A 144,179-nucleotide genomic window follows, 5' to 3' on the forward strand; every position below is an offset into this window, starting at 1 on the left:
CAGCGCCGGTGGTGTTGGGTTTGATAGAAGTGCTGAAAAGTCATCTTTACCCTTTAATCCTCAAAAACAGACCACGATGGCTTCAGAGCAGCAACAGAGAAAGTACAGTAGCCAGACAGGTGGACCACTGACTCCACCAGCCTTCGTCACCTCCACCTTAGGGGGTTCCCGCTCAGCAGACGCCCTTGCCAACTTTACTTCTCCCTCCCTTAGTGAGCAAAATGCTGATGATCACCGTCTCCACCTCTCCCACTCAGCACCTGGAACCAACTCATCCGCGTCCTCCCGACCTGCAGAAGAGCAGCTAAAAACAAGTGACCCTCACCTTCTGGACATGGTTACCTCTGAAATTGTTCAACAGGGTCCCCCAGTGGATTGGAGTGATATTGCAGGTCTTGAAATGGCCAAGGCAACCCTGAAGGAGGAGATTTTGTGGCCCATTCTTCGCCCAGACATGTTCAGCAGTTTAGGACCAACCCCACGTTGCGTCTTGCTGTTTGGCCCTCGGGGCAGTGGCAGGACGTTGCTGGGTCGCAGCCTGGCCAGCCAGCTGGGGGCACCATTCCTTCAGCTCAGTGGTTCCACATTGGCCACCAAGTGGCTGGCTGATGGAGAAAAAATTATCAGAGCATCCTTCCTGGTGGCGCGCTGCCGGCAGCCCTCAGTACTGTTCATTAGTGAGGTTGACATGCTGTTGTCTGCTCACTTCAGTGAAGAGAGTCCTATCAATCGACTGAAAGGAGAGCTACTCGCCCAGTTGGACTCACTTCTCATGGGCTCTGGTGAAGATGGAGGCAACCAAGTGTTGGTGGTTTGCTCAACAAGTAGACCACAGGACATGGATGAAGGCCTGCGCAGGTACTTTGCTCGGAGGGTCCTTGTGCCCCTGCCAGATAGTGCAGCCAGACACTTCATCGTGAACCAGCTCTTGGCCCAATCTCAACACAAATACTGCTTGAGCGAGGAGGAGCTGGCACTGCTGGTCCAGCGTACAGAGGGTTTCTCTGGACTGGATCTGACCAGACTCTGCCAGGAGGCCCTTGTAGGTCTGTTACACATCTCTGCACAGGGCATGGACATGACAGGTATGATGCCCAGGGGACAGATCAGACCCCTCACTTACCAGGACTTTGAGAGTGTCTTTTGTAAATTCCAGCCCAGTATATCGCAGAAAGAGATTGACACATACACCGAGTGGAACAAAATGTTTGGCTGCAGCCAGTGAAGACAGAATCCGCCCTTGAGAAAACTAGACATCCACAATTCCTTCCTCAGGGCAGAAGTATTGTGCTGGAGGGAAAGGCATGCAGAAGGCCAACACAAGTCCACCGAGTTATCACAAGCAGTGCCGAGATGCTCTAAGAGACTTGGTTTGATGAGACAACTGGCAATTTTCGTGATTATTGAGCAAGAGATTTAATTTGAATGCTTGTTACACCCAGAAAGGCAGGCATTGTTTACACATTGCCAGCAAGTTGGCTTCATACGAAACATGCCCCAGTGTCTGTGTATATATCGTTATGTTCTTGTTCATTGGGGTTTTGTTTGGCTATCCAAGTGCCTGAAGTGGTGCTTTCCTTTTCCTTTTTTTTTTTTATTTGCCTCACAATCTACATTCATAGCATGAGCTGTTGATTATTAAGAGCTTTAAAACTTCAGCAATGAGTCTGAACAACAGAGATTGACGTTCGCCATTCCTGGTGGTCAATCATCATCATTAATTGTCTTGCTAAAAAAGCAGTAATGCATCAGAGCGACAGTAGCCTGGGCTCGTACTTACGCTCATCTCTTCTGATCCTTTGTCTGCAAAACAAACAAACGTGACAAACAAAACTCAGGAAAGCGTTTGTGAATTGTACAGTACCTCAAGATATCTTGACGAAAAAGCACTAAGATCTGAGAGCGGAATCCGAGGTGGTTTGGCAGTTTATGTCTAGCAAAGCAGCGTTAGGTGTACCTCAGCTGGCTAGGATGAATAGCAAAGAGATGACAATGAATGTACTAGACATGTTCTGGATTGATGCGATATCATCAATAGTGAGAATACAAAACATTATTTCTTTCATTTTTTCCTCCCACCAGGTGTTTTTGTCACCTGTCACCGTGCTGAACCTTATTTTGCTTTGTTTGTAACTGTGCTGACCAGCTTTGTTGTTTGGGGGGTTTTGTGAGAAGGGCAGGTTTTGGGGTGTTGGGAGTTGTATATTTATTAAAACAAATATAATCAACAATGTTTATATTATGGAATCTAGGTTATATGGTTATGCTTCCTGGAGGTTCCATTAGTCGGCTAACTTCTGTGCAAAAGACCTCAAATAGCTCACATCATGTTGGTAACAAACACCCCAGATGAATTAAAGGAATAGTTTAAGAAACAAATTTGCTTTCTTATCTAGTGCTAGATGAGAGGGTTGTTACAACCTTTATGTCGGCACGCTAAATCCGCAGTTAGTGCTAGCAGCCAGTTAGCTCATCCTAATGGTGCTTTTAAATGGGATAGGGTTTACCAGAAGAAGAAAGTCTCCTCAGTTGCATGTTTGAATTGTTCATTTCAGTCATATAATGTTTGGCATTGTTCAATTTGTTTTCCCAATTGACTAATTTTTGTTCTGTCTTCATTACTTGCGTAACTTGTCTGTACGTGCCTATGTTGCTGTTGCCTAGCAACAGTCTTCTCATAACCCTAACTATTTGAACATCAAATGTCTTGTCTTGGTCTTCCGATGATCATGATTTCACATGAAGTCCCATTTGAAAACACCATGAAAAAAGATAAACGGCTTTACAAAATCTACTTACTGGCATCTCTGACAGTCATATGTCAAGTAATAAATGTTGTTGTTTTTTTTTTTGTTGATATCTTAACCAAAACTGAAGAGTAAAAATAGCAAGTTAAATGCTTGTGGTTGAAACCTTATATTAAAAGGACATATCTATCAGAGTGGCATCCACCTTCTCATCAATATTTCAGCATGAAAGTAAATAGGAATAGTCCCCAAAATGTCAAGCTATTCAAATCAATCACAGTAATATCAAGCACAATTTACTGTGTATGGGTCTGAAATTAAAAGTCTTATAAGACTTGATATCATTTTGTCAGGTTTTTCACACTGGATTTCAGACAGAAATGCTGTATTAGACACAATAATCACAATTTGTGCAACTACAGCAGTAAACAACAAAGTTAATTCCAGATTCCCCCAGGATTCAAGTTTAATTTGGATTCATATGGCAGTATGGGTATTGCACAGTTGCCTTGATACTCATGCTGATTTGCTGCACTTGGATTGGATAAGCTATTGAAATGAACACCACTCCTGTAATTTAAATCAGACATTCATCCAGTACATGCCTTTGATGTCTATAATTTTACAAGTGTGGAAAATACTAAATCAAGCTTTAATTGCTGTTTTTGCCAGAGGTTGTTTGATAATAGCAATTTTGGCTGACCGTCATTTCTGTATCACAGTCATTATATTATTATTACTATTATCTATACCATGTGATTGTCCGTCCAAGGGATTTATACACAGTTACCACAATGCTTGTAATCAGGCTGGAAATCGGTTTAAAAGAAAAGTTATCCAAAGTTTATCAAAAATAAATAAATATAGCACCATTCATTTTTGCGTAGATCTGTAACTTTATTGTCAGTGATTTTTCCCATATTTACACAGATGTCATGAAGCACATAATCTATAGTAAGTGCATTTGACTTTGCTTTTTAACATGAGTTGGGAAGTTTGGCACACTCTGTCACCCATTGTATTGCATTGGAATGTATTTTGTCTCTCCCTGGTCACTGTAAGAAGCTGTCCTTTAGCTCTACTGTTGTGGCATGGAGGTATATACGATTATCATATGTGCACTAAATAATTTGTTTGTGTGTGATATTGTTTTTGTTGTAATGTCTCACTTGACAGCACTTGCTTTCTTTTGAAGGAGATTTTGTTTATCTGAAGCAGTTTTTTTTATTGTACATTCTCTTTTTAAATAATGATAATAATAATAATGATAATGATGTCCACACAATTGCAAACAGTATGTGCGTAGGCGGGTGGGGAAGGAGGTTCTGCTGAGCGTCAGCAAAACTGACGGAAAGGAAAGACAGCCAGGCAATGTGGCGGCAGCACAATGGGGAAAGCAGAGTGGTCCGTCAGAAAACCACCCTCAAAACAATCTGTACTAGAATTCCTTCTGTCAGCAAATCCTCTGGAGAGAGAGAGAGAGAGAGAGAGTCCCTTCAGACAGAAAAACTGACTAATGCACTTCAGAGCACACAACATCAGCACACACAGTCTCTCTCACCCTGCTCTCCACATCAATACCACACCAAACACACTGGCCAATGCTACGCTTGTCTGTCATGTTTTGTGCTCCTTCTTTTAAGTCTTTCTTCTACATGGTGTACAAATCTAGCTTCTTCTTTTTTTTTCTCTCTTCTCTTTTGTTTTGTCGGTAAACCTTTCCCCATGTGGACGCTAGAGTTCTTTGCAGCATTTCTACCTCATGGCTACAAAACACGCGTGGTATTTGATTTACATCTTTTCCAAATGTCAGACATTTGTAAAATAAAAAAAATGTAAAAAAAAAAAAATACATTGGGGGAGGGGAGGGGGGGGGGGGGGGGGGGTAAGGGGAGAGAATAACACCATAAAGTTTTGCGCAGTCTACCTCAGACGACTGTACTTATAACATTTAGCTGATGGTGCAACCACAGGCTGCAGCATAGTCTTGTGTGTGTTACTGTGTGTCTATAGGCAAAACACACACACACACACAGGCACGCACATCCTGAAAACACTGATGTCACAAAGACAAAGTGATGATGTGAGGAAGAAAAAAAAGTTGAGGTCAGCTTGAAGGTGACCTGGAGATGTATAATCCAATACATTTGCTTTAATATTTTGTGAACTACTGTTGTTGTGTGTGTATGTGTGTGAATGTGTATATACATGGGCACACTCTTCTTTTTTCTTTTTTTTTTCTTATTTAGTGTGTTGAATTTTATAAATTGTTAGTATATATAACACACTTGCACAACTTTAAACCAGAGTGTAACGTGTTTCTGTTGTACATACCTATACATACAATACAAATGCACCACTTGTTTATATGTGTGAATATGTTGCCATACTTGCAGTCGACTTAAATGTATTTTCATGTAATCTGAGGTACAAGCAGCAACAAACGATTCATTAAAGACGTTTTCTTGGGAGATTTCATCTTGTGCATCTCATTTTTTTATTTATTTTTAATTTTGGTCGGTCACATAAAGGCACACGTTCATATATATATATATATATATATATAAATAGATTAATAACAGACTTTATTTATCAGTTAAACAGGAAAATAAATGTATTTTCCTGCCCCCCACCCCCCCCCCCAAAAAAAACAGCCCAGCTGAAAAATCGCCTTAATGAGCCTTGAGTTAGTCACCCTTGTGTGCAATTATAAAATCATCCGTGTTGCGCAGGAAGCCTGCGCTGTCGCTTCTCTCATTAAAATGTAACAATTCATTTCTCTTGCTGTGGTAAGAGTGGCAAGACCAAAACATTAAAGCATTAATTATCTCTCTCCATCACAAAGAATTTGGATTATATGAGTATGCTTAATGAAATTGATGTGCATTTGCCCGCTACAATTCCAAGCTATCATTATATCCAGTACAGTATCTGGTGGTGAGGTGTGGGAAGCTGTTGCATAGCCTCTATAATTATCTGTGAAATCTCCAACACTTCACAGCGGGTTAGTGTCCATCGTGCCGCAGCCGCTTGCTTTATTTTTCCACTCGTGCTGTAGTTATGATCTGACATTATTTATAATTTACTGTCAAAAGAAATGCTGCTTAACAGTTTCTGTTACAGCTTTGGAGAACATATTGGAGTATTTTTGTTTGCTCCACTTCTCTTACTTTAATCTTCGCAAATATTGCAGAGTCAAGCTTTTGTGTAAATAGCCTGCCAACAAACACTGTACCTGGTCTTTGTTTAAATGATGCAGAACAAATATTGTTGACAAAGTGAGCAGCAAGTTTTAATCTAAGTAGTGATTCTCAGTAAAAATCAGGTTTATTACTAATTCAATTGTTGGACTGCTTTCTTACAATATTCAGAAGTGAGCGTGTGTGTGGAAAGGTGTGTACAAGGCAATGGCCGTGTGTGAACCCCGGGGTTATCTGCCACAACACTGCTGTGTCCTCTTCACTTTAAAGGGCTCTCCTTCCATAAGCTTTGCCTCACACCTCTGCTCACTCTTTTGCACGACAATTAAAATATGCTAAGTGATAATTTTTTTTCCTGAAGTAGTCTTAAATGTGCAATCTATTCAAATATGAGAGGAAATTGCCCACAGCTCGCAAAAAAAGCAAAGGTGGTCGAAGAGGGGGTAAAGCTGGAATAAATTATGCAAATAACACAAAGGACTTTACCACTTGAAAGCCTAATTTTCCTATAATCAGCACACTGTCGCCTAATATTTTTTCCCACCTCTTATTAAAAGTGACTGTTCTTTTGCCGATCATCATGTGGCTCTATCTATCACCGGACTGTGAAATGACTGCAGTCTGCCCGACTAAATGCTAAAGCATTTTGCCGGAGCTTTTAGATGATGGTTACATTCCCACACAAGTAATTATGCACCAGAGAGTCCAGAAATAAGGTTTAATTATACAGTAATCGTCTGTGATGGACACTAGGAAGTGGTGAGTACCGCCAGACTGCAATCCATCAATGACAAACCTCTGGCCAGTTTTAATTCCTCCTCATTTGCATCCTAACCTCCACACCAAGTTGCACAAACGCTGTTAAATGTTAATAGGAGCTGTCTCACCACTCAAAATGAATGCTTAAGCTGTTCTTTAGACATAACCCCCCCCCCCCCACCCCCCCTTCAATTTTTCATCACAACTCACTTTTCTTGTTTCATCTTTTCATCGAGCAATCCTTTCCTTTATTTCTTCTCAAAGCCATCAAGCCATTCTCTCCTTTCCTGTCATCCCTCCTCCAATCTTTCACCCGGTGCAGCCCCTCCTCCCTCCCTCCCTCCCTCCTCGCAGGCCTCGCCGTGGAAGAGGCACAAAGCGGTCACTGATGCACTAATTGGGAGCAACACTTACAGTTTTATCTCCCCCACCACTAATAGCGGCCTGCACTAAAGCAACTCACCTTAGGATGAGGAATAGATGGATGAATTGTAGGTAGGAGGTGGTGGTGGACAGTGGAGGGGGCTGGTCGAGGCCTTGAATGAGAAATTCCTGCACGCAGACCGCAGCACAGACTCAGTGTGAGATTGGGCCCTGAAGCCATCATGGTTAATCCATATCCCGCAGGACCTCGGACTCAATTCCCTGCTTCATTAATTGAAAATGATGGCCTTTTTTTTGGTGTGAGTGAATAAAACAAGGAGCCATTTATGGGAAAAAAGCATTTTGTCTGGTTTTGTTCCTGAAGTAGCTGCAATCTCATTATGTCGCTGTGCTGCATTTCAAAATGTGCTATCATCTTTGTCTTGATTGTCTCCCAGCGTCGGGAGAGATAAATACACACGCTCCTTTGCTGTGCTGATGCCAGGCCTGTTTTTCAGAGAATCATTTGAAGTCTTATCAGCCTTTATGGAAATAAAGCCTTTGCTTAATAAACTGTTCCACGGGCTTTGGGAGAGTAGCACATAAACACCTTTTTTCCCTCCCGACAACGCCATCATTAGCGCATCTTGTTCAATGCTTTACACATAATTGGAATCAACATCCATTGTTCGTGTTCTTGACCTTCCACTTGTTTTCCAGCAGACACTCAGAAACATTGTATTACTGCTGAGAGGGAATCTTAACTAGGAGAACACATGCTAAGTGCCTTTGCTTTGTTTTATCAGGGGCACATTTCTTCACTTCGAATACAACTTGAAAACTAATACATTTCTGATTGCATGATAAAAATCCAAAAATTATAGCATGTACTGTAACATACAAGTGAAATCAATAATGTCTATTTCCAATCACATTGTTGACATGTGTCCAGGGAAGGCAACAATACAGGGAGTTTTTGTTTTTTGAGTTTTGTTTTGGCAGAAATCAAATATTACCCATATGTATGTTTGTATAATGTACTTACATTATTCAGATTTTTCTTTTTTTGTTGTCATATCCTAAGAATATGCCTTGTATATATAAGGAAGGGCCAGTTTGTGGAGTCCACCATCTTGTTCCACCATGTTTCTAGCAGCCTGAACAGAAAAAATAAAAAGATAAAATAAAATTTGAAGCAGATCTTTACGACACAAAGAAGAAGAGCAACATTCTCTTTGGTATGTGAAGGCCACCGTAGTTCCCCTTGGAAATTGGAAGTGATGAGTCTGTCTTTTTTTTTGCAGTACAGTCTCTTAAAAAGATTTGTTCCACACAACTTCACTCTTAATTATGTTATGTAAACTAATTATAATATTATCTACATGTCTGCATTATGTGCTCATACATTATAAATTATTATAAATGCACATAAGCACTAATATTAGCCAAAATTCGACCAAATAAAGCTGCAGCAACAGTGAATTGAGCAGTTTAATGCAATACAAAAGTATTGTTAAGTAATAATTACTCAAGTACAAGTAATAACCCTTACATGGACAACCTGGGTTGTGTGTTTGTAGGTCATATCTTCAGGCTTTACAGAACAATTTTTTTCGTCTTCTTATGTGTTGTTGAGGCAAACTTATGATTATATATATATATATATATATATATATATATATATTCTTTTTTTTTACGGGATTAGTGGTATAGTATATACATTTCAACATAGTAAAGGAAAAAATCAGCTCTGTGTTCCAAGGGTTAAGGTAAGGAAATACTTCTTTAATTCATTTTTTACTTAAAGGTGAAGTAAGTAGTTTATAGTGCCATCTAGAGGAGAGGCTGAAATTTACAACAAAGAACTGCTCCTCTGCTCACCCCCTCCCTTCCCTGAGCGCTACGGTATCCTCAGCCGGTCAAATGTCGCCCTCGTCGTCTTTCTCCATGTCAGCAGATGAGGTTCGTGAGGCGAGGGAGAGGGCGAGCTACCGCGGCCGTAGCAGACAAAGCGGAGAGAGTGGAGGCGGGACTTCCGCTACAAGTAAAGCGACGCTTGATTTGTCCTCTCGCTTTGGCCTTACAGGCTCCAGTAGAAACATGGCGTCGTGGCAATGCAGTAGCGGCCCGCGACCATGTTATTTTACATGACTTTTTTGAAACACTGCGAAAATGAAACAAAGAATATTATACAGCGACTAGACAATGCAGGAGCACATAATATGTATAAAAAAGTGGATTTTGGTTTATATAAACCCATAAATACGACACAGTGTCCCTTTAAAGCAATGCAGGTCTGTGTAAGGGAATTAATCAGAGCAACACAGTTTCAACTAGCTTTAACAGCTCATTACAGCATAATCTAACAGTCATATAGTACTGTTGTACCCCATCCATTAAATTAAAAATAACACTGCTCCGTTCTAGTGAGTTTTTCACACTTGTTCCAAACTGGCCCGCGATGAGGACGTCACACTGAATTGGCTTCACCTTTTGCTGATGTCTGGAGTTCCTGCATGGTTCATGAGAACATCACCCATGCAAATGGAACTCTTGATTATGCTAATATATTATTATGTTAATGGTGTTCATCTTTAATAATGCATGATGTTGGCATATTGATAATGCTTTGCATTTATTGTCATGCAAATTCTGCATTCAGAGCTTATTAATTGACACATATCAAAGACTCTAGATTACAACAGGAATAAACTTGGATTTGACAAAAAAAGAAAAGTGTTTATAGTGCATGGCCGTAAAGGAAAAGGAAAAAGGTGTCACACAATAGCACAGTCATTAATTTGGGCATGTCTGTCTTATTAGGCAAGGTACGAGTTAGTATTTGAGATCAGAAAGTTATTTCAGTTCAACAGCTGGCTCTTATCAGTCCAGTGTTTCCTTTACAAGGCTACTGAGCCATCATCAAAATTCAGCGGCGCCAAAACTCAGATCCATTTGATCGCACAGCCCTGTCACTAACGGGGAGTCATCCGCACTCCAGTGCCCACCTCCCCTTGGCTGAAAAATTAAAACAAGCCCAGGCGAGTACCTTCAGAAACACTCTCTTGCCTTTTTTGTGTGTGTGTGTTGTCAAATTGGCGGTACTTGTGCTAGTGTTCCCGGGCACTTGGGAACGGGCTGTCGTGTTAGCGCTGAGTGGCAGACCGACCGACTGACAGCCAGCAAGGTTGTCTCTGGAGGATTTCTCCTGAGGAGGTGTCGCTGAGTGAACTATCAGGGACTGTGATGTGCATTAGGCTGTGCAAGAGACCCATCTCTTTTTTTTCAACCGGGGGAGACGGGGGCTTGTGTTTTTGTGGGTGACATTACGAGAGATTCAATAGCTGTCGATCGTTTTTCTCAGATCATTACTCAAATTAAAGTCTTTCATCTTTTTAGACAGTGACGGACAGTTTGAAATAAAGATATCTGCCTATCTGATTGATTTGATCACAGCACACAGTGCTCTGACAGCATCATCTGATCATCATGTGATATTTTTTACTTCACTACGAGGAAAATCCCTCGATGCTGTACTTGTTCTATTTTCTCCACACTGCGAAACGTGTTGGAGGTGAAGTTCCCTGTGTGATTTTCTCTCAGCTATAATGCCACATACTGTAGTGTAAAACTGCAGATGGAGACATCCAATTAGTAGCCAGTCAGGCAGTGTTAGCTTAGTTAAGAACACACACACACACACACACACACACACACACACACGCATATCACACGTGTCGCAATTGAACAAACACACACACCCACACACGCAGGGAGGGTGGGAGTCAATGCACACAGAAAATGCACACAACCACTTGCTGTTTCCACATGAGTACACTCAATGGAGTTGGGGGATGGGAGACCCGGGCAGGGAGAGTGGGGATTGTAGCAGCAGCAGCAGCGGAGATGGTGGTGGTGGTGGTGGTAAGGTGGTTGTTGCAATCTCACCCAATCATGTGTGTTGGGAATGACTTCATTAGGAGGCCCTGTTGAAGTTCAGTGGCCGGGAATTGCATTTGCGGCAGGGATTGGTGGGAGGAATGGAGCGCTGGGAGAAGCACGAATAAGTCCTGAATCCCTCTTTTATCTGGCGTGTGATGGAGAGATCCAAATCAACAGCTGTCAGTCAGGTGGGCCTCAGGGCCAAGGCCTCCAGCAGAGGGGGAGGATGGGAACAGGAGTGGAATGGAGAGGGGAGAGACTTGCTGCAAGACCGAAGGGAGGGGTTAGGAGGTTGGAGATGACAGGACCTGACTGATGGGTTGAGTTTTGGCCCTGGGTTCCTCCACAGGTTGCTGATGCTGGTTTACATTTTGAGAAGTCAGAGATATTTGCAAAGGTGTTTCTTCGAAAACACTGTTCACGAACATGCACCGATATTTTAAGGTTCAGTGTGTAATAATGAGCAACATCTTATGTTGAGACTGTGTAACAAAGGACACCTCTGCTCTGCCTTTCCCATGCATGTCAAGGAACTACAGAAGCCTTGACATATCATTGTTGTTCTTGTCCAGGCTGCAATATAAATATGTTACACTCTGGACCTTTAATAGAAATAGTTAATTGACAGCAGTTCTAACAATAATAGGTGTATACATTTGTTAATGTGGTTTTTTTCAGATCATTATTTATCCTCTTTTTTCATATAGTCTTCCGCATCTGTAGTAGCTCAAATCTCATCGTCCATCCATCCTCTACCACTTTACAGATGCAGATCACGAGTCTATCACATGGGGCCACATATAGAGACAAACAACCATCCACTGTCACACACTGTCAATTTAGAGTGTCCAATTTGCAAAATCCACATTGCATAGTTTTGGACAGTGGGAGGAAGCCATGCACACACATGCAAACAGAAAGGCCCTTGTTCCGACTGGGTCGTAAACCAGGTGTAACAGACCTATATAGGTATAGGTTTACCCGGGGTAATTCTCTTGCATCGGCCAGACTAGGCCAGGGTTTACCCCTCTTGTTTAAAGAGATTGTGATTGTATTTACACAGTATATTCACTCATTAATATTTACAAACAGGATCAGGAACATGTATTTACCCTGGAATAATCTACATTGTAGCCGAAAATAAAACATGTTCTTGAAATGAGCTTTTTTCATCAGCAACCTAACAAAACGTAAGTCATCAACTACTTTAGTACGTTTCATACATTTATCCAAAACAAGTCTCTAATTACTAAAAACAACTTTTGTTAGTACTTTCTTAGATTGATATTGACGTGGTGGAATGTCACCTTGTATTTTTTGAAATTAAGTTTCTTCTTTTCTGACTTGTTGACGTTTTTGGTGAAGGGCATCAATTCACAAGTCACAATTTAGCTTCAAGGCCAAACGCGCATGAATGCTAAGACACACAGCTGCTTGCCCTAGCACCAAACTTTTGCAGTTTTCCAACTTTGACAAAGATCAACTGTATAGCCAGCAACATTCTACAATGCAACACAACAAGTACCGACAGTGGATCTACAATCTTCAATCGGGGTCTTATTTCAAGATTTAAGTCAGTTAGCTTTCTCACTTAACTTACATGACACAGCTGAAACCCCAACAACATATTGAACAATTAAGTAATTCTAATCTAAAGAGAGGTATATTCTGGCCTAGTGGGGTATAGTCTGGCCTCGGATAATTTATACTTCGGGGGTAAAGCGTGCTAGGCCATAATATACCCTGGGGTTTAATCAAGCATAGGCCGCTTTAACTCCAGGATTTTTCTGGACTGGGACTATCCTATGGCCTGTTACACTGATCTTCTTGCTGCAAAGGCAAGAGTCAAATGTCATAGTGATGTATACAAATAACTAATATACATCAGAATCAGAAATTCTCTTTCGATCCCAGGTTCGATTGAATAGAAGGAGCAGAAATTAAATAAATTGGTTGCGCTCATAAATGCAGACTTGTACATGTGTTTTATGAAACAAATGTACACAAGTGAATTATTATTACTTCACTTGTGGCTTAATGAGCAATAAACAATCTATCTAGTAAGTGGAGTTTGTCAATTAAAAGCATTGAAAGATAATATTTCTCACCAGTTGTATTATAAAAACCTAAGTACAAGCAGTATACTGGTAAATGTCACTCTGAGACTTTACTGGACTGATTTCCACTTTCTTTGTTAAAATACATTGGTTTTTGTGTCACAGCCCATATTGTGCATTACTGTATAAAAGCAGGCCATTATGTATATGCTACTCCTGTATCTCACTGTCAAATCCCTGTAATAAATCCAAACATCAGCTGCTACTGATAACTTCTGCTATAGAGATAAGGTGGGAGGAGAGTAGATGCAGGGAAAGAGAGAGAGAGAGTGAGAGAGAGAGGGAGGGAGAAGGAGAGAGGGAGCGAGCACCACGAAGGTCACTCTAGATTGAGAAGTTTGTCAAAATGTGATGACATCAGCAGTCTGTGCACTGTTATTGGCCACGTCCAAACTGTCTGAAATTACAAAAAGAAAATATATATTAAAAAAAACAATGCTCAAACTGACCACCACCTCTCTGCCAGAAATGATTGCCTCCAAGTTTTTTTTCTTTTTTTTTCTCAGCATCTCCACATGTTCATCCATGCCTTTCCACCACCTCCTCCCCTCCTCAGCACCACCACCAACAACAACACAACTCATATCCCCATCCCCCACTGTCTCCATGGCTCCTTTCTCACACGCTTGTACTGTAGAAGGCTGCCAGATAATATGTGTAAGCTTCTAGGAACGAGGAAGATGAAGGTGGTGGAGGAGCTCAAGCCGGATTTAATGACATTAAACATGGTTTTTATGCTCAATAAGAGCCCTTTATTGTATTTGACCGAACACAGTCAACACTTCATCTAGACACAAATGGAATCGTCTGTCACCAAGTCTATTGAGTCATCAATATCTGCTGTAGTTATTTGTCTTTTTCCCCCTCCTGGATCGTTTACAGTGAGTAATCATCTGTCTGGTCGCCTGCGTCTCAGGGGTTTGATCGGATCGCGCTTTTGAACAGCGGCGGAAACCTGCCTGACAATCCAACGAGCCACTCACTGAAGATTGAGAGGGCCCCATTATGTCGGCTGCCTGTGGCCATATCAGAAGGCTTTTCTTCTCCCTCCTCTTGCCTCTACATAACACACAGCGGTAAATAAATCACAGCTACGACTCTGTTTATCGATCGCCGGCGCTCCAAGCTCTTTTTCTTCCCCCAGTGTCTGCTCGTTCTTCTCCGCAGGATGAATTGTTGCTTTGTGTATTGAAGAGGGCGAGATTGTCAAAACACTGAGGTTCTGTGTCAAAACAAAAAAAGGAGACATAAGAGAACAGGGGAAAAAAAACGCTCTGACTGCATGACCCACTGTGATGCTGCATAGTTAGCCTCGATTAAGCTCCATATTAATCGAAATAATTTCAATTAGCAGCAGCATTTGCCTTTGGTCTCCTGGAGGGGAGGCCTGTGTCCTGCTGGGACTACTCGATTGGTGCCATTGTTTCAGGCAAGATCAATTAGTTACAGAGAAGTAATTGAACCCATTCTGAACATTTATTTAACCAACACATGAATACAGCTCAATTAGGCTCAGCCAGGAAATTCACAGTGATTTGGCAGCACATTATGATTGAAAAGAATGATTTATTGTAAAAATGATGAATAAAAGAATACTCAACATTACATAGCGCCATTAGATTTACTAACTATGTCACTTTAATGTTGATATGAGAGGTGGTGATGGTCCCAAGATGGTCCTTTACTTTCCAAGTGCTGCAAAGTAAAGGAATAATGTTTGAGGCTGGTCTTCAAGAAAGGTGAATAAAAAACTCACACATGCAAATGGCTCTTGTTTTATTTTTTATTCCAAATATGGCAAAGGCTAGTTAAAGTGACTCTATCCATCTCAGTGACTTTCAATGTATGTACAATATTATACATCTTATAATATAAGATGTAAAATTATGTTTAAGGTTTTTAATTATCATGTAGATATATATGATTTACTATTCATAGATACATAAATGCATTATACATCCATTTTCTACAGCCCCCCCGCCCCCCACGACCCTCATGTGCAGGATACCCTGGACATAGACCCTGGACACCTCACCAGTCCATCATAGGGCCACATAGAGACAAACAACCATCCACTCTCACAATCACACCTATACAGTCAATTTAGAGTGTCCAGTGTGGACTGTGGAAGGAGAACACAGACACACGGGGAGAACATGCAAACTCCATGCAGGAAGGCCCTTGTTTTCCGGCTGGGTAGGAAACCCTGGGTCTTTTTGCTGCAAGGGCAATAGAGATGTTCATGTTCTGTTCCCTTTGTTAACTTCCTATTTAAATTATTTTAATTTCCTGATATATTATTAAATGCCAGGTTTTGTTTTCATTCTTCAGCATTACGTCCTTTGAATGATTTTGTTGCACCTCTGAGGTCGCTCCAAATATCACAAGACAACACATTAAGAAAAACGCGCTGCAAATCCCACAACACAAGGAAGCGGTTTCCAGGGGACACTTGAAAATGATGCACACCCGTGACGTCTCCACACCACACCTGCCGGCAGGGGGATCGCTCCACAGTAAACGTCTCGTGGGTAAGTTTATAATGTTACAAAGTTGTTATAATAATGTTAGAAAGTTACAAAAGATGTAGATAATGTCTGAGACTGTCGTATTTATGACTTTAAATTACGTTATTTGTTAACCGTGTTTAAATCTAGACTACTTTTGATAAGTGTTCTTTTATTTTGAAAACCGGATGTGCAAATTCTGCCTATCCGCTCGTTCTGGATCGTGTTAATGCAATAACCATGGCTTTATTGCAGTTGTTTACTGTCGAGAGATCCCCCTGCCAGCAGGTGTGTGTCATGGATGTATAATAAAATTCTTATAAAGTTCTTAAAATACATCCATGTGGTGTGTGTGTGGAGACGGATGCGCATCACTTTCAAGTGTCCCCTGGAAACGCCGTTGTGTTGTGATATTTGCAGCTCGCTTTTTCGTAATGTGTTGTGTTGTGATATATCTCTTCTGCAGAATGTGCTGCTGTGTTTATTTTCAGAATGCACCAGTGTCTAAACATAAACGAGCAAATTAAAGGCTAATTAGTTTGCTTTTCAGTTTAATTTAAAAGCCGAGCAGACAGCCAAGTATTCAAAGAACAACACTGAAATGGCAAGCATCTGCATGTCAACATTCAACTGGTTTTTACTGCTATGGCTGACTGGTGTATGTAGCATTGTGGAAGATAAGAGTTTGTACTTGTAGCTGGTAAATAGATATTTATATGCCACAGATCACAGATTTAATTAACACAGTCTTCTACAATGACTGTTCCTTAACATTTATTTATGTGCCATAACACACACTTCTTAGCCTCAGTGTTTAAGTAGATGCTGTCATACACCGATCATTGTGGAGAATAAGTATATTAATTGGTGACATTACTAGATGTACAAATGAAAATACCATTAGTACATTACATTACATAGTACATTAGAGGGAATAAGGCAATTTGTATGATTGATGTTTAATGAACAGAGTCAATACTGTATTTTTTGTGATAAAAAGGAATGCAACAACCCCATCCATGCTACAGTCCCTGTGCATCCTTGAAAAGGTTTAGTAAGGTGGGTTCCTGTGTCAGGAACAGCCTATGACTAGCAATCAGCTCTAATAAGATCCATCTTCTCTTAAAAGACTCAGTGAAAAGCCCTAAATCCATCCTGAACACATTCAAAGAGAAGATAGGAGAAAGAGCTGTGTGCTATAATGTTTTCATGCAACCCCCCCCCCCCTTCTCGCCGTGCCTCATTCTATCTTTTTTCTCTTCATTATCATTCGCAGGTTATCCCAGCAGCCAAGTGAATCTGGAGCACAAATGAATTAAGGAAGGAGAGAAGGAGAATTAAGGAGCTTGCACAAAATGAAGCCTTTCCACACCTCTCCACAGCATGGATGAAAGGTAGACCTGCACACACACACCAAACCCAAACACTTGCCCACATTTGTCCACAACACACACAATATACTGATGTGTATATGTAGCAGATACACGTCCGTACAATTGTGGGTGTCAGTGAGTGTCCTCACCTTGCTCCTGGGCCTCATGCCAAGCACAACTTCCTGCAGTCAGCAGCCAAAGCAACACAATGGCACTTAACATAGCCCACTGCCCTCCCAGCATATCATATCAGCTGGGGAAAATAAGTTAGTCAAAAAGAGGACAAAGGAAAGTAAATTGTGTTGTATAGAATCATGTACACACATGTACAGTGTTAGTAAATATGATTGAGTGCAGGAGAAGCTGAAATGTTCATTTTGTGGAATGTGTAGAATACAATGTGTATTTCTCCATGGATGATATGGAGGACATAGGAGTTTGACATTGGAAATGTTAAAAAAATAGATTTTTATAACAACATGTCTGGCATTACAGTAACTGGCTGGTGAACCCTGCAAATGATATAGTCTCTAGTCTCTCAAAAAACAATATATTGGACCAATTTAGATAGAAATAGAGTGTAAAGGTATATTTTATGGTGTGGTTATAGTGTGATTGACCTTCACTTCACTCCAAGATCCAAAAATAACCTTTCCTGGTTACCAAAAACATTATGGTCAAATTGTAAAACTGAGGGCTTTAAAAAGCAAGAGTTCACGAAGGAAACCGTTACAATTTATGGTTTTGATGGATTTGCATATTTGCGTTTTAAGTCCAATAAGAAACTTAACATGTCTTTCATTTAATGTTCAATCAAGAGTGTGCATCTCAAGCCAAGCCAAGTCAGTCTGGTTTTTTATTCTTTGGAAAAAAGGCAAATAATATATGTGTAAAAAAAATATGTTGATTCAGTTCAATTTGAGAAAATATGTCCTGCACTTTGATGACAGAGAAATACATACTTGTCCAATCCCAATATCAGAAAGCACTGGCGTGTCCCACACAACACCTCCCGCTTGCTATTTAATAGTTTCAACACCAAAATACATGTGACTCCCAGTTGCCAAGGGACGCGGTCACCTCTCTCACATCCTTCCCCTCGCTGCTCACTGGGAATCAAAGCCAGGCAGAACAGAGACGGGGACGGGGGAGAAAAAAGGCCTCAGCTGTGGCTTTTAAAGCTCCATTATTTGGAATTTAAAGTGCTGAGAAGTAGCTTTGCTCTCACACTCGCGTCTCTGTCTTGAGATGCCATTTCTTTTATTCTAACACATAGTTTCCTGCTCAAGCCTCCTTTGTTTTGATCCAATATAATCTATTCTGATCCGGTGTTATTTCTCCAGTCGGTATCATCTCATCTCTTAATCATACAATTGTCTCTGGAAGGTCTGGAAAAGCTGTTTGATTGATTGCACAGGAACGTGCATTGATCCAGCTAAATTTGCATGGGAATCTATTCGGTTTGAGCCAAGAGATCATAATCGATCAGATGGGATAAAGCCTGTATCTGGCCTGCCTGCCTTTCAAAGGTTGAGGTGAAAAATAATTTGCTTGTTCGTTAGTTACATTTCAATCCTGTAATTAAGTCTCGCAAATGATTAAAATGTAAAACAATAGAGCAATGAATGTGACTTTGATTGCTTGGGGTCTTTCTATTCGATAGCAGGATCCGTTGGCCTGATGACTGTGCTCATGGAATCCTAATGAAGGGCAGGGAGTTGTTTATGGCTCACACAAACCCGTCTTTTACTTTTCCTCAAAGGCAACATGCTTTTCGAGGTATTGATAATCAATTTGAAACGAGAGGGAGAAGAGTTTTAATCCCACAAAAGCAGGAAATCCACATTTACGCCATTTACATGTATCATTTAAATAGCCTCTAATCATCACAGTAGGTTTTTTTTGTTGGGGGGGGGGGGCATGTCCTATGTGATGCTGTAGTCTGCTAAAAGCTAGAATGGTTGCCATGGCGTTCTGAAGCTGACCACCAAATACCTGTGAGCCCAAATGATCAAAGCAGCTCTGACAGATGGTTTGTGTGGATTTTACAAAGCAACTTTGGGTTTGGGTTTCATTCACAATTGCCCAGAGCCACTTTTGAAGAGTCATGCACAGTGATCAGAGCCTTTTTTTTTTTTAATTTTGCTCTATGAAAATGATCAGTTAATCACATAAATCCTGTATGTAGGATTTGATGTAAATGCGAGTATCACGTGTTTGCATTCATTAGTTTTCACATATTCACATTTTAATAATTAGAATATTGTAATACTAATTTATGAATTTTACCAACAATTGTGTTCATGTTACCTGAAAACGAGCCTTTTATATTGCACAATATGGAGTCCAATATGTTGGACGCCATGTTAGCGTGAAATGCAACGTCACCACATGCTGCTTCTAAATTCTACACACCTGCGCTTTTAGAGAAGCTGGCTTCAGTTTAAGGACCCTCCGTTTTTCTTCTTTAACAAACCTCACTGGTAGCAGATTATTGTAAATTTAACTGATTCATTTTACGAGTTACTTGAAAATGTGTGGTATGAATGTGACAAAATTGCACATACATGACGGACGCACTCCTATGTGCATGTGTACGTCCGTCGCGTGCGTGCGTGTGCATGATTATGTGTGTTTGCACACAAGCTGGAAGCCTTCTGGACAGGGCCGAGGGTGAAGGGGAGTGCTAACACACTCTCCTTGTCAACGGCAAGGGTAATTACTCCTGGCTGAAATTACTCAACATTTGTTTATAAGCTCCCTTGAGAACACTGTAAATAGATTGTCTGCTCAAGTCCAGTGCCATTGAAGCCCTGCTGTTCCCTACACACACGCACACACACACGTACACACTCGCAGCCTGTTTTTTTTTTTTTTTTTCACTTTACCTCATCACAAGCACTGAGTGACTATTTTTTAATGCACTATCCTTTGCTTTAATGAATCAGTTATGTTAAAACCTTGGCATAGCTGAATGTTGCAGCACTGCTGTTGTGTCAAGTGACTTCCTTTGTCTTCTCCCTGGAGCGTTTCAGTGCCAGACTCGAGCGCTTGATATTTTCCCCTCCTCATATAACTTTGTATGCGGTTGAGTTGAATTAATCCAGTATTGATCTCTGTATTGCCACCCTTTTCATGGCTATGGCTCTCCATCTCTTTCTATCTCTCCCATCTCTCCATCCTTTCTCCTTTTTGTAACAACAATAGCCTGAGATCTTTTTAGCATGCATATGAAGAGAGGAGAGGAAAAAAAAAACCCGAAAGCACTTCAAGTCAAGGTCCATCCGTGTAGTTACTGTATGAGATGGTTCCTGTCAAAGATGACAGTTTGAAACACTTGACCCACAAAAATGAATTCTTGGCCAGGGCCAAGTGACAGCCCAAAGTAATTCATTCTTTTGAAATGTTGAGGGAGATGGAGAGAAAAGTGAGGAGGAGAGAAATGACATGGAGAGCGACAGAGCAAGACAGAGAGATGGAAAGGAAGGGGAGGGAACATGACGAGGGAAACAAAGAGAGAAAGAGTATTAAAAAAATGACGAGCAAGTGATCGGGGGAGTGAATGAGATAAATAAATTCTGAGAAATCAAAGCATCCTATTTGTCTCTTACTAATGTGGAAATTAGGTTGATCCGTGCATATTCAATGACGTTTCAATCGGTTTTCAATTGATTTTGCCTTTTGGACACATCAACCAGAGACAAAGTTTTCAACCAACTTAGTTTTAATGTGGGATAGCAACAGCTGATACAATTTCATTCAAGCACAGGACAGCAAACATCTCGATTCCAAGCTAGAACGTTTATGTTTACCATTAAAGCCACAGTAGGCAGGTTTTTACACACAGGTTGTTGAAACACTTTTGTTTTGGGATTCCCGGTCTCTGTCCCGAGCTCCTCATCAGTTGAGCATGAACAGAAGCACTTGTTTCATATGTGACAGGTGACCTGAGGCAATCACTCCATCTCTGAAGGTATCTGCTGATACTGACGTGCATTGTATTGCCTGATTTTCCATTTTTTTTAAAGCTCTCTCACAGAATAGACAGTTGCTGCCAGTGCTGGAGTTGCAATCTGACCACTGAATGGACCTGTATGAAGAGTAGATCGAAATTGCCATTATTTTTGATAAATCCGAATATTAGTTGGTTTATTTGCTTCATATGACAAATAAAAGATGATGGTTTGTGGACAAAATAATATATTAGAGAACATCATCATTTCAAGGTCTAGGGAAAAAATGTAAGTATTTTCCCACATTTTCTGACATTTTATAGACTAAATCAGTTATCGAAAGAGAAAATAATTGGCAGATCTAACGATACATCATGGTTAAGCTCTTGCTTACTAGCTACAGTATTGTGGCATTTGTCAATTCAGCCGACAAAGATCATGAAGCCCCTTTTGTCTGCCTCTGAAATGAAGCACCCAAAAATCTGTTGGCACAGAGAGCGGCGCAGCAAGGCACAGAGAACAGAGAGCAGACTGAAAAAAGCCAATTGTGAACAAATGGCAAAAAACCAACAACGACAAAAACAGACACAGTGAAATGAAGAGGGAATGAGATAAATAATTTAAAAGGACTCAAGGACTGATATTAATCTACAAGAGCTCCAACAGTGAAAGTGTGATTGTGTTTATGATAAGTGATTTGCTAATGATGATTTTGATTGTATTCCTCTGTACACAAACCTCCCAACATATGTTGCCGCTATCACAAGCTGCCACCCGGGCTAATTTGTCTTAATTACACTGAGTGCGTTTGCTGCCTACTACCGCCGTCCACTGAGAGAGACAGACACGTTAGATAGAGTGGAGGGTGGGGAGCGCAACATCTGTCTGTCGAGGAGTCGGAACGTGCGCGCACAGAAATCACACACACGCGCGCGCTCGTAATTGCAGAAAGCACATGCTTGCAAACACACACGCTCATTTACTCTGTAAATGTGCAGGTACAACAAAATACACACTGACACCTCTCTAATAAAACCATGGTCCAAGCACCTTAGCACTATCCTTTAGTCCTTACCTCCCATGTCCTGCTAATGGCGACCACCACAGAGGTGACTGTGTGCAAATAGGGCCGTAGCGCCGATGCCCATCCATCACAAGGCCCGGGAGCAACATTACACCGCTCTAATGGCCCACTCTGGCCTTCCTTATGATATTAATCCACCGCCTCACAGCACTGATTTCATTTGTAAAGTGGTGGGGGAGACAAACTGTTCATTTTTTTTTTCCACAGGGTGGTAACGGATGTAGCTGCACACCAGACACCTCCGTTTGGACACAACAACACATAAACACACACACACACATATATATATATATAGTATAGCATATGTGCTCTGCGGCTCACCTTGGTCTCCAGTGTGCACACAGGTGCACACGTACATGTCCACACACGTAAAACACATGTGCACGCTCCTTTTCTCTGCACACTCATCCTGCCATTACAGGGAGTCTAATCATATAAAGTAACTACAACATCCTACATACTATGTTAAACATAGGTTGTAAATCACAAGGGAATGCAAAACAAAATCCTGCTGTATTTACCACTGGAAATTCACACCTGCAACCTTTTTTGCAACCAATGATGTACCAGCAGAGTCACCCCCTGGTGGCCAACTGCAACATCCATCCCACCTACTGGGCTTCAAACTGGAACCTAAGTCAATTTTTATAGGCAATCTATGATGTTGACCTCAAAGGTAGCAAAAAGACAAAAATAATATTATAAGTGAATTTTCTGTGCAGATTTCAGCATCAAGAATACAATTAAATTACTCCGTTTCGTTTTTCTTATACGAATCTGCAGGATGTCCTTACATTTCTACTCCTCACATCTCATATGGAAGCTTGGAAATTCTGAGTCATGGTGGCAGTTGCATGGAGCTTTTCTCATAGCAGGCTGTAGACTTTGCGAACAAAATCGCAAATCATTTGACACAAGCTGTGCTTTTCTGTCTGTGCATTTATCACCTGAGCAACAGAGCTGACAAATCCTGGAACACTGCAGCCAGAAATAGACTCACAGCCACGTTTGTGTGTTGTGATACTGCAAATACATCAGTCAGGTGCTGTGTTTTATTCAGTTGTCAGCTCTGTTTCTGTAAAGCCTCAGATAAAGTCACTTTTTATTTACAATGTGCGGTTTATTCTTATAAAGATAGGATTCAAGCATCCAAAGTGATTTCATATCTAAAAGCTTTAGCTGCACTTGCAGCAGATATTTTCAACTTGGCAAAGCATTCAGCTTTCAGCAAAAATAATGACATTCTAATGAGCTTTATGTGTTACATTTATATAATCTTCCCTGAGAGAGTAATTGGAGGTTTTTGTCCTGATGTCATTCAGGGGAATTATATAATATTGTTTAAGACAACAAAAATCAATTCAGTGCTCTGTAACACGATCCATATTAACTTACCATAATAACCCTCCCACACAATTGTACTCATTTAACTTTAAAAAACTCTTGCTTGTGCCATGTCAGACAAACTCTCTCGGTCTCTTTCTGTTTCCCAGCCTCTCTGCAGGTCTGTGCACACTCAACATTCTCTGTACACGACGCTCAAGCCGGCACAGGGTTGCCACAAAATCAATGAACAGAATTTCTCCTCAGAATATAATAATTTTCTCTGTTCCAAATCTCAAATCGCTCACTTGGAACTGAGGCACAACAATAATGTGGCACAGAAAAAAAATTGCATTACCTTTATTTAAACAGGAAGTCCCATTGTGAGACCTGGCCAAGATAGCAGCCAAATGCAGCAATGACAAGTAGCCTTCCAAGAAAAACAACCCTCACCAGTTTCTCAATGATGCTCATAAACTCATCTGTGGATGTGAACGTGTCTAAATAGCTGTGCAAGACGTATGGCAGGAACAATCCCAAATTTCTCAGCACCTTGTGTTACATTTAAAAGCAATCGTTTGATAAGCTTACAACCTTTTTATGCAAGTGTGATTTTTGTCAGTGCTTAAGTTTTACCTGAAATTGCACTGAAATTGTCACAATGTAAAGGAAACACCTGCACAGTGCTCCATGGTACAACCTGACCGAGTGATGTGTCCAGGCCAAATGTTGACCCTTACTGAACCTGCATGTTGTATATCATGTATCATCTGAAAGTGAGAAATGATATGGACCAAGCGATACTGAGAGGTGTGATCGTGTGTAAAAGTAAGGCATTTCCAATCGGAACAGACTGTTTTTGTAATTAATCGTACGCCGGGACAGAATAAATGTAATTTCACATCCAGTATTCCCAGTTAGAGAGACAGGGAAGAAGGAGAGGAATTCAGTTTCTACAGTTTTGGGTAAAAAATTCTTCCTTCCAAGGTCAGTGTTTGTGCATGTAAGAGTTTGGATAAAGGTGGGTGATAGAATTTCCTTCACCACATTTAGTGTTTTGTACTGTTAAGTTTTGTGAGCAGAAAATCAGAGCTTGGTCTTTTCAGCGCTGCAAACATTAGTGCATAATGAATCAGTTACAAAGCTTGCAGCGATAGGAGAGGGTGTGTGGGGGGGGGGGGGGGGTTCTGATGACCTGGAGAGCAGATGGTGGGTTGAGAGGAAGGTCTGCACGCTGGACGTCGGAGTCCAAGACCTTCTTTGTTGCTTTTTTTTCTTCTTCTCTAAACTAACTAGGAATACACAAACACACACACACACACACACACACACAGAGAAACACACGCCGCATTTGAATGTCAAAAGCTAAATGTGTCAACCTTAAAGGAACTGCGAGTCTTCATGTATACCTCAAATACCATTTTGTAAAAGGGAACATTTTATAGTTTGATGCTGACACACATGAACCTAGATATTGTCTCCTTGTGTGTCTCTCCTTGTGTGCACACACACGCTAACTAACCTCTCCTCAGATCTAAATTTTTATTATATATATATATATATATATATATATATATATATATATATATGTCTCTAGCTATCTGTTCCTGCTTTTCCCCGTTCTGCACTAAATTATAAAAAAGGCAGCCTGTCCCATGTAAAAATTTCATTGCTTGCTGCGGATGAACAGAGCGTTGCAGACAAGCGGAGGAGTGGAAATGAGGAGAGCTGGAGAGGCGCAGTGATGTCTGGCGCTGAACGTGTGGAGCCAGAGGTCAGCCCAACTCCGGCGAAACCCAAAAACAATAACACACATAGACAAAACACTCAAACACACACACAGAGAGAGAGAGAAAGAGCTAAAGACACATAATCACATTGTGTGCATATAAACTCTTCTGCTCACCTAGTGAAGTACTGAATTTGAATAACCCCCGGTCATGAAAACAAACTTTGAAAAATTCTTGATGCCTTTATTAAGGATTGACGACGCTTTGAGTTCATCCCAATCATCTTGTGTGATGTCCATGAAACTTTAAATAAGTTGTGAATACTAATGGCTCAGTTGGTATGTGATAAGTGATGAAACGTCTTTGAATGCTTTGCTGTCCTTGGCTGACTGTTGGACGCCGTTTCATGATGGAGATTCACTGTACTTTGAAAATTAGCGGAACCTGGCGGGTATCAAAACTCTCAAAAGCAGCATCTTTAAGCATACTTCTGTGTTCTCCGCAGCCCTTGAACTCACGGATGATTTGAAGATGCTAAGGAGACTGAAGTGGTGTTGGTGAGCAAAGAAAATTAAAATAAAAGTAAAACACTTACAATACAAAACTCTGTCATCCGAGATGAAATAGCTGTCACGAGTGGCCTTCTAGCCTAATGGTAGGCTGGGCACGTCATGAGAGACGGAGACAAAGACAAACACAGGTGGAAGCACAATATTTCTATAGATATATACTAATGAAAAGATGAAGGAAATAAATCAAGATGAAACAACAGGGAGGCTGTGGGATTTGGCACTTTACTGTAATGTGCTAGATTAAAGACATACTGTACTACAACCACACCAAAGACAGCAATGACAAGTAGGGGGAAGTTAAAACAAGTACTAGGAAGAAATAGTGAAGGGAATTAAAAGTTAGACTGTGACTGTCAGAGAAAAAAATCAGAGAAATGCTTCTTGGAGAAGCCACGAGGGCAAACCAAATATTCCTTGACTTGACATCTAATTCTGAATCAGAATATTAGCCAGTGAGGTTTTAAATGTAAATATGCCATTATGCTGTCATTACAGTGTTCACATCTGCAAGCTCACAGGTCAGATCAGCCACTGTTAATTTTGCAGGCAAAAGCTTTTTTTCCCCTCCCCTGCGCTCTTGAAATGTTAATAACTTTCTATTCGTTAATGTAGCGTGACTAAAATTCCGATTAGATATAATTCATTTTAATATCTGTGACTGGCCAGCCTGATCATTCTCTGCCGCGTTCTACGGGCTGCATTACATGATTCTAAATTGGACTCATTTACATTTGCTGGTTAAATCAAGGCCTTCTCTTGCAATTTAGCTGTCATCAAATCAATTTTGTAATTTTCTTTGGTCTTTGAGGTACGACTGTTTCCGAATTGAATAATACCAGCTATCACATTTAATTAGCCGTTATAGCATGTGTCAGGACGGGAAGAGATGCGGCAACATCTCAAATGCAACGAGACAGCGTCAGCAGCCACAACTCAAACACATTAGATTCAATATTGCATTCGACAAGCGTTATTTCCCCCCTTTCATTCAGGGTAAACCAGCAAACTTTTGCTTAATTATGTGTCAATTATTTGTCTTTCTTACTTTGGTGTATTGAAAAGTGAAGCTATTACATGTCTGAGAAACATTTACAACATCAGTCTTTAGCTATCTCAACATTGGGACTTCATTGAATTGAATGAATATTCCAGGTTCCACTCATAGACTGAGTGTAAAAAGTGGACATACACTCAACAATATAGATGCATATAGTAATAATAAACACACAAAGAAAAACTTGGAGTTATTGTTATGTGACAAAACGAGTAAAAAGAGTAACTATCCAAAAATAACAGTACAACTTTATAGATAAAGTGGCTTTAATTTGCGAGCATTAGGATCAATTTCAAAACAAAAGTCCTGGCAGGAAGTAATGGCAGGAAGAACACAATGTAGGTTGATGATCCAAGCTTCAATAACGTGTGTGTCCACCAATAGCCTCACGCAGAGCGGTACACCGGTGACGCATGGACATAATCAGGTTGTCGATCGTGGCCTGGGGGATGTTGTTCCATTCCTCCTGCAGAGCCACTTGAAGTTGGCAGCCGTTCTGGGGAACTGGAACTGGAACCCGCTGGCGGACGCACCTATCTAGAACATCCCAAAGGTTTTCGATAGGTGACATGTCTGGTGAATACGGCGTCATTCAGCTGTAACGCTCAACCCAGCACTCAGCATGCCAATGGCACGCTCCCTCGTGATTTGTGACATCTGTGGCATATTGACAAGTGAAAAAGTCCACATTTTGGTGTGCCCTTTTATTGACCAGGCCATAAGGAGTGTCTGTGTACTGGTCACGCATATTGACCACCACTCTGCCATGCTCCATGACTCTCGTGAGTTAAAATACTCAATCTGAGATTGTAGTCAATAGGAGTGACCAAGTGACACTGGACTACTGGGTTTTAGCAAAACAAATTATTCCATAAACAAATGCATCAAGAATTTGAGCAAATGTCACAACATTGTATTTTTGTTCACCATTTCAAGTATTGTGCATTTATGTTTTTGTTGAGTATAGTTGAACAACCAAATTCACAACCAGGCTGCTATTGGAAGATACCAGCTGTCAGTCACATGGTGTCCACTCACATGTGCCATGCTTTATCGTCTTCCTCTAAATGGGAAAATCATTTACAAAATTGACAAAAATCAAATTCTTCTGACAGACTTAAAATTGAGTTTTGCAGCAAGTCGAGTCGCCCCCTAGTGGGCTACTTCCTCCCTACTTCCTAAGCTTCACTTTTATCCATTTTTATATATATATACAGTATTGTTCCACAAAAGAACCTAAAACTGCAGAGTGGGTGTGCAGGGAGTTTCTTTGGGACCACTGTGGGTTATGCAGGCGCCCGAGTGGAGCTCCCATGTGGCTCTGCTCAGTGGTGACTGAACCATAAGAACAGAGGGACACAGGGGTTGCACACCACAGGGACTCTGGGATGGCTCAACCTTCTCTGGGAGGACTGCTACCTTGGGTAAGTGGTGGTGTCTCTCCAGATCAGAGGACAGTGAGGCACTTGAGGGGACATGGAGCAGTCAGAGGAGGAGTCAGGGTGGAGATGAGGGTTGGCCCAGGCAGGACTGGGGATACTAGGCCAGATCAAAGTGGGAATAGCAGTGAATTGTTTTTTTTTTTTTCTTTTCCCTGACAGGATCGGTTGTTATGAGTGTGAGCTCCAGCTGCTTTAATCATGTGCAGTCAGAGGTTGAAATTCAGGAGTTTCTTGTCGGAGCATTATGCATGTTTGAGCGACACAATTATAATTCAGTGTTGCACTGACCCACCGCTGATGTGGGATTTAGTTATCAAATGTCAAACTAAACAATTGTTTTGTTGCTACAACTGCAAGGTTTGGAAAGGCAATGTAGATGGGTGAAACAATATAATAAACATTAAATAATTGATGAACATTTATAAATAATATCACTTTAATAAAAATCTACTTAATCCCTAGTAGAAAGCCTCAATTTCAGAATTGACCTAACATATAGGCTGGGTCCAAAAACATCCAGTTTTCATTATTTTCTCACAGACACTAGGACTTGATTGACATGCAGTGTTTAATTGCTGAAGTGCCTTTTAAACATGGTTTTCAAACCTAACTTGCTAGTATCCTATAGCAGAATGAAGAGGAGCATTGACTAATGGTTTAATGCATTTATTGCATCATGTTTACTTCATTAAGGAAATGAAACAAACAAAGGTCACAACAACAAATTACAGCTCTGTTGGACCAAATCACTGTTATAATTACTAAGTAATATGAAGCAGTGGTTGGACAACATGCCAGGTTTGCTTTACGTTCCCCTTGTCTCTGTAACTGAAGGCAAGTTGTAATTGTGATTTACAAAGATTTCTTCAGATTAACTTGAAAATCTTATGCTCACTTTTTTGTTGACGTGTTTACATTATAAGTCAGACTTCAGCAAAAAGAACCTGAATAACCTCAGCCTTTGGCTTTTTATTTTAAATGATGATTGGATGAGTGACAAAAGTCAAGCTTTTAGATTAATGACCGTGAATCAGCCTCAAGTCTAAATGGCCACACTCATGTGGGCCTTTAATAGGGACCTGAGGTCTTCAGTGATATGCATTAAATATAGTTTGACTTGCCTTTGTCAGGATGATTTTATTACTTCAAAGCTCAGGTCCTATTTCAAGTGCCGCTCCAGTATGACTGTCTCTGTAAGCTTCTGTTTTTTGAATAGTATGCACCTTGGCTCAATGAAGCACTTGATGGATTTGTTATCCAAATCTGCCTTTGCTGAGATACATATCAAAGTCACAAATGTCAAAAGGAGAACGTAACATTTCAGAGGAGGTGTAATCCACTGCCCGCTGTAGTCTTACACGAGAACAGCTGCTGCTTTGAGCTTTGTGATTTTTTTATTTTTTTTTTTGGTGAAAATGAGCAATGAGTTCACTATCGCATCAGGTGAAATAATATGGGACGTTTAAATGAACCAGAACTGGCATGTGAATACTGTGTGGTAGTAAAAATGAAAAGAAAAAAAACCAAAACACTACGGATGTTCAATAAAGAATACTTAAAGCCCATCCCCCCATTTGATGACTTTTTCCAGCTCATAAAATGATGAACAAACCCCTCCTTTAATCATGAACATAGGGAGCTGATAGAACTAAACTCTCAATCCCTTCATCTTTTTTGTGATCTCTTTCCCCCCTTTTCTCTCTGCTTCCGTCAGTGTTGCATAGTGAGTGGCTGATGTTTTAATCATGGCCGCAGGGCTCATTGTGATGTGCAGCCACCTCTGGGGTCTCTAATTGTCTCAGGCCAGGCTGGCTCTGCTGATCACCCTGCGTCTGGAATGGCTAATGACTCACAGTGAGGCAGAGAGACAGAGATGCTTCACAAATAGAGCTCTGTCTGTTTGGTGTGTGTCTGGTATTTTTTATATTATAACCTCTTATAGGACCTTTTCTGGCATAAGCGCTGACCTTGTCAGGACCAGTAGTCCTTATGGAGACCAAAAAACTAGTCCTAATGAGACAGAAACTCATATCTAAGGAAGATATGATATGGTTGAGTTTAAAGGTAAGATTTGAATTGTGTTTAGGTTAAGGTTAGGGTAAGGCATTAAGTGCTTATGGTCAAGGTTAAAGATAATGCTTTGTTTAGGCTGTCCAAATGAATGCTGAGTCCTTTAAAGGATAGCTGCACAAACCTGTGTGTGTGAAAGAGGCAGAGCGCACAATTCGTTTTTGCTGTGTGCCTATGCATGTAAGCACATAATGGAACATAGAATTAACTGCACACAGAGCTTGATTACCAGCACTCTCAAATCAAGGCCAACTCATCACCGGCTCTGGCTTTCACCGCACAGTTCCCTGCTACCGCCAAAACACTTGAATGACCCCTAAGGTTAGTTTCATGATGTTCTGGACATTAATTACAAACACCATATATTATTTTAAATTAAATGACTCACATCTGTGATGGAGTTGGTGACACATTCTGACAGACAAATGACAAAAAAACACACATCAGCTGGAGGTAAAAGTAGGAATCACTGAAAACCGGACGTTAGACGTTTATGACATGGCGTAGTCATCATTCACCAATAGGAAATGCTGCTTTTTGAATGATACATTTCCTCCTTTATATGGCTCAGACCATAATCTGCTGCTAAGCTCCGTGTGGCACTCTGGGTCTGCATGGCTGCCCCACAGATGATGTGGTCTTAGGGTAAAGGGCTCATTGCTCATGTAGTTGATTGTACACCTGTGGATAAGGCTTCCACGTGCTGCAGTCAGAGAGCCCTGAGCACTTGACGGCCTACACTCACAGAATACACCTCTTCCTCCTTTCCAGCTTATTTTTTCAGATGTACATGTACGATCGCACACTTTACTGATCATGTCTCCTTCATTCATCAGCTTCTCTAACTGTGGTTCTTTTTCACCTGTAGCTCTTTTTGTGACTCCGAGTCACAGTTCAGAGTACTTGTGACACATACAGTCGGAGGCAGGACTTGCCACGTGGTATTCAGTATTAAATTGCTCGGTATTACGAGACGAGTGTCCTTCAAATTAATCTATAGCGCGTGAAATACATTTGGTGGGAAAACATTTATGTTAAGCAGAAGAAAAGAATCAAGATTGTCCTAAAGACTGCACTTAATACCTTTGACCTTTTTCAGTCTTCCTTTATGGGGAATACTTACATTCTGTGACGCTTAAACCAACATTCATCGCGCTGTTGAGCTGTTGTACCCTGAGCATTAATAACTCAAGTGTTGCGTTCACTTAATAAAGAATGTCTCTGGCTCCCCTACCCTCCATTGGCTGGCCTTATTAGCATACAATCTGAATGCTGAGAACGCCGACAATGGTGAGGTCAGTGCCGCTGGATGGGGTCAATTCTGAGGATGGTTTGGCAACATGCTCTGTATGTGTCTTTGCATATTGTAGGAAATCTATTGCAGTGGGTAGTTAAGCGGCGGTGAATGCCAATAGTAGACCTTCCATACTGCTTTCTTGAAAATATAAAGCGTGGCCCCGCCAGTAGCATTCTGCCTCATTGTACCTTTTAAAGAGGCAATCCATGAGTTTAACCCCTGGAACATTATCTCCTCTCTTCTCCTATGAGCAGAATGGCCAACGCTCATCACTTAAAAAAATACAATTTGGTTCTGTTAGTGTGGTCCAGCCTGCGATAATCCGAAATCCACTTTTAGAGCGCTGATAAGACAACCTATTAAATGTAATTATAAAATGGGTGGCGCAAATTGTTAGTGCTGCAGCTATCTTCAAAATGTCTTAATGTCTCGAAATAGCCCTGGTGATTTAAATCATTTTAGCATTTTCTTGCAATTAGCTTTCACATAATAATACTGAAGCTAATTTCTGCACCACGTTTGACATTATAAATGTAATTGGCTCCATTCACATCCCCACTGTGACACATCTATCAAGCCTCATGGGCGACATTTATGTGTGTGTGTGTGTGTGTGTGTGGTTGCACAATACACTCTTGTGTCTGAGCCGTAGTTTATGCATCGAGACCATAAACAGTCACCTTATTTTTTTTCCCCACCCAAATCTATCAACCTACATTGTCATAACAACGTGCCATTGATTGTGCTCCCTCTTTCAATTTAACGCTCCTAATAAAAATAAGAATCTACAATGCATTCTAATTACACTTCTTAGGTGACCTATGTAATGACTGTTTCTCAATGAAGGCTCATTAATTGGCCTGTCACAGTTCAGTTGGAGGCTATTGTGGCACTGTCCTTTTCATAGGCACGCCGGCATGACCAGCATCACTGAATGCTCATATATAAGAGCTCCAATAACAGTTAAAATGCTATTAAAGTGGATGAGCCACAGCTATGTTGCTGCTCTCTCTAATTTGAGACACTGACTGGAGGGCTGTGTGGAATACTCTCTGGGGAAAACTGTTCTCCCCTGACTCCGGCATATGTTGTGACTCCGCACACACAAACACACACCAGTGCACATCTACCATACATATATATACACACAGGCGCAAGCAGACATTTTAATTGCTACTGGGGTGTAAACTGTAGCTGATAATGTTATGGTCATAACACTTTCTCTCTTAAACAAATATCGCACACGTATGCATGCATGTAAACACAGAGAGAGTTGTGGCCACTGCAAACTGTGAAATTGCATTTTCTTCTTTCAAACTCTAAACAGTCAACAGCAGATTAATATATAATATGAATACAGGACAAACTGAAAGAGATGAATAGACCAAGAGTGTATTTATACACTTTTGTTATGCCTTTCATAGCCTTTAATAGCCATTGATGGTTCAGGGACAGCACAAATTATTGGCTTCTCATGAGTAAATAAGTGATTTTGCTCCACTAGAATATATCTTTTAGAGACTTTATATCTGAAGAAATGAATGGCCAAATAATGCAGGGAAATTTGAATAAAAGGCAAGGTAAGCCTTTGATACAAGGTAGAGTTCTCTGAAAAGCAATGGCTCTTGATGGATTATTTGGTAATTTCAGACCACTTTGTTGATTGAAGCTAGCCTTGCGTGGGATAACAAAGCAATGCTCTGGCATATGAAAATTATTCTCTTTAAGGGCAATCTGTGACCAAGTTTTCAAATGAAATGAATACAAGAATGGAAGGTTATTTCTCCTGGCACGATGCCAGTTTTCAAGTAGCAATCCTTGCTTACCAACGCTCGAGTCTAAAAGACTGTCTTTTATTCGTAAATTCAATGGCGCTCAAATAAGTGGACGTTGACCAATCACCTAAGTACACAAATTTCCCATAGACAAATGTGAGGAAAACAAATTATGAAAATAATAATAATACTAATGAAGCTGATGAGAAAACAGTCAGTGATACTGAACATTAAAATCCAACCCTTCATCTCAACTTTCTTTCAAGAAAAACACACACAACAAACTAATTACTTTTAATGTGTATATGCTTCATCAGTATCATCGTTTAATAACACAGATTTAATGGACTGGTATTTGGAAAAAAAAGCTATTCTATACATACATAATACCATTACTGACCAAATTAACCTCGAGTAGATCTTAATTACATTTAGTTCCATTTGATTGGTCAAGCAGTTCACATAGCTTGGGTGATTGTTTTCTCTGCAGGAAGTTTGCTTTCTACTTCCGACAACATATCGACTCAATCATTTTAAAATAAACGTGCTGATGTATATTTTGCACGTTATCAACAGTAGACCAAAGACCCAACAACCATTAAAACACAACAAGGAGCCACTCTGTTGCACTGGGTGATTTAATACCATGACAAATACTGCAGTTTATTTTGCCTGGAGATACTCACTACTGGACTGATTATATGTTAATCCATCTTTGAAAAAAGTCCCCATTAAATGCCTTATAATTTCCTTCTGTTCAAGGAGGAACTACATACGTACATATAATATGCAAATATTGCATAACATGATTTTGATTGGCCAGCAACAGACTCAAAAACATGGTTTGGTGGCACTTTCCCTATCAATGTGAATGATAGACTGCATGAAAAACAAAGTAAAGCTTGCATATCACCTTGCTTTTTGTTTTTATAATCTGTTAAATTTTGAGAAATTGCTTTTTAAAGCTAGAAATACGTAATACTAAATAGGTTATAATGCATGTATATGATTATGATTTAATCAGTTTCCATATTTAAAACTGTTGTGTGCAATATTTTCGAATACAAATTAATATTCATTACATTCAAACCATTTTTGAATGGGTTCACACGATGCTGATTAAGTCTTATCAGCTTCACACGACTCTCTGTGTTTATCAGTATAGCGGTGTTTAGATCTTGTCTTGCCCAGGGACATTACTGCGCTGCACACAGGATTTGTTTTATGTGGGGCTGAAACAATTACTTAATTAATCGATTATTAATCACTTACTAAATTATTCGGCAACTATTTTGATAATCGATTAATTGGCTTGAGTTAAAAAAAAAAGTTTCAGATTTTTCAGCTTCTTAAATGTATTACTGTTACTACTGAGTATTTACTGGTCTCCTTGCTCCATATCATCATATCGTCAGGTAAGTGAATTGTTGATTGCAGCGGTTGTTAACTAATTTTCTAATGTGATGATAATAATATAATTCATATAGTGTACAGTGTATAGAAATATAGACTGTGGTCTGTGGACTAATGCATATCATTTAATGCACCTTGGCTAATGTTACACCTTATTCATGATATCACACAGTTAAGGTTAGGTTGAATAAAGACGTCATTGACGATATCAGGATACGCAATAGACGGAAGACTCTCCGGGTCGTCATTGATCCAAGACGAGGGAGCCAACTCGTATGGATCTGCACCACCAATAAACCGTAACTTTTCCAAATATTGTGTCCTTTCCTGCGGACCAAGTCCTTCCCTGTATGCCTTTGCATCTATAATGCGTTTCGAGGAGCTTTTCTGTGGTTTCGGACATTTATCCAGCGCAGTTTTTACCTCCAAGGAGCCTCCGAGTACCTCCCAATATGGCTGCGTTTAGAAGAAAGAACATTAAGTTAACAAGCCTCAATAGGATAATCCAAATGATGTCAAAGCTAACAACAGGTATTATTTTAAATAATCATTTTCCACTGAGCTGCGTCTTTGTGCAAGCATTTCGATGTGCAGCCAAGAGTAAACATTCTAGCATATGACTGGCTCACTGTAGCAACAGTGCTAGCTCAGCTTTTCCTGAGTCTGTCGAGACTCCTCCTTCTGTTGGCTGTTGGCAGGTTAACGTGGCTAACAGCGCTGACAGCACTGAGGATCATGTCCTACTAACAGTGCTTTCTGTATCTACTTTACAATTTACTCTGGGTCTCTTTATGGTGTTTTTACTTTTATCAGATTAACACAATGTGAAAAATATGATTTCCAGGATATAGGGGTCATATATATATGTATAATGTGTGTATAGCCTTTGGGTTCCACATTAGATGCTGATTTATATTATGTATGACCTGATTTTTTGGCCCTTATAATTTAACCACTTAATTCCCTCACACATAATGTGAGTAGTGAGAGTGCGTCAAAATCAGTCCCAGAAATGTTCACAATGTTCTGCTGTTTCGCATTTGCTCTTCATGTACAAAAAACACTTTGTTCTGGAATAAGGGAAAAAACAAGACACATTATGTAAACCTCCATATAATGTGATTAACTCCTAAAGATTATTCTACAAAAGGATCGTGCCATATCAGTGGCTTGATACGGAGACATCAATTTCTGTCAACCACTGTCCCCTCTTTTGATTAAAACTCACTTCAGGACAAGCTCTCAACTGCCACTCACCCAGTCATCTGTCAGTGTGATTCAGTGCTATACAATATTATTCAAAAGCATACTTGAATCCTAATGAGAATCCCATTGACAAGTTATTGCCAGACTCGCTGATGAACATCGATTGAAAAAAAGGGGTCCAGTTTGGAGTGGAACCCCCCAGGTCTAACCGGAGCTGGAACAGCAGCAGGGGCAGACGCAGTTTGTCTGAGGGCAAAAATGAAGAGCGCACCAGAAATCCTCATCATGTGAGAACTGTGGCTCGATGGGATCAATGGTCCACCTAACTCTGAACATTTAAAGATTCAATACATTTGAGCTTCCCTTTTATTTCTTCCATTAACGCTTGTTTTAGCATATTTTATTACAACTTTCACAATTTAAAACTCCCCTCAGGTTCAAAGCATATTTGTGTTGTGCTTGTACATCTGTCTAGTTTTTCTTTGCATTTGCTTACAGCTTGTTTATCTGGCCAACAGAACAGGGTGTGTCCTCGTACTTATGGCCCCTCCAAGTCCAAGGCTGGCATGTAATAACGAAGACAGCACTTTCAATAACCTTGACAGACAGATTAAAAAGAGGATTCAATAGCTACTCTTCCCCATGAGCACTCCATCACCGAGGCCACTATCCTTCAACGCCGCCCCCCTCTCCCTTTATCGTCAGCTCCTGTCAGTCACTCAGCAACTTGACAAAATGGCCTCTGTTACTCCTGAGGAGTGCTGCTGTGTTCTCGCTTATCCCTCACTTGTGGGTTCGAGAGGTGCAGAAACAGCAGGAAGAGCCTTATCGTCCAACTGTAAAGTTGATGGTGGTGCGTTGCTCACTAGGAATTCACCTCAGTGACCACACACGGTTGGGTTTGATGATGTTTCAATGGAGAGACTGGGTTCCCCATTACATTTCATGTCGCTGTTGTGCAACAACTCTGATCTCTCATAGCAGTCCTTCCTTTCCTCGCATAGGTGGTGTTTTCTATCCCCATTACTTCCCCCGTCTTTCTGTGGTTTCTAAATATCCCTGGCTAAAAGAGCCGCTCCCTTTCAACCACAGAGCTCCTGAGCTCGCAGGCTTTAAATTCCCCCTCTCTGAGTTTTCACTGCAGCTTTACTCACAGACTTTGAAAGTTCACAGCCTGGCTTGGAGGCACAGCGAGGCGAATCAAACTACTCAAGGTGGGCTCGGCTCACAGGTGAAACCTCCTGAAACTAGAAAAAAAGGAGGGGAAAGAAATCCTAATGTGAATTCAGGAGACATGTTGCCTGAAGAAGGGGCAAAGAGTTGATGGATCCTTTCTCAACACAAGGCATCGTCTTTAAGGCTCAGTGATTTTATGTATTATTTCCATCCATTATTATGTGTTACATAATATACAAGGGTGAATACAGGGGTAACCATACAATATTTGATATATATACACTATAAACAGGGCAAAGGTTGTCCCCAAAAATAGTCTATTTATGTATGAAATGTATGAGTATGAAATAATTGATACAATATCATGTCATGAAATACCTCAAACTTTTATTTATGTTACACCCCCTGGTGAATAAATACATAAATATAAATGCATTTATACTGCGTTAAAAATTAAAACAGCATCACCCCATGAAATATTACGATATTAATAGTCAACATTTTTACACCCCGAGTGTAATTTTTATGTCCAGTTTTTGCATTAGTTAAAAAAGACCTAGAACTCGGGAAGCAATTTTTTGTCAGCATAATATGAATGTGATGTGGACAAAAAGTTGTCCAGAGGTTATTTCTAACCTATAGTCCACAGTCTATATCAATAATAGTGTAAGTGATGTATCGGCTCATTAATGGTTCCAACTGCCACCTAATTGCTGTGCCCTCTGACCCACTGTTACCTCCTAGGAGCTGGTTTCTGCCTCAAGGGCATTGATGGTGCCTGTGCTCACACACACACACGTGCACACACACACACACACACAGACACAGCTTCCCTTGTGATCCCTGAATGTCAGGTTAAGGGCATCCAGAGGCCACCCGTCCTCTTAGCCTAGCATACCAGGAGTTGATAAAGAGCATGAAAACACACAGCGGGCAGTTTAGCCACTATAATCTTGGGGATTACAGGTCAAAACAATTCCAGGCACAAGACAAACGTGTAGACACCTTCCAGAGCAGAGAATGAATATAATGTGTGCTGCTACATACTTCATCCCCATCAGTGATTGTTCCTCACCAAAGCTGCTTTAATGATAAAGTCAAATGTGAAAATCCTCAATCCCCTGCTTCATAAAAGCTGCACCAATCAAAATGTTTATCTTAACAGTGGATGAAAGGCAAAATGCGGATGTTGGTTCATCATATTGTAATAATCTTCCCGTCACAACCAACCACAACAGCTTTAGATCATTTTCTAAGGCCATATAAATAAATTATAATATAAAGACTCTTCTGATTCAAATGAACTTGTTTTAACTGCAGAGCTTTCCACATTACTGCCCTCTGGTGGACTGGAGTGAAAGTTTGTTGCTGTCATGGCTTGTTTTTGCATCAAAATGATAATTTCCACTAATCTTGCTTGGTCTTTGGCTGCAGTGAAATTGCAAGTAAAGCAGAACCTTGTAGTTCATTTAAAGCTACCATAGAGTGGTCCTATCGCATATATATGTTAGTTATGGAGGTCTACTTACATACATTAACTTGTTTTTATGGTCAAAAACCTCCTAGTTGCTGTAAACGAGCCAATTAGAAATCTCTCCTCACTGAAGCTCGTCAGCCGCGCTGTTTCAGACTGAAATCTCACCCCCAGAAGACAGACTGTGTTGTGATTGGCGGCCAACGACAGCTTTCCCAACTTCCTTCTGATTGGCCAATACCTGGAAGTGACGTAATCAGCTCACCAGCTCCCAGAAGCAGAGCTCCCCCTCTGGAACAGTTGATGCAGTGCTACTCATTATCAAAACACTGTTTAAAAATGGCTTCGTCACGACTCAGTCCACAGTCCCTCTTACGACTTTGACCCAGACTTTGTCAGAAGACACTTTCACAAGCGAAACACCTCCACAATGGACATTCTTCTTCTTCTGCGGTACAATGTACGCAACCGGATGTGCCCGGACTAGTGCCCAGACCAGGAGGATCCATTGTTCAGGAGAAATGCTGTTTATGTAACCGGACCGGGTTTTTTCAGAAATCTCGCTGAGCCCGAGATTACAATACAACACAGCGTTCTCAGCAATGGCTGAACTGTTTAGAAAACATATTAACTCAGTCAATACAGCTCAGCACTTTTATAAACTCCTGTAATTATCAATCATTATTTTATTTATTAATGTAATCTGTAAAGCAGCACAAAGACTTCAGTGCAATCAGAGAAATGTGTGCGATTTAGTAAAATTAAGGCAGCACTCGCTGGAAATACAGATGTCTGTGTCTATTTTCAACTCCATTAGATAGCCACTGACTTATTCTTTTCTGCTGTTTATTAGAGCACTCATGGGATTCAATGCATTAAACACCCCTTCAAAACTTAATCTATCGCTTAATTAAAGTTGTCGAATATGAAAACGGAACCAGCCTGCTAAGAATTAACTGCAGCCCTCCATTGTCCCTCCATCTAAGCTGCAGACACTTGTGAACTGGCTAATGAAGATGTGTTAAGATACAGATTCAGGTCCATTTGCATGCAATTACAGCACATTGCTTAAACGTCAGAGCTGTCAGCATCCATGCGTCCACATATCCTGCATCTGCAGTTCTCCGGAGAATTACGCACCAACCCCCCCCCTCCTCCTCCTCCTCCTCCTCCCCTCCCCTCCATCCATCCCTCCTCCTGCTTCACCAAAGTCATCGCTCTGCTTGTGCAGTTTTGTCGCAAATGGCTGTAGTCCATTCAAACGTGTGAAATTGTAATCATAGCTGTCTCTGGATGGGTGTAATTAATGTGCTCTATCACAGAGATTTTGATGGCCAGTGTGGAGTATGTGGGGAGCCAAGCCAGCGAAGGACATCGGCTAAATGATGTGCTATTATATGGAGTGTTTGGTCATTTGTAATAGCATGCAGTGTGGAATACATGATGAGCAAAGAGGATTGTCCTCCTGGTGCTATCATCATTGCATCCATTAATTGCACTGTTGATGGTAGTTGGTAACACAGGTTGGATGTGATGAGTGTTTATGTGGCAGAAATAGCTGCCATTACGGCAAAGTTAGGTTTTCCTACATAAATTGAGAGGAACATTTTGTCAAGAATTTATGGCATTTCTAACAAATTTACTTATTTATTTTTCCTGTTATTCCTCAAAACCTCAGTGTTGTAAAGCTCAATCTGCACACAGCAGAGCCATCCACTGAATAGACATACGAGTATCTTAGTGTTTAACTGATGGTATGAGTAAACAAGAGGCCAACTCAGATAAGAACCAGTAGTGAGGAAGAGTGATAGGATAACATGTATGCAGCAGTGTATCCCATCAGTCTGTGTGTCGGACCCGGCTTCGCTCAGACAAATTAGCATTGGGGGTGTGGGGTTTGCTTCCTCTGGACAGAATAAATATATCTTCTCTTTGTGGTCGATTCATGAGGCGAAACATGATGAACAAGCTTTAGTGTCATAAAAGCTAAAAGAAGAGAAGGAACAATGGAGGAGTTTGTGCTTGCTTTTCTGTGAGGAGAATCCTTAAAATGCTATAATTGTCGCTCATGTAGGTGCTGGGCAACTGTGGACAAGAGGAAAGGGAATGTGGCTTGTAACTGGAGGGCTGCCAGATCAAATCCCAGGACAGGTCAAGGGCTGGGCACCACAAGGTACACAACCACCATTTCTCCCCAGGGGCAAGTGCTGCCCACTGGTCCTGTGTGTGGTTTCTGTGTGTTCATTACTGGTGTATAAAAGGGGTGGGTTAAACGCAGGGTTCAAATTCACTATCACTAATTGGTGTGTGCAGAAAAACTAATACTAATTCTAATTCTGTGCATGTGTCCAAGAACCAGCCTGAAATGCAGAGGCACAATTACGCTAAAAACACAACTGTGAGCAACAAAACAATATCATGCTATAGACAACCTTTTTGTAAAGCCCCACCACTCTCCTGCACCAAAGTCCTTAAAGAAAAAAAGCATGTTTAGCTGATGCAGAGCTTCAGGTCTTTATCAGCTTTGTGTTGTTTTGGAAAATCTGAGCTAAGTGTCTCAAACACTGAAGTCACACTTACTGATGGAGACAGACAACAACACATCTGTGCACTGTAAAAACTCAGTGTTATAATGATCAGTATCACATGTGAAGTGCACAAAGCAGTGATGAGTAATTAAGTTGTGTGGGTGGTGAAGTATATGTTTTCCCTTCAGTTCTGAAGGCCCTGGTATACTTCCATCATCATCAACACGCAGCTGTACGTGCAGGCTGTACGTGCAGCCCAGATTTTGGAATCGGGCACACAGAGTGAGTTGGGTGCGCATGGACAGTGCATGCACAAACTGAAATTCTGCCCTACGCTCGTAGAAATAAAAGTAGAACCATATAAGGTTCTTCGGCTTATCATCATAGGAGAACCCTTTTTGGCTCCACATGGAACCCTTTTGGAGGGTTCCACCAAGAACCCTTTTAAAACCCTTTATTCAGGAAAGGGGTTTTAAATTGTTCTCTGGATCAAAATGGTTCTTACTGGAACCAGTAGTGTTACCAAGAACCCTTTCAAAACCCTTTCTTCGGGAAAGGGTTTTTCAGAAGCAAATGGTTCCAGGTAGAACCTCAGCCCTTGTAGAAGGACCCTTTTGGAACCCTTATTTCTGAGAGTGTACCGTGGTAGGTGGAGTATTAAGCCCCACTCATCAAGCAGAAAAAATCATTCTCTCCTTATTTGGTTGGAATGCATCCAATTCCCTGCATCCAGACTTGTTTTTTTTTTTTCTTCTTGTACCGCCACCCAATGGTTAAGTTAGATACTACAGGACCCTGACGAATGCGGCATGCGCTTCGGCACTGACGGCATATGACAGAAGTATACCATGCCTTTAATATCCTACGTTTCCCAGAAAGCCTTTCAAAAATGGGAACTTCGGCTGTTAGCTTTACACAGATAGAGGAAACATTAGTCATAATGATCACAGCATCAGAGTGAGAGGTCACCCAGTCTAGTTAAAGTCATATTTGTCTTGGGTGTGTATTACACACTAGATCAAAGTGATCCAAGAGTGACGCCAGTCCATCTCAGCCTTCCCCCATGATGCATTTCTCATTGTGTAATTGCTGAAAACGGATGAAAGAGATTGTACGTCTTTGATTCTGAAGGACTGACACCCAAGCCTGACATTACAAAAACCTTCCATCATCACTTTGCTGGAAATATGTCAAGGTGAAACTCTATGTTTGGCCATGTGTGTCTTTAGGAGTAAAAAGGTTCAAAGATGCAGGAGGTGATCTGTTGTGGGATATTTACTGAAATAGTTTTCTTACAAATCCTGGCTATGACTGTGAGTGCTGACCACAGCAGTTCATCACATGTACAACTCTTCATTTGTGTAGTATCAAGCTCAGACAGTGGTGGAAACGGGACTCGCATCCTTTGATTGTACTAAGAAGTACGTACAAGTGCAATTTCGTACTTTGGGAATTTTTTTTTTTTGATTAAACAAAAGAATAGTAATAATGATGCACTGACATGTAAGTATAAATTTACTATTGCATCTGAAAAAAACAAACAGTTTTACATCATGATTAAGTAATTCCTACAGACTGAGTCAGGAACAGATGGTTCACAGTAGATTTGTTTGAGGTTGCCAAATATATTAGCAGAATTGGTATTCTCCAGCCTTTTATCTGTTTATGTTGAACAAAACGTGGTAACAAACGTGATAATGCATTTTTCAAATATATATATATATATATATATTGTGGAAATGTGTAGTTTAACTGTTTACATGTATATGATGTGTTACAGAAATGGCAAAATAAAAATAGTGAGAAATATTCTGCACACATTATGCATGTTTTAGCAGTTTTTTTTTAACAAATCTGACAAAAACAGATAGAGATACAAGAGGAATAAATATGTATGTTGAAAATGTGCATAAAATTGCAATTTGGTGCGAAATTATTTATTTTCCACGTGTACAATACATAGTTCAGAAACGGTTTGAAATGTGGCAGATAAATATTAAAGTGAAGTGAAGTGTAAGCTTTTCAGACTTTACTAATAAAAGCATTACACTCGTGTTGGTCCTCTCACAAACATGTCTGAGCAGTGAGTTTATGCATGTGATCATATACATTTACATTACACTGTATTTCACAGCAGCAACTTTTCATTTCAGTTGTATGCGAGTCATTAGTGAGACATTTACCCATTTAAAGCACTGGCTGAGGCCCAACGAGGTTAAATGATCCACTGTTTGAACAAAGATTGGATGAATTCGCACAGATGTGTTGGTGCATCAGAACCGTGTTTGTGTGCAAACAGAGGGACCATTTACAAACTATTTCCTCAACACTTCCCATTGTGGCAGTAACAAGTGACACATGTGGCATGGGCAATTACGATACCTGATCTCAGTTCTGCTAATAAAGATGGTCTGCTCTGTGTTCAGACTTCAGTGGGATTAGGACGATCTTTGTCATGCAGATGTGTGCAATGCCCCCGGCTTCAGAGATAAAATGAAGACGAATCTTTGGTAGAGGAGGAAGAATAAAACACAGGGATGGGAGTGGAGGACACAGAGCTCTCAGCTAATGACAGGGCTACTCTGCATCACTGCACTGACTAATGAGCACTCCAATAAGGGTGAGCTTAAAGACCAGTGCATGTGTGCACGGCCGGCATGTATGCACATGTGTGGATACTGGGTGTGGGTGATGATACGCACGGAACATATGTGTATTGTACAAGGTATATAGTATGTGTGAGGGTAAAAGAGGAAACTTACAAAGGGAAAAGGAGGAAACATGAGGAGGAGGAGGAGGAGGAGGAGGAGGAGGGAGGGAGTGTATTTTGCCAAAGCTGGAGATTCACAATGTGTGACAGTGGAGGAAGTTGTTAATAATTCACATGATATTGATTTAGTTACCTGACTTCCATCTTCACTCCCACGCCGTGGGAGGAAAAGCACACCTGTAGGTACTTGCTTATCCCACTGATGCAGGACACTCACACTCACACACACATAATTGAACAATGCAGACAAAATCACAGTGATGACCTTGCACAAATATGAGGTTTCTTAAATGGTTGTGTTGCCTTCAGAGAGCAGGAAAATGGCGGAATAAGATTTTCTTTTCTACATATTAAGCCTTTTGGTTAAATATGCATCACCTCTTCTTTATCCTTTTTATGATGCAAGTACAACCACAGTTGAATTTGTTGGCCCTTTCCACTATCGCACTACAGTTTAAGGACACATTTTAAATAATCACAGATCCAATTTTTCTGGTTTAAAAAAAAAAAAACATTAAAAACATTTAACACTTTAACATGGAAATATTTTTCCGCCTCTCACACGTAGGACAAAAGCAAATGAGGCGGACTGTTTTTCCTGATCTTGAGCGCCACCCTGAGGACACACTAGGTGAGAAAGGGCCTTTTCCTCATGAGACAGATATGTGATGTTACGGGGAATTGATTTTTTAAAAAGGAAAATATATACAATCAATGGGCTATTGATTATCTGTAGGAAAAGAACAGATATATGAGCAAGTGAGGCAAATAATTATGTTCTAATAAGGCAGAGATATCATTGGGTCTTTTATAGGAGTGTAGCAGTAGAATACACTTGGATATAAAAACTTTATTGAAAGAAAGAAATCCTCAAGTGATAAAATAATTAACATACTAAGTGTTGCCTACTCTTTAATTGTCCCAGTATAATAAATACAAAATATGCATCAGGGAGCTTTGTTAATACTTTGTTAATAAACCAACAATGTAAAAGAAAAAAAAAATTCAATAACTTATATACAAATCATTTGTTTTATTAACTGTTCAATAATAATGAATTATAGGGTGATTGATACTTGGAAGAAATGTTTCTAATATCATATTTTCAGATAATTCACATCCAGAAGGATTTAAAAAAGAGGGTTAAATGATGATTAGTGAGTAAGTAGTGTATTGCAACACTAAGGTGGTAGAAACAATACAAACGCAACATAACACTATTGATTAAAATATTATTATCTTATAATTATAATTATTATTATATATCTTATATTATACTCTCCCTAATCTATTTTTTTTAATTAAATTATCATGCAGATGTTTTAATATGCATTAAAACATAGGAGTTTGTAAATACATTAGCAGAGAATATGTCTATATCATTGCCTAAATAAGCATTTTGAAAACAGGGCTTCATTTTTCCCTCACCGCTTATTGTGCATGTCTGATTGTTGGTGTGAGGATTCATTTGTGCTAAAAGACTGCCATCTGGTGGTTACTAAGGGAATGAAACGTCTGGCATTTGATTTGAGTTGGGTTCATGTCACTGCTTATTGCACTGTACATGCTACATAAACCTGTTTGTTTTCCATTTCAGATTCTTTTAAGCTTCTGCTATATTCAAATCTGTTTTTGTCACATCTTATCTTAGTTATGTTTCCCATAAGTGCACTACTGTTAATAAGTTTGGGCTCAGTTAGAAATGTCCTTATTTTTTAAGGAAATGCACTTTTTTTCAATGAACATAACATTAAATTAATCATATATATATATGTATGTATATATGTAAGTATATGTATGTATATGTATATATATATGTGTATATATCTATATATATATATATACATATATGTGTGTGTGTGTATATGTATGTATGTATGTATGTATGTATATATATACACATACATATATATTGTTAATGTGGTAAACGACTATTCTAGCTGCAAACATCTGGTTTTTAATGGAATATGTACATAGGTGTATAGAGGCTCATTTCCAGCAACCATTTCTCCAGTGATCTAATGGTAGATTGTGTTTGCTGATCGCGTTAGAAGGCTATTGGATGATGAGAAAACCTTTGAAAACCCTTATGCAATGATGTTAGCACAGCTGAAAACAGTTTTGCTGGTTCTTTTATTTCATATTTTATTATTAAATTATTTTATTGAATTATTATTTTGAATAAAAATCACTATCTCTAATCTTGTCAATTTCTTGACTATATTTTCTATTCATTTTGCAACTCCTTTGGTAAATAAATGTGTGAATTTTAATGGAAAATTCACAAAAAACTGTAAAGGTGACCCCAAACTTTTGAACAGTGTATGTTTATATAAGTGTAAACTCACTCTCTTCCTTAACACCTACTATGCTGTGAAATATAGATTGACTAAAAATGCCTAAATCAATGGCAAACCTCATGATCAGACAAACAGGAAGATTGCCTGTTTGGTTGTTCAAAAACAACCAAACAGGCAATCTTCCACTGCAGGTCAGACTTGGCACTCTTCACTTTTTCTCATTAAGAGATTCTCAACCCAAACAACATCACATGACAAGCCAGAGAGTGGATTCGGTTGCCTTTTACCTTCCGTCCCCAACCCAAACCCTGCTCTATTCACCTGAAAGTGACTCCTGCCTCCTCACATCAATGGAAAGAGATCATAACACCTGAGACTGACAGGTGAGCTCCAGGTCTGCTTCAAACGAGCCAGGCATGAAAACAGAGCTGTTACAGAGTGTGATCGAGTAAGCTTTCCTCTTTAACTCCTGCCCCCTTAGATACTGTAACGTTGGTGTCTTAGTGTCAGTAAACCTATAGCCCATATAAGGTTATCACACATGGGGAGACCGAGTCATATGAGCTCATACTGTAGCAGACGCAGATGAGTCAGATTGTTCACGTTTTCAAGCGAGAGGAGCTGTGATATTAGAGGAGGTCATTCAAGACTCTGCTTGTCTTTTTAACTGCTTCAGAAAACAGCAAAGCAACTTTAGACAAGTCAAGTCAGAAGTTAGTCAGATGGATGGATGGATAGATGTATAGTGACACTATATAAGACAGTTTGGGAAATGACTGTCTTGGCCTTTTTCAAGGGGCTCTCCGGTTTCCTCCCACCATCAAAACATGTTAGACATATTTGGGTTATGTTGGTGCTATGAAGCTCTCAATTTACCGGTGGACCTGCGCTCCTATCCTCACCTATGGTCACGAGCTGTGGGTAGTGACCGAAAGAACAAGATCACGGATACAAGCTGCTGAAATCCTCAGAATTTCCTCCACAGGGTGTCTGGGCTCTCCCTTAGAGATAGGGTGAGAAGCTTGGTCATCCACGAGAGGCTCAGAGTAGAACCACTGCTCCTCCGCATTGAGAGAAGCCAGATGAGGTGGCTCGGGCACCTGGTTAGGATGCCTCCTGGACGCCTCCCTGGTGAGGTGTTCCGGGCACGTCCCACTGGGAGGAGGCCCCGGGGAAGACCCAGGACTCGCTGGAGAGACTATTTCTCTCAGTTGGCCTGGGAACACCTCGGTATTCCCCCCGGAAGAGCTGGACGAAGTGGCCGGGGAGAGGGAAGTCTGGGATTCTCTGCTCAAGCTACTACTCCCGCGACCTGACCTCGGATAAGCAGTAGAAGATGGATGGATGGTCCATTGTGGCGGCACAGCAGCTTTCAAACTGACTCATGGCCTCTGAAAGTCGGAAACAGGGAACAAATACAAAACAAGAAAACGACTTTTACTTTGTTGGCTTTAGGTGTTTTTCCTTGATTTGCTGTTATCCACAAAAATAAAGAGTATCACCACTTTATCCTTGACCAGCAGTGTTAACTGAACATAGGATCGTTCCACTGAGTGACACAGCAAATACTTTCATTTTATAGTTTTTCATAAATATAGTCTGTGCCTGTGAACCTACAGTATATTGCATGTGGCGGCTGAGGGGGTTGTAAAGCTTCCCAGTGTGACAAATGTGTTTGTCTGAGCTCAGCTGCTTTAAAGAGGAGAGGGGGGCAAAAAGCTGCACAGCATCCTCTAAGTAGCTCTTGGGACTGGAGCTTCAAGTGCTGAGAAAGAATGAACTAACAGGGCACTTATCTGCTATCTGTGGCTAAACAGGGCTACTCCAGGATCTTGTTCTCAACAGAAGGCTGTTCTTGAATGTCTGAGGGGAGCTCAGACCCCTGCTCATCCTCTAAGTGGTTTAAACCTCTCCAGACATGACAAGGCCTCTCATCTGTGTGGGGTCCCGCTCGATTAATCTGTGATTCAGACCGAGTTATGAAGAAAAGGAAGCAGACAGAGCGAGAGCTAGAGACAGGTCCACTACTTTCATTCAACCTCACTCCTGTTGTCAATGTACAGTAGTTACTGTACGACAAGTGATACTGAGCTGCATTGTGACCACCTGCACCGTGGGATTATCATTCCATATGAGACTGATAAATGAAGCTTGACATTGCTCTCTTCAGCTCCAGTGAATAACCTCTGGTGATTTTGTGTATCTGGTCTAATGCTACCGTTGTGTACTCATATTTGTGTTAGTACTACTTTGATACACAATACCACGTAACCAATCTTCAAGTGAGCAGAGCAGGTGTGAGGAAATAAGCAGATGTGACACAATGTCAACTGTGTGGAAATCTATTCATAAAGCAAGTTGCGTCCGTCTGTCTGTCTGTCTGTCTGTGGCGGGCATATCTCACTGACTGTTAGTCAGATCGATATGGGTTGAGCATGGCCCGATGGTGTGCATCATTGATTTTCAAATTTTTTGGAGGAATTTTAATTTTCGCTGATTTATCACGCTACACCAGGCAGGCAGTGGCTCATCAGCAGCAGCTGCGCTGTCTGGAATTGGCAGGTGGGAGTGAAGAGGCTGTCCTCACGGTGGGTGAGACATTTTCACATGGTTCACCGCAGAACATGGTGTTATACTGAAACTAGCTAAACTAAGCTAGCGAGGCTACGGTTAGCATTAGCGTAGGGCTAACATAATACAGACTGTGCAACCTCATTAGGCACAATGCAAATGTTTTTTTAATTGACAGTCACAAAATAGCTAGCTACGCTAATGCTAATAGAAAAGGTAAACATTTGCGTTATTTGCCTAATAAAGTTGCACAGTGTTTGTATTATGTTAGCCTTTGCATTCCTTCTCATCCATTACCATAACTGAAAAATCTTCTTCAGCTCCCACTATAGGAATACATACTACCTACAGGCACTGCACTAGTACTTTAAGATAAATAATGGTGACAAAAATAGTGCTCTTGAAATAGTCTTGGAGGGGACTCTTTAAACAGCAGCATTGTATCTAATGCTGTATTTTGTTCACAGTCAAAGTGAGGCAAACAAAATGCTTTGTTTTTTGCTGTAATGGTATCATTAAGTACTCAGTGAGGAAAAAAAGTGGTATCTGTGCATCCCTAGATCATAATATTATCTCTTATCTTATTATTGCACTAGTAGTACATATTATTTTTAAACTATGACTATACATGCAGGACATTTATGTGTAATGAGGTGTTTTTATATATATTTTTTATATTTTTAATCCCATTGTGATCCAGTATTAAAGTTAAACCTACCGCTGCACTTCACACATTTATGTAGGTGTGTTTGAATAATGTTGCCAACAGAGGGCGATATAAACTGTAGTTTTTCTGTAAAGGGGACGCTTCTAAAATGCAGAACACAATAGGTGAAACTCATGTCTCTTATTGCTCTGATTAAAAGCCCTATCAAAATACTCGATGCAGCATTTTCCCGCAGTGCTCCACTAATCACACTTGGCAGTTGAACTCCCCTGGTTTCTGCATTCACTGGCAACTGTTTCATAAAATATTCAAGTAGGGGATTACACAATACCGTTTGTGACCCATAGCTCCACCTGGAGAGTTGTGATTGCACCGTCACTGACAATTTTAGCTTTCAGAGATAGCTGTGATATAAAATTATCTCTATGACTCTCCAGGTGACATCCCTGTGTACCTCCTCACAGCTCTGTAGAATCTAATGAGGACAGTTGCTTTCGGAAGGTGCCCTATAAGAGGAACTGAATCCTGCTGGTGCTGTAGCAATCATTGTCTAAGTTTATAGGACGCTTCTATAGTTTCCCCTTGCCCTCAATAGCCAGTGGCTGAACACGGACTCCTGTTACACCAAGGTCCTGCAAGATGCACTGATGCCGTCACACCAGCAGCTTCCCACAGCTCTAATTAGGTGTGTTTAACTACGTCATTATGATTTAAGTAAACCAAGACTGCATGTGAATGGCTTTGGTTACAGATTACTGGTTGTTTTTCACCTGTGTTTAACTAACACTAGCAGGATAAAGTATTACTATTTGGACTATTTAATTTAAATTGGAATTAACTAAATCAACCAGACATCTTGAGTGACTTTGGAATGGATTAGATGGGAAATGGGCCTCAGCATTTGTTGATGCAGCATGTACAAAATAGACATATTCTTCTGGTTTTAACTGAAGTTGACAAGCACTTTGTCAGTTTGCCACTGGTTCATTGATATAACGCCTGCAACGCTGTCATTCACACTGATATGATTTCCTTCTAAACGGGAACAAAATGTACAAAATAAACACTGGATCGTATTTTATGAAAGAAGATTTGAGACTCGCAAATTAGACCATTACCTCTTCAGGAAAATCTTACCTAATGTTATGCATTTTGTGAGAAGAAGATGCTTATTTCCCTTAACCAAATTCTTTCTGCAACCAGTGGATTTGCCCTGTGGCTACTACTTCCATACTTCTCTTTTTATATGTTATATTTTTTATATTACAAGGGCCTTTCTTCATGGAGTTTGCATGTTGTCCCTGTGTGTTTGTAGTTTTCCGCCAGGTTCTCTAATTTCCTCCCACAGTCCAAAAACATGAGGGACTGATGACATGTCGAGGGTGTACACCGCCTTTTGCCCTATGCCAGCACCTCCCGCAACCCTCATGTGGGGGATACATTTTTTGAAGTTGCAACATTTGCAAATAAAGATATAGTGAGACATTTCTGCTCTATACTGAGACGTAGATGGAATAATTGATAGGCAACAACCTTATATCTGCACACTGAATGCAAAACTAGAACCAGCAGACAAATACTGAGCTGAAACATGGAGGCAAGAGCATCAGTGAATAGAATGGATTAGGAGAGTGGGTTCAGTCTTATTATTTAACTCAAACTCGAATGTTAAGCTCGGCTGTAAAGTATTTATTATTTCATGTTCTTTTTCAGTGATGCCTGCTCAGGTGTAGGTTGGTGAGTTGTTTGTGCGCTTACAGAGCTGATGGATGTGGAGCTGGTATTTGCTCTCTCTGTATGGTGCACTAACAATTTGCTACCCAGTCTTGGAACTTTGAACACTAAGAAGCAGAAGTACATGCTTCAGGAGCTGAACAACTCGCTCAAAAAAAAAAAATACATTTCTTACCTCGTTTTCCAGTTTCCCGTTCACACGCTCACATTTCAAACTTGCCTGGGATCCCTATTAAATAGCTTACATCCGTATCTGACAGGTCTGTCATACAATAATTGGTCCCTATACTGTGCTTTGAAACTGGCCTCCTCCACATATTTTCACTGTGCTGAGAAAAGAAAGCTAGAGAATATGTACACACTATACAAGTACAGTTAAAAACCATAAAATACAAAAAGAATAAAACACACTTGTATGCATACATGCATACATGCATACATACTCACACATATTCCACATTTTACAGCTATATTGCACTTGTTCAGAGATATTGCACTTGGCATTTTCTAATGTCTTTTACCAGTCTGTCTGAGGCTGGAAATAAGCTGTTAAAAAAGCTAAAGGTCATGTGTGCAGGAGGAGCCTGTCCACCTCATGATATGTGTCCATCATTCATATACAGTTAACGTTGGCATTACCTTGACTTTAATTGTTGGCATTAGGATTTTGTTTATTATTGGTGTGTTGTTTATTTGTGTGAAATGCTGGAAACTGACTTCACAGACTCATCCAATGTTGGTGTTCTTGTCTGGTAGCAGGGTTGCTGCCAAATTATGGGGAGATTGATGTTGTGAAATCCTGTGTTGAGTGACAATTATTGCCTCAGCACTGATGTTTCATACCAGGTCATTCAGGTGAAGGACTTTATCACCTCCATCTCACGTCATAGATTCACATCAGCAAAGAACTCACTCTGTTTTAAAGATGGTTTACAGAGACACGCAACACTGATACTGCAAATATCCTTGTGCATTACAGCTACTTCCTATTTTAAAGCGATTTAGTGTCAATTAGTCGGCGGGTAGCTTTACTATCCCAGAAAAATGATTCTCGGACCGTGATGTGTCACTCGATACAGCTCGTCAATAAGCTAAATGTGGGAGCTTTTTGCAGCCACCTCTCAAAGCCATCAACTATAAATCAATGGAGGAGATTGATCAGTGGACACCTTCACCTTGTATGACATCTTTCAAATGGATTGTCCTGTCAAGATATTAGACAGGGCAGATGATGTGAGTGGGCACTTAGTAATGTGCATTGGCAGATTTAAGTTTTATGTTTTTTTCAGGGCCAGAAAAATTGTGTTACACTGAGCAGTTTCTCCAGCAGTAAAATTTACTATATTTGTCAAAAGTGTTTTTACAGTTTTATCCAGACTGCTGTGAGAAATGTGTTGACTCCTGTAACTTGTGCTGGTTAATTGGCTGATGCAAGCACACAAACACTTGCAGTATTGCTGTGTCTAATCTGAGTTGATGTGGTGATTACAGTGCTTACACAGTTATAGTCATGTCTGTTCTCTGAGAGCTGGGCAAACATAATCATGAATAAATCAATCATATCACCTGGCAACTGCTTGCAAATCTAGAGGCAGCCGAATGCTGTGGTTTCTTTGAAGCTGTTATGGAAGCAGCAAGCGCCACAGGTTTTAGCAAACAGGTAACAAACCTGGACGATAAATAAAGAACAGAAGTTCATGTAAAAAAATATCTAAAGTTAACAGTTTTTTTTAGTGGATAAGCAAAAACAGAACCTAATGATGCTGGCAATCACCTACAGTATCTTTACAAAGTTAATCTTCAGCAAATTAATCCTACTGACTTTTATTTGTTTCATTTGTTTTTGTCATTGTGAAGTTTTCAATTTTGCTTTTGTGCATTTGCACATGTATTACCATAAATATCATATGCATTACAATAAACATCAATTAACACTTCACTGTGTAGAGGAGCACATCGTGTGGTAGACCTTTGTCTGTGGTAAAAACCATTATGTCATGGACGGTGGTGATGGTATTGTATGTTTTTTCTCTAACTTTTATTTAGCCCTATGGCTGTAAAGTATTGTCCATTCATTCGTGCCAAAGGAGTTCATGAACTTGAAAGGTCAGCTGTCTCTCAAATTGGATTAGATAGAGTTAATGAATAGTTGGCAGTGTGGTACATTGTACTTGGACGAACCGTAAGGCCAACTTGCTAATAACACGAGCTAGGTTTGGTAGCTGTATAATATCACCTGCATTGTCCAGTGGCCACTGAAGCCAAACTGTGGCCATAAACTAATAAAAAAACTAAACATGTTCCTTAGAAAGGCTTGGTCTCAATCTTTACTTTCATCTTTCAATACAGCCTGATGTCAGGTTTGGAAATGATAGCCCCATTTAGAGTCAAGTAGATGATAAAGCACATGTATTGGGGTTTTGGATGCAGGGTGAGTTGCAGCAAATATTGTCCAGTAGGTGCATGGTTGCAGATTGATTTGTAGTGGTCAAGCTTTCCATCAGGCTCTGCCTCTGCTCTTATAAATAAGGTTAGTTCTGGTGAAAAAACAACCAGAAGGTTCTGGACAAAATACTAACTAAATATCTAGAGGCTTGTGCTGTGCTGTGAGTTGCCACTTGAGACAAACATGGTCAGCGAAAAATACTCTGATAGACGAGACTGTGGCATACGAACCATGACTGACTGGCACCATTACCTCCCACCCAGGCGGTCGACACAAGGCATGTCGAGTCCATGCATTCATACTTTTGGTGCCAAATTCTCAATTGACCATCTGCAGCCTATGCAGAAATCTTTTTTTCTGAGCACATGTCGTCTGTCTACTTTGAATCTGTGTCCACTTCAGCTTCAGATTTCTGGCTGACTAGATTTGGAGTCTCCTGCAGCTGCAGGCCATCCACCATCAACATTTTCGGAGGTGTTTATTCTGGGATTCTGCTCTTTTGACTGCATGCACAGAAAAAGAGAAGAATCATGAAAATTACAACACAAGCAAACAAGTACGGCAAAATATATTTGCCACGGAACATGTTTGTATAGGACATGAAGTTGGCTTTGGTGTCTCTTACTGTGTATTATGGGGAGCTCGAGTAATTCAAGCCAGACATGATCCATGCAGTGATAGGGGTAGGACATGTTGCCACGACAACCCTGGCTCCCGATCCCAGAGATCGGCTGGAGCTGGCACAGGCTGAGAGGAAGCTAGTGAGGGACAGACAGACCAGACGAGAGGGTGGGGTGGGGGTGGGGTTTGACTGGAGTCCTGCCAGAGGTTTTGACAACAATACAGCAATGAACATGAGGAATAGGGCCATCTAAATAGATAACCTCTTAATAGTTGGGCCTTCAACCCTTCATAAAGTAACGCACATACAGATAGATGCACACACATATTAACCTTCAAACTGCAACTTCAAAAATAGCAAATGGACATACTCTATGGACATAGAGACTGTGCACTTACACACATTTAAATATAGAAACATTTAAACAGTGCACATGGTGCAGCCTGCTATACGTCGGTGTAAACTAAATGCAGATACAAAGGATAATACAGTACATGCAGTATATCAAATAATGATGATGTTAAATGTGATATTGGCTATTGTTTTGTCAATTAACATATATTCTGCTAAATTTAGGGAAATGTAATTAAAATTAATTAATTATAATTTTTTTCCTGAAAAACATTATAATAATTGTGTCATTACCACTTTACCCTCCATGTGGTTTAGAGGGCAGAGTGGGTCAACGACCATTCACCAAAAGGTTGGTGGTTCATTCCACAGATCCTCCATGTTGGAGTGTCTATGGGCAAGATACTGAACCCCAAACTGACCTTGATGATGTAACTCTGTCAGTGTACAGCATGTGTGCCACTCTATGAATAGACCAAGGGCTGTGCATTTGACCTGTAGTGTAAAGCACTTTGAGTTGCTACTAGAGTCATTAATGGCCAGTTACATGCAGTACATTCACTTAAGAATGTAGAATATTACAGTCTACTCTACAAAAAGCAGTCATTTGGTTACATTTCCTTCAAATTTCAAAACGTTTCTTGTCAAATACAATCCACTGCCACGTGGAGCCTCTTGGGTGTGCTCAAATGCTTGAATTTGTTTGGAATCTCAATGCAAATCAATGCCCTTTTCTTAAAAAAAAAACAAAAGTAATATCTCATCAAGAAACTGACAAACATTAAAACCCTATTTGTTCTTGTAAACTATATTTGTGAATTTGAACTGTAGCCATAATAGTTATAAATATTATAGAACTGGATTTGGACCAACTGTACTCCTTACAAATCATCAGACAACTACAAGGGATTATAGGATAAAAAGTCAGTCAGTAGGTAAACAAAGTCTAAAAATATCTCAGTCTCTGTGCTCTGTCAACACCAGCACCAATGCTAAATAATGCTGCTCTAATCATGTCTGTGAGTAGCATGCATTGCACAGAGACCAAGCAGAAATATGATCTGCTTTTAAACCTCTCAGTCAATGATGAATTGGAACCAGGGATGCAAACATAATCATCTCACATTCATATCTTTACTCTTGTTCAGTTTTGCAGAAAGTCGGCTATATTTAGATTTTAATGTCGCCCAAAGGAACTGTGTTGCCAAGTGAGTGATATTTTTATTAGACTTAATTCCAATATAATTTCATAGATTTACACGCCAACTCAATGTTAATGCCAGAAGATGAATCATGTGACTTGTTTTTGATCCTGTAGCTGCAAAGCATCCAGCTGCTCTCATTAATAGATGCATTTGTCACCACTTGTAATGACAATCGCCACTCCATTTAATTATACACATCATGTGGGTGTATACGAGTGCAAACCTCAGGTGTTTACATGTGTTCGCAAGTTGAGCTGTGTGTGACAAGTAAACAGAGCAGGGAACTCAGTTACACTTGAGTTTTGCACCGCATCTGTAATTTCAGGCGGATTTCACTGAGAGTTCTCTCAGGCAAGGAAAAGCTAAATGCAGAAGCAGAGGTGAGTACTATGCTCATGGGTTTGCTGGCAAGATCGGGCACAATGAACTGATGTGTGTGTGAGTGATATAGAAGTATATTCTTATGATAATACACACATTTCATATTTGATAAAAAGTCACCTCAATGGACACATTTCTGTGGGAATAATTAATACATTTGGTAATAAACAACTTTTCATATTGGCAAAACAACATTTTGAGAACGGAAGAGGGTCAGTGTTTACCAGATGCTGCTATTGTGGAGGAATTTACCACTGGTAAAAGAGTGTAACTGCTTTTGTAGCTTAAAGCCAACCCAGGACCCAATCTAAATTCTGACACATGAATGAGCTGTAACCTTTAAACCGATTATCAGACCATGCTCCATGAAGAGAGGCTCAAAAGGCAAATATGACTTCACTTTACGAAAATGGCTTTTCTCAATTTCTCACCAGTGTAGAACACATAGAGAGTAAAACGCCATCACACAACCCACAGTCAGAATCACTCCACTTTTGCACCTCGAGTGGACAAGCAAAGAGACGGGGACATGTGCGAGGTGATACATCTCTGGGATGACACCTCTGTGTGGTGATGAGCTGTGCAGTCACAGACGTTTAGCTGTGATGGTGACACTGACACAAGACAAAGCCACAGGTTTACAGAGAGCTGCTGCCGGTATCTTGGAGTGACACATGGGTTATCACTGACACACCAACACTGTGTCCGCAGTGTGCAGTTCTCATGAACCATTGAGCTCCCAAAAGATAGCAAGACAGGCAGATGAGGAAAGGTGAGACATTTATCTGTGGAAGAGGTCAGCTTTGGAAAATGTCTGGGAGAAAACAGATGAGGAACTGTACTGTAGTGAAACACAACGTGAATTTCTGGTTACATTCAGACTTGACCTCATCTTCTTCTCCTTCATTTTCAACACTCACAGTAAATTTTCTATTCATTCTGTGTTTTTTTCTGATGGGTAGCCATGTCCTGGTGTCTTTCCCTGGCTTTTAGGCAGAATTAGCAATCAAGGAGCAACAAATACCTAAGGCAAAGAGAGAGACTGAGAGGGTCATTCCTGGATGTAGCAGCTATTTGCCCAGGAATGATCTGTGGATTAGGGACCAAGGCCAGGTTACCCGAGCTAAATTGCTCCACATACTGAACAGATTAAGTTAAAAATGAATGGAACAACCCAGCTGACACTCAGGCTTATAGAGGGATATTCTCCTCTCAAAAACACTCCCAGCAGCAATAGTAGTGAGGAGGCTAAAGACTGATGCCTGTTGGAAGATAAACATTTAACTCACACATTAACTCACTAAAAGGACTGGTATTGATGCTACTGTTTCAACATCATCAAGTTAAATCACTGTCATTCTGTACACGACCGACATCGTAATCCTACTTGTCATCATTATCAATTTTAATGATCACAATTATGTTGACAGCTATTTCACTGCCACTGCACTCCTACCAACAAACAAGCTCCATCATCTTCATCCAGTTCAACCATGCGGACAGCATGTCAATCTTGGGAAAGTAAATCTTTTTATGTTTCACATACTAACATTTCCCATTACAGTGTTGAGCCACATTACTTCTGGATTTTGCATCAGTACAATATTAGTGCCAGAAATGTATAATTATATGATATTTTATGGGGGATCACAGGCTCAGAGTTACAAGGACCTAGGTCCCTGTTGCACCCCCTATAGAACCACCCCTGATATCCATCCATTTTATACCTCCACAGGAAGGCCGCAAGGGAGTGCTATGCCAATCTCAGCTGACATAGGGCGATTGGCGGGGTACACCCTGGACAGATCGCCAGTCCATCGCAGGGAAACATACAACATATAGAAACATACAACCATTCACTTTTACAGCTATGGTCAATTTAAAATGTCCAATTTGCCTAATCCCCATATTGCATGTTTGTGGACTTTGGGAAGAAGCTGGAGAAAACTCATGCACTTACGGGGGAGAACATGAGAACTCCAGGCGGAAAGGCCCTTGTTCCAACTGGGGCTCAAAGAGTGGTGTCGAGAGTAATAGTGTAAAAATAAGTGTAATAGTGTAAAAATAGTGTAATAATTTTGATAAAACATTTCATATTTCATAGTATTTGTGTAGCCTCAGGAAGCACATGGTTGTGGTAACATTAGACTATAAAGCATATTGTGTGTATAAAATACTATTCATACCATGACAAATAATAACAATATTCATATTCTCTCACACACACACACACACACACACCCCAAACACACACACACACACTAATACACACACACACACCCCCATACACACACACACACACACACACACACACACACACACACACACACACACACACACACACACAAGCTATTTATCCCTCTCTGTAGTCATGAATGAGCAGATACTGAGTGGATTATGCTGCACAGAGTTTATTTAATGACTGCTGCACAAGCTGCAGTACACTGAGCCTCTCTCCTGGGCTGAGGTCAGAGAAAATGCCTAGTAGTAATACAGATCCTTTACAACTACCAGGGGAAATCACTGCTGATTTGTTGGCAGCCATGTTAGCTTTCTTACACTCACAAAAGCCAGAGAATAAACCCTTTGCAGGCCCTAAGCTTTAAAGCCAGTGTCACATAAAGTGGACAGGGGTGATTTGACAGCAGGCAGCATCCTTAAATTCTGCATGGCAAGGCCAATTTTAACTGATTTGGTAGTAGACAAGAGAGGGGAATTATGTGTTTTTCTATTGATTGTACTCATTTGACTAAACATCTCAGGAGAAAGTGAGAATTTGGTATGTGCGCATGCTCTGGTTCATTTCAGCCGGATGGTTATTAGTTGTCAAGGGACTTTGAACCCAGGTTGAAGGAAAAGCTTACGACTCAATGTCTCACTCAATGTACCACTCCACCACACACTGAATCTGAACCTCCGTGCTACAAGAATGACAACTTGTCACCAGCGGACGGTGTTTATGGTCTAACTATCAGGCCCAAGGCAAGGATACACTACAATAATAACCATTTTTCCTCCTCAAATTCATCATTATGATGGTGATGATCCCGCAGGGCAGCGATGTAATCATCTACCTGCTGACTCAGCCTCAATTATACAGTGGCTGCTGCAGCTTTATCCCTTCCATCCTCCACAATGCAGAAGAATATCCATATTTGCCCAAAAAACAGACATGGCTATTATTAGTGCTTGAGCACTCACACAGTGGTGCAAGGACCTATTGGAATTCCTGGAATCATTTTGTTTCTTTCGAAAGGATTGTATTTTTGAGGCACTAAACATTGGTGAAAACGGACCAATATTGTACTATTTTTTATAAAATTGGGGGAATACATAATAGTGGTGCAAAATGGCCCAGTAGTGCCCCCAAAGGTGAAACATGGGAGAGTGCACCAAATTTCATGAAAAACAGATGCTCTGCTCATGCCCTCCCTTTATCATGAAACAATGGTGGCCTTTGCATAATCAAAAACCATGTTGCTTTAGTTTGTGTTTTAAAGCTTCTTATTAAAAACGTAACACGTACACCCTTGTTTGTCTGCTCAGGCTGCTGAATGTCAGCAACCTCCATAAAGCCTGAAATACACATTAAAAGCTTATTCTTAGGCTATGAAAACCAAACGATTTACCAGAGCAGAAACAGAGAGCTGGTCTGGTGTTGCAATATGAGCTGCAATAATAATAAAACCTTGGTAATATAAGCACATGTAGCTCAGGCTACAAATGTATTCCCGCTATAGATGGGCATAAAGTTTGAAGGGCAACAACTCAACTCGGTTGGCCTGTCTTTGGGATTGTTGGGAGGGGCATTGAAGAGAGGCACAGACTTGTCTCCACACTGAGTGGCGGAGATTAGCCTGAAAGGAGGGTACCGCAATCTTGTCTCTTGAAAGTTGGTATCCGAGGGAGGCCGTGAATGGAGACATTCCGGTCGATGTGGAAGTGAGGGAGTTGTGTGTGAATTCAACCCAGGGTAAAAATGAGCTCCATGCAGCAGGGTGCTTTCCAGACTCTGGTTGGTTTGCTCTATCTGACCGTTGGATTGGGGTTGGTAGCCGGAGGATAGACTTATGGATGCACCCAGGGTGGTGCAGAAGGCCTTACAGACTTGAGGAATGAATTGGGGGCCGTGGTCAGAGACCATGTGCAGGGGGAAACCATGCAGGCGGAATACATGGTTCACCAGGAGATCGCCAGTCTCGGTGGCAGAGGGAAGTTTGGTGATGAAGTGAACTGCCTTTGAGAAGCGGTCTACCACTGTTAGAACAGCTGTGTTGTTCTGGAAGGGGGGGAAGACTGGTGATGAAGTCCATAGCAATGTGGGACTAAGGGCACCGGGGAATGAAAAGTGGGTTTAGCAGGCCAGTGGGAGGGCGGTTGGAGGACTTGCCACGGGCACATATGGGGCAGGCAGACACAATGGAAGTGACAGCCTGGGACAAGGCTCAACCACCTTGCTGTTGTCCCGTATGAACCGGCGATAGAAGTTGGCGGAGCCTAGGTCCCTTATGGACTACAAGGGGTCAGGAGAAAGCTGGCCCAGTTCGATGAAAAAAGGGACAGGGCATGGAAGGCGCACTTCTCGGCCTTCACATACAGCCAGTTTTCAAGGTGTTGGACTACCAGGTGAACATGCTGGACATGTTCCCCTTTCATTTCAGAAAATATTAAGATGTCATCCAGGTGCACGAAGAGGAACTTGTCCAGCATATCGCATAGAATGTCATTGACAAGATTCTGAAAAACGGTGGGGGTCGTACTCACAGGGAACCAGAGGTGAGATCTGGGGTTGCGGGGACTATCTCTGGTCCCGCGGGAGGGGACAGGGAGGGCAGAGTGAAGGCACTGGGAGTAACAGGAAATGCTCTAGTTGGTGAGTTTACCCTTGGACCAATCAAACTGGGGGTTGTGCCGCGCCAACCAGGGTAATCCCAGCACAGCAGGGGCGAAGGAGGACGAAATCAGGAACAACTGGATCAGTGTGTGGTGGTTTCCGGAGAGAATGAAGGTGACAGGCTGAGTTCTGTGGGTGACCTTGGCCAGAGGTCTAGGATGGTCTATGGTTCAGGGAGAGGGACGGTGGGGATCCTGGCTTGGTCGGCAATTTTTTGATCCTTAAAGTAGTCATCTGGTCTGGAGTCGATGAGGAAGGTGAGCGGGAGAGACTGCTGGGACCACATCAGCTTGCTGGGAGAGTGACTCGATTGGGCGTGGCACAGGAAAGAGCTCTGCTCACCAGCTCTCCTAAATAAAATGTATCCGGATTTGGTAATCCTTTTTTTTTTGCTATCCATGATCACGTAATCCATCTCCATCCACCAATCCAGCTTTTGAGTCGGTTTTTCAAAGCAACAGCGGATTGGATCGATCTGATCCAATCCGCTGGAAATGCGAAAACAATCTGAAGCTGGTGACTGGGGCGGCAGAGGTTTAAGAAGACTCCTGATTGTTCATCAGGAGCAGGTGAGGAGAAGCCGCCGCAGGTGTTGCTGATCACAGCGTCCTCAGTGGAAGTAGGTCAACCACGCCTCCTGCAGAGAGGGGAGAGAGAGCAGCACAGAGACAACATGAGGGAAACCAAAACAATGATAGTGGAGGTGGATTGTGACATTTCCAGTCGCACTAACACTTACACAATTATTATTTCCCTGTCATTAGGCTTCTACAAACTGCACTTATATCCATTTCCTTTTGATGATGCTTTGTTGTTACACAGCTGCTGAATCAAATCACGGAGTTGATTAATTTGATCACAGAATAGTTGAAGGTGACACGGTATTTCCAAGGAATATTTAAGTTGCACAAGTCTACAGCTGACCTCATAACACAGAAACTCCTCTTAAACATTCCCAAATCATCAGAATCCCCCTGTCTATTACCTCTGAGTCCTGCATGCCTCTTACGTTGTTTAATTTCCACGTAATAATTCATCACACCATAACAGCGTCTTACATGGATAAAGTTTAATTTCCTTTGCTTGCCATGACTCATTAGCCTGGCAAATAGGATTCAACCTCATAAAGGGAATTAAACAGATAAGTGATGATCCTGATCAATGGAAAGTAAATATGATTTTATTTATTATTATAGCTTTCACTTCCCATAAACCAGTGAGTGTCCTTGCCAACAGGATCTGGCAAGAGTTGTTCAATTAGCATTTGGAAGGAAAATGATGTCAGTAATTAGTGCACCTGTGTTTCTACTTATATTAAATTTATTTTTTCTGAAGAACACCATTTCACTTGGCAGATTCAGAGGCAGTAAATAGACAAAAATCCTGGAGCGGTGAAACATTATAGCTGCATCTTTTGTCAGTGATGATCTGATAAGCCTGAAATTGTGTAGGTGGAATTTAGATATGTTTTTAACATGATTCTTAAAGGATAACGTGAAATCTATGGTAACGCCAATATATTTAAATTCATGTAAATTCTGAATGTCTTCTGCATTCAGGAAGACATTTGAATATGGCTTTGATGTTGGTCATTTTGATGGAATCATGCAAATATTCCTCCATTAGTCATATAACACCTGCCCTGCAGCATCTTCACTGGCTCCCTATCAAATATCGCATCATGTATAAATTCATGTTGAAGGCCAACCTCGCCCCTCAGTCCTCACCAACCTCCTCCGCATTAACACACCCACCTGTATTCTCAGGTCTTCTCCTTCCATCAAACTCACCCTCCCACCTGCTTGTTTGACAACAAAGGGGTGAAAGGCCTTCAGCCGATTGGCCTCCTGCCTCTGGAATGCTCTCCCACAAAGTATTAGAAACTTAGAGTCTCTCACTACCTTTAAATGACAGGCACGTTCTCAATTGCTTGTGATCTATACTGTTCTTTGTTGTATATTGATTATTTCTGTATTTTATTGTTCTTATATTTTTGTACAATGGCTTTGGGTATCTTGAAAGGCGCCTATAAATGTAGTATTGTTATTATCAGCATTTTGGAACAGTGCAGGTCACAGCATTATGGAACAGTGCAGGTCACAGCTTCCTTCATCTTCATAGTAACTTGTTTTCTGGCCCTCAGGCAGTGGGAGTGTGTTTCCTCAGTCGCCCACAGCTCTTGTCTCGCAAGTAATGAAATAATAACAGTCTATTATTGAGGCCTGGGTAGGAATAGGTTTCAGTGCAAACATACTGTACATCTTCTTGATGGCTTTAGACAAGATTTTAGTAAATGTTGTATTTGTCTTGCAGAAATGTCACATTTGGCAACAGCAGAAAGTTATAATCAGGCAGTATAAACATTGACTTTTGGAGGTCTGTGTGTCCTCATAGCATTTGTGTGTTTGCATGAAGAATGTTTTGCACTCAACACAGAACACTTACTGAGCTGCAACAAAAATGAGCTTCTAGCGTGTGCAGGAGTTTAAAGCTGTTCGTCAAGAGCTAATATACATTTAATTAATGTTATCACTCCTTTTAATGTGAATATTACTCAAGGGGAGGCTGAGCCTTTACTGTCTGTCTGTTTGACAGGGAGGTGGAGGAACGTGTTTAAATGTCATTACTGCGTTATGTGTGATGATAAATTGAATTTTGAAATATACACAAAAGGCATCTCCGTAATCATGTAAGTGTATGACATGAAGAAAAGTGTTGAACAAAGGGACTGCCGTCGCACTGAAGCTACCGTATAGTCAAAACAAAAGGTCGTAAAAGCAGCATATGGTGCCTCCAGTCCCTCTAATGTCTGCAAGTTGTGAATCGTTTTCTAAATGGACCAGATGGAGCGAGAGCTGGTGTTAGAGCAGGACAGATGTTTCACTAGATAAGGGATGTGTGCGTGTCTGAGAGTGAGACAGTCAGCAAGAGACATGGACAGGGAAAACAAATTGAATGTGGAAGGAAAGTGGAACAAGTGCAGAATGAATGAATTGCGAGGATGAGCTGGAGCATTAACATATTTAAACCTTTAGTCCACATTACTATCCACTGTATTAACACTGCAACAGGGTTGCCTATACGCTTGCATACCTTTCATGTGATCAATAAATAATATATAATATCATTGTCATATAAGAATGTCACTTTAAATATATTTAATAACATTCTTACCTTAGAGTACCTTTACACTATTGATATTTCCAAGGCAAGAAATTTTTGTTATGTCTTTAAAATTACTTCTTAAAACCCAGTTTTACACGGTTGTTGATGATTTTATCATTTTGTTGCTTTGTTATCTTTTTGTATTTTTCCATCTTTCTTGCTATTCATTTAATTCATTATGCCCGTATGCTTTACCAAATATTTACTCCGTCCTGCTTTTGTTTAATTTACTTATTGTCACCTGGCATTCCCGACTGGCATTTGTCGTCATGTTTCTCTTGTTTGCTTCCTCAGACAAATCACCTTGTAAACTCTTTAAAGGTACTAAATACACAAAGTTGCTGTTGCTTTTGCTTTAACTGAAGCACTGAAACATTTAGTTCAGGAATCCAGCTAAATGGATTATAGTTTAGAGGAAATACTTGACTCCATACAGGCAGCTCTAATGTTTTTGACTTGAGAACCACATGCACTTATCATTCTCTGAATGATTACTAACCAGTAATTGCATGAAAAAACACTTTAACAGCACTTGAAATCAGTGGTAATGGTGTTTATGTTATTTAATATGTTATCTTAAGATAATGATACTGATCGTTTTTTTTTTTTGGTTGCCTGTGAGCAGCATAACTCGGGTTTGGATTGCATTTTCTGTGTATGTACTGTAGGTTATAGCACATTGGAGGAATGATTTACCGCCACTGATTGTTAGTGGGTTTGACGCTTTAGGAAACAGAGCTGTATTTGCAGAGGTTTGAGTTCCTTCTTCAGTCGCTTCTCCTCGCTGAAGCACCACGGCCAGCACTTCCTCTTCGCAGCACCATGGACAGCGCCTCCCACAACGGAGTCCCTGTCACTCTCGACACACTCTCCTCACACACTCTCTCCCTGCGTGTGTGTGTGTGTGTGTGGAAAGTAGCCCGGCTACGAAGCGGAAACCCGAGGCTACACAAGACATTTAAAACACAGCCGTCAACCGTGTCGGGGCCGGGGGCTCTCCAGTAATGAGACATGCGATACACCTGCGTACGCTGCCCTGACGTCACCCCTCTCAGCAGCGCTGCCGGGCTCGTGACTCAGGAATAAGTCACAGGTGCGCCTAATTACAGTCGGCCATTACAGTCAAACGGCATGTTTCGTTACTCCTCGTGCTTTGCTTATTGTTCCCCTTTCACTGTCAAACTGCGCCACAGCTATGCATAATTCCCGCCGTTAACATCTAAATAATGTGAGTAATTTCACACAGAGAATCACTCTTTTCTTTTTGTTTTCGCAGGCTAAGTGTGTAGGTTCTTCGCTATTGTAGGCAAAATAATAGATGAGCGGTGAGGGTGTAGGTGTTGTTTTAATAGTTCAACCCATATCTGCTAATATATTGTAATGTTTTCTTCACATTTATTAAGAACAGTCCATATTAATTAACTTCTACGTGTAAAATGCCCACCAGTGACTTATTAGGCCTTAATTACAACAACAGCAGCCATTTTGACATGTTTTAGCAGGGAAAGCACACGTAACCTGACTCTGTTCAGTTCACCAGGACAGTGTGACATTGAAGCATTATACACCCTGGAGCTGAGGGAACTAAATGGAAATGAGCCATCATATATTTGATTATTTACACCTGTTGTTTTCCTACCGCGACCTCTCAAAATGGCTGCAGTGATAGTGGCCACTTTGCATTGTTGATGGTACGAACAGATTACAAAATGTATAATGACTCGCGTTAAAGTACTTTTTTTTTGCACATAGCTGGAATAAAAAGCATAGATTTGTAAATAATCTAAATAAAGTACACATTGTCATTCTTTGTATTGCATAGATGTGTAGAGTAAGAATAAATTGCACATTGTAACGCGTTTCACTAGTCCGTTACTTGTCTGCCCCTGCCTCCTTCTACTATCTCTCCGTGCGTCTGCCGCTTTGTCCGCGCATCCATGTGGGTTTTCCCCTCTCCTCTCAGCCATTGGCCTCACAGACCATCAGTCTTCCCTTCACAACAGTGCACCCCCCCCCCCCCCACGCACCCTCCCACTCCACGCACACGCTCGCTCGCTCGCTCATCGCCGTGTTTTCGAGGAGATGGTGTTTGAACCGCTGCTGTTTTATCTCGTTTCTTTTGGAGCTTCACGTCGGCGAGCAGCGCAGGGTGACAGAGCCTCTGCGATGCGTTTAACCGGGGACGCGTCGGAGTTGTAGTGAGGGAGAAATCGGGGGCCAGGGGGGAGGAACAAAGCAGAGGGGGGAGATATTTCCTCCAAGGATGAGTGACTGGTGACAAAGAAAACGGGGAGCCCCTCTGGCTTTGGTTGAACTTGACGGCAGGCGTTTTGGGGGCTCGCTCTCACTTGGACAGCCAGAAATTATCATATTCTTAGCATCATTATTTTTTGGAGAGGGAACCATGCCTGTCCGGAGGGGTCATGTTGCGCCACAAAACACGTTTCTGGGAGTAATTATTCGCAAATTCGAAGGACAAAGTGAGTAGCTGTGGCTGTCGTACTGTGCTGTTGTGTTTGTGCTGCCTTTGTGTCTTCCTGCTGCATCCATGAGACAGAGGGAGCACTAATTTACTTGTTAGGAAACCATATAATGAGATTTCCCACAAAAAGGCGTATAATGCGGATGATACAATTAATTATTATTCTGTCAACTGATTTTGATTAACTGTTTATCAGAGATCCATTGAAGTCACCGTAAGTTAAGATAATTAACCCAGTAACCTTATCTAACACCTGGTTTATCTACCTGCATGTGTTCCCCTGCTCCACTGTCAACATGGACCATAGGGTTTAATTCATTTATGATTATATTCCAAAATGCTAACATTTCCTTCATTAAATCCTCCAGTAGATTACATTTGACACGTATTATATAATTATATTTGACTAATACATTATTTACAGCAATGTGTAGCTTCACACTATTATGGATGCTTACTGGAAGAAGAAAAAAGACGGAATGTGTCATAAATCTGTGTTTTCCAGCTGAAATGTTCACATTCAGTTTTTGAAATATTTCAAAAACTGAATGTGTTATTGAATGTGTTCCAAAACACATTCAATATATATTAAATGTGTTTTGGAACACTGAAACAAAACAGTAACATTTTCAACTTGTCATATTTGCTGAAACAGCAAGAACCTACTGTATATTAAGGTTCTCAATAGAATATATGCAATCAAACCAAACACCCAACAAAACCTGGGTTTATTTATTTTTAAATAAATTTTAGTATTCCTGTAATTGATTTAGTTTTTGCAAAGGTTGAACCATATAGCAAATGAGCTTGTGTGTTATTATTATATTATTATTATACATATTATTATGTTGTATTATTATGTTGTATTTAAATAACGTGATCCACTGCAGTGAACTTGTCTTGTTTATGGTAAAGTCTTCAATTATTAACATTCTCCTTCATCCATTCTCTCCTCTACCTCTTTACAGATAAGAAGTTCGTCATAGCTAATGCCCGGGTGCAGAACTGCGCTATCATCTACTGTAATGACAGCTTCTGCGAGATGACGGGCTTTTCCAGGCCGGACGTCATGCAGAAGCCGTGCACATGTGACTTCCTGCATGGCCAGTTGACCAGTCGGCATGCAGTGGCCCAGGTGGCGCAGGCTCTGCTCGGCTCAGAGGAGCGCAAGGTGGAGATCACTTACCACCGCAAGGATGGTGAGTGCTGTGGGCTATCAGTGTGGGCTCAGGTGGCGTAAACAAAACACACATCAGTTGGTTGCTGTAGTATCACTTAGAATTGGATGCTGGCTGAACCATTTTTGCTCCTTTACCTTCTCTCTAAAAGCAAGACTTTTGTTCTGTTCTATTTTCCACAATTATACTTAAGATAAAGTTTTGTTATTTGAAGTCTTTGGCCAATATTTAGTTTTCTGTCAGCTCTATCTGGAGCATTTTACAGCAGCAAATCACTGTGTCTTGGTTATAACCCTGGAGGGATGGACGAGCAGCTGTGATGGCTTCCTGTGCAGTAAAGTCCAGTTATGAAGTGATGCAGGCACTGGCTGGCTGGGAATGATGTTCATTAGCATGGACAGGATAGGGCACCATAGAAAGGATGAAGCTCTTTATACATTAACTTGAAGAAAGTGAAGCATGTGTGTTTTTTCCCTTATCTCTAGATCAATGTATCAGTGGCTGTACATTTAACGTATTATTATATATAAACATTTATTCCTCCTGACAATTGTCCTCCTGTGGCCATTTTAATAGTTTACACTTTTCTACACTTCAGATAATCTAGTGTAAATATAAACACTGCGTACAAATGATGACTTGGCATGACAGCTTGTATTATTTTAGAGTAACAAAGCACACTTCAGTCACATCTGTGCTGGTTCAGGGAGAGTTCATCCTATGACCTCTATCATTGACATTTGTATTGGCATCATTAAATGTCCTTGCATCATTTTAAAGGGCCGGGGAAGTTTTGTCTAAGGATTAATAGTTATATCATCACATATGTGGGCTTGTTTTAATTGTAACTATGCCACCGAGTTGTGTGTCATGATAGTGCAGTGCGTGGTGGTGTTTTTTATTTAAATCACACAACATCAACCATATTAAGTGCAGTTAAATGATACTTAAATTGTTGTATATGTGGGTGTTATTGTGTTATTTATCCTTCTCTTCAAATCAATGGATTTTCACATTGATAATTAAAGGTGCCATATGTAAGAATGTGGCCAAAAACGGTTACTACATTCAAATTCAAAATACCAAGGTCTTTTAGGTTTCGTTTTCTGAATATATTTTTTTTTAATGCAAATATTTTGGCTGTACTGTTGGTGAGTTCAGTATGTTATATGAACATTAAGTCTCTGTGACATATTAGGAGGATTTTATGACCAGTTGCTTTAGATTTATTACATAATGCACCTTTAATCATGTCTGAGAGATTGAGTTCAACGTGTCAACAACAAACATATATTTTTTTTATTATTTCATCTGTTAAATGCAGATAATGGTGCAAAATACCTATTGGTGTTCCAAACCTCAAAATTATGTTTTGTCCAGAAACCAGTATTATTTAATTTGCCCTCGTATAAATTAACTTTCACCTAAAAATACCTGGCAGTAGTAATTGACTGATTTGTGTTATGCAGCGCTATTTGGATCTGTAAAATCCAATTATCGAAAATTATCAGCAAAGGTTCTTAGATTTGATAGTACAGAACCTATGCTGATAATGTGGAGCAGTGCTCAAATCTAAACTCTGAATTAACCTGTCTGCTGAACATGATCCCATCTTCTGATCCATCTGCTGGTAGTTTGTTTATCTGGTTAACATTATAGATCACCTTTTTTTATCTTTAATTTGGTTAATTAGTCATTGATTATTAATGGATTAATCAAATAATCGTCGCAGGCATAATTGACATTGGTGAAAGATAATGTATAGTAGTAGCTTCATATATCTTTTAAACAGATACACTGCATCGAGATTGGTGTTGCATTGGCCGTGTGTGTGGGTGGGTGCGTATGTGTGTAAACCCAGAGGGAGAGAGGTGACATAGATTGGGTTGAAAATGGTTCACAGAGCAGTTACAAATGACAGTACCCTTGGAGACTAAGACGTGTGGGGTCAGAGGTTGAAAGACTGAGATAAAGTTACAGAAAAATGGTTGAGAGAATGGGTAGAGTGCAGATGTCAGCTTATGTTTTGATGTGGTGTGTCTTTGCCTTTGACCCCTCAGACTGTCTATTTGCCTTTTTTGTATTGCCTTTATGTAACTTTGTCTACAGCCTGAAATATAGTTACTAAATTCTGTGTATAGCTCAGTCGGTTTCAGAAATGCAACAATTTTTCTGTGCTCCAGTGCCGGAGATGACATCCTGCCTCTGTGAGTGGAGGTGCGGTACAGCACAGCTTTTTAATAGCCTTTAACTGAAATAATCAACTATATTTCAGAGGGAAAATGTCATTTATACACCACTGCATGTGTCTGACCGTATAGTAATAGGTGTTCATACTATTGCGTAACTCTTCATTGTGGCAACAGGAGAACTATCTTAAACGCATGTTCTGTTGCATGCACCTTCAAGACACATTTGATTTTTTTTGCGTTAAAAATAGTGCACAGGGACCATTGGTGAGCATTACTGGTAGTGAAGAGTGTTGCATAATATACTATTATGTTGAAACCCCCTGGGAATGTTTTTTGAGTTAATTAAGCAAACAAAATTATTTGTTGTTTGAAGGCTTGAGAGAGGCAGTGTTGAGGGAAACATGGAAGCATCAGGACAAATACTCACATTTCAGTAAAATTGAGTCAAATAATTTGGGAGGGCTTGCATAGAAGTAATTACAGTGTAGTCTACTGTACTACAGTACAGTGTGAGGTAAAGAATAACTTCAGACCAAGTCTGATGCCGCTGGGCTGTCCTGTTGTCAAGCCAAGCTGGGGGTTCACTTTGCATTGATCTGCTGAGCAAACAGCATTAATGAGGACACAAAAACCTTTATGTTGCAAAACCGGTACATTGGAAAGGGGAAATCAATGACGACCAAATGCCCTCTCTCCACCTGCTGGCCCACAGGAGACTCGGATAAAAGAGCTGGAGGACTTCTGTCTGTCAGACCCTGCAACGGGGGAAAAAGCCTCATTACCATTCTGTATCTTATGGCTCTAATTACCTCAGTGTTTTCCTCTCACCTGACTCTGGGCCTCTCCGGGGAAGGTCATACTCCTGTTTTAAGTAGATTGACAGCTGTGGCGATCTGCTTTTTGCCATACTCTAGTAAGGCTGTGCAGTTATATGCTGTACATCATCCTTTGACAAGAATGTATGTTTCTAATCATGTGAAATGGAGAAAAAACGCATGTTTTATAGTATGCTACTGTATATCAACCATTCAGTAGTGTGTGTAACCACTTATAATCTTCATGTGTGCAACTATGCAGCGATCCTCTCCGTAGTACCCCTTTGAAAAAGCCTAGCAATAAGACTAAATATGTAGTAGATTTAGTGTGATCTTAAACAATACTTCATTTTAAGTGCAGGAATGAAAACCCAGTGTCAGACAAACATGATTTCAAAAGAACGATTCTGTGTTGCAGGTTTGATTTTAGATGTAACTTAATTTGTACCTTAGCCTCATCCACAGCGCACGCACGCACGCACATAGACCCCCACACTCACAGCTCTGGGCCCATATGGCTAGAATCCTGTATTGGAATTTCTGGGGAAATGTCATTGCAGCAAGCTGATTGCTCCTCTCGTGGTGGACCACAGGGGGTTTCTGTGAGGCAATTTTCTTCCTTTTAATCCTGTGACCCAGTGTCTTTATAAACACATCACCCACTGTCCTTTACACGCCGTGAAGGAGATTCAGCTTGTCAGCAGAATTTCTGCCACATTCTGAATGCTTTATGATTTAAGCCTTCACTAAAACTCTGGTCTTTTGTCCTTCCAGCTCACGTAGTTCTGTGACTTCTATAGGAGGAGAGGTAGTTGTTTTAAGACGCAAAAACCCATGAGCTTGCCATTTATAGCATTTCTCTTTAATCCAGGATGAGTCACATATTCCTAAATTTGACTGTATGTCTTTGGCTTTTGTCAGGCGTGTCTTTTTGTTCCAAACTGCCATTTATCATCACTTAGTTCTGTTGACAGATGTGATTTTTCATCAGTAAAAACAAGGTTTCTTATTTTGTCAGCAATTATTCACATACATTACTGTGTGTAATGTGAGTTATGGTTATGTATTAAAGTACCTAGACTTATTACACAAATAGTGCTTCTGTTAACATCAGGAAAGTGATGTGTTTGTGCAATCTTGCTTTATGTTTTGCTGTCATCGTCCCTGACAGTATCACATTTGTTTTCATTTGTAACAAATGGAAAAAGGCAACTAGGGAATGTGTTAGACAAATGTAGGATATGGCAGAAGTCATTACACATGATGTATTGTTGGTCAGATTTGCAGACTGGAGAGTGTGAGAGTATACAATGATGTATTTAAGATTGATGATTATATTAGATTTTTTTTAACCTGCCAAACAAATGCATACTGCATAAAATGAGTCATAAAATACCAACAAACTATGACGAATGTATAAACATATTGGATACATACAAACTTTGCAGGCTTAACAGCTACAGGCTGAACTTCATGTGAGACCTCACAGTGTGGAGATGCTGCCTTTATTTTATTCAGTGTGTATTTGACCTTAAAGTTAATGTTGAAAGATTGCTGAGCAAGGTATTAGAAAATGACCACATTTGGTCACACAGTATAAATGCTGTGTCATTAAGCCATGTAATGGTCAGAAATCTGATTTGTAAAATTTGATTATTTACTCAAATGACACTTGCTATACAAGAAGTGAGGCATTTTTTTGTAGAGCAGCTGCTTCAGTTAAAACATCTAATGCTGCAGTCGGTGTCTCCTCCTCATCTACAACCATTTTTTTTTCTTAGATCTATTCATTAAGTACTGCAAATAAATGGATCAAGTTGGAGCTTAAGTATTTAAAGTCTAGTCTTAATGACAGCTTTTAAAGTCACTGAGTAAAAATAAACAATTCAAACCGAAAAATCGCAGTGTCTTGCTCCCCATAATAACTTTTTATTATTATTATTATTATTTAAAGTCCTTTTCAAAGCTCCATAGTCTCAGAATGTGCTTGATGCCCTTGCTTATAAATAGCAAATAGGACTGAAAATCTCGTGCTATAAATAGATTAAAGTTGGTTGTCCTCAAGTGATGCTCACTGAAATAATTTCACCGTTTCATTTCCACGCAAGTGTTTGCCGAATCAGACGCTTCAGATTATGATGACCAATTATCAGCACTGTGCTCTTCCAAATCAAATCATTATCAGCCCTGCAATCCATTAACGATCCTTTTTATTTATATACATGGTACTTTATGAATGTAGTACTGAAAAATACAGTGTCTCTAACTTTATATGTTTTCTTTTAAATTGTGTCTAAATGATGACTAAATCCAGTCTCTATGTTTAGCACAGACTAAGATGACATCCTATATCATCAGATTTCTTTTGTTCAGCAGATAAAAATGCAGTGTACTAACGGGTACAAAAAAGTACTGGTAACAAACACTCACATTGGAGAAGGTTTATCCTGCTGTTTGTTAGACGTTGGCATTTTTGTTTAAAAAGAGACTCATATAATGAAATTAAGATTATTGTTGGGTTGTTGGTCTTTTATTTCAGTCTCAAAACTGATGAGTTTTCTGCCATTCTCTTGACTGACAAATTGTTTTGCAGGGGTGTATTTGGCAGCAGTGATTAAATCATGCATTATTTTTATATAATTTAATACTTGAACATGTCCATGTCCTTGACTTTATTTGTATTATTTTTCCTTTGTTTATTTAAGTGACTGAAACTAAAACTGTCGATCTTCCCATCCTGTTAATAAGTGTAGATAGTTTCAATACATGATGGACATTATTCCTGGAGTTTATGTACATTACTTGCTGCTTTGTGGGCACAAGTGAGTGGGGCTGTATAGCAGTAAAGCAGACTGCACCCGATAACGGATAACTTTGGTTGTTTGCCCGAAGCGACCTGAGTTCAATGCTGTGACTGTGGAAAGGAAACCAATGTCTGTAAAACCAATTCTTGTAGATCCACTGCTGTGCAAACAAGATAAGCTCTTATTTGGTTTCACCCACAGTCTCTGTCACATTCTCAGGTTCACCTTGTGTTTGAGAGCACGCACACACACACATACATAGTGACCAGTTTGGCTCTGCGCAAGGCAAGTGCACATGAGCGGACAGAGTAGACGTAAACGGTATATTAAGGGAGAGAGTGCGAGGATGTAGGAAGGTTCAGTGTAAACCAAGTTTGACGTGTTAGTGAGGGATGAGGTGAATGAGCAGGCTTGGGACTAAATGAAGGTGTTGCAGAGAAATCAGGTGCAGCTGAGCTCTGAAATAACAGAGGGTTTGTTCCGCTGCAGAAATACCGTCTTGAATCCGGTCCAGCAGGCTCAGAGCTGCTTTTAAAATGGATGGCCTGAGTTCTGCCAGTCTCTCTGCAGATGGGGTGCTAACTCTTTTATACAAATACCTCTTTCCACCCATTTGAGGAGATATACACAGGATTTTAAACACGGGAAAACCCAACATATGGCAATTCACTCTGACACTCTGCCTGTCAAGGAATCTGTGAGTAATGTTTGACATCATCAGTAACCAACATGCAACACAAAAGAGGGAAACTGGTGGAGAGCACTGATATAGTTTACACTTTTATATCTTTCACTTCAGTCCCTCATTCAAATGTAGCAGCAACTGAACAAGTTCAAACGGCAGCTCAAACTGTGTAACTGTTAACGCCTTTTTGGAACATGCAGAGCAGTGGGGAGACATCGTGACTTGACTGCCAAAATAAGTTAGTTGATGACAAACTTACTGTGTTGACCAAGGGAATATGTTTGTATTAATGTCGTCGGAGCAGTCATGTAAAGCTCTTGAAAATTGCAGACATTGTTCTCGGAGTGAATGATGTTTGTTCCCATTGCAAGGAAAAGCCAAATGAGAGCTGATATTGCTCAGTTTTTTTTGATTAATAGAAAAGGGGAGATGGTGTAATTTAAAAACAAAAAGGTTCCAATAATAAAGAAGTTGCTTGACAATGTTGACTGAATACAGCTATCCACTTCATTCTCATCAGTTCTCCTGAGGCTGAGAGAGGGCAGTGTAATGAGCAAGGCCCCCCGAAGTCTCAATCTACAGTGACAGACAGATTTATGTTGTGGGAAAGTCTTCGATTTCCCCTATGTTCATGCCTCACAGTGGATCTCATTTATCCAACGGTTTCCCCAGGCAGGTTATAAGATTGAGAGTCTCCACAACAGGTCGTTTATGGGAAAAACTGATTTGCACTTACTTGGTTGCGACCATTAAAAACTTTGGTGGTTTAAAGGAAACGCACCATATTTCACCCCTAATGTACTTTTCCAGTCACATTTTGACTGGGGAAATTCTTTATCATATGAATTTGAAATAATTCACTCTTCTCTGTTAATACCCTCAATTTTGCATTCCTCAAAAAAAAAGGCCATTGATTACGATATGTATCTCGGAAACTCATGTCTGCAAAAGGGCTTCTTGGCATAGCATAGCTATGCAGACAATAGCAGAGCAGACATTTGAGACCCAGTTATACAATCCTGACACTGTCAGCCAGTTGCCAGGGACAGCCAGAGCAGAGGAATTCTACATCGAAGCGCAATGGCTTCCTTGTAGTAGTTTTGCTGCAAGTGTTTGAGCTACAGAGAGACGTGAGAGGTGACCCCACCCCCCCCCCCCCCCCCCATCTAGGAATACAAATGGCAGTGCACATGCTTAATCAGTATTGGGATTATGAGGGGTCCTTGTCTCAAAAAGGTGTGTGTGCCCCTGCAGTGATTAGCATGATTACTTATTGATTTATTAGCTGTCAGTATTTGTGCAGCCTAAGGTAGTGGCATTTTTCATTCTACATGAAAATGTGTCACCTTAAGCATGGATACACAACAAAAACCCTGATGATTCACCAGGTTCGTTCTAGAGGTTATTTGTGTTCATAGATATGTAGTTGTACAATATAATCGGCTGTTGCTTCATGACAGTCCACAGACAGATTACTGAGTCACTGTTGTTCCATTTTTGCCTGTTTGTTCTGAAATTCATGACATCTTGCACTTAATTTGTAAGGTCCTTTGGATCAATAAGCCATTCCTTCAGTGGTCACACCTTTATGTTGTTTTCGTGCTGGTTCTTTCCTTTAAGTCACAAATCTTTTTGACACTGCTTACTTGCAGAAGGTCAAGTTAAAAGAACGGCAAGGCTGCTCGTATAAAATCAGGAAATTGACAGACTTCCACACAAAACCAGGCACCTTCCTTCCTCGGAACTGTGGTATTTGAAAAGCAATACTAGCTCTCTTACATATAAAATAAGCAAAGAAGATTACATATTTGAATGTATGTTGATTGTTGCAGGCTGCTGGGAACCATTTGCACCTTGTAGTAAAGAAATCTTTTTCATGGCCGCTGTTTGCAGACACAGGTCCCGTGAATAAATGTAGGTCGTTCTGTGGTTGAATCTCTGGATTAAGCCCACACACACTGTCATTATTTGATGGTATTACCGCAAACAGACGGTAAACGGTCTCACAGCCTCCTCCCCCAACCAGCTCTGACCCAAACACATCCCTCTTGCCATTCTTGCCTTACTGAGGTTCTCACACCCCCACACACCTGCTACATCTGCACATCAGACGGCATGTGAGACACCATCCATGAGCTCGGTGTGAGCAAGAGCGATTCTTGTCCAGGATTATATAGGTATTGTCTAAACCGTTACGAAATCCTGGCATTAGACTGTCATGTGAGCTAATTTGAACGGTTCATTCAGAAATGTCGGCTTGGCTCCCCCGTTCCCCATCAACCCAATCAATGTGTGATTTCAGTCACTGATCCCCCACCTTTCTCTCATTCACGGACTGGATATGCGGAGAACACATCTGTGAATGAGCAGCCATTCATTATTTCCACTTTCATTCATCAGATCGTGCACAGGCCTGATCTGTATTCATTAATTTGTATATTGTTTGATTGCTGGTCCAGATTCATTTGAGGAATTAAAAATGATAGTTCTAATAAATCTATTCCATTAAAAGCATTCTTTGACCTGTTTTGGTTTGCTAGGGCCATTTTAATGCTTTGTCAGGTCAATTGCACTGAACATTGATTTAGTACAGTATCTTCATTGCCAAGCTTTACAACGATTATGTGATTCAGATGACTCTATGCTTATTTGTACCAGCTGAATCATATGAAAGGCTACATTAATAAATTGGCCCATTTCTAAAATACCAACACTAAATGCCATGCAGTCAGGGATCAGCACTCTGCTGCCTGCACAGTCACTTTGATAGAGAATGAATCAGTTTGAAGGAAAAGCCAACAGCCACTGTGGTTTTTGTGTGTTTCATCACAGCTGCATTCTCTCAACAAAACCTGACATCCATAAGTTTTTCCAGGATTTGGACTTTGACACTTTTGTGAGGGTTTCAGTCTAGTTCTATTACTGTACTTGTAGTGCTAAAGTGAGGCTTGATTTTTTTTTTTTTTTCATCAGTCTCCTTTTGGCAGACAGCTATACAGCACAGGTTGCTGGATTCTTGACAGTTTGACAAAAGTAATTTAGGTTTGCAGTGCAGCAATCAGATATTTCCGACATGAGCTGGAGCCTGTTAAGCTTTTACAATGTTTTTTCACTCAATTTCCTTCAGCATCTACTGGGATACTGATCGTAATTGAGTTTGCTCATATGTAGCATATCGTCATGTCAATCTATGTTTAGTTCAGTCTATCTGAATGTACTTCATATATTGACAGTAGTTTTCATAGAAAAAAACACGTTTTCGGCTCATCTTTTTAATCGGTCACATTGTTGTAGCTTATTATTGTTCTCTCAAGATGTTTTACAGTATAATCCAGGGCTGAGCGTAATTGGATCACTCAGGATTGATATTATTATTAGATCTGAATGCAACCATAGTGATGTTATTTAGCAGCAAAATGTCTCTTGAAGCCTCAGTTTAAGAGCAGGGAGTTCCCATTCCCAGTAGTCTGGTTCACAGAAGCACCTCTACTCTTACTCTGCATCACTTCTCCTTTACACGGTAAAACTTATTGTTCAAGTTTCATTGACACAATGTAATGGATTATCAACATTATATCTGTACGGAAGTTGTTTTTAAGCATTATCTTGCAGAGTATATAAAAATAAACATTGAGAAGTCAAGGATCACGCATAGAAATGTAAAATAGGCATTGTAATGCACATTGTGAATACAACTTTACAAGTGGGTATCTTTGTCACAGTCAACATTTTCATACATCCAAATCTCTTGCCTTTGTTGTGTCTTGTTCTGCAGCTTATTGAAATCTGCCATTGCGATTTCAGTAAGATTTCAATAGGATTTCAATGTCACTAACGCTGAGTGCAACAAAAGCTTAAAGTCAATGGTACACTCTTAGAAATAAAAGTGCTAAGTAGAACCATATAAGGTTCTTCGGCTTGTCGTCATAGGAAAACCCTTTTTGGCTCCAGGTGGAACAAGGTTCCACCTGGAGCCAAAGATGGTTCTCCCTCTTGGAGGGTTCAACCAAGAACCCTTATAAAACCCTTTATTTGGGAAAGGGTTTTTTTTAGAAGCAAATGGTTCCAGGCAAAGGGTTCTTGGTAACACTAAAGGTTCCAGTGAGAACCATTTTGATCCAGAGAACCCTTTAAATCCCCTTTCCTGAAGAAAGGGTTTTCAGAAGCAAATGGTTCCAGGTAGAACCTCAGCCCTGGTAGAAGGACCCTTTTGGAACCCTTATTTCTAAGAATTTTTCAGTAGTAGAGTGAGTCGTCTTTCAAACTCAGTATATGTTCGATCAAATGTAATAAAAAATACATTCGGTTTTCATATTTTTTTCCTTGTACTGGATTAAAATCCTTAACATTGGGACTTTACTTTACTTCTTTACTTCTACTAAAAAAAATATTTAAATACAACTTTACATTCCAGGAGAAGGATATTAAATGTTGACCATTGTAATTGCTTATATTTGCTCACATACCAAACCACAGATGTGCCATCATTTCAGCAAGGCAGTTGCACTTTGGCACTTCAGATGAGACACATAATGTGACTTTTTGACCCGTGAATGAGTTTCATCATCTCTGGTAATATTTACAATACAGTATCTTATACTTTGTGTAGCTTTTATATTTAGGTGTGACAGTTGATGCACCTTGTAGATGGATTATCAAAAGAATGATTATTTGCTTCTCTCAAATATCATGTTCCTGTTAATTGGTCAAAAAACTTCAACATTATTAAGTAGATGTAACATATTGATCTCTGCACTTGTAAAAGAGCAAATCACCCTGCCATGGAAGCAATACTAACCTTTAGAGCTTGGGGGAGTGAATAGATGACAATATTTTTCAGTCACGTGAAGTATTTGTTTAACTTTATTCAGTGGCTTCTCGCTGTTCCAGCGTCCTGTAGTGATTAAGCAGAGTCATGATTTATGACTCATATGTTTTTCTAGCTCTTGGTTATAATGTGATTTGAAGATTTGTATGTGGATGTTTTCTTTATATGCATTTTGATAGACAAACTGCAGTGATTTGACACATGGACTTTTGGTTGCATGACAGTCTCCCGCAAATTATCCAGCCACTGTGCAGCCAATGGTGATGATATTGTAACTGTGGAATAAGGTAGCACTCTTCCTCCTGGATTAGAGAGCCAACCAGCATCAGAGTTAAATAGCTCTTAGTACAACTGAATGTTCCCAGCAGAGAAGGGAAAGAGATCGGATTTCCTGGAATGGCAGACAAAACATAAGCCCTCCCTAGGAAAGGTCACTTCTCATATTTAATTTTCTTTTAGTTGTGATAAGCTTTCCCCAGCAGTTAAACAAGTTAAAAATTGCTTAATATTTCATGTACCTAAAACTAATATGTCTTTTTGATCATAAACAAGTCATCAACAGTCACAAGGCAGTGTCCTCTTGCTCACCCTCTCATGTGAATTCAAGGAGGAGACAATTGTAGAGCAGCAGTGAATGACTGTCTGAGACACATTGACACATAGATGCAGGGTGAGAGAATGATCGCGTTAAGTTGCCGGACAATTAGCCTCACCAAGCTGAGAAAGCTCCCTGCTGAGCTTTGATAGACACTGACATCAATTCTGTTTGCAGAGAACAAATCCCTTGTTGTCTCTAGCCAGTGGGGATGTGACAGTGCAGTCTTTTGTCCGTGTGTGAGGGTCCTTGTGTGGGTGGGGGGCACTGGCTTACAGCTACATTCAGTATACAGCTCCACAATTTGTTGTATGAGAAACCAATAATGGTCGATATTTGGTGTGAAACACACATCAGTGTATGGGTAGTAAATATATTTTGCATGTGCGTGGGTTTTCTTGAGTGTCTTGGTTGGAATTGACTGTAGATGTGAGTGTGAGTCCAATCCATTTAAATATTGCTCCATTTCATGATGTAATACTGTATGGATTATTTAAAGCATTGTGGAATTATTCTTAACAATGGTTTTGAGTTGTATTTAAAGTCTGCTAGTTGGCAGCAAGCGTTTAGCCCTTTCACTCTCTCATTACCTCCACTCTTACTTGACAAAGAAACCTGTGTTGTTTATGCACATAACATAATTTTAACTGAGAATTTTTCCTTAAAATATATATTTTTTTGATAACCAAAATATTCTGCTGATATTTTTGCTGATAAAAATTGTTGTCCATCATTGGAAACCAAACTTACCAACTGGTTGATGGCTGTATTCAAAATCCCACACATATTCAAAGACCCTGATGATAAAGTGTTCCCTTTAATTATATCCGCGAGAAATGCGCGGATATTATGGAATCGGTCTCGTGCGTCCGCATCGTCGTCTGCGTCCGCAGATTTTAGCCGTTAACGCGATAACTGGAAAGGCGTTTGAGATTAAATTTTCTTATTTTTTTATGGGTCACATAACACCTGTAGATGATCCCAATTGATTTTTAGCTGTCTACCATTATTATTAATTAGTAAATTAATTAATTAATGATATAAAAACCATATTTTCGCCTGTATCTTCCAAAGTATTGCGGGTATTGGCTTCAAATTTTGCATGGGCATCACATACCACCTGAGAATTATCCCTATCTTTGTAGCCTTATTATTAATTAGCAAATTCATTAATTTATTATGCTAAAAACACATTTTCAGCTTTATCTTCCAGACTGATGGAGATATTGCCTTCAAATGTTTTACAATGATTCATTTAACAACTATCTACAAGTACAATCATTATTAATTTGGCTATGATTGGTAATAGTTACATAATAAGTTAACTGGTTAACTTATTAGTGAACACAGAAAAAGTAGTTAAGGCATTTTTTTCTTTATTATTGAGCTCATTTGGACACATTGAGGATATCATGGGTTTATTTAGCACTTATTCATAATATTTATTACATTATAATATACATTTATTAATTATAATATAAAAAATCGTTAAGCCTCCATTTCTTTATTAATGCATTGAATGGAAAGTTTGAACATATTTTATGCTTTTTCATGAAATGTAATGAACATAATGTATGCTTTTTCATGAAATTTGGACACTTTGAAGATATGGCAGGTGTGGTTAGTATTTTAATATTCATAATATTTAACAAGGTATAATAGGTTAACTAGTTTTATTAAAAACTAGAGAGAAATTTATGAGTTCAGGTATTCTGTGTTCAATATCGAGTTTATATGGATACTTTGAACATGTATAAAGTGTAGTCAGCATTATATCATAATATTTAACAGTTATTTTGTTGAATTTACTAATAATTAATTAAAACAGTTAGTGGCAGGTGCGAGTGCGTATACTTTGGGTATATTAGAAAGTTGAGGATTGGACAAGTTCGCGGATATACCCTTTGCTGTCGGCCCCCCGACAGCGTAGGCTAGTTTCTCAAGGAAAGTATATCACAGTACAACAGGATATGTGTCCTACTGTATGGTCAGAATCTAACACAGCTGCCGTTGATGGCCTGGGTATAGTGTACTTTGCCTCTCACCCAGTGTCAGTTGGGATCGGCTCCTGCTGCCACCCACACAGTAGTGGTGTTAATGGATAGGTTGATGACAACTGTAGCAGGTTAGAAGATGTGGGATACTGTGTATTCATGTTAACACGGCTAAAAAAATGTGGCCACATGTGTCCCGTGTCACATCTGAATACATTCACACAGCTGGCTCAGTGTGACCGGATTGCGGCGGGAGCATCTTCCAGAGAACCGGCGGGACCAACCATAGGGCTCCCTTCTAGGCTCATCGCCCATCATTGTCACTCACATTACATGACACGCATAATGGCTTGCACACATGCACACAGCATGTCTGTCAGGCCGCAGGAAAAGTGTAGGCTGGAATTTAAAATGATTCTGACTGCAATACACTTGGCAGTAGTTTCTCCAAATGATGGCCATCAAAATTCCCTGATGCTTATGTCCCGCAATCACTGTCACACACAACCAGACAGCATATGTTAAACTGCTGTGTGTGTGAGTGTGTGTCAGTAAAGTGGAAGGACTAGATGCATTTTAATTGAACAGACTGATCAAAGTGTCCACTTCAGCTACTGTTCCAGCATTGTCTTAATTATTGATAGTGGAAATAGAGTCTAATGAAATTTCCAGCATGTTGAAACTAACACTGATCTCTGCATCTCAGTCTCAATTATTTAAGTTTATTCAGTGTAAAATTAAGTTTCAATCATATGCAATATATAAAGGTAAATTTAAAAAAAACAATTGATTCCACAAAGGGTTTTGAGTCAATTTATTTTTGAAACATGGATTCTTTTCACCAGTACATACTGAAAAAGTGAAATTAACCAATCACTGCTCCATGATTAATTCAGTGGAATGAAATGAGTGTTAAGCAGAAATGAGTAGAGAATATCACCTTTACTACAGATAATTAGTGAGCTCTCTATCTTAAAATAAGACCCAGATGGCATAACCTTAATAGAGTTTATTCAATATAATTTGAAGAAGATAATAGGGAGGTTGCTGGAAGTGAAGTGTGATAAACTGGGATGTGGTTTCACTTTGTATGTATGAATATTGGATAGCTGTTTAATGAAGACGTCTCTCTGGGAACAGTTGGTCAATCTGTCCCCATGTGAACTTTGTCCTCAGTGGTGCTGGTCAGTCCAAACGTCAAAGGTCAGATTAGCCCAACTAAATTTCAGACCATCAACGTTTTTTTGCTGAAAATTAGCTTCTCTCTGGTGTTTTGAATGAGAAACCACATTTGTCCATCCGTCTACTTATACCATTGTGTTTATTCCATAACTGATATCTTTACTTGGCACAGTCATGCAAGTAGTTCATTGTAGAGAAGTGTGGTCCAAACCCACTGGTTTGAAAGTGACAATTTTGTATGAAGAGTGAAGACGTGCCAGTATTAGTCTTTTATCAAAGGGAAAACTGAATCCCCACAGTACCAGAGTGATCCTGAGTTAAAAAAAACTGCTTTGTTCTGACAGCACTGAAGAGCCCCACAGCCTGCTGTGATTTGGCGTTTCCTGTGTATGCACTTACTGTGCTTTCATTCTACCAAGCCATCTGTGTAGCAGCAGATTACCAGGTAGCCTTATTAATCCAGGTAGGCTGACCTGCATCAGTCAGGAAATGAAGCTGAGTGGAAAATGTTTTAATCAACTTGTATTTCTTCTCAGGCTTAAGGTGTGTGGCTTGACTTACAATAAAAAAAAAACATGAAAGATAGGAATCACCATCCTTTTGCGGGTCTGTGGTTATTATCTCACTTATACCTTTTCAGATTCTTTGCCTCTCTCAAAATTGCTTAGAGACAAGAAAAGCACAGATTCGTTTCTTTTTGTGAAATGTAATTGTCAATGTCGGAAGAGTCGGAAGCTGTTTTTTTTTCTCCATTCTGTTTTTAAAGACAAATTACATCATAAAGATGAGATAACACCTGGTGTATCATATTAGGATGCTTAACTATGTTTTGCTCTGCAGCACTCTATAAATAATCCGTTGAGAGATGCTCTGATTAAAGTTGTTTTAGTGCCCTTCAAAGGTGCATTTCCTCATTACACTGCACCATGTAAAGCACCTTCATCACTTATTAGATTTAGTTGGAAGCAGAACATTCTGCTAATTAATGCCGAAGCAAAGGTGTGTGAGCTGGAATCTGTTTGTGGCTCCATCACTGTGGTGTGTGTGTGTGTGTGTGTGTGTGTGTGTGGGGGTGTGTGTGTGTGTCTTTGACCCTCTGTCAGGTGTTTCTTCCTTCAGAAAACCTGAATGGCTTTGCTGCATCTCGTTTCTCAGGCAGATAAACTTACACTGTAGGAAGAGAGGTAGAATGGGTAGTGCCTGGGATAGTGAAAAACAAAGAGCAATGGAAAAATAACTAATGAAAATGATGAGGGTGTATTTACTACAGAGTGAAAAGAAGTGACTTTTCGAACCCCACCTTGTCACAGATGTGTTTGAATGATGGCACTTTGTGTCCTGATAATATCACAGTTGTACTACAGAACCCTCTTTACACACACCTGTGCATGTGGTTTGGACTCGCATAATCTATACTTGTCCCTCCTCACTCGCACGCTCTCTTTCAAATTCAAATGTATTTGCATGAATGGATTTAGTCGTTGTTGCCGTGTTTGACAGGAAAAAAGCAGCGCATGCACAAGCAAAACATTGATGAACCTTATAAATAGTCAATTAGAGCTATTGAATGTATCCACAATTACTCCTAGTATTACACAAGTATTCCTCGGAGATCCCCACTCCCTGTCTGTCTTTTGGTGTGTGCATGGAGTCTTCTCTCATTCTTGTACTGCCTTAACAAGTCCAACCATTATGCTTTCCAGAGCATAATACTTAGCTGCTATGAATTATAAATGCCTGTGGATTCCAAGTGACTTATTTTTAGAATACAGACACACACATACACAGCAAGAGAGAGATTGCTTTACCATGGTTTAGGTCCCCTCCTGAGTCATGGATTAGGCAAAGGTTACATTTTGGCAGGTGTGTGTATTGTTGTGCACTGCATTGTTTGTGCACATTTTGTTTTATGAATGATGCATGGGAATTGTTTGTGTGTGTAAGCCTCTCTTTACCAGTCATTTTTGTTTCTGTGCATCACTACAGGTGAAACAAGTAGGCCCTGATGTTGTTGTATACACTACAAAGAAGTGTTCATCTTAGTTAATTATGTATTGATTGTTAAACGTGAACTAACCAGAAATTAAAAGTTTGATGTAAAAAAGGAGGCAATTTCAGCAGAATAAAGATGATCTCATTTTATTTCAGGCTTGTTGTGAAGTTGCTTTTTGCCAGAGATAAATTAATGTAATATATAAATTGGCGCAGAGAGTTTACTTCTCTCCACAGTGCTCACTTGTTTCCATGGTGACAGACACATTTGTATTTTTGTTGTATTTTTACAACACATTGTCGTCAGTCGAAGGGTCCAATACTGAAATCAGAGTCAAGGATTTATTTTATTCCTTACAGCATTGTTCAGTGTGAAGCACAAATTAATCTTTCAATGTAAGTCCAGATTTTGTTCTGTGCAATTGATTTTTACAGGTCTGTTTTCTGTTTTTCTTTTTTTAAATTATTTCCCTTGATTAGATAAATATGTGCTGCATGCAATATGTCTTCTCCGTGGTTGAGACAGTCCTTTCAGAATCACGGAGAACTCTCCACTTGGAGTATGGTCATCTTTTGAATACTGTCACCAAAAGCAGAAGAGGTGTGATCCTGCCTGCCCCCCTCCACAGCCTCTGACTGAAATGAATGGCCCCATTCACTTACGGTGACACTGATTTACTATTAGGGGCAGCATCCTGCTTAGCCTAGCGGAATGAGGACTCCCCAATACATAAATCAAACCCCAGTGTTGTGAGGTGACGCATTTGGTTTATTTTTCCCCTGCACAATAGGATTTAAGATCCTGATGATACAAGATAAGTCAATGACCAGATGCAAGAATTGTGTAGTTGTTTTTTTTAAGATAGGAAAAGCATGTTGTTTTAATGCATATGTGCAGTTATTATTGACTGGAATCAGAAATGCAGTGTTTATGCAGCAGTGTGTCTCTGTCTCTGTCTCCCAGAAAAGAAATGCTGGAGGCTGGGTGCCTGCTGGGTGAGCTTTAAATAGCCTCTTGGTGACAGCAGGACTTAGAGCCTAATGTGAGGGAGAGCATCTTCCAGAGATGTCCATGTTCATTATTTAAAACTTAATATGCCTTTCATTTTCTACACCAATAATCCTGGACACATGGCCTCTGTGAATTCCACTGAAGCAAAGATGGCTATTAGTGATATCACTGTTTAATCCTAAAGTAGTCTGGAAGAACATCAGATATATTTGTTTGCTTCTCTGTGCTAATATTTGATATGTAGCTCAGAAAAGACAGGTTTTATAAATAGTGCAATGTCTCACTTTCTCTCTGTCTGCGGTTTGACAAATTAGAGACACTTAGACATGAAGCATTAGCATTGAGCCGGCTGGGGTTACATTAAATTTACGTCCCACTGTGGAGCCATCAGCAGCACTGAGGATTCAAAGCAATTAATTTTTTCATCACAAGACTGAGAGGGTTTAGGAAGGAATTTAGACAGTGATATGAATTGAGAACCATCTATGGTTGTTCGGATTGCTCAGATTCCAGTATCAAGTATCGGGTCCAATGCTGTCCTTGTGTACTACTACAAACTACTCCAATACTGCTGCACCTGATACCACTTTATCTTTAAGTGAGCTGAGCAGATATGGCAATGTCAGCAGTTTGTAAATACTTTAAGATAAGCAATGATGGCAAAGAAAGTAGACTTCAAGATAGGTACTTTGATAAAACTTCTAAAGAACCAGCACAACGCACAGCAAAGGATTTGCCACTAAATATTAAGTATTAATTTCAATCTAATTTAAGTCTATCTGTTCCTACAATTTTGCTCACCTAAAATGTATTGTTCCATCTTCTGCTGTGTTTAACATAATCTTAATAGAAATACCTGGAAATAATCTCGATTTATGATGTGCAGCAAAAATAAAGGAATTGGTCTCACTTTCCCAATATCATCAGATCATCACATGTTTAAACAGCACAAATTGTGTTTAATGTTGTATTTTATTCAGAGGCAAATAAAATTTGTTTTCAATGTTTTGTTTGCTGTATTGGTATTACTATACTCAATAGGAAATTAAGTATAGTATATGTGCATCCTGTGTTGTTACACTGCGTTTGGAGCAATAAATCATAAGCACGTTACAGTTAACTTATAGGTGACTGGATGTTGTCACTGTGTGTTACTGTTCTGAACTGTACTACATATGTACAATATCTGGATATATGAAGTCATTCAGCACCAGAGGCTTTTCTCTCTCTTCTAGATCTTTTCGCCCATATTTCTCTGCTTGGCCTTTACACACAAACGGAGAGAGAGCACTTTATCTGGAATGAGATGTTTGAATCTCAGTCTTAATGGGAAGCCCCGGGGTTAAACTGTACTATCTCTAAAAAGCTGTTATATTACTTTTCGACTAATCAGGATTAAGCGTTTTATTTGGCAGGGAAGACTTATGAATTATTAATCAGGTGAGCTGGCCTTCAAGATTGATAGGCCTCCTAATTTCATGATTTTATAAATGCATGTCAATCAAATGCAACATTAAACGTTTATTACCCACTTTTAACGGTGAATAAATTCCCTTCTGCCTAGGTTCAAACTTCCTCTGCGCCACCCATATCATCCCCGTGAAGAACGAGGAGGGCGTGGTCATGATGTTCATCCTCAACTTCGATTACATCCTGGAGGAAGGCAGCAGTGACTCGCTGGAGAGACTCAATCACACCTCACCTTCCAAAGCTGACCAACGTGAGTAAAAGGCAATAAAGGTCTGTTGAGTGCAAGAGAACAAACATTGTGGTAGCTTTTATTCTCAGATACCAATACCAATACTTATCAATACTCTTATTGTTACGTTGTGTTGTTGCCAGGGTCTTAACATTGTTAAGTTAGAATTACTTCCCCATCTGACATCAGTGTCATCTGTTTACTCCCCACCTATTTTGTCAAAGTTAGCAAAGACAACATTTTCAAGCCATCGTGATGGCTGGTGTAAACAATGCAGTGCAACATCAAACGTTATCCCCTGATACCTGCAGCTTCGTCATCATTAGGTGATGTTTGGGATGTGGAAAGCGACATTTAACGGGGTGGTATTTCAGGTGCATGCACTGCAAGTGGTCCTGTAGAAGAAAGAACAAGTCAAATGTAGCAACCAGACTTGACCTTTTACTTGTAACCTTTTCCTACATGAATACTGGTTTGTTTCTCGACTCAGTCCCTATTGTTCCTCAAAATTAGACATGATCCTATAAATAATCCTTAATGCTTTGCAATACAATATAATTGATTCATTGCTGTATCATCTTCCATTGGTAGAAACATTACAGTGATCTTAAGCTTCAGCTTACAGAAGTAATCATAAAAGCAATTGCAGGAGTTTTCTGCCAGATATCTCCTTTGGCATGTTGACACCAGCATTTTGCAGACACTGATGTGTTAGCCTGCCATCATCTGAAAGGTTTGGCCCAATAATAGCTTGTAGCCTGGCAGGATGGCCTGATGAACTACTGGAGCAGTGCTGGGGAGCACTCTGCTTCCCAGAGCTGTCGGTGATTTATTGTATAATGCCATTCCCCAGTGGTGTTCTTGAACATAGTGTTGATGCTTCCTTCCTCTTCATTGTCTCCGTCTTTCTCCATATTCTGTCTGTGACATATAAAGCTGGAGCATGGAGGACCAGAGGTCACCTCTCGATGACTGTAATTGGATGAGGCTGTTGCCTCATGGGGTGTGTGGTGAAAAGAGTTGGAAGCTATATGTGTTGAGTATATAAGTGAGTGGTGCGTGTGTCCTCAAGACACAAACCTCCATGAATATACTGCAATCCCCCTGATGGAGCAGGTATCTATGAATGAAATCCGCTTCATGTCCATCTGCATGTGTAAGTCAAAGTCCCTGTACGTTTACTTGTGAGGTCCAGATTTGTTTACAAGATCAAATATCAGAGCTAGACACAATCTCTTCCTCTCTGCCTACACACGAACTCTGCCATTACAGCGATTACCACAGAGAATTTCAGAGTTTAATCAGAGCCCTCCGTCAGCCAATTCTACAGACATGCTACAGCATTGCAGGAACAGTACTACACTATGTGCAGGAGTAGCTGTTCGAATGGAGTGATTTGATGATCCTTGTATTGCATTATCATGACACCCTTTGGGAATGAGCAGTAATGCTTGAGGTGCTTCTTATGGATTGCTCTTGTTACTAAAAGACACATCCGCCATTCTAAACCCAGATAGGACTCTCCCAGTCTCCGTTGTGGTGGCTGTTTGGTGTTTTACTTATGGGACTTAACTAGGGTCTCCAGTTAAACTTTAATTTTCTGTCCTTATAAACAAGTACGGGAAGAATTACAGCACAATTATTCTTCCTGTCATTTGCTACACTGAATGGGTAATATGAGGACTGGGAGTTCTGCTGGAAACTCCTCAGGTATAAAGAACCCTCCATGTAAATGAGATAGTAAGCACATTAACAGCAACATTTTAAACATAATCAAAACCAAAATAATTGAAACACAGAAACAAACAGAAAAACAGCAAAGCATTAAGGATTATTGTTCTAATCCTCTAACATCTGATTCGTATGTCAGAAAGACCTTTCACTTTGCCAACAACGGGATCTGAGGGCCCAATTAATATTCAATGCAAATATTACTCTCTGGTATCATAGCAACAGGGGCCACTGTGCACCGATTGGTTGTGTAAGGCGGCTGGTGATTTTTTGCAGGGAAAGTATGAAAGGGTGAGGTGACTGAGAGTGTGCACACACAAACACACACACTGGCACAAGTGTACACCACAAACAGCCTAGTAACCGCACTAAAAGGTTTTGCCTTTTAAAAAAAATATTAATTTAATACAGCTACTTAATGTGTTGCAATCAGCAGCATGTGCGGATGAATTATGAGCTAATTAAAAGATTTGTGGCGTATGTGTTTATGTGTCTAGGCTTACACTAGCTCTGCACATGTCAGTGATCATAAGCTGCCATCCATTATTCTGTGAAGATGACATTGCTTTAGAGCAAGATCAGTTGTTTAGAATATCAACATGGGTGTATTGTAGTAGCGCATGAGTGACGAGTTTTGCTAAGCAGGGGGAGATACATTGTCTTGTGTATCCTCATCATGATAAATGGTATTTTTCAACAGCACTTTTCTCAGCCACACAAACAGAAACATTCTGACTTGACAGGTAAAGTACAGCAGTGAAGAGCAATAAATTCCATTTCCTTGAGTTTTAGAATCACAGTATTTTTTGTAGAGGTTCTCCGCCATGTTCACATCCTCTTGGGATAGTTGAACAGAACAGATATTGTTAATGGTACAAGTTTTGTGCTTTCCATAATATGACGTTAAAATGTCTGTTCTGCAGAAACTTGGCAGTGAAGTACCACTTAAATCCTTACAATAAATGACTTGTTCTTGTCCTACAACACTACAGAGTTCCGCAGTGGCATCACATCCTGCACTGACTCACCAATTAAATGCAAATGATCGTTTCCAGCATAATCAGCATCTAGTAAGAAACATTATTTAAACTCTGACTCAAACAGACATGAGGCAAACATTTTCTTTCCCTCTCTTCTTTGTAGAAGGTGCATGCTGCTCCCTGCTGAGCCTGAAACATCAATTCTATTTTAACACCTACAGTGTATCTGAGTACATCCATAGCTGCTTCATGCCGTACAACACTTTGTGTTGAATAAACATGTCAAATATAATGTTCTTTAATTTTCTGAAAATACAAAGCATGACATAAAAATATGGTGTAAGGAAGTAATTCTTCAAATTTGCTCTTTTGATCTTATTTCCATGGTGGCTTGTGGCAGTGAGACCAAGGCACCATTTTCATATGTATAGCATATGTTCAGGCGACTAAATGATTCACAACATGCATGCCATGGATTGCAGTCCATATGTGGAATCCTGTAAGCGTGACTCGCTCTTGTGGTGTGCATATTTTTAATTCATTTTTAACTGTGTGCCTGTAGCCTAATGGTCTTATTCAGATATTTGCTAAATGCTAAATGTTATTGTAATTTTCATCACATTCACTACAGTAAATTATGCAGCATCACAAACGTCTTCAACTTACACTTAAGTCTCCTTATCTCCTTTGGGGCTATCAGTCACTCATTAAAATCCTACCCACAATGCCTTAGCGGTCTGACTTTTCAGTGCACCACTACCATTATAATATTTAGCCCTCCCCAATGAATAATTGAAGGAAATTGAAGATTGAACTCATGCCTGAGGCTGATTGAGTGTTTGTTTTCATCTGCCGGGTTTTTTGTTTTTGCGATATCTGCATTGGCAGGCTTTTGGGAAACAAGTACAGAATATCAGCAGGGATGTTGAACTTCTGGTTCAAGGTTTTGGTACAAATACACTGAAAGCACAGCACAAGGTCAGTGGGGGTTGTCTTGATTCCAGTGGCTCATTAAAAAACAATTGTGCATTGTTTCATGTGTTTGGTCTCACTATGAAGTGACTTAACTATCGACTAAGGTATAGATTCAATGTGACACCACAATGTTTTATTCTCAGTGCACTCTCTTTCTCCTCCAGGGAAAGGGAGATTCTTTCGTTTCCGTTTCCCAGCCTTACCTCTTCGGGGCATCAGTAAGCAGTCCCTGCCGCAGGAAGACCCTGACGTCGTCATGGTGGACTCTCCTCGTCACAGTGACGGCTCTGTGGCTACACATGACTACCAACTCCCCACCACCCGCGAGAGCTGCAGCCCCACATATGCTAACGACACTCGAGCCCTCATTGAGCCCAGTCATTGTTCCACCCCTGTGTCTGGGCCTTTGGACCACTCATCACCCAAGGGCCCCTGGGACAGGATAAACCAGGACCAAGCCATTGGCCGGACCCAAAAGCCGAACCAGGAGGACACATTAATTGCAGCTCCCTCAATCCCGGGTCTCACTCCAACTGCTTCCAGAGAGAGTATGTGCAGTATTCGTAGAGCCTCCTCCGTACATGATATGGAAGGCTTTGGGGCCAACTCCAAGATGGCCTTCAGAGACAGACATGCCAGTGAAGGTAGGTAATCGCCTGCCTTCTGCCTTTAATGCATCCTGTAAAATTGTGTTTTGCAATTTCAAATAAATACTGTAACAGGTATAATACTACTCCTGAAAGCCATTCACTGCAATTTGGCTGCATTAATAACCAACACTCTGTGGTCTCAAAATAGGAGATGCATGTGCTAGAATCAGAATTATGGAACGTTATCATCTGTACTGTGTGTTATTGATCTTTCTGTGGGTCCAAATCACCAATTAGTCCATTGGCCCTCATTAGTTTTAGGGTAGATGCACCTCAAGGTAGCTCAGTTTCCTCCAGGCCAATCAGTCTACCCCATCCCCTTTTCTGCAATCATTATTCGTATAGCTCCATATGGCTGACACAGTAATATGTCTACTTCAATCTAATGAATTGTTCATGGGAACAGTGTGGTGGTTTAATGGCAGGCCCAATTTGTCATTATAGAAAACCAAAAACCCTTCCCATCTCACCCCCTCCGTTTTTTCCCCCTCTCTAATGTGTTGCTGCTGTCACAGACAATGGGCGCAATATCAAAGGTAACGAATTGCACCCTGCTGCATCTTGGGTTATCAAATCTTGGGCACATCTACTGGATAATACTGGATAATGTGCACTGTATAGAGCCTGCTTGCTGCATGAGATTTACACTTCACTGAGGTTTATGTTGAATGCAAATGCCTGGATGAATGACTGATGGTGTGTGGGCACATCATTAAATGACTCAGTCTTAGTGCACTCAGGGGAAGACTCAGTAAAATCAAAATACTGACCTCAGCACGGGCTTGCATGCAGCACCACATTAAAATGTCTTCTGGATTTGTTCATTGAAGAAAATAAATGAAGCTTCAAAAGTATGGTACCTCCCACTTTCTGTAACCTCTCTTTTCCTCAATGCAACCTCGCCGCTTCCTGCCACATCACAGTGAATGAAAATAAACCTGCAAAGGGTGCTGCATACCCTCATCGTTTTCGCTTATTAAATGCAACAGAACTGTAGCAGTACCTACGCTGCATGAAGACCAAAAGTGGTCACTGTTTTGTTTATTTACACTTGATGCATACTTGATGAATTGACCAGTGTTTTCTTACATTTGATTTACAGCATTAATTCCACAGCTGCTGGTGCTTTATTTCCTGCTTAATGCCATAATGTGATTTGAAGTAATGTTTTATGTACTCATGCTGACTTACCATGCAAATCCAACCACCCTTCCATAATTCCACTATGCCCTTCACCTCCTATTTCTTTTCTCTCCTGGTTTGCTAGTATCTCGCTCCTGGATGGCTGGGGGTATGGCTTCAGCTTTGTTTTTTTTTGTTTTTTTGAGCCATTTTTTATGACAGCAATGCTTTTTCCTTATTGTGGCATGTATTTAAGCTGTGCATGCAATCTCCTCTGCTGTCTGTTTATCTGTCCTTGACTCTCAATCACTGTACTGTACTTTGTGAAACCGGAGAAAAAAATTGTGCAGCCTTCCTCGCTGGCTCACATGGCTGAATCAGCACTTCTCTCTCTTTCACTTTGTGTCACCCTCACTGAGCCACATGTGTAGTATGTGAAGTGCTGTCACATATTGTTAAAGTGTTGAGTGCTGTCACAGGAAGCCAAGGACTTAATGCTTGAGAGTTTTAGAAAACATTTGTGAAGTATTGTGTAGGCAACATTTTGTTATTTTCAGTAATACACTTGTGACCAGACTTCATCACAAAAACTAATGATTTCAGTGTGCAATGCTGTATTTTTTGACTATGTATTGAATCATTCTTTACATACACCAACAGTTTTCTTCATTATTTTTTAATGAAAAACTCTTTCTAGATGGGTCAGTCAGAGACTTGTGTTTATATTTCAGTATCTGTGGTATTCTCAGTGTTGTGCTGTGCTTGAACGCCTCTCCAGGGCAACTCCATACTCGATATCCATGTTACTGCCACTAAATGAACACTAGACTGTCTTCTGATTCTTCCAAATCACAAATCCTGATCAAAATATTTGATCAATAATAACCCAAGATGTGGTAAATTCTAATGTTGACGCTTCTCTTTCAGGGCCACTCAGCCAAATCAGATCCAGCCTGCTCGGTTCCACCTCTGACTCCAACCTGAACAAGTACAGCACCATCAACAAGATCCCCCTCATCACACTCAACTTCTCTGAGGTCAACAATGAGAAGAAGTGCCCCTCGCCTCCTTCCTCTGAGAAAACTATCATTGCCCCGAAAGTCAAAGACCGCACGCACAACGTCACTGACAAGGTCACACAGGTAAAAATGGGAAATGTCCTCATAAAAATCACTTTCTCAGTCTGTGAAAAACATTTTTCAAAATGAATGTGCTTTCAAAATAAGTGTACACTAATTGCTTCCCACTGCCAAAGGGAGTTTTAGCCACGCAGTCTTAATCACAGCTTTGTCTTCCCTCATTTTTGACCTCCGCCAAGGAGGTACTGTATATGTTTTCGCCAGAGTTTGTCTGTCTGTTAGCAACATAACTCGAAATGACGGATTTGGATGAAATTTTCAGGAAAGTGATTATTAATCATTTTGGCCATGATCCACACACGCTATCACTATTTTTATCGCTATTTTGTAGGCACTGAGCTGCCTTAGCGGAAGTCTGCGCTCTAGTTTATTTATTTTTTCGCCAAAATGATTATGGTTATATCATTATTATTATTATAGAAAAGTTTAAAGCGGAACTCGACCGGAAGTTCCTATTAACGATGTTTTTTTGATGTGTATCAGCGTCATTACCTTGTTTAAGAAGCCCTGAAGGTTCGAAACAAACATTTCAGCCATTGCTGAGAACGCTGTGTTTATTGTAATCTCGGGCTCAACTAGATCTCTGAAAATCCCGTAATAGTTACGTAAACAGCGGTTCTCCTGAACAGCAGATCGTCCTGCTCCGGGCACATCCGGTTGCGTACATTGAACCGCAGAAGAAGAATAACGTCCGTTGTGGAGGTGTTTCACGAGCGACAGTGTCTTCTGACTCTCGGTCTGACTCCGGGTCAAAGTCATAAAAGGGACTGCGGGGGGAGTCGTGAAGAAGCTATTTTTAAACACTGTTAAAACAATGTTTTGATAATCAGGAGCAGTGCATCCACCATTCCAGAGGGGGGAGCTGCGCTTCTGAGAGCTGGTGTGCTGAATAGTACTGGCAAATCACAAGCCTGTCTTCTGGGGGTGAAAGTTCACTCTGAAATATCGTGGCTGACGAACAGTGTCAGAAAAGAGGATTTCAATCGGCTCATTTACAGCAACTAGGAGGTTTTTGACCATAAAAACAAGTTAATATATGTAAGTAGACCTCCATAACTAACATTTATGTGCAACAGGACCACTCTATGTCACCTTTAAAAGCAGTAAAATTAGTAAAACGCCGCTCTGAGCACGGCACGCTCACGGCATTACTTTCATCACAAATCACACCTACTTGAACAAGATTGATTTAACACCCGCCTCAAAATGATTAACTGAAAGGCCAGGGCTCTGATGCATAAAACAGCAGAGGTGTCTATCTCTATCTGTGACAGATGATCGGGGATACTCTAACTGGTGCCAGACAGCGTCTAGAGCTCAGGCCACAATTCTAGAGTTACGGACAAGGTTAGAGGTTATTCTCACCTTCCCTGCCGCAGCTGGGAGGCATCACAGAGTATACAGGCACTGGAAGTTAATGTATCCCCAAGCGTAGTCCAAAGCTGCCCCAAACCACTGATTAGGTCTCAATTTAGCATTTTATCCATTAGTGGTGTCACAGATAGAGGGCAAAGAAATGGACCCATGTGAATGCCCGTAAAAATGCAGCTTCAGGTCTTAGAAGGCCTGAGGCTGCAGTGCGTCTCACTGACCTTTCTGTTCAAGCAGTAAAGTCAAAGCTATTAAGAAGCACAGAGGGTAGTCTGTGGTTTTTATGGACTTGTGTAACTTTTGTAAAAACCAGTCAGTCTGTCACTTCTGAGTGTCAGTGGTCCAAAGCTCAACAATGTCACTGTCAAACGACTCTGATTCCAGGAATGAATCCCATTGATCCCATTAATTAACTAGTTCATAATTCTAAGGCAGATCCACGGCAAGCACATTTTTGTGTGATAACAAACATAGCTCTACCAGTAACCCTAACAGAGTGTGTAAACACTTGCTTATATAACAGCAGGTGTTTAAGTGAGGCAACAATCAAGGTGAATGAACAGACACACACATATTCTCCTGGCCTTGAATGCCTCAGATGCCAGAGTCGAGTTTACTAAAACAAAAGACACTGGCATAACTCACGCGCTTGATCTTATCTATTCATAAGGCATGCATCTCATGTACTTATAAGTCTCTGAAGCTTGCTGCTTACTGTTAATGTTTCAATTTAAACTTCTCTGGTTTGATTCCACATTCAGTTTCAGACAAGCCAGTGATAAATTCATCATTTTTAATGAAATAACACTAGTCTTATAAAAAATACTCCAGCTCTGACAGTGCCGACCGAAAAAAGAACCAGTGAGTGGGAGAAAGTTAATGCTCATTTGCATATTGTTTGCCAGCCAAACAAAGAACAATCCCTACATTCTCTCACAAGACATTTCATTTGCGCCAAGTGCACTTAACTATAGTAGGTATGTTAAATAATTCAGATGGCATCTTTTATTTAGAAACAGATTGGCTTCAACGTGTTAATCCAGAACTGTCATTCTGCCAAACAACAGAATCCGCCCCGGCTTCCAAACAGGTTGCGGGCTAATGTATCAATGCACACCGAAAGCTGCTGGTGTGATTAAGTTGTCATCATTGTACCGTTGTTCACACGAGATTATTTTTTTTACACACTTGGATGGATTTGTCAGATTAGTGCCTCTTTCTTTAGAAATTATCTTGATTGATTAGTACAATTATTTAAAAGTCAAAAGCAATTAAATTTTAATGTGTGACCGTAATGAGACGTGCATTTGGTTCAGTCACTTTTAGTGAAGTGGTAGCCCAATGAATGATAGAACATGTTCCCCTTTTGGTCTCTGATTGATTTCAAAGGTGATCCTATATCAGTGATTAAAAGTGTTTGACCCTCACATCACACAAGGGCAGAGGTTTCTAATAACCAATTCAATTAATAACATTTGAGCTCTTGTGCAGTAGATCATCCCTCTGTACCGCAGTCCTCTCGTCTCTTTCACAGGGGTTATGAAGGTGACCAGGCCAGAGATAGGGTATTAAGTGATGGATGTCAAACATAGTCATTTAAGCGTATTTTCACACAGTAATTGTTTCTCTGCCCTTGCAGCTGCAGCACTTTACATTAAGAACTACAATGATCAGCTGTGTAAGACCCACAACCTCAAAGGTCCTGCCTGTAGAGATAAATAGATCTACAGTATCCTCTATTCACATCCCATAATAACCTTCAAGTCATTGAGACTCCTATCCCAAATGGTCAGTGGCACTCCTGTAATGTTGACATTAAAACTAAATTTGGTATATGGTAACAGCAATAGCAGAGCTAATGTTTGTGACATCCAGACTCGTTTGAAAGGAATTTAGGTTAATTTTCATTGCAAAGCATTGTCATGAATTTATGCATGCTGTTGTTTTCTGAAGACAATTCATGCAGATTCTTTTTCGGCACTGATACAATATCTGCAGATATGTTTGTCTCTGTGGTGATCATGATGAGAAAGATTTTGTTTCACTGCAGTATTAGTAATCTTTATTTTCAGCCTTGTAAAATAATGGCCTTGATACAGCCTGCTTTTGAATGCATTATGTACCAATATATATATTGTATCCATAGTTGAAATTACTCATTTTCAGACTAGAAACTAATTTTTCACCCTTCCAGGTGATTTGATATATGTTGGTGGGAGATTCCTGCCTCACGTAATATACACATACATTAGGATTATACAATATCTGCAGCGTTCATGTCCATCACATTAATCACACATAAACAAACATGACCTTATCATATTCTGTAATATAATTCTGCTTACCAGCATCATGCATAACAATGGGAAAGAACAGACATGTTAATGCATTTTTTCCTGAAGTTGATTTATTTATTCATGTTTTTAGTCATCCATTTATTATTGCACCTACACAAAGTCAAGGGACTTGTTAGAGGTAGTTTATAAAAAGAATAACTGCAGCAGAGGCTAATGTACCTGCATTTTAGTTCCAAAAACCCTCACTGGTTCTTAAATTTCCCATGACGGAACTTGATAGCATCTTATCTTAGACTTGCACTGCCTTATATAAGCCCGTCAGACCTCTCATGATCACAGGCAGTGGCTCTCTGTTTACTCCTATTTAGATCACTAGCTGTTAAAGTTGCATTTAGTCTCTGGAAAGCTTTGCCTGCTCAACTGAATCAATTCATATTGGCTTACAGAGACTTGGAAAACTTACCATGCCTTGATGATTATTTCTGAAAGCAGAAGAGGAAGTTGATAAATCTCCCTCTCTTCCTTTTCAGGTTCTGTCTCTGGGGGCAGATGTTCTACCTGAATACAAGCTTCAGACGCCACGTATCGACAAGTGGACCATCCTTCACTACAGCCCCTTCAAAGCAGTGTGGGACTGGCTGATCCTTCTGCTTGTCATTTACACAGCCATTTTTACACCCTACTCTGCTGCCTTCCTCCTCAATGACATCGAGGAGCAAAGGAGGCGCGAGTGCGGCTACTCCTGCTCGCCACTAAATGTTGTGGATCTGATGGTGGACATCATGTTCATTGTGGACATCCTTATTAACTTCAGGACCACTTACGTCAATGCCAATGAGGAGGTGGTCAGCCATCCAGCTAAGATTGCCATCCACTACTTTAAAGGCTGGTTCCTCATAGACATGGTGGCAGCCATCCCATTTGACCTCCTTATCTTCGGCTCAGGATCAGATGAGGTAAGATGAATAAAAACTGACTTAGTTTAAAAGTCCGTATTAACAGCCAGGGAGGATTGTAGAGAGTAACATACAGTAATAATTAATTGTTTGTTGTTGTTAGTATCTCAACCAGTTGCCTCACCATTCTTTCCACGAATTTGGATTTTGTTAGACGACAAAAAGACAGAAATAAACACGAAAAATCAGTGGCAGAGAATTGCATTACAGTACAGTGGATTTAGAAAGTATTTGCATTGTTATGATTGTTGTTTAATTTGAGCTAACCCTCACTGGATGTTTAATCTCACAACAATTACAATTTCAGTGCAGTTGAGGTGAAGTACAGTTGACAGTTTTGTAGGACTTTGGACACAAATGTGTTTGTGTCTAATCATGTTTATGATCACAATTTGGTTTTATGCTCAGTTTCAGTGTTCAGGCCCCAAACTGGCATTCAATGGTACATTTTCATTATTTAATTCTCATAAAGACACTTATGGTATAAAAAAAACTAAAATGAGACTGGATAAGAATTGTTTATTTTGTGTTCTATGTATACTATACATAGTATAGTACTGGATTTCAGAATCTCAAACCCAAAAGCAAAAATAACTTTTGTCGACATTGGCACATGCCAAAGCAGCAGAGAATCAGTCCCTCAAAGGTTTCTTGTGTGTCATTATACTAGTCCACAGCTGCTGCAGTTATGTTTATGAGCTGATTTTATGAATGTTTAGATTAATAACCAGTGCAGTCACATCTTCTTACTTTTGGCCAGGCTGGAAGGCCTTGAGCAATCCAAATTATTTAGACGTTCACCCTCCCTGACTAATCTGCCTGAGAGAAACTACTTTCTTTATGTATGGCTGAGGAATGAATTCAGTGCTCAGAGAAAGGAGTTTGGAAAGTGTAGGAACAACCAACATTTTTAGATATAAATCAGCTTCTAAACTATGGAGAAAATGTTGCATAGGTGTGACGTTAAAACCCTTCCACACACAACAAATCCTCTCTAATTGTGGATGTTGGGTCGTTGTGTTGCTTTGCTGTCAGATGTTATTGTGGCCAGATGCTGCAGTGACTGGCAGGTGGAGCAAAAGAAGCAAATATTTTAACCACACCATGAAGCAATGCATGTCCTCCTCAAACAGCTGCACTGCATGTCTGCAGGTGCACTGACGAAGTGGGTCTTCCTGCACACTGTGACTGATTTGTATTTTTAGGCCTTCTGTTCGGTAGATACATTTGTCCTTCACGTGTGTTATTTTAGGTCTTTGAGCAGAGAAGGGACTATTTCTATTTTTAGACATAATCTCAAGCACTTTAGTTGCCTGGAAACCATCTTTGATAATATTAAGATTCTTTAGCTAATCTCTCAGAAATACAGCAGGTTGTATTCTCTGATGGGGGGGGGGGGGTGAAGCACTGCAGGTTGGCAAAGGAAAATTAATGATGTGGTGCTGAATTTACCTACAAAAGCCAGTTGAGCTCCTCCCTCATTTTCATATCAGTGTCCAGTTGACATTATTTGCGTACTGGTTCCACAGTCACACGTAGATAGAGTTCAAATTTGAGGTCATTGCAAATTACTAAGGCTTTGGCTCGAACCAAGAATTCAAATAGTATTTTCCATTTATCCTGCTCAGAGTTGATTTATGCTCATAAACAAAGACAACAACTTTTTTTTTTTTTTTTTTTTTTTTTTTTTACCCAGAATGTCGTACTGCATGAGTGATTTCACTTTAGAGTTGACTTCTTGTTGTCTTAAACACTAATAATTTTTTTTCTTTAAGTCTAAGATAATAAAAACCCAAATATACAATGTTTGTTTTTATTATCTTTTTTTTTTTTTCAATTAATCAGTTTCCAAGAGTGGACATAAACGTACAAATTTTATTTTACAGTTAATACGTAATTTTTCATTTAACTTGGGCTAGTTTTATTCAATTCAGTCCCCAATTAAGAGTTTTGGTTCTAATTCTCAAGTGTCAGTGTTGTGAATACATCTGCCTCTTCAGTATATTCACTTTCACCAAAACCCAAAAATAAATGGGATACATTTGTTTTAGCACATCAACTTTTATCAGTGTCAGTCCAGTGTCAATGGCATACTGTTTTCACATGTGAACACATTGAATGTTTGATATCACTCAAGTGTCCAAGCACACAAATCAAAAGGTTACATCACAACCTTGTTTGACTCTTGTTAAGTGGCCACGTGAGCCTGGAAAGCCTCAGTGGCAGATGGTCAGGGGGATATTATTCACAGACATGTTTGATACAGCTGGTTGCTAATAGGGAGATTTAGATTCACCCCTCAGCTTCAAGCGCCTCTGACTTACTTTAAGACCACATTTTAATCAACATTACACTTTGTCGGCTGCTGTGTCATCTGTGCCTTTTACTCTCATCAAGTCAGCTACAGGACACCTAAGGTGACATACGCTCACAGACAACTCAGCACATAATTCAGGGCTCATCTGTTTCTGTTTCTGATTTATTCACTGTTTTGGTTGTCAGTGAAAGGGCGAGCTGTCCGTATGCACGGCAATGAATTATGGTGGTGATTTATGGTTGAGATTGGGAGAATGGAGTTACTTTAATGGAGCAAACACAAGCAGCTTCAGGACTCGAACTCGCATGACAATGAGCGATATATCCTGCCTCACATCTCTTCCCTTACTACTCCAAGTTATCTGAATAAGGGCTGCAGAAAATTGTGTAAAATATCAGTCATTGCTCTCAAACTGACAACCTGCTTAAATGTATAGTAATAGTTATTGCTGCCTAATGCAGAAAACCCTTGTGGTATTATACACCTTACTGTAAATAAGCAAGTGTATATGTGAGGATGCAGAACTACAGTAAGTGGCTGTGGATAATGATTTCCCTAAGGATATTAGAATAATTGTCAAACACGACAGGGAGTGGTATGACCTATTAGCATTCCTGTGGTCTTACTTATTGTGTTTACAGATTGTGCGACACTAATAGATCAGAACTCCAGCCCCTCGACTCCCCTCACTCTGCCTGCGTATTAATTTAGTCAAGCTACTAAATAATGATTCCAAGCTGCTATGATTTTTTTTTTATATATAGTTAATGTTGCTGTCATAGTTTTCACTTATTCACAACTGCTTCAACCAAAAATGTGAATCACCCATTCCTGCCTCCCACTTCCACTTAAAGCCATTTCTATTCTGGCTTGCATTATTTCCAGAGTCACATACGTACATGTTTTAGTTGACGGAGAGGGACACTGAGCTCTTGAAAGAAGTGTTAATAATAGGAAGGATCCACTGTCTAGTCTGTGTGTCTACATGTGATGAGTGTGAAGATGAGCTAAATGCATTTCTGAATCTCTAATCCTGGGCTGGTATCCTCACGACCCTGACCTTGACACTAAAAGGCAGCAGACAACAATTTTGCTGCAAACCCCCAATCTGTAACTGCATTATAATAGAAATGTTTTCTAATGCCATAAGCAAATTCTGGCTAATTCACACTGATAACTGTTTTTTTTTAAGACATTAGATGTAAAGGGACATTCATGATTCCAGAACTAAATTGTCATATGGTGGTGTCACAGTGGTTCAGACCATGCAATTAGATTCTTACTATGCCGTTCTACAAAACAATAATATAATAAAACGTGACAAAATTTAATGCAGTGCAGATTGGGAGAAGGAAGTTTATAAAAACAAGTTTGCAAAGTGAAGTTCTCTCAACTGAGTAGCAGTCAATGGGAGTGATGGAGGATTTTGTGAATGCATTGTTCAAAAGTCGGGGTGTCATGTTATCATTGTTCATTTTCCTCTGAATCATTTCATTTAAATAACAAACCAAAGCAGTAGTGTGTCAAATCACCCTAAATCTAACAATAGAAGCTGCAGTTGCTGTCACATGAAAAACATGTTTTTTGTCTGCTTTCCTCTCATGGTAATCATCTCATGACCCCTCAGATTTAGAGGGGTTTAGCCTTGGCATAGGAACCATTGAACTTGCTGTCAATAATTAAGTCTTATAATGTCCTATTCATTATTGTATTATAGCATACACAAATTACTAACTGAAACATCTATTTTCCTTTGTTTGTTAGACCACCACCCTGATTGGTCTGCTGAAGACAGCCCGTCTCTTACGGCTGGTACGCGTTGCCCGTAAATTAGACCGCTATTCAGAGTATGGTGCTGCTGTCCTCATGCTGCTCATGTGCATCTTTGCCCTCATTGCCCATTGGCTGGCCTGCATCTGGTACGCTATTGGCAATATGGAGAAGCCTTACTTGGAGCACAAGATTGGATGGCTGGACAACCTAGGGCTGTCAATAGGTGATCTTATTTGTCTTTAGTCCTACTGTCAAAGCTCGGTTTTTATAATAATTGTGTAATCATTTTTTTTTATGTAATTCATTGCAGGAAAAAAATATAACTACAGTGACCCAAGCTCAGGTCCCTCCATCAAAGATAAATACGTCACAGCTCTCTATTTCACCTTCAGCAGTCTGACCAGTGTGGGCTTTGGGAATGTCTCCCCCAACACCAACTCTGAGAAGATCTTTTCCATCTGCGTCATGCTCATTGGATGTGAGTGACAGCTGAGTCATATTGCACACACATATTTTGATCCTGTCATTGTTGCTTAATTCCCTCAATTCCCTGCACAGTTGCATGTAGCTATTTAATTTGTAATGTTTTAGAACCATTTTTAAAGAAAGTTGACATTTACAGTTTTAAGGAAATCATTGTTTTCTAAATACATGTGTACATTTGTACATTTTATCACATGACATTGCATCAGGTAGGTCTCTCCTTGAGGGAATGCTTTATCTAGAATAAACCTAATGTGAAGAAGATATTTTACTTGAGCATCCTTTTCTACCATGTCTCAACCTGTATGGCTTCTCTCACAGCTCTAATGTACGCCAGCATCTTTGGGAATGTGTCTGCCATCATCCAGAGGTTGTACTCAGGTACAGCCAGGTATCACCTCCAGATGCTACGGGTCAAAGAATTTATCCGCTTCCACCAGATCCCAAACCCACTGAGGCAGAGGCTGGAGGAATATTTCCAACACGCCTGGACATACACCAACGGCATTGACATGAATATGGTACGAGAGGAGTATGGAAGCCACTGTCTTGTTTAGTTGGAGTGCAAGCCTCTAGCCTGTGTTTGCACACTAGAAACATTACATGTGTGCTCTTTTGTTTTGCTTACATCTGTTTCATCTTCCTTTCTTAACAAACTCATTTTTTGGAGTAGGATGTTTTGATGTTTGTCTGCTGACTCTCAGCTAATTTGTCCCTGGAAAAAATGCTCTTACCTCATTAGTGTCAAGCAATCTCGCTCTGTCATTGGCATAGTATAATGTTTTCATCCTAATTATACTGTGCAATGCTCATATATGAAGCTTTCATATATAAAAGCTTCAGTTACTGCCTATGCAAATAGTAATTGTACCATTTCTCACCATGATGCCCTTTAAGGTACTTATATAAGTTTGTCTTTTCCATGTCTGCCTCATGTCAAATGGAATGATCCCACCACTCTGGTAAGAGCAGGAGGTACATGTGTTAACACAACTAATGTCAATATGTCCCCCACTGGTAGAGCTTCAGCTCGTTGTGACTGATTGTCATAATGGCATGCTCTAAGTTTGAACTGTTTTAGAAAACTGCTGATGTCTAATGTTAAGTAATACATAATTATCCTAAACATGCATGTTATTGGAAGACTCAGTGCTGCAGTTTTATGTACATACATTAGTCCAACTGTACTGTAAATGGTTGATGTGAAAGCACATCATGGATTTACAGGATTGACTTGCATGCTAAGACACATACATTATCTCTGAATGTTTCTTGTAGGCCACAGTAATGGTCTATCAGTGGTAGACTTTCACATGGCCTGCCTCACAGCCCCTTTTTGCATGAAATCTGTGTATTCAAACACACCCATGAATTTAATCTGGTACCAGAGACAGAGTGAATCACACCTGTGAGAGTGGGCACAGCCTCACCGGGTGCAGCCAGGTTTCCCTCCCAGTGTAGGAGGCTTGGCTACACGCTTTGTGGTGGCACCTGCGCTTGCCAAATGCTGTTCAGTCTTTCCTTTCCAAATCTACTGATCAGCTTTTCGTTTTTGCACAGCAAAAAGCCTGTCGGAGCCAGTTTAAACCATTTCAGTCTACATTTTTTCTTCTCTTGTCATTAACACATATTTTATGTGTAGATGAATAGAAAATATAAGAAATGTGCTTTCTTGTTTCAACTGTGTTCAGCGTGTCCTTGAAGCTCCCTCCCCTGCCGTCCAGTGTCTGTTGTGTTTTAAGTTTGAAAAGAAAATGTGGTCCTTCACAGTCAGTTAATGTTGTCCAGGGATCATTAGCTTTGTGTCTGGTCTCTGTGTCTTTGTTGTTACAAGGGTAAGTGTATTTTAAGTGGATTTAATGCATCAGGGAAGCCTCACAATTTTAATCATATATATGTTTTTTTTTATTATACTTTCAACAGTCTCCCAGGCTTTCTCGGATGGGTAGGGATGCTTGACCAGTCACGGTTGGATCATGTTTTAATATTAATAATTGTCTGTTCATTTAACATCACAGACTATTGATGAATGTTGCAATAGTGTCACATTCATTGAGATTGAATATTGTTCCAACATCATGGTCTTGCATATTCCAGGTAATGATTCGAGAGTAGTTTCTTCCCAGCAGTGCACAAAGGCAATGGAAAATGTTAAAATTATCTCTAAATGTCACAGCCAGAGAGCAGACATAACATATATGTAGCCTGTGTTGTTGTGTTTGAGCCATCACTTATCTGCAACTTCACATCTACATGTTCTGTCTTGTCTCTCATCTAAAGATGCTGAAAGCCTCATTCATCCATTAAATCTCTTGTTGAAGATCGATGTTGGCTAATACTGCTGCAGAATGTGATAGGATTTGAGAAGAAGGAAAGAACACAAATGGCAACGGTTTCAAATTTCTATGAACATCTGTTGAATTTGAACAACAACCACAAACCAAACTGAATTAAAACATTCAGCCCATCAAAAAACACACTTACAGCTTGTAAAAGAAAAAGCAGCAACACTGCTTTATCACATGTAAACACAACATAATCATGTGTGCTCCACACTCAGGTCCTGAAGGGTTTTCCCGAGTGCCTGCAGGCAGATATCTGCCTCCACCTCAACAAGAGCCTTCTCCACGGGTGTAAGGCGTTTCGTGGAGCCACTAAGGGCTGCCTCCGAGCCCTGGCCATGAGGTTCAAGACCACCCATGCTCCGCCTGGAGACACCTTAGTCCACTCTGGTGATGTGCTCACAGCGCTTTACTTCGTCTCCCGCGGCTCGATCGAAATCCTCAAAGATGACGTGGTGGTTGCCATCCTGGGTGAGTACACCTCACTAGCATTTGCTCACGAATGTAATCGCTTGTACAATTCACGTGTGTATTTACAGACCCATGTTGTTGATGTTAGCACTTGTGGGTGCATTCAGTAATCTTTGACCTTTCCATGAGAAATTGTAAAGGCTTAGGAAAACTGCTCTTTTCACTTACATATAATCATATACTGTATACATTACTGTGTGGAAGTTTTAGGCCATGTTAGGTTTGTTGTTTTAGCAGTGCTCTAACAACTCTTTATATTAGATTTTCAATTTTGTTTTATTAAAGTTCAACCATGAAATATGTATACAGGAAATACAAACACGGAGTATGTAAACAAGAAAATACAGGAATGTGTGTACAGGAAGTAAGAATACATTTTAAAAGACCTGAAAACGCATGTATTTATTCATCATATCAAATATGGCTGCTGTAAAAATCTCATTGGATGATACCATATATAACTTTCAATCACAGTATTCAGTTCAATTTGAGAGACCAAAATAAAGAATTTGAAAGATATCCTTCCTGTGGACACAAACATCTAAACATTTCTAATTAACCAAGTGAGTTCTATTAAAAAAGCAGTTCAAAAACAACCAGAGGAGAGCACAACTTTTATAGTCCTGTCACTCCAGCTTCACCATAGCTTTGTCTGAACTCACCTAGACGGGGGTGGGCCCACTGAATAAGGATGGCTTTGTTGTGCTGTGATATGTCTGAGTTGGCAGCTGAGATCCCTGCTGGGTAGGTTGTAATAACTTACATCAAAGAACATTGTGATTGCTGCCTCACTGTCGTGCCCGAGATGAAGGGAGGAGAGAGAAAAGAGTGGGGGTGGACACATAGTGGGACAAGAGTAACAGAGGATATGTGTTGATGAGAAAAAGGGCTAGATTGTTCTCAAATAGATGGATGACAATAGAAGCAGTCAGGGAAGGAGAGCTGAGTGAGTGAGTGGGTGGAGTTGAAATAAAAGGACGAGCGATGGCAGAGAAAGAAGAGGAGAGTAAAAGTAAGAGGCAGATTGAGGAATTCAGAACAGAGGTGAAGTGACAGGGAGAAAAGAAGGGTAGTGAGAGTTTCATGTGATTGTCAGTGGGATTCGATCAGTGCTTGATGAGAGGAACCACTGAGCTGCACAAAATTATCAGCAGCATCCAAATGTAATTACAATAAATCTCATCTTTTGCTCTCTCAACATCCTCCTCTTATCCCAGCAGCAGCAGGTGCATCCTGCCAAGGATTTTATGCATTTATTTTTCATTTTACTGGCACTTTTCACTGAACCAATTAGGTCTGATGTAAACCTGAAACACACTCATCACATATCATGAGCATGAAGCACTGATGGTGAAGTTGTTCATGCAGTACAGCTCAGCACATTCTCTACTACAGTAAGAAGAGAATTGCAGATTACTACATTTTCACTCAGTCATGTTTATACTCCACTCCCGTGTGGCCATGTGATACTGTACATCACACCATACATATACGCACATACAATATGCAAATAAAATGTTAAATAGGTGGAAATAATCTATTATGAACAAGATAAATGTTGAATTTGAGGCAATAGAAAATTCACATCATTTATGTGTATGATTTCATTAGTTTATGTGCATTTCCACTCATTGTAGTGGGTAGTTTTAAATACATTTAATTATATAATTTGTTCCCATCTACAGTCTAAATCAGGGGTGTCCAAACTATGGCCCACGGGCCAATCCCAGCCCCTCTGTGAGATGTTATGTGGCCTTCATCACATTATCCTCATTAGCTCAGTTGGTGAGGGGTTGCGTTAAGAAACCAGATCTTTTCATTTTTTTGATTCCTGCATGGCTTAGATTTGGTAACATTTAAAAATGATAATTGTGACAATGGGAATATATAATATAATAATTAAATAATTTATAAAGCATTGCATTTGTATGTAAATGTTTAAAAGAGATCAGATATGGCCCATCCCTGGTCTAAATGAACCATCAATGTTTCAACATGTATTGTCCTATGTATTGAACTCATTTTTTTCTTTAATTCTTTGATTACTTTAATTACCAAATCCTTCTGTTATGTATTATTTAGATGTATTTCTTGTGAAAAAAAAAGTCATGTCAGTTTTAGTGTCATTTTTCACAGCACTGTTTCTTTGTTTTGATGTTTTGAGACATAAAACAAGCTTACGACTCTGCCTAACCACTAAGCCAGTGTGGTGGGTGGTTAGAGGTGTGTGCAACCTTGTAAAACAACTGTTAAGATGTCAGCCTCTATCATTGCACAATGCATATAGCAGCAACTGCCAACAGGGTTGAAGTAAATTGACATTAATGCACGAGCTAAGCAATACACATTGATGAGGCATATCTAAAAGTACATTAAGTTATCCTGACATTATGAAATCAAGAGTGAGTGGGGAAAATGCAGTTATGAAATAAAAGACCTGACAAGGTCAAAGTAAGTATCTTTATAAAAGTAAAAGTTTTGGACTTATTAGCACATTTTATTTTGTCATTTATAGCATAGGTATTTGTGGTAGTGACAGGAAATATCAAAATTATGTTTAAGGCCCCATAAAGACGTGCCAATTTTGGATGACGCAGGTCAGTCAGGAATAACCTTTGATAATGCATTAACTCAACAGACTGTGTAGAATCCCTCTCTTCAATGAGCCTTTGTGACCTTGTCATGCTTCTCTGCATGTACCTGTTCCTGTTTCCTCTGCAGGTAAGAACGACATCTTCGGTGAGATGATGCACCTGTTTGCCAAGCCGGGGAAGTCCTGCGCTGACGTGCGAGCGCTGAGTTACTGTGACCTCCACACCATCCAGAGGGAGGAGATTCTGGAGGTGCTGGACATGTATCCAGAGTTTGCCGACCTCTTCCCCACAAACTTGGAGCTGACATTTGACCTCCGTGATGAGAACCCCAAGGTAATCAAGATGCAAGGGCCACCACCAGTTTTCGATTACTACAGCCTTGGAAGTAGTGGAATGAATTGAAGGCTTTTATGCTGTATATCTCCTTCACTGTTCAGTAAAAAGCTTTTAGTTGAGACAATCTAGTTGGATTAAACTGTCAGCCCCATGCACCATATCTCTGTCATGTCCATTTAAGTCGAAGGAATAGCGTTGTTATTATTTCTCCTTAGTGCTTCAGTTCATCTATGGTTGTAGAATAAAAGCAAGATTTAGACGTTTTGTTTTTAATGTGTCATTTGCTGGAGGACATGAGTAAGAGATAGAGTATTAGTCAAGCATTTAAAGTGGACATAATGGACAGAGGGTTTAATGTAGGCTGTAATTATGATTCATTGAGTGTAGTGGAAAAATGTTGAAGCAAAAACCTACACTTATCAGTATTTTTATTTATCAATGACCAGGGTTCTGGTCAGCTTATATATATTTAAATAAAAAAAAACTTATCTCAATTAGAGAAATATATACTATTTGAAATGGTTCAGTCTGATCACAGGTTGTTCTTTGCTTACAAAGCTAAATATGACGCTACAGGTGCATCAGGACAAACAGATTTAAAAACGGCTTCTCCCCAAAAGCAATAACCACCCTCAACTCTAACATGCACCACTTTCACCACTGTGAAATACCATACCCACTCTGCACTAACACACCATAATGTGCATTGAAACACTGTATATAGTACCATAGTTATGTTTTTGTTTTTTTGTAAATGTACATACACCTCACGACTGTGCACCTTACCTCCCCACACCTTTACCCCCTTTTTTGCACACTTTGTTTTATGTTCTTTTTTACACTGCTAATGGAGATGCTTTTAATCTAATTGTACATGTCTATAGTTACAATAAAGGCGTTCTATCTTTTCTTCTGTTACAGGCATCGTACCCAAAAGCATCTAATTCTCACACAGATGACATGAACTGTCGAAGACGTGCGTCCAACAGAAGGAAATCGTCCACAGGTCAGCTCACGATGCATGGTCTTTTAAAGACTATTTAGCAATTATTCTGAAGCATTTAAAGAGTGTTATTGATGATATTCCATAACAATTCAGCTTAATCGATCCATCTAATCTAATGTTGTCCCATCACGAGTAATTTGACTAGTCACAGGACACAGTCCTGTTAAGTGCTACTTAAAAAAAAAAGAGAGTTGGACAGTTAACACAATAAAAGTTGATATAATCAGTTCAGAGTTGCAGAGATGAGAGATTAGCTCAACAAAACAAATGCATCAGTCTGTGCTTGTCTGATAAGAGGAGTACAGGACACAAATAAACACAATCTCAAAATGTGAGTAAAACTATCACTATATTTTCCAGTGATCCTGCACCTTTTAACAGCATAGTGTTATCAGTCACTCATGCTATTGTGTATGTTTGGTCTTTATTTCTCTTATGCAGAATGGAGAGTTGCATTAGGTGAAATAAACACATTTTAACAGTCTAGTTAAAACAGCCAGTCTATTCTTTGACGTATCCAGGTGATGGTTATGTTGTATAAAACATCCTTGTGACGTGTCCAAAGACCTCACTAAAGCAGTCCTGAGCTGTGAAAGTGTGCTGCTGCTCAGCCCAGCTTAAAAGCTCCAGTGTTGCATAGAAGATGTGTTTCTTAAGCAAGATTAGAACAATCAGATTGATCTATTGTGTAAAGGGATGTATAAATAAAGCTGCTCCAAGGTAAAACGGCAACCCTCAGTCGCTTGAGCTATGAAAAGCAAAACAAATGGAACCAGACTAATTAAAGCCCAGTTCAAGATCTTTCATTCATGACTTTGAAACACGGACCTGGGAAACCGAGAGCAGATCTCATCAATCCACTGCCACAGAGCAGCACATGTTAAAGAAAACCTGTCAGAGCAGTAGTGGGCTCAGGCTCACACAAGTGCACATGATCTCCTCACTGTCAGTGCTCTGCTGTAAACACATCTTTATGAGTAATGAGTATAACACTTAGAACAGCTTAAAATTGCTACTTATATTATTTGTATGCATAAGGTATAACACCAGCAAATGATTTTGGAATATAAAACAGAACCCTGCCCATATATATTACAGCAAGAAAATAAAAATAATCTTGTACAGTACATGCAGACCATGTTGATCTGATAAATACTGTATGTTGAGACTGGGACAAAACCAAGTAGTAGAAGCTTCTAACTTCTACTATTAAAACCTCTTAAATGTAAATGCAATTTAATGTATTCTCCTGTATACAATAAATATTATGGCTGTTTTTAAATCTTCCACCCATGTGTCTTCAGATCAATTACAGTCCAGTTAAACTCAGCATCCTCCCTGCATTCAGCTTTCAAATAACGGTACGCACTATGCTTTTGCGAATGGGGCTCGCGCCCTGGGAGCTGTTGTAATTTGACTTCTAACAGCCAGGAGAGGTGGGATGTAGAGACAGAGCCTCCACACAGCAGCACTCAGCATTTTGAATTAAATTCAGTCAAATCTAAGAGGTTACCATGGTTACAGGCCATATGAGTACAGTATCACCATCTCCCAGTGAGTGGGGACAGAGAACGTACCTAACAGTCCATTTCACAATCCTGCAGCCTCCATCTATCAGGTGGGATGAGATGCATGAACACGAGCATTAATCATTTATAGCTGATGATATATGACTTGTACACACGTTTAGAGCAACTGTTGCTTACATAACACGATTAGTTTGTCACATTAAAGACTCTTTACCACCGTTTGTCCTCACATCACCCACAAAGCAAAAACACACGCTACGTGTTGTCAAAGATAATGAGACGCCCCAGACGTCCCCAGAGGAAGTGAGAGCAGAAGTCGGTGTTCCCTCAGCAGATTTCCTGATTACCATTTCTCCCTGTAGGTTCCCACAACAAGGAGCCAGTGGCCGCCTACTGTGACACCAAGCAGAGGAGACAGATCTACGCCTCCTCAGCAGCTGAGGAGAAGAGAGAGTCGGCTGAGGAGGCAGAGGACCAGGAGGAGGAGGAGGACGAGGAGGAGGAAGAGGAGCAGAGGCCCTTGTGTTCTGGTGTGCTGGGCTACCCGGTAGTTAGGGACCACTCCCTGGGCTTTGGGCTGAGCAGCACTGCGGATGCACCGGCTGTAGAGAATACACAAGGCACAGGAGAATATAAAGGTGGTAATGGAAACTGTGTGTCCCCAAGTCAGTTTTCATGCACACTCTTGTTTCATAATGGATGAATGAATTACATCATCATCTCTACTGAACAGTTCGGCTCAGTTTGGGATGTTATGCAATTATTTGAATTTCAGTTGTCAAAAGTTATGAAGGGTGAATGGGTGGAGCTAAACTCACTGTTGAGTGGTTGAGAGAGAATGGGAATGGACGGGCAATAACACATTTGTAGCAAAAATATTCTGACAAATAATGCTGTAAATCGACAGTACAGGCTTGTCCTATAAGGTTTTACAACAGTAACAGTGGCTCAGAATTTAAATTAGAACTCCCCTCCTGCCCCCAAAAAATCTCTTAACACAACAAGAGGAATGTCACACCTAACAAGGATTATGCGTCATTAAGGTGAAGCCTAAAACCCGCTCAGTAATAGCAGCAAAGAGGATTATTTCTGGCAAACAACTGGGGGTCACCACTTTTGATCACAGGTCATGACCAGATAACGGATTCATTGGAAACTTTAGGTTAAATCATTGTGTTTTGTTGTCACCTAGCCATATTACATCTTTTTAGGACATTTTAGTATTATGGTTGAATTATGCATATGGTTGCAGTGAAAATCACACTGACACAGTACAGCCTTTCAGGGAAGAGTAAGTTATGAAATGCGAGTTAAAAAACCCTGCAGATTCCAGTACAGCTCAGACAGTGACAGCCAAAGCCTTGAACTACCTCTGCGGGCAGATCCAGGAGAAAACCTTTGTGACACTGTGTGCCTGCTGCTACACACTGAGCCAACACAAGAGTTTTATGTTTACAGCTTGACTTCACATGACTTAGAGTCATAAGAAGTTACTGCAGTGTCACCTTAAATCCTCATAAAATCACCCGGTGTGAAGAGGGCTGCAGCACGCACACACTACAGGATTCCATTTAAACTCGGCATGAGTCCACACTAAGACAGCATGTTGATTTGATAGTGATATCCCATAATTCAGTTGTTGCAGCCCTAAGAGGATTTCTGCCAGAGCAGAGAGTATTGATTCCTATAACAGCTCAGCAAGAAGAACATTCAGCAAATGCCAATTTAATCTCCAGCCATTTCCTCCTCACCCACAAACCCAAAAATCCCTCAGAGGGCATGACTGTCGAGCAGGGTCAGTGTTGTGTTTTTTCCTCTGTGGGATAGAGGTTAGGATTCAGGAGGCAGTGAGCTCATCAGATCTTAGTAATGCTTTATGATGACAAGGCACAACGTAGGAAAAATCTTTCCCTTAGACACAGCAGCTCTAATAACACAGATAATTTTCCCTGTGTTTGTGTGCGTATGTGCATGTTCACATCTCTCCCACCAGAGCATCACACAGATGAGTGGGTGCGTAAACGTCCCAGTGGGAACACAGAGGGGGCCGCCCAGTGTCAAGAGACGGCAGCCGGGGAGGACGACAGTGACACAGACCTCACCTATGGAGAGGTGGAGCAACGGCTGGACCTGCTGCAACAGCATCTCAACAGGTGTGGTGTGGATGTTGGTCATTATAGATATACACTATAGGTCAATCACAGAAAACCCATCATCAGTATCGCAATATGTGCATGAATTAGGTTAGACACGTGTAGATGGCAGTCATCTCTTTTCCATATTCTGTAAGGTAATTATTTTCTCCATGACTACTTTTGTTTTTGCTGTATCAGAATATTGATAAAGGTTTTTTTGAGGGGTAACAAACCAAGAAAACAGCAGGATAAGCCAAGCAGCTTCAACAAGCGAGGTTGTGGCTAATTAATAGCTGTCTGCAAATCAATGCAGATATATTAAAAAGCCAATAGTCGGTGAGTTTTGATGTGTACAGCCTTCACATGGCCTGCGAATTTGCAGGCAACCAAAACCTCTGTCAAAAGTGATTAATCAATCTAGAAAGTCGGCTACTGGCACAGTAATCTGTCCCTCACCTACAGATCCTGCATATCAAGAGATTATGTACAACAAAAACACTTTGTCTGTCATTTACACATATATATTTTTTTTTACTGCAGCTGCACAAGTGAAAAACACTGAGCACCACACACACTACCTCGACTATTTCAGTGAAATGCTTCTTGCCTCAGTAACACCCACAGACCTGTGATGCAGCTGTGATTAGAATATACTGTGTAAGTATAATATTTAGCCTGTAATTGTGAGGATAGTGAGTGCCTTCATCCTGTGGCTTTATCTCAAATCATTGAGAAAAAGAAAACGTGATAAAGATCATGTGGCAGTGTTCAATGTTGGTATTCACAACTTCTAAAGGGGAATTCCTCTGGCCTTACACATTAAAGTTTGTTTCCAAGTGTTCAGGAGTGCCACTGCATATGATTTACAGCTGTATGAAGTGCTCACTCGCTGAGTTATGAATGACACTACTCTTCACTTTAGGCTCGGGGCGAAAGGAGCCTCGAACACACCTGTCAATGTCCAATTGAAGTGTCAGTTGTTGATTTGCATCGTGGGTAATGCAGCAGGCGCCACGAGGAAGAATGTGGAATAAAAGAGCCACTGTCTTTTATAGTGCTAAGTTGTGACTAATGGATTTTATAGGAGCATGAGCCTAGATCAGCAGTTTGCCAGTAATTTTAATATCAAATGAAAATATTTATAGAAGCTGAGCTGACGTCTTAGGCACAAAATGTGTTCTTTTAGAGATGATGATCCTGACCTTTAGATAACAAGAGACACCTTCAGGACCATGTTTGGCTCCATTTCCCATAAAAGGCTTTTTAGTTTTCTCCAAATTCATCGCAACAAAGTCATCTTTCAGAGCTCACCATACAAACCCTTGTGATTGTGGCTATAATTGGCTGGAAACATTCCCAGAGACTTCGTAGACCAAACTCTTGCTGCAGTTGTGTTGATGCAGTGAGCAGAGTGAGCACTGTGTGTGATCCTGTGCTGGTGTCCTGGTATAGGCAGTCAGCAGGTGTGTATTTATAGCTCACAGCCATGAGATTCAGACACACTGCACAGAATATTGATGTCGTCGTGTGAGGTTTGGTCGTCACTGTGGAACTGCAGAGTCCTGGTGCAGGGAAGGTGGTATTTGCACACAAACTGCTGGCATTAATTTCTATTTAGAGGATTATAGTGATGTGAGATAAAGAACTTGTGGTGAACAGGTGTCCTCGGGAATCTTCACACTCTTCCAGTGGAAATGAGGGATGAGGCCTGGGAGCCTCCTCACAGCTGGCCAGCATTTATCCACTTGAGCTGATTTGGCAGCCACAGCCACTGCACCTAAGCTTCCTTTTTACAGAGGCAGGACCCAGCCACAGAGTTTGTTTGCACTACTTATCGACCACCAATATAATGTAATATCATAACCGATTCAGCTACACTGAATCTTACTCAATGAAACGCATGTTCATCTTTCCCTTATCTAGATAATCTTCCTGCAGGTTACTTAACGTTCAAATCAACTGCAGTTGTTGGGTGAGAGTCTCCCCCTAGTGTTTTGTTTCAGTACTGACCACAAACCAATGCACCAATAATAACACTGTAAGGAGAAGCTCTTCTTGATGCCAACACTTAAATTATTTAGGACAGTAATACAAGAGACTGACTGATTTACTGGCAATAATTGTGTAGCATCACATGCTTGTCATCAGTATTGATTCATGTCTAAACTCACCTGACTTTGAGGCATTTCTGAACTTCAGCTTCATGAATGGTTTTATTGTTGGAGTCAGAATGTATTACTGCACCACAAATATGCTTCATTGCTCTGCTTTCATTGGGAAACAATGATTTGTCTCTGTTATAGACTGGAGTCGCAGATGACTGCAGACATCCAGGCCATCCTGCAGCTGCTGCAGAGGCAAACGACAGCAGGGCCTCCAGCCTACAGCACCGTCACCTCCAGCCCCGAGTACCAGAGGCCGGCAGTCAGGGTCCAGCCAGCGTGTGCCATCCAGACCAATCTGAGCCTCAGTCCTGCTCCACCTCCACCACAGGTACATCAGAGCATGGCCATCTTGTCTTTTGTCTCTGAGATTTGCTCCTTTAAATTAACTTGATCCTTAAAATACTGTAAATCAGCATTTGGACCGTATGTTTTTACAGCATCTAGAAATACAAAATAGCAGTAAGTATTTGAATAATCTGTGTTGGGACGATCGACTGTTTATAAAAAAATGATTAATTCACTATTGGGAGACTCCACTGTTTACAAGATGAACTTGATGAAGATGGAAGTCTATGGAAAAAAACAGCTTCAACTTCTTACTTGATTTGTAATGTCAGTAAACATTTTCCTGAGGAGTTAATGATTTCCATCACTAGTGTTGGCTCTTCTTCGATAGAACATCAATCAATCAATCTTTATTTGTATAGTCCACAGTTTACAAAACAGTTTGTCTCACGGGACTTCGCAGGGTTGGTAACATCCTCTGTCCTTAGACATTCGACATGATGGCAGTTTTTTAATTATGTTCCATTTCAGAGGCGTAAGACAATAAAATATGACAAATTAGATAGTGGAATCCATTGTGATTGACCCGCGTGTGTTTTTGTTTCTCACAGAGCCTCGGCCCAGAAAATGTCCAGAACACATCCAAAGAAACCTCCCCAGTCCTCCTGCACAATGAGACTCTTCCAGACCAAAACTTTGCTGGTTTACTTGAGTCCAACAAAGACACAGATCAGAGACACACACAAAATGATGTGCAATCTCTAGAACAACAGCACCACCATGAGCCAGCGAGGTTCCCCTCCGGCCGACAATCCTCTCTACCTGATGTCCCCAGCAGCTCAGGAATGGTGGGACTCCACAGGCCTGTTTCTGACCCGGGGCTTCCAGGAAAGTAGTCCCCCCCCTTCGACCCGTCGACACTGACTGAAGGTCGTCTCTCAAGCTTGACTCAGGGCCTAAGAAAGAGACTGAATATGCAAAGGAAAACAAACTATTGACTTTCTTCCATTCCTTTTTCAGAAGCTCTCCCAGCCCCGAACCCTCTTCCCTCTCTGATGTAGATGTAAGTGCATTTATACAGAGGTATTTATACACTATATAATTGATAATACAGTATGTAAAGTCATCATCAACTGTGTACATACTTCAAATAGAACACTGCCAGCAACAAGGCACATAATGTGCTTTTCTAAAAACGATATGCATGTTTTAGTTCCTCACCTTTTCTGTTGCATGTTCCCCACACACACTGCTGCTCAGCAGGTGATCAGGTGTGTTCTCGGCATGCTCACAGACCTCTGTAGCGATCACTTCTCCTTTTCTACGACTCCTCCCTCTTCACAGGGACAAAGCTACTTGAAACTCTTTCTATAATCTAGTTTTTCAGCAGCTCCAAACATTTGACGCGGTTTGAGACTCACAAGGAGATTGGCGTGTATATTTAGCGTGCCTACTGTACACCACAATGCCACAAAACGTTTGAAAGCCACTTCTTCACTTCAGCTCACAATACTCAACACAGTGTACTAATAAAGAACATGGAGGCTACGTAGACAGGACATATAGCACAAGACTTTGTCAGCCTTTGAAAGCAATAATGATGAACCAGTACAGGAAAATTCACTGAACTCTGGTGTGTTCCTAGAGTTCAAAACACACTGGGAAAAAAGTGAGCAGCTTTCATGTTTGGATTTAATTTATATCAGATATTAATATCACACCCATAACACGTCACTGTATATGTTTAACACACAGATGTGTAAGAAAAAACAAGGGACGACAACATCCAGTCTAGTTTCTGTAGAACTGCCTGCATTATATCAATATAACACAAGGATGTTACAGTCAAAACATGTAAGAGACACCTCTGTCGAGGCAATTTGACCATTTTAATTAGCAGCTATTCTTTAGAAGTGTGGGACATTTCCTCAATCAGTAAATTAGATGTGCCCTAAACTCTGTGACTACACAAAACCGACTTGGTTTGAGGGTGAGATTTGGCTCAAGGGATAATCCATTCCTTTTTGGATACTATGCGAGTTAGGGATATTTTTCCATATTTTCTCAAGAAATTAGCAGGCATGTAAACATGAAGTACTAACGCCTATGACCAGGGAAAGTTGTTGTGTATCTGGAGGTATGTGTACCTTCTACTTTATAAATTAATTTATTTCTGAAAATATACCAATATGTAATTCTGATCTAAAAACATAACCTGTTGTTAATATGACCACATTAACCCTTCAATCCCCAGATAAAATTTGCACATAATGAATAACCGTGATTATCTTGGGACCTGAGGTTCAGATACCATTGTATGTCTTATCTGCTACCAATACTCCTAATATACAGCACTTTAAACAGCTATATTCATTAAAATAAAATAAAAATAAAAGTTTCCCCAATTTTCCTAGACATAAATGTCCATCAATGTTTTGACTGCAGTTGTGAGACAGCTGGACAGGAGACGACCTCCTGTATGTGATACATGTACCTGTACTTTGGCCGCATGCTTTAGGTCTTCCATTATTTAAAAAAAAAAAAGTACAATATCCTAAATAAAACGAACAAACATCACCCGAATAAATACACAAAGAAGTAGTACAGCCTTTAATAGCCTTAGCTTTATTAGCCTTTATAAACAACATCCATCCAAAGCAGCAAAATCCTGCTTCTCCACCGTCACACATGTATATGTTACGAACCATGAACTGCATGAAGGAAATGAATTCGTCATTTTAGTTTTCTAATGACGACACAATAGCTCATGTACTGCATGGAGACTGCACTTGAGGAAATTACAAAAAGTCTCAATCGACTGTGTATTACTGCATTAAGATACAGCACATAACCACAGAGATTTCCAGATTACAGTTAGACCTATTTTTCTAAAAACAAAGTATTTAATTTGCCATTATTTTTCTATGTACCTGAGTTTTTGACTTTTTTTTCCCTTAAACCCCCCTGATGTGTTAGAATGTTGTGGAGCACTGATGGAACGATGATGAATGCAATGCACAGCCTCCCAATGTAGCAAAGCAAGGCTTCAGCAACAGGCAGCACTTAAAGCTAAGTGTTGCACTGACTGTGTTCTGTCGGAGTAGTTTGTCTTGAGCTGATATTGCACAATGATTTTTGTGTCGTTACTGCTGAGTTTCCACGTTGAATTTCCCCTCTGAATTTATCCAGCGCTTTGATGAACTAAACCTAAATCTGGGATTCATTTCATCCCCGACTCCTGCACTGGAAACTTGCACCCTCGTTCAACGTAGTGATGGAGGTGTCTGTCTTTATGATGCGGCAGAGATGTTATCAGATGTCAAGCACTTGAGGAAGGAGTGATGTGAAGTGGAAACAGAAGAGTGAAAGTGGAGAAACCTTTAATTTACAGGATGATGCGAAACGTCTCTAGCTGAATGTGGGGTGCTTTCTTTGATGAGCTTTTTCTTTCTTGAGCACAAATGTAGAACAAAAGTTGCTTAAGCCTAAGTCGACGTGTCCGACGCCGGAATTGTCGTCTACTGAACTTTCCTAGGACTTGCAAACTTTTGCACAGAGATCATAAATCTTGCTGTACTGGATACAAAATGTCACTTTTTAAATCTAGTGCTGTTCACAATTGTTTTTATGCATTTTTTTTTAAATGTTTGCCACTGTATTTTATACAATGCAACACTTAACAGCTAATTTGAATGTTTCTGTTCTGAACTATATTTAAAGAAATGGAATATATTGTGTAAATAGACTTGGGTGGGGGAGGGGGGATGATTCAATTGTATAAATGAATAAACGAATGCATACTGGTTAAAAAGAGTTTATTATAAGTAACAAAATATGATAGTTCCTACAACACTTGATTGCAGTGTTTATGTAGAAAACCTGGCTTTACTGGAGGTGAACAAATTGAACAGAAATCTAGGAATACAAACAGATGTAAGCTCTCAGTATCATTAATAACAGGATGAATTTCTATCAGCTCACAGTCACTTTGGCTTGTTATCAAGTTATACATCCAGCTAATATGCATCTATAATTCCAGGCTCCATTTAAGTCGTGCACAATATTTCCCGCATATATATATTTAAAAAAAAAAAAATAAGCATCGACAGATACTGCACATGACAAACAGCACTCGCTACAAGTTAATTTTAAAGACTTTGACTTTAAAGTTCAGTGTAAAAGCAATGCAACATCATGTTAATGGCCTTTTTGCACGGCAGCCATGTTTGAAAATCACAGGTGTAAATAATCACATTAATGAGAGCTGGGTTCCATTTAGCTTCCTCGGTTTCAGGGTGCATGCTGGTTCACTGTCTCGCACTCCTGACTGCGATGAGTAACGCCTGTGCTTTTCCTGCTGACACATGTCAAAATGGCTGCCGTGTAAAGAGCCTACAGTAAATGCTGCTCACACATATTTATTCACCATGACCCGAACATTAATATGAAGTTGCATATAAATGGTTTTAATATACTTGACCATACATTCACAGATTATAATGGCACATTAGGTGTCCCACAGATCACTTCCTTTTTTTAGTATAAGATACATAACTATTATAGAAATCTATTATACTCCCTGTGAATGCATTATCTAAATGCTATGTATATTTTGTGTGTGTGTGTTTGTGTGGACCTGACACTCTCAACTCCTCAGTCCCTGTGATATACAAGACTAAAGCATTATGATAAGCATTACAAGCAGTGGTACGTTCTCGTTGCAGCTCATGGCCACTTTGGCTTTACTGGCCACCATTTTTGCATTCCTGCAAGTCACTGTTCCAGAATATGCCACTGATTGGTCCCTCTGACGCCCCCGACCTTGCAGTGTGGAACGGACACCAGCACTTAGATGGACATTGTGCACTGGATGAACTGTTAACAGGGAGGCACATAGAGGGTAGAGAAAGAATGTAAGCCACCAAATCCTTTATGTGAATCAAAGAAAGGACATGAACTGGGAACATTGAAACTGAGAAGAAACTGGCCCTTACATCATCATACTGGAAGGTGACGGATCCCTGCTGCATGGTGTCTCTCCGTCTGAAGTTATCTGCAACAGGAAGAAGAAGAAACCGTCACCACACACTGAAGACTCACCATTTCACAACACCTTGTGACACAAATGTGTGTGTGTGTGTGTGTGTGTGTGCGTGCGTGCGTGCGTGTGAACTGCACTAAACAATGTCACAACAGAGGGGGAGGAACAGACGAAGTGAAACTAAATACTGATATCGCCGCCTGTCCGTGTTAAAAACAAGCATCTGCACACGAGCCAGTGTTCACTGAGCACGTCGGCTCCTCTCTGTTTGTGTGTCCGTTACCTGAGACGGCTCGCAGTTTGACAGAGCACGCCACGTAGTCATCAAAGTAGATTCTTCCGCCTTTGTTGTAGCGCTTGATGATAGCGTTCAGAGCCTGAGGACTGATGCGGTAACCTGACAAGACAGGGGAAACAAATCTATTTTAAAACGTGCTGTCGTAGGTATATCAACAATTTTAATAGATTTTCTGTGTAAAAACATAATCATATAGGCTGGAAAATCATTTCATTTATATGGCACCTTAAGCAAAGCTTCACTCTGCTGAGAAAATCAAATGATATCGGCATCATTTCTGGGGTTAAGTCTGTGATGACACTAGATTCATTTTGCTTCCAGGGTCTGAATCTCTCCAACATCTTGGACAAACTGTGGTACGTTTACTGCTGTGTTTCCTTTCCAAAACATGAATAATGAATAGACATGAAAGTCACAGACGTGGAAGAAGAGAAAAATCAGATGGATAATGGACAGCAGGGATAAGCAGACATGTCGTGCCGCATTTGTTTACAACAGAAGCCAAAGTGAAGCTTCTTCTGCTTCTACTTCTGGAGAATTAGACAACGCTGCACATGTCAAAATAGTTCATTTTGAATGAATGCTTGATGCATGTGTACGCGCACCTCACCTGAATGAAGATGTTATGCACATGGAAACATAGCTAGTGTCGACGATAATGGTGTTACTTGGAGAGCTCGGTATTTTTCTCAGATGGTAGTTGGTATAAAAAGTTTAAGAACCGCTTACTTCAAGCACAAACTCTGACAGTGTGTGTCCACATCTCATGACTTGGAAAGTGACTCTAGTGTTTCTAAGCACTGAAGAGGATCTAACCTTCAACTAATTGATGACAAAATCGGTGAATATCATAATATATTCCTTTGGCATTATTACATAATCCAAGTAGGTTATTTAATTAGATTAAAAATAATAATAAAAAGCTTAAAGTGTGGTGTTCTTTCCTGTTGACCACGATAGTCATATTAAGTTATTTCAATAACATATGTTTTCACTAATTTTGTATCTGCTGTCCAGCATTTTAAACAGTCCAGATACTTTTTATGCTAATACTCATTCTAGTTGAAAGGAGTCATATTATACACTATTTCTCCAAGTTAAACAAGTTCCCTGGTGTCCTAATGAACATGTCTGTGACATGCTTTGGTCAAAATACCATAAGAATGAAGCACCACAGCAGTTCAATCACCCTGCCAAAACAGCTGTTCAGAATGCTCGGTTTAGTAGTATCTCTTTAAGTCCACCTTAAAAAAAAAAGTAAAAAGAAACTTAAGGGAAAGGAAATTACATCAGCCACAGAGGCTACTGGGAGCTAACAGCAGTTAGCATTTAGAAAAGTTATAATTTTCAGGCTCTAGCAGGCACATCGCTGTCATATATAACATGTATCCACTGGACAGATAAATCCTCTGAGGCTGGAAGTTTGTGTAGAACTCTGTGCTGCACTGTGGAGCCAAGAATAGAACTTTTGGCGGACTTCCGGTTATCGGATACTGTTGCCCTCACCTGCACTCTCGCATGTTTTACGGACAAAGCAGAGCTCCGCAAGAAGAACAATTCCAGGAATTTAGCGCATTGTGACATCCCAGTGAGCGTGGAAATCAACATTGCATGTTTTATCTCATGTACTTAGACTGAGGAGGACCACAAAAACATGACTGAGTCATCTTTTTTCACACTTTGCCGACTGATAGGGCCTCCAGAGTCCCAAATATAAGGATTTAAATGATTAAAAAGTTGATTTTGCATATGTCCCCTTTAAGATCAAAGTTAATATAAAGCCCTCATCTCAGGACAAATGCAACCCTTCATCATAAATTTGACTTTACAGCTCTCAGTGTGTCATTGAAAGTAGGTTTCAAAAGCTTCAGTCCTTCACAGAGTTCCAAACTTAAGTGTCAGCTGAACTCGCTGAGATGTGTGATGAACATGGACCCTGAACTGTCACACAGTTTATCTCCCAAAATCTACGATGTTCACACCTTGAGAGGAATCCTTTAAATATTACAAATCAAAAGTTGAGCCGTTTTTAATTCGGTAACACCTGGATGTCATTTTCACGTGAGATGCATATTTTTGTGCCTTTTAATGAAAGCACAAAATGCTCCATAGCATGGAAAGCTAAATTAAATAAATCAGCATTAGAGCTTTGTTTGTCATTGAAAAGTATCTCTAAAATTAAACCGTATATTCATTTGTAATTTTTTAAACTCTAACACTTTGAAATCGATTCAGTTGCTTTTTAATTCATAGGTGATTTAAAACGTGTTTTTTATGAAGCAGCATGACATACAATATAAAAAGCATTATAAAAACAATATGTCAAGCCGCCATGTTCTTTTTCACATAACGTCGATCTGACCATTAGCTACACTGCTTATCAACCAAGGGTCACTGGAGGCAGGAGCCAATTCCAGCTGACATTGGTTGAGAGGCTGCGTTTTGGCCTGGACAGGATGCCAGTCCATCACAGGGCTGACACCACCGTTCTCACTCACATTCACGCCCACTGGTCCCAAGGTCTCACAGACTAGTGGAAAATGACAGTCAAATTAATTCAGCAAACTGCAACAGAAGCAAACGCATGCATCGCATTTGTGTATGTCCAACATACAGTAACAGGCCGTTTTTAGGCCGATTTAAGTCAGGACAGTCTGACAGTGAACCAGCATGTGCCCTGAAACCTGAGGCAAAACAGAAGTAGGCCATCTTTTTGCCGATTAGTCCCAACTGTGATTTTTCTTTTATGACCTGTCAAAATGGCTGTTGTCGTTTAATACTATGAAATGGAAACCCTATCCGGATTTGGTGTGTGTGTGCTGAACTATAAATGATGAACAGACACATTGTCAGCAGTTTGTCCCTCACTGATCTGCCCCCTGTCATAAAGTTAATGAGACAGTCCACACCAGTCAGCACAGATTAAAGCCTCACTCACGTCTATTAGGCCTAAATAATTGTCATTAAACTTCCCGGGGTGCCATTAGATGTGTTATCAGGAGCAACTGTTCACAATCCATCATGATAAACTGTGCGGAGATTCTCACCCATAGCGCCGAATGCCTGAGTCATCTCATGAGGCTCAATACTTCCACTCCTGTCCTGATCGAACATCATGAAGTTCTGCTTCCAGCCGTTCAGAGCTGTGAACAGCTCCTTGAACTCATTGAACCCCATCTTGCCAGTGAAGTCCCTCTGGTGACAGTCAGATTAAGGTTTTATAAACTCTAGTCACAGATACACTGAGCATGCTAAAGAGATAAAGAAAGCAGGTGGTTAAACATGAGCCACACCCTCTATTAACATATTTCCACAATGAGTATGAATGGAAATATTTGAGCAGAAGGTGGTGACAGACACATTATTGCCACTGCTGCTTCACAGTGGCAGAATCCAGCATGTATTATATGTCAAAGTGTGGTTATTACAGTTAACACAAACTACTAAACTAAAATTGTGAAACTTAATTATGTATTTATAAAAGTAACTAAAATTGTAGTGAATATGTGCTTAGTTTTTGTCTTTGTAAATTAATTTCATACAAAATCCTTTTGGGTTTATATGAAGTGCATTATTTTTTTCTCTGCCAGCAATTTTGAAAGGTTGTACTTGAGACAGCCTTTGCTGACAACATGTTTTTACAATGTGGGACATAAGGTTATGGAGTTAATTAGGTTAAGTTGGTTAATCAAAGTGACTTTCCTCAGACTCCTGACTCACAAGCAATGTGATGTGTCTTATGAAGCTTATTTATTATTATAATATATGTTGTTATGTTTATGTGTGTCTTTAGTCTGTTGGCTATATTTTTTACCTGGCACACCAACTGCACAGGTTGATTTTCCACTACAAAAATAGTACTTAACATAGAACGAGTCATCACTGCACAGCTGCATGAAACTGCCGTGACATTGTTTTACATGCAATACATATAAATGAGTGACTGGTGAAGGAAAAAAAGGAAGCATTTACAAAAAAATAAAAGCTAGAAAACCCATGATAAAAACACATTAAAACAATTGAATACTAATAATACTATACCATTTAATACAATGATTAGATACTCGTTTCTTGCCCAGCCCTAGTACAGTCTCATTTTCAGACTGAAATGCTAAAGGATACATCAAGCATCGCAATCATGATTCTGCAGGTATCCAGGCTGAAAGCTGCAAAAACACAAAAATAATAAACATATCAGGAATTAGTCAAGAATACAAAAATGAGCTAATTTTAAAGATAACGTAAAAATTCTACCATGACAGTGACAGTGAGTTAGCTTTACCTTCTGTTATCAGGCTGTGCTAATAGCACAGCTTGCTATCATGGGGTAAATTGTTAAAGAAGCACATATGAATCAAAACTTTAAAAAAAAAAAATGTGGCAAAATGTTTTTTTTTTAGTTTTTTTTTTTAAAAGACAACTGGGGAAGAAACAGAAGTCATAAGCACTGTTGATGATGAACATCGGAGTTCTTTCACTTCGTCAGTCATTTACAAAAGTGCTTTAATGCTTGTGTATAGTATCATCCCTTATGAATACAGCCTCTTCTGTTTGCATGTTCCATCTTATGTGGAAGAGAAAGTAGTGAACTTACGTGAGTAGGTGCCAGTGAAACCTGCCTGAGTCAGACACCTCTGGAGTTCCTCAGCATCAACCTCACCGTCCTGTACAGAGCAGAAAGAGATAAAGTCATATGCAACTATTAGGTTGATAGTTCTGAGGCATGTTTGGAATCAAGCTCAATTGTGAAGCACTGGATCCAAAACATGTCTAAGTACTTACATAATTGGATTCTACAATCTTCTAATGCTAAATACAAAATGCAGTGGTCAGCACTGTAACGTCTCCCAACCATGTCGTTAATTTAGTGTTCAATTAACGACAAAGAAAGTAATTCTGCAGCCGAAATTGTGCATCATCTATCTCATAAAAGCTGTGAGTAATTAAGGAGGAGTTGCACACAAACACACGTACCTGGCCTGCTATGGCTGTAAAGTAACCCCACATTGGATCATTGGCAGCTGGTGCAGCACCATATCCACTTGGATAGCCTCCACCATAGGGCCCGTATCCTCCCTGGGGTGGTGCACCTCCCATGGGACCACCCATGGGCCCAGGCATGGGCCCTCCCATGGACCCAGGCATGGGACCTCCCATGTGCCCTATTGGCATTCCGTGTTGTGGCATTCCCTGACCTGGCATGCCAGGCATCTGCCCCCAAAAAGAGGGAGAAAACAGGTGAGATGAGACTGAATTTAGTTTTTTGCATCAAAATTGTAAGAATTACACACTTTTTGACTTGAGCCATGAAGACACTGTGCGTTTAGACCTGGTCTGAGCCATAAAAAACATTTTTATAATTAAAAGTCTTCTTTAGTTGTGTCTTTGTAAAATTCTTGTTAATATGTTTACATATTCTAGTGCTTAGTCTTATTTTGTTTGTTTCACAGCACTTTTTTCCCCTCTCCCGCACAGATTTTGAACTCCCCGTGACGTTCACGTTTCACCAGTGGCTCTTAATGGAGAACATTCTCTCTCCTCACCCCCTTTGAGCAGCTAAGAGATCAGCACATCTGATGCATCTGTGGCAGACGTTACCTATCTATGAACTCCAGGAACGTGTCTGTCTGTCTGTCTGTCTGTCTGTCTGTCTGCTAGACAGGCGTCTTGCCACAGGCACGAGTTAGTGCAGGGCCAAGTTTGACGCCGTTTGGAGAAGTAATGCAAAAGTTATTGTTTAATTTTGGTGCATCCCTAAAAGGTAGTGGAACAGCCAATAGGCTTTCTCAGAACTGCGGGGTCAAATCCTCATATAAGAATACAGATTTACTTGTGAAGCAGTAAACGGCAAACAGGAGGTGCAGAAGTGTAATTGTCTCTAAAATCAACCGATTTTTGATTGATAGAGGCAGAGTGGAGAGTATTATGGAATTATTGTTCGATAAAGCGAAGGAATCCTGTCAACTGTCCTTTAATATGGTTACTAATTCATTTTGACTAGTTTTTTTCTAAGATTGTCGCATTATTAGGTAGCATTTTACTGTTATTTGTCACATTCATTAACATGTCAGTCCTGTCCCTGTGACTCCTCACCTGCTATTGACTCATTGAGATGTTTAAGGGCACAGGCCTTAATTATACTTCTAATTTTACAACAATGAGTCACTGCTGAACAAACACACCTTTACACCTTTAGCCTTCAAAGGCAAAGTCCAAGATGTTCCTTATTTATATATAGGAATATGTTACTTTAAAATTGTCTGTGTGTTAGAAAAAGATTAAAGTGACCACACAGTGATTTTATGTGGTCCTGGATTTCCATCAACATCCTTATGTTCACATTCCTGAACTAATTTAATTACAGTTTAAGGAGAAGGATCTTATAACCTATCCACACTACTGGTAAATAAATGGTAAATGGTCTGTATTTATATAGCACTTTTCTAGTCGTGATGACCACTCTAATCCGCTTTAAACTATTTTCAACCATTCACTCACACTTTCATGAAGAGATTTGAAAGTGAAAGCTACGCGCATTTGCTATCACTCATCTTTGTGTATGATCGGCTTCTATATGTAAACCCCGGAAGTAGTGTTATCTATATTAAACTCCTAATAACATTTAATGAATTAAAGCATAAGATCGTGTGTGTTTACATTTGAATAAGAAGAAGAGACGAGAAACGTAAAAACTGGTACGCAACTAAGTAACTTACTGGGCCTCAAGTACAGTTTGACCTGCGTTATTACAAGAAGGTGTAAATGAAGTGAATCCTGTCACTGCTAATCTTTAGCCAAATTAACATGACATGAAGAAGAGAGCCCCAGGCTAGTTTTCTTGCTAGCTGCTACTGCTCGTCTATCGAGGCAAAATGACGGCTCCGCATGATTTACTCACCCCGCCGTATCCTGGATAAGCCATTAGATGACAGGAGGTATACGAATAAAAAAGTTGTCTTCAAAAAGTGTTTTCCACTTCCGTACGGAATACCTGATTTACACGGTTGTAACTTCCTCTGACTATGAACAATTGCTACATCACATCCGAGTTGGAGAGAGATACCGGAAGTTCGTCAGACTGACAGCGCAAATGACCAATGGATGAGGAGTAGGAGGAACAAAAGACCCCGCCCAACAGCAGTGTGCGGCGTTTACGGATCCCTCGTAATAATACAAATTGTAATTTATTATCACTAATTGGCGTTCTAAATGTCACTTAATCGTGGCATTTTAACTTCGAAACTCAATTTTTTCATGAATCCACAGACCATGAAGTGTCTCCCCGGCGTTTCCCCCCTATAAGTGTGTGTGGTAGCGTGGAGAAAAGGCCCGGAATTCCTTCCTTCCTTACACCACAAGATGGTGCTGTGGAGACTTTTTACGAATGCAGACAAAACACTTAAAAAATAATATATATATATATATATATATTTATTTGGATATATTTGTGTTAATGTTTGAATTGATATGAATTATTACCACATTATAAAAAATAGTGTCACTCTACTCCAGGCATTGATGTGAAATACTCATGTATGATCATGTATGTCTATCTCAAAGACAATGAGCCATGAAAGAAGATGATTAAATCTGAGTTCAGGGAATTTCACCCTCCACTGAAATTCAGAGCAAATGCAGTTTAAATTGAATATCATGTAATACTGGAAGCAGGTGTTGACGGTGAGCTGCAGATGATGCAGCAGCCTCCATAGTGGTGATCCCCTCACACTTAATAATAACAACTAAAAAACTAAATAAAAACAACTAACCAAATAATAACTCACACTCTTCGAGGAACCAGTTAGATTTTTGAGCAGGGAAAAAAACAGTGTCTCACACTGAAGCAGTGACAAATGCTTAACCCCTTTTTGTGCAACATGTAACACAGTGCTGGACTTTGTTAGGAAGGCTGCAAACAGAAACATCTGGAATATGTTCTGCCAAAAACAACTGAAAAAACATGTGCACATTGACACCACATGTGCAGGATAAAGGAAATACAAGTGGGAAAACAACCAAATACAGACCAAATTAATTAAGTTCTGCTTTTTTATACCTTCTTTTATGTCAACTTCCTCTGAATTTATAATGATCCCACAGTTTCCCTCAGTTTCCTGTATTTTGTGCATGTTCTTGTACCAAACTGCCAAAATAATGAAATTCATCATTTGCAGCCATACATACTTTTTCTTTACTCATGCATTGTTTCCACACGTCCACACATCTTGTACGTCACATCTGTCCAGCCAGTCCGAATGTGTTTGAAGTGAAACCCCGTGAACAATTTTGGTTTCATTTAGCGTCAGCTAAATGGAGACATGTATGAAGTAACGCTCTTCAAACAAGCTGTGCCGCATTAGGGAAGACATCCACTGTCTGTTTGTTTGCTGAGGATGTCCGGAGCGAGAGGAGCAAGTGCAGAATATGATGCCCATTCCTCATAAAGGCACAGCTTTTTATTTGTTAAGCTTTTAACAGGCTTTTAGCATTTACTGTGACTTACTGTGTGGAAACTTCCGCAGTCTGTGGCGACATAAGACTAAAATAGCATTTTTATTTCAGAATCGTGCTTATAGCTGCTAGATAGATAGATAGATAGATAGATAGATAGATAGATAGATAGATAGATAGATAGATAGATAGATAGATAGATAGATAGATCGATAGATCGATAGATAGATAGATAGATAGATAGATAGATAGATAGATAGATAGATAGATAGATAGATAGATAGATAGATAGATAGATAGAGACTGTGCAGGGTCACTTGTTGTTTTTGCAATGTCATATTAATCATACAGTATAGTCATTTCTCAATCACTTTATTGCAAAACATTCAGATAATATGGGAAATATGGATGCAGCTTTTAAATAACAAAAACAGCTTCTACAGAGTAAAGTGTGTCAAGTATTTAGTTTGAGGACTTTGTGGACTCTAGCCGGCACATGATTAACAGCTTACTAATATATTGACCATATTGTGTTAATTAATGCTGAGTAATGCATACATAATGATAACTAATTACAATATTACACTTTTATTAATGCTTAATAATTTATTAGCTTACTTTGAATAGTAATATTAATTAACTGGTTATTCATGCATTAACTAATATGTTAACTCAACTTGTTTATATATTATTAAACAGTTACTAACACTAACTAACAATAATTAAGGGACCCTTATTGTAAAGTGTTACCATATGGGAGACCAATGCATAACATTGTGAAGCATAATCTGCATATTTAAAAGACAGGTGAGCTCAGGTTAAACTTTTTTATCTGCCTTTTTTATAAGGCAGAGTTGGCAATAAACACGTCATACATAATCTGCATCATCCTCTCTGGTTGAAGCCACTCCTCATTCATCCTCACCTCAAACATTACCATTCATCCTTACTCCTCCTCACCAAATACTGTCTGCCACCTCATATTCCACACAGATTCCACTCACCTGCATCACTAAACTGCTCTACATCCCCAATCAATCCAGTATAAAGACTCCTGCTTCACACTCAAGCCGTGTCTTAATTCAGGGTCTGTGAAGTGAGCAGCCGAGGGAGGAGATGACTCCCTCGGCTGCTCACTCAGGAGAAGACAAAGTCTTGCGCTGTGTTAAATGAGACGGTCTAGCACACACAAAGCCCTGTGCGCTGTGGGTTGCCTGGCTGTACACCAAGGCTTGCCCTGCAGTTCAAAGTCTTGAATCACAGTTCAAGCACCTCGATGTCTGACTGTTGATTTAAGCTCTCTATATACGGTGGCCGACAGGGGCAAACACACTGCAACAGGCCAAAACACCTCCACGAGGAGAAACGAGCTGCTTATTCACAAACACTGCTGATTCAAAAACACAAACGAAAACAAAAACAAATGCAACGAGAGAAACGCGCTGCAAAAGAAAAATGATCTGCAGAAAGCCAAAACGCATGCATCGACAGAAAACAAAGTTTTTGTAAAAACAAAGCGATGCAAAACCGAGAACACACGCAAGAGAGGAAACACACACAAATCCCAAAACACAAGCAGAAGTGAAAACACCAGCATATTGGTAACATCTGGCGACGTCATAGTATCGCCTCAGCTCACTTGGAACCTTGCCCGAGCAGGTTCTAAAAAAAAGTACCTGCACTCTTAGAAATAAAAAAATGGGGTCATTCTACAAGGGCTGAGGTTCTACCTGGAACCATTTGCTTCTGAAAAACTTTCCCAAAGAAAGGGTTTTTCAAGGGTTCTTGGTAACACTAATGGTTCCAGTAAGAACCATTTTGATCCAGAGACCCCTTTAAAAACCCTTTCCCTGGATAAAGGGTTTTGAAAGGTTCCACCTGGAGTCAAAAAGGGTTCTCCTATGAGGACAAGCCAAAGAACCTTATATGGTTCTACTTAGCACTTTTATGTCTAAGTGTGGTACCAGGTACTATGCCAGTGGAAGGCGAGGCGAGCCGGTGGAAACACGTCATTACTGCCAGGTTGTTCTTTGCCACCTCAAACCAAAACCTTGCCGCACTCCAGACTCATTTTCTGTTGCTGACTCTGCCTGTTCCCCAACCTTCCTACGAGAATCACCTTATCCATACTCATGCCTGTCTTTTTTGTGGCTTGTATTGCTGCCATCCTGCCTTTATTGTCAGTGTATTCAAAAGTGCAATTAAAGGACACTAAGAGAGCTGTGTCATACTGTGTGCTGCATCTGGGTCCCACTGTCACACGTTATAATATAATTTATATTATTTAAAAAAATGAACCAATGACAAGAAACAGAAAAACAAAACAGTTAATGAAATGTCTGTTATATCTGTCTCTACAGGAGATAATAATCAGATTGTGTTGATTATGGAAACATAATGTTACTAACACCAGATAAGACAAAGTCTGCAATAAAGTTTGTTAATGTTAACCAATGAAGGTTCCTGGTGGCTGAAGAATGTAATGAGCTGAGCAAAGGTGTTTTGGTCATTGTATTATGATTCAATGTTACAGTTGAATATAAAAAAAATATAAATAAATCCTTAAAAAATATTCCTTCAATGAAAAGTAATTATATAAAAGATTCCCTTGTTTTATTCCATGTGATTTGCACTACAGGGAAGGAACGTATTTTACTACTGTTTTACTGTCCATCAAATTTCCGTCAAAGTAATTGAACTTTTACTTGAGTGGAATATTTAAGTACTTTGCTTTTACTTTATAAACATGCTATCTGATATATGTAATATATGAAAACTGCCTTCTAAGAAAGTGACCCATAACAAACGTTGATGGTAAACAAAAAAAACTAAAATATTTGTAGATATGGTTAAACTCTGATGTTTTCTAATGTGAATAATATGATTAGTGTGTGTGTGTGTGTGTGTGTGTGTGTGTGTGTGTGTGTGTGTGTGTGTGTGTGTGTGTGTGTGTGTGTTCTTGTACTTGCGGCATACTGAGGACCAGTGAGGGTTTTTAACCAACAAAGTGAGGTCAATTTTACGGAGTGAGGACATTTTGGCCGGTCCTCACTTTGTTTTCATTGAAATCACTTCCCTAGGTTGCTATAACATGCTATACTCAATTTGTCCAATTTTTTCCCCCACATTTTGGACGACATAGTATAGTATGACGTTTTTGTCAAATTTTTGACCAAAAATTTTGGGTCAAATTTTTTTTTTTAATTTTAGACGACATAGTATAGTATGACGTTTTGTCAAATTTTGGACCAAAATTTTCTTTGTCAATTTTTGGACCAAAATTTTTTTTTGTCAAATTGTGGACCAAAATGTTTTTTAATCAAATTTTGGACCAAACTGTTTTTGGTCAAATTTAGGACAAATTTTTTTTTTGTCAAATTTTTTTTGTCAAATTTTGGACCAACATTTTTTTTGTCAAATTTTGGACCAACATTTTTTTGTCAAATTTTGGACCAACATTTTTAGGTCAAAGATTTGTTAAAATTAAAAAAAAAAAAAGTAAGTATGATGTCTTTGTCAAATTTTGGACCAAAATCTTTTGGTCAAATCTTGGACCAAAATATTTTGGTAAAAAAAATTGTTTTTAATTTTGGTTGACAAAAAATAATAATAATAATAAAAAAAATGTTTTCCAGCCCTTTTTGCTCTAGGGCTCCACCTGCAAACATTTTAAGGTACTGCAACCAGTAGTTCTTTATAGATGTCATTCATGAAGTAGATATTTGTAATTTTGTTGATTTATAAAGTGGAAATGCTGGTCCTCACTATGTCAGCAACCCAGTCCTCAGTATGCAGCAAGTACAAGAATGTGTGTGTGTGTGTGTGTGTGTGTGTGTGTGTGTGTGTGTGTGTGTGTGTGTGTGTGTGTGTGTGTGTGTGTGTGAAAGAGAGAAGCAGAAGTGTAGTCATGTATAAAATTTCACTGATTGTGCATTTCATTCTGTGGTTACTGGTTTTTAATGCCTAGTTTGGTGTTTTAAATGTTAATGTCACATCATATTGACGTTTTAAAGTATTCTTTACATTTATTTTGTGTTTTCAAACAAGGTGCAACATCCAGCTTTTTATTCCATGTCGTAGGCGAGCAGCTGTTTCCCATCATGAGGAAATAACCAAAGAGAATGGACTGTCCCTCAGATCAGATCAACGCACTTGGTTGTGCTTGAGTAAACTTTTCTGTGTCATGTTGCAGCTTTGAAGAAAAAGAAAGAACACGGTTTTTTTTTTACATGAACTTGCCGAGCTCGAAAAAAAAGTGGGTTTACCATGTTAGTTTGCTGGCGCTTAAAATGTTTCAGATGACAGTTTGGGGAGCAACAGCCGGACACTTCCTCAAAATACCATGCGAAACCTGACGAACTTTACTCCGCTGGACATTTACGATCCCACCTTTGAAACTTCACCTGAGATAATATTTAACAGCAGAGCCAGTTGTGGTGCATAACTATAGAGTCTCTCCGCGCGTGGAGCCCACCGGATCGCTGGAGCGGTGACTCAGTTATTGGTTTACACATCACATCACTCGGGGTTTTTTTTACGCACAGGAGAAAATGGTTAGTGGTTGTTAACGAATACTTACATGTTGTTGTTGTTGTGTGGAGGAATGCTTCTCACTTTACTGGACGCGTGCTTTTGGAAAAACCATCTGACGTTTCTGTTTTGAACAGGTTGCAATCGGAAAGGTGCTCCTCGGGGTTTTTGCTGTAGCAGTCGTGGTCATTTTGATAGCGGTACCCACGGCTATATTTTTGAATGGTGAGTATTTGCTTTAACATCACTCACGTTTTGTAATTAAAAGCTAAAAGGCACCGTTAAATACTGTGCGTCCAACAGAACGATCATTACGCACGCGTAATAACGCACAATCTTGAAAGGCACCGATTCAGAAATACTGATTTTGTGAGGCATTTCTTAATAAGGTTTTTAAATAATCTGTTCCAGCCTTGATATCAGCACTTCCATTCTTCAATCACGTGAGATTATCTGAAACATAAGACAATTCATTTGCTCTCTAACTTTCTTTCCACTCTGTGTTTCAGAGGGGCAGGGTGGGAACCAAAACCAGAGGTTCTTCACACTACAGGATGTCTTCAACACCTCACTGAAGCCAACGTCCTACAACATGAGATGGATCTCAGGTGGGGTTGACATTTTGTGATCATCACTGTGATATCAGGGTGAAGGAGGAGGGGGCACAAAGACCCACCAGCTGCACAATTCCACTTTGTTTTAGTTAATAAGTCAAACTATTTGGTAAAAAAATATCTGGCTGCAAATTTGATCATATATATACATGTGTGTGTGTGTGTGTGTGTGTGTGTGTGTGTATACTGCCAAAAGTGTGCAAAGCAGTAATCAAGGCAAATGGTGGTTACTTTGAGGAATTTAAAATATGAAACATATTTAGAGTCATTTCATACATAATTCCATGTAAACATACATACGTACTTTAATGCAATGTTAAGAACTTGTACATTGTTCCCAACATGTACTCATTATTATTGTCATAATTTAACAATCAATATCTTGATTATTTTCTGGAACGTTTTAATCTATATAATGTTAAGAAATGCTAAACCAAATTGATTATCAAAGTAGGCAACAATGTCTGTAGTAAGTAATGAATGATTTAATAATGTATACATTTTTGCAGTTATAGCCACAAAGAATAGAACAAATACTTATACTGCAGCCTTTGCCACTCGCAAACTCCAATTTCAGGATGTATAATGAATCCCTGTTGCTTTTGGAAATGACCAACTTACTAAACACTGTTTATTGTAGATACTCAAATATGAATTTATGAGCTGTAGAAAGAACATTTTAGATGCATGAATTTGACTTGATCATTGTCCCCAGAGGATCAATCTCGTCTTGTCAAGAAAATAGCTATACTTTGAACATGTGGCCAGTTTGTCCAGATGAGTTCTGCTCAACACATAATCAGAAGTTTCATGTTGCAGCTGAAAATTCCTCACCTCAAAACTCAAAACATGTTTAGTTTGCCCATTGTGAGCTGTTATAAAAACATGTCAGTCCAAAATCATCACTCCTGATATAAATATAAAAGGCTCTGGGGTAATGGAAAAAAACAACAATTCATACAATCAGGCCATTGTAAACTTTTATCCGTTTCTGCCAAGTGAAAATTGTTTGCCTATATTTGACACACTGGACCTTTATAGTGAGTTCCAATGCATCTAACAAAATGTCCATTCACGCGTTCCAACTAATCTGATGTCATATTCATTTGTGAAGGAGTTAACTTGCCTCTGGGTCAACCATGATGGTGAAGGACAAAAAAACCTGGATCCTAAATCCCACACCTCCCCCGTGTCATTTATCTGTGGCTTAAACCCAATATCTCCATTTCCACATAGTCTCATTGACTTGATTCACTTGATTTCTTGTTTGCTTTGTTTTGGTTCTTGTTTGCAGCGGGAATTAATATCACATGCTTCTATTATAGTGGCTCACTGGTGTTTAATATGTGGATTACTTCATCACATTCCTTTTGATTATCACCCACAACAGATCATGAATATCTTCATAAGTCTGGAGGCTCGGTCTACCTCCACAGTGTGGTCACGGGAGAGAGCACAGAGTTCCTGAGCAAAGACACGTTTGTAAGTCTTTGTGTGTGTGTCTATATTTCTCTTGTGAACGAGATGTTGTCATCATGAAAACTCTGTAACCATCCAAACAAGCGATGATGTTGGGAGTGGCTTGTGACATGTTTCTTTTCTCTTTCGACACAGAATGAAAAATATGCTTACGACTACCAGCTGTCAGCTGACCACAGATATGTTGCGTTCATGAGCAACTTTTCCAAGGTAAAGAAATCATCTCGTCACTTGAATTTGAACGTGAACATGTGCTGCTCCTGAGTGACCACATTGCACCTTGATTTGCTTTTGTCCCTTTAGTTGTGGAGGCATTCTTTCACAGCTTCTTATTCACTGTATGACCTGGAATCAAAGTGAGTGATTCTTCCCTATTTACACGTAAAACAAAATGCAAATGCAGCAGTTTTAGAGCACATGTGTTGACATGAAAACTGCAGTTGCAGCTGTGGAAAGGAAATTCAGTGCACTTCTGCAAATCTCTGAGGTATTTAAAAAAAAATGTGTTTCAGGAAATTTATCACTCCCTCAAACATTCCTGATGAAGTCCAGTACTTCGCTTGGGCGCCTGAAGGGAACAAACTGGTGAGCTTGTATACCCTTTATAACTTTGAGTAACACGTTTGTTTTGAAGTGGGTGGTAAATGAGGCAGTCGATCGAGAGTGCTGCCTTTTACAAACACTTGAGCAAAGTAGAAAGACTTGAAAAATGAGAGAATTAGTCTCTTAAGGGTCTTTGAAAACAAACTTTGATGTCTTTTCTGAACTTTCCAGGCCTTTGTTTGGAAAAATAATGTGTACATAAAGACCAGTCCTCAGTCCCCGCCTCAGCAAATCACACACACTGGCGTGGAGAATCTGATTTTTAATGGGGTCCCAGACTGGGTGTATGAAGGTAAGAAGCACATTCATCTCTCCTGGATAAATATTATCTGAATAATGGTTTGTATTTATTTTTGGAATAATAAAAGCAAACGTTATTAAATCAAACCTTGATTTGCAAATTGGCAGCTCCAGGCCAAAATTAGGAAAAACTATATATGTCACACATTTTATTTGCGAGGGTTTGGGAGCTAGTGCTACACTTTAAGCTTTGGCTGAGTTTGTTTGAGTTAACAGGAAATGGCCAAAATTGCTGTGTCAGTGATTTTTCAACGTGCTGGGTGTTATCTCTAGATCAGCCCTGCCCTTGTGGGAAGTAGCTGACCTGATTACATGTCGAGTAACATGTGCTGTACTACATGTAGGGAAAGTCATCTTGGGCTCAGTTGTGCTGTATTCATCACATTCAGTAAATAAAATCGACACAAATCAATAAATAAGAAAGAAAGAAGGGAATGCAGCAGCAGCAGCAGCAGCAGCAGCAGCAGCTCACCAGCATGGGTTGCAGAGCAGCAGCATCATTTGTGGCATGGAGACATTTTTCATCAAATAACTAAAACTATGACTAAACATAATACATACATTTTGGAATTGTTTGTATTAAGGAACCATAGTAAATACTGTTTTGAGCTTAAAGCTGTAGTGTGCAGCTTTGAAATATAAAGAAATGGCTATGACATTCAAATCATTATCAAATGAGTTCACACTTTCAGCTCCACACGACTCTTTCTGAGTGTCGTGGTGTTTAGATCTTGTGTCGCCTGGAGACACAGGAAGTGATTTGTTTTATATAAAGAAAGACAAGGGCAACAGGAACATTGCACCAGTAAAGTGAGACACCTGCGATAAGATAAGATAAGTCCTTTATTCGTCCCGCAGTGGGGCAATTTACATTGTCACAGCAGCAGAAAAGACAGTAAAGATAAAGATAATAAATAATAGACATGCATTTCCAAGACTGTACAATACAGAAATATATTAATATATATTAATATGGCTGTAAAAAGTTAAAGGTCACATAGAGTGGTCCTGTTGCACATAAATGTGAGTTATGGAGGTCTACTTACATATATTAACTTGTTTTTATGGTCAAAATCCTCCTAGTTGATGTAAACGAGCCGATTGAAATCTGTCCTTTTCGAAGCGCTTGTCAGTCGCGCTATTTTTAGCCATAAATCTCGCCCGAGAAGACAGAGTGTGTTGTGATTGGCCAGCCAGCGTAGAGCCTTCCCACCTGTGTTGTGATTGGCCAGGTATCTGGAAGTGACGTAATCTATCACGTCAGCTCTCAGAAGCGCAGCTCCCTCTCTGGAGCGGTGGATGCATTGCTACTCATTATCAAAACATTGTTTTAACAGTGTTTAAAAATAGCTTCATCACGACTCCCCGCCGAAGTCCCTTTATGACTTTCAACCGGAGTCAGACCCAGAGTCAGAAGACACTGTTGCTCGTGAAACACCTCCACAACAGACGTTATTCTTCTTCTGCGGTTCAATGTACGCAACCGGATGTGCCCGGACTACCGCCCGGAGCAGGACGATCGGTTGTTCAGGAGAACCGCTGCTTACGTAACGTTAACGGGATTTTCAGTGATCTCGTTGAGCCCCGAGATTACAATAAAACACAACTTTCTCAGCAATGGCTGAACTGTTTGTTTCGAACCGTCAGGCTTCATAAACAAGGTAATGACGCAGATACACACCAAAAAAAACAGCGATAATAGGAACTTCCGGTCTAGTTCCGCTTTAAAATAGATTGAACGCTCTATAGACAGTTACCAGACTATATACAGTATGGGCTTGATATTTACAGTATAAACAAAGATTGAACATGGGATATTTTATATGCATATTGCACTTGTGTAAAGTTACAGAATATTGCATGTGGGCAGAGTAGACTGATTACTTGCCAACAGGTTGGAGTAAGGATGGAAACATGATAATCAATCAAAGCACTGCAGAAATTTCGATAAACAATACATCTGTCGTTAGTGCATTTTTTAGCACAAGTGCACAGAACTTCTAACCTGACCCAGTGCTTCCCCCTCCACTTTCCAGAGGAGATGTTTTCATCCACCAAGGCTCTCTGGTGGTCACCAGGAGGGAAGTATGTGGCTTATGCAGAATTCAACGACACAGAGGTTCACGTTATAGAGTACACCTGGTACGGTGAGAAGCAGTACCCCAGGACTGTTTCTATTCCATATCCAAAGGTGGGACATCCATCCACTTCTTTTCTTGCTCTAATCCATGGGCACAGGACTCATAATCTAATTTTCCACATTCTTTTTTCATGCAGCCAGGTACTCCAAACGCTGTTGTGAAAGTGTTTGTTGTAGACACTGACAACACAACAAAAATCACTGAGGTTGTTGTTCCAGTCTTATTCAGATCAAGGTAATGTGACTTATCAAACATGGGATTATCTAAAATGAGAGACAGGCCTAGTTATGGTTTAATTTTTTTCTCTTTCCCTCAGCGATCACTACTTGGCTTCTGTAACTTGGATGACAGATAACCGCATCGCTGTCCAATGGCTGAAGAGAGTACAAAACCACCTCATCCTTCAGATCTACAACTTTAGTGGATCTGGTTGGGATCCAGCTGAGGTAAAATGTGATGTTATGAGCAGGTATTATAACACCACCTGGGATGTTACACAGTGAAACTAGACAATTGATCTTGATAAGCACACACACCATTGTAGGAGCAATAAAATATACACATAACAACACGTTTTACTGCCAGGAAGGATAAGGTAAGGGTTTATAGACCTGTATTTAGCTGACCCATCATCTCTCACAAAGCGAATGCATAACAGAGCAACCTCTTTACGGCCAGTACGGACAGGAGAAACAATTACACAGATCAGTTATACCCTGTAGTGCACATGGCTTGTGGGGTTCATACTTGGATAAATGTGACCTTGACTGTGTTAACTGTGTTCATATGTGGATCTATGAAAGGATTGCTCTGGTTTTTTGACACATTATCAACAGATTTTTGCAACTTAAAGGGGACATATTATGCAAAATCAAAATCATTTAAATCCTTATATTTGGGACTCTGTAGGCCCTATCAGTCGGCAAAAAAATGAAAAAGATGACTCACTCATGTTTTTGTGGTCCTCCTCTATACAGGAGATGAAACACGCAAAGTTGACACCCGCACTCATTGGGACGTCACAATGTGCAACATTTCTGGAATTGTTGTCTCGCAGACACCGTAAAACACCGTATCCGGAAGTCCGCGAAAAAGTTCTATTCTTGGCTCCACAGTGCAGCACAGAGTTCTACACAAACTTCCAGCCTCAGAGGATTTATCTGTCCAGTGGATACATGTTATATATGACGGCAATGTGCCTGCTAGATCCTGCAAATGATCACTTTTCCAAATGCTAAATGCTGTTAGCTCCCAGTAGCCTCTGTGGCTGATGTGATTTCCTATTTCCTTTGTTTTACTTTTTTTAAGGTGGATACTACTAAACAGAGCGTTCTGAACTGGGCTGTTTTGGCAGGGTGATTGAACTGTTTTGGTGCTTCATTCTTATGATATTTTGACCAAAGCATGTCACAAACATGTGCGTTAGGACACCAGGGTACTAGGTTAACTTGGAGAAATAGGATATAATAATATTATATATTATGTGCCCTTTAACAAAAGCTTCACATGAGAAACTTTTCCCCTGCTTATATCTCAAATATCTTGTGAGTTGGTCAGCAACAGTCTGACAGTGGCCTGCTCAGCGTGGTCATTGTTGACAGTGTATCCCATACAACCACACTTCAAAATCCCCTGAATTATCCCTTTAATCATGGACATGATTAAAGGGACATTTCCTCTTCTTAGTTCCATGTCACACACTTGATTAAACTGGGTTGCGAACAAAAACATATCTTCACTCATCATCATTTCCCTTTCCAGTTTCCTGTGGAACAGCAGTTGTAGAAAAACGAAAATGACCCATGTTGATTCAAGTTATTACATTCAGGTCTTTGTTGCAGTGTCTCTTTGTGTTCAGTCTGATTATGTTGTTATGGAATGTACCCACTAACAGCATTAATGTTAGTTAACCATCATTTTACAGGATTTGGAGGTGACCAGTAACTCAGGCTGGATTGGACGGGTATGTATTAAAAAAAAATCTCCTGAAAACATCAAAACTAACAATGGATGACAATTGTCTTGCCAAAATGAAAGCCCTGTATATCTTTAACAATATACAGTACACTACAGTTTCTTGTCAACCAATGCTGCATTTATTGCAGACACACAGCGACATTGACAAAAAGTGTTAATCCACCGTTAAAAGAGTCTTCGAATTTCATTTATTTTTAGACTTAGAGACAAACGAACACATTGCTGGTTTTGTTCATTTCACAGTGAGAAAATATGAAATTGCACTCAGAGGGCCTGATTTACTAAAGCTTTGATGATTTACTAAAAGTGCAAAAACGTGTGCAAACTGGATTGCACACGCAGATCTCCGTTGATGCTGATCTACTAACAGGGCGCAACGAGGACTGCGTCCCTCCAACCTCAGACGGGCAAAATAGCACTCGCAACCCATTTAGCGTTTTTGCCTTAATGAATATGCAATATAGGGCCTTTACGCTCTATTTTGCGTGTGATGGGAGGAGAAAATGTAAATATGTTATTTTAGCACGCGCAAAGTGATTTATCAAACCTGAAACTGATTGCGGTGCTTATTTTTGCGTCTATATTTAGCACGTTTGAAAGGCAGGTCTTAACTGGCACAGCGGTGCGCACACATGGCTGCGGTTATTTATAGTTATATTATATTTGTAAACCAGGAAATTACTCTTTTCCAGAGCATGTTCAACTACGCGTTCACAGATGACGCACGTTCATTTCTTATTTGTTATATCTGAATAAATTAAATATAGATATCCATAGGAGAAATGCGTGTTTGTACTGGTATGAGCTTACCTTGGTCTGCAGTTTGTGGTTCAAGGAGGGTCGTACCTATGTTCCCCGGTTAAGACCGGAGGAACGGGGAACCCTGCTTTACCTTAACGGGTCCAGCTCTAACCTGGTCTACTCTCGGTGCACGGCGAAGCGCAGGTGGCACAGTGCGCAAACGTCACCAAAACCTCACAGGCAGGTTTAGTTACCCTAACCCTAACCCTTCCAGTTCCAGGCACATTTAAATGCAATAAATAATCACAACAATCACTATTTAATGTAACTATCTGAATCAGCTATAGATATATCATCTATATCGATTGTCCCGTCGCCTCTGACGTCAGATCAAAGGCTGTTGGCACGCGTAATGGAAACTCAGCCTGACTGAATGAACACAGATGAAACCAGGGACAGACTGGGACTAAAAAGCCGTTTTGATGATCCGCTTTATTTATTTATTTTCTTATTGACAAAAAAGTCACACATCCATTGAAATTAGACCTATGTGTAATCTTGAGAGAAACAGCAGAACTCGCTCCCTGGCAGCTGTCAGTGAGCTGCAGGTGAGTCAGGAGGAGAGCGCAGGACCTTTTTTTTTTTTTTTTTACGGCAACATCCATAGTCCATAGTTTTCTTTGTTTGATACGTCAGGTAATGATGGAGCTGTCCAAAATACCGACGCAGGATTAAAATAATAATAATACAAAAAGGTCCTATGGACCCGGGGAACAAGGACGTCATATATCCCTCGATCCCAGTTATCTGCTCATCGCAGAACGTCAGCTGTGCTTTCTGTTCAGTGGCTTCAAATTTCATTCTGCGCTTCCGTTGAGTCTGCTCTTTCTCCATGTGGACAACTCTTGACTAGCGCAAAATCCTCATTTAAATAGGGCGGTCTTAACCACTTCTGCGCCTGTAGTCAATATCGGCCGCAATCTTAATAGGTCACCCGCAAAACGTAATCCAGTAACAGGCGCAGTCTTTCTGCTCGCGCAAGCAATTTAGCGCTCTTTATTTGGAATCATAGTAAATCAGGCCCATAGTCTTCAAAGAGCCAGTGTGTAAGAATAAGTGACATCTAATAGTGCAGATTTGGACAAATAAAGGACAGTGTCAGGGAAACACTGTGTGTTTGCATGCCAGGAAGGATGCTGTTTTTCCTTGGTGTAGTAAGCAGGTCACGTGAACTAAGAATTCTCAGATTTCTTTTGACCATGATGGAAAAATCTGAATGCTGTCCATCATTTTTATGGATTTTAGTGGCTATAATTTTGCACCAAGGCTAAATTTGTGGAAAGAGACTTCAGATACAGTATTGCGGGCCCCTAAGGCCAACATAAACGCATCCAAAAAGTAGCATGTCATGGGATCTTCAAATGTTACACACTGGGCCTTTGAAACCAAGTTGAGTTCACTTGTGTACTCATGATAATGTGGACTTTATTCTAATATTCTCATGTTTTTTCCAGTTCTCTCCACCGAAACCTGTTATTGCTGCAGACAAAAACAGCCTCTACCTCTTGATGAGTAACAATGGGTACATGCACATTCATCATGTAGTCGGGGTAGGTCACGTGATCAGTTTGGAGTGAAGTATTTTTTTATTATAACCTGATGTAACTAATATGGGTGT

At 40.1% G+C, this 144,179-nt stretch overlaps 3 protein-coding genes and 1 pseudogene across 4 annotated transcripts in view; 3 read left to right on the plus strand and 1 right to left on the minus strand.

Moving 5' to 3' along the window:
* The window catches only part of LOC310925467 (fidgetin-like), a 32,989-nt pseudogene extending 31,764 nt beyond the window's left edge, over positions 1-1,225 (plus strand). Inside the window, exon 3 of the transcript in view lies at positions 1-1,225. This exon is cut by the window's left edge and continues 1,036 nt beyond it. The product of the transcript in view is annotated as a fidgetin-like (transcript).
* A 65,390-nt stretch (positions 1,226-66,615) lies between these two features.
* Positions 66,616-117,222, plus strand: LOC310934600 (voltage-gated inwardly rectifying potassium channel KCNH7-like; the record flags this gene model as incomplete). The annotated part of the gene is made up of 16 exons (XM_083898353.1): positions 66,616-66,691; positions 67,662-67,892; positions 87,535-87,690; positions 91,520-91,999; positions 94,055-94,269; positions 98,465-98,890; positions 102,972-103,203; positions 103,291-103,458; positions 103,785-103,984; positions 106,024-106,276; positions 108,998-109,203; positions 110,128-110,212; positions 112,104-112,382; positions 113,735-113,894; positions 116,180-116,369; positions 116,938-117,222. 16 exons carry the CDS (start codon positions 66,616-66,618, stop codon positions 117,220-117,222), a joined length of 3,642 nt encoding a protein of 1,213 aa, XP_083754479.1.
* Positions 117,223-120,156: 2,934 nt separating this feature from the next.
* On the minus strand, positions 120,157-128,701 carry gca (grancalcin). Its single transcript, XM_083895806.1, has 8 exons — positions 128,564-128,701; positions 126,640-126,876; positions 126,260-126,329; positions 125,788-125,831; positions 124,713-124,860; positions 121,651-121,764; positions 121,321-121,379; positions 120,157-121,201 (listed from the first exon to the last, which is right to left on the minus strand). Exons 1-8 carry the CDS (start codon positions 128,585-128,587, stop codon positions 121,175-121,177), a joined length of 723 nt encoding a protein of 240 aa, XP_083751932.1. The 5' UTR covers positions 128,588-128,701; the 3' UTR covers positions 120,157-121,174.
* A 5,768-nt stretch (positions 128,702-134,469) lies between these two features.
* The window catches only part of LOC310926463 (dipeptidyl peptidase 4-like), a 15,586-nt gene continuing 5,876 nt past the window's right edge, over positions 134,470-144,179 (plus strand). Inside the window, exons 1-13 of the mRNA XM_083888599.1 lie at positions 134,470-134,669; positions 134,784-134,871; positions 135,156-135,254; positions 136,651-136,742; positions 136,875-136,949; positions 137,043-137,095; positions 137,252-137,324; positions 137,514-137,634; positions 139,679-139,833; positions 139,920-140,017; positions 140,100-140,229; positions 141,708-141,746; positions 144,016-144,111. Of these exons, the coding sequence (XP_083744725.1) occupies positions 134,667-134,669; positions 134,784-134,871; positions 135,156-135,254; positions 136,651-136,742; positions 136,875-136,949; positions 137,043-137,095; positions 137,252-137,324; positions 137,514-137,634; positions 139,679-139,833; positions 139,920-140,017; positions 140,100-140,229; positions 141,708-141,746; positions 144,016-144,111 (1,122 nt within the window). The 5' untranslated portion in view covers positions 134,470-134,666. The remainder of the gene's footprint in view (positions 134,670-134,783; positions 134,872-135,155; positions 135,255-136,650; positions 136,743-136,874; positions 136,950-137,042; positions 137,096-137,251; positions 137,325-137,513; positions 137,635-139,678; positions 139,834-139,919; positions 140,018-140,099; positions 140,230-141,707; positions 141,747-144,015; positions 144,112-144,179) is intronic.

This window comes from Microchirus variegatus (assembly GCF_963457635.1).
Source record: "Microchirus variegatus genome assembly, chromosome: 1".
NCBI classification, from domain to species: domain Eukaryota; kingdom Metazoa; phylum Chordata; class Actinopteri; order Pleuronectiformes; family Soleidae; genus Microchirus; species Microchirus variegatus.

What these genes read in the sequence shown, in the direction of transcription:
- gca (XM_083895806.1), bottom strand. Translation starts at nt 128,587, where the DNA reads ATGGCTTATCCAGGATACGGCGGG. An exon ending in TTACAGCCATAGCAGGCCAG is followed by an intron (nt 126,330 to 126,639) that starts GTACGTGTGTTT and finishes TGCTCTGTACAG; the next exon opens with GACGGTGAGGTTGATGCTGA. An exon ending in TCATGATTGCGATGCTTGAT is followed by an intron (nt 124,861 to 125,787) that starts GTATCCTTTAGC and finishes GACTGTCACCAG; the next exon opens with AGGGACTTCACTGGCAAGAT.